Source organism: Neopsephotus bourkii, unplaced genomic scaffold (assembly GCF_033783945.1).
Source record: "Neopsephotus bourkii isolate Nb327-2 ecotype Australia unplaced genomic scaffold, CSIRO-AGI_Nbou_v1 NB_690, whole genome shotgun sequence".
Lineage (NCBI taxonomy): Eukaryota > Metazoa > Chordata > Aves > Psittaciformes > Psittacidae > Neopsephotus > Neopsephotus bourkii.
This window is the reverse complement of record NW_026901189.1, coordinates 1-127,015: the sequence shown is the minus strand read 5'-3', so window position 1 is coordinate 127,015 and position 127,015 is coordinate 1. Positions and strand designations below refer to the sequence as shown.

The 127,015-nt window shown below is 40.0% G+C and overlaps 1 protein-coding gene across 2 annotated transcripts; it reads right to left on the bottom strand.

Moving 5' to 3' along the window:
• Positions 1-53,685: 53,685 nt before the first annotated feature.
• BCAT1 (branched chain amino acid transaminase 1) lies at positions 53,686-116,414 on the bottom strand. 2 transcript variants are annotated; one of them, XM_061353619.1, is made up of 12 exons: positions 116,273-116,414; positions 98,820-98,891; positions 83,305-83,505; positions 81,771-81,827; positions 79,590-79,700; positions 78,570-78,689; positions 75,934-76,097; positions 74,305-74,447; positions 68,484-68,569; positions 66,187-66,327; positions 64,943-65,017; positions 53,686-59,333 (listed from the first exon to the last, which is right to left on the bottom strand). In XM_061353619.1, the coding sequence occupies exons 1-12, from the start codon at positions 116,279-116,281 to the stop codon at positions 59,292-59,294; spliced, it is 1,221 nt and encodes a 406-aa protein (XP_061209603.1). In that variant the 5' UTR covers positions 116,282-116,414; the 3' UTR covers positions 53,686-59,291. The 2 variants fall into 2 exon arrangements, with proteins under 2 accessions (XP_061209603.1, XP_061209604.1); XM_061353620.1 differs by lacking the exon at positions 81,771-81,827.
• Positions 116,415-127,015: the final 10,601 nt, after the last annotated feature.

Here is a 127,015-nt window from a genome sequence, read left to right as displayed (position 1 = left end):
TCAACTCATCCTAAGGTTATATTTAATTCTATAATGACATTATATGGAACAACCATGTATCAGAAAAGACAAGACTTATTCTTCAGTTTTGCGACCAAACATGTTCCAACCCATGAGAACAACCCAAGTGAGCTGCAGACCTTACTGCAGGAGCCACCATTTATGCTTGGGGTAGAAACAGGAGCATGGCTTGAAGCTTCTGATCTCCATCAGTACCTTCCCTTATCTTAATGGAGATAGTGATGGTGCTGCACCATTGTTAAATGTTAACTGGCGGCAAGCCATGCAGGTTGGGTCTCCCCTGTATGAGGCAGGGGAAAGTCTGATGGGATTCTTCATCAGTCAGAGCTTTGAACTATATTTTCCCAGAGCTTTTCCTTATAGTGAGTTCCCTAAAGATGACCAAACTAAAAGAAAAAAAAAAAAAAAAGGACAAAAAAAAGCAAAATTTAATTAGATTACAAGCTAATTAGCTGACTAAATGGAGAAAACTCAAATGAGGGTAGGTAAAGCAGAGCAGAAATAAAAAAGGTTTATACCCAAGTCTTCCCCAGTTAGCTAACATCCTTGCAAGTAGGTCATTGCTTCCAAGCATGGATTCAAACAAATTAATGGCTCTGCTTTGCGGCAAACTACACAGGTACTACAGTCCTCTCTGGTGCCTAGGAACCACTCATTCCCATCGCCATAGGCCTGGCTGTGGGCTTTACACCCTGCTCTCTACAGCAATCTTTTTGCCCTGTGCAAATCAGTCTGAAGCTGTCGCTCCTCGTGCTCACCTTACTTCCTCCTGACCGCTGCAGGCTGGAAACTTTCCCCCCCCTCCCAACTGTTCATCTTAAAAGGAGCAGTCCCCCCTGAGCCATTTCTAGCTTAAAGGACAAAAACACCAGCTAGATGCAAAAAACCCAGATATTGCCCTTTAAGTCTTTATTCTACAGTTTTCTTAAACACCCTTCTGCCTCTGTAACAGCTGACTTTGTCCCACACCCAACACACAAGCCACTCACAGGGACATGCATATTCACCAGACTTGAGATCATTGCTTCAACATGCTGATAGTTCAAAGCACTATAAAGGAAATAATGTGGACTGGTTTCTGCCTATGAGTTAGTGTTTTATTTCTCTACTGAATATCCTTACTTGCATCTGGGGAAGTTACATTTGAGAAAAGAAGGGCCTTGCAAACTAAGGAGAAAAGCTCTGACCACAGCTTCCTCCTGGGTTCTCAACAATGTAGCTAAGCCATGATCCACAGTTACAAAAAACAGTTGCCTTCCTTCATCTGTCATCTGACCAAGAGATGCCAAGGAGCTTCCTCTCTCTTCATTAACGCCTTATTGTCCACCCTGTTCTTGTCTACTCCCTGGTTTGTAAGAGGTGTCTACCATACCATATAAAGTGGAAATGAAGGCTGGAGATTATCTGCTCAACAGACACATGATTCCTAACTAAATATCACAGCAAAGTCACAGAGAATACAGGATCTGCCTCTTCACTGGGATAAACTTGAAAGTTTTCAACTAATTCCAAATCTTCCTTCTGAAAATCAGAAATAAACTCAGCTATAGCTTCTGAATAGAAACCCAGTAGCTTCTGAATTTGAGTGGTCAACTGGGATTTGAAGAGTTCTGGATTTTTTTATCCTTCCTCTGTATGATTAAATCCAGGCACTTTAATTTGGATCTTTCCTATTCTAGATGGGTATTTTAAAAAGCTACCTTAAGACCATGGTCATGTCTGCTGTGGCATATGGATGCAGAACTACAGATGGGAATAAAGCTGATGAGAGGGACATACTTCAAATTGTTGCATTTTTTTTTCACATAATTCAAAAGTCATTGATAACACTGGAGACTTGGTCTCACATGTCTAAAGAGCCCCTAATTGCTGAAATGTAGTCAATTACTCTCTGAGAAAACGGGTCATAATTTAATGGATTTAAATTCAGCAACTCCAAATAGCAGCAGTAGAGAGGGATGCAGAGAGTGCAAATATTGGAAATACTGGAAAGCTTCCAAATGCTTGGCGTTAAAAAAACTCAAAAAACAATCCACATGGCACAGCAATATAAAGCCTCCTCTCTGGAAGTCAAAAATACAATTTTTTTCAAAGTTGCTTGCAACATAAAGCTAAAAGCAAAGAGCACTAGAGGAAACTGGATAGGTCAGTCCTAGCAAGATCATACACTTTGAGGGGTACAGCTCCGAGAAGGGCAGCTGCCACAAATGGATCTGGCTTCAGTGCCCTCTAAGAAGCTCTGTGGATCCACCCTCCCTTGCTGGATGGATCGTCTACACCAGCTTTGTGGAGGAATTGCAATACTTTGATGAAAGTGAAGCCATTGCATTACTTTTGATAACGATTCTGAATGTTCGACACTAAAAAGAAACAGAACAAACTGGAAGAAGCCTCCTCTCTACTATCATTTTTTCCATTTCCTTATCTACATTGACTGTGACAAAGTTTTGGATTATATGTTGTCTTATTATCTGCTCTCTGAATACTTTCTGTGCTGTCCTGCAATTCCATCATGATTATGCCATCGCAATGGTGATGCTCTTGTAAACCATATAAAAGAGATGTCTTATGTTGATGCTTATCTTCCTACTATATGCTTTCTGGCTGTACATAGGCTGAAGCTCATAACCATAGCAACTGAATTATTCTGGAGTACGTCAGGTTGACAGAGGGATTCTTCCTGACCTGAAGCATTGTATTTTTTGAAAAAGGAAAAAAAGGTAAAACAAAACCTATTCCAAGTTCTGCAGTATAGCGCAGATAAATTTTCTTCAGATATACTAAAAAGCCTAATTATGTTTGCATAAAAAATTGCTTGTTCAAGTAGAGATCCAAGGTCTATTAAAAGAATGTTGGTAGTCACAAAAATAAAGCCACCAGATGACCAAAAGAGAAAGTGAATTTGAAACAGTCTATCCCCCTGGGAGTAGAGGGGAATATTTTAACTACTCCAGGACACTTAGAATACTTCTCAAAATGACCTCTAGAAAACCAAGCATGTTTCTCTAACATACACCCTAAGCGCATACCTAAAAAGGCAGCTCTTCAAAATCAGAGGGACTGGTTCTAGCTTCTTCACATGACAGCTGTGATATATGGCCCATAATCATAGAATCATAGAATTGTAGAATAGTTAGGGTTGGAAAGGACCTTAAGATTATCTAGTTCCAACCCCCCTGCCATGGGCAGGGACACCTCGCTCTAAACCATATCACCCAAGGCCTCGTCCAACCTGGTCTTGAACACTGCCAGGGATGGAGCATTCACAACCTCCCTGAGCAACCCTTTCCAGTGCCTCACCACCCTAAGAGGAAAGAATTTCCTCCTTATATCCAATCTAAACTTCCCCTGTTTAAGATTTAACCCATGACCCCTTGTCCTGTCACTACAGTCCCTAATGAAGAGTCCCTCCCCAGCATCCCTATAGTCCCCCTTTAGATACTGGAAGGCTGCTATGAGGTCTCCACGCAGCCTTCTCTTCTCCAGGCTGAACAGCCCCAACTTTCTCAGCCTGTCTTTATACAGGAGGTGCTCCAGTCCCCTGATCATCCTCATGGCCCTCCTCTGGACTTGCTCCAACAGTTCCATGTCCTTTTTATGTTGAGGACACCAGAACTGTACACAATACTCCAAGTGAGGTCTCACGAGAGCAGAGTAGAGGAGCAGGATCGCCTCCTCTGACCTGCTGGTCATGCTCCTTTTGATGCAGCCCAGGATAGGGGTGGCTTTCTGGGCTGCAAGTGCACACTGAAGCAGGCTCATGTTCATTTGCTCATCAACCAACAGCCCCAAGTCCTTCTCAACAGGGCTGCTGTGAATCTCTTCTCTGCCCAGCCTGTAGCTGTGCCTGGGATTGCTCTGACCCAGGTGTAGGACCTTGCACTTGTCATGGTTAAACTTCACAAGTTGGCATCATCAGCCCACCTCACAAGCGTGTCAAGGTCCCTCTGGATGGCATTCCTTCCCTCCAGTGTATCAACCGAACCACACAGCTTGGTGTCATCGGCAAACTTGCTGAGGGCGCACTCAATCCCACTGTCCATGTCAGCAATAAAGATGCTGAACAAGACCCGTCCCAACACCGATCCCTGAGGGACACCACTCGTAACTGGTCTCCAGCCGGACACTCAGCCATTGACCACAACTCTTTGTGTGCGGCCATCCAGCCAGTTCTTTATCCACCGAGTGGTCCATTCATCAAACTGATGTCTCTCCAATTCAGAGACAAGGATGTCATGTGGGATAGTGTCGAACACTTTACACAAGTCCAGGTAGATGACATCAACTGCTCTACCCCGTCCATCAGTTCTGTAGCCCCATCATAGAAGGCCACCAAATTGGTCAGGCAGGATTTCCCCTTAGTGAAGCCATGCTGGCTGTCACCGAGCACCTTGTTGTTTTTCACGTGCCTTAGCATGCCTTCCAGGAGAATCTGCTCGAAGATTTTGCCAGGCACAGAGTTGAGACTGACTGGTCTGTAATTCCCCGGGTCATTCATTTTCCCCTTCTTGAAAATGGGGGTTATATTTCCCTTTTTCCAGTCATCGGGAACTTCACCTGACTGTCATGATTTCTCAAATATGATGGCCAGCGGCTTCACAACTTCATTCGCCAGCTCCTTCAGGACCCGCGGATGGATTTCATCAGGACCCATGGCCTTCTGTGTGTTCAGATTTTTAAGATGGTCTCGAGCCAGTTCCTCTCCTACAGTGGGCCCAAGGTCTTCATTCTCACAGTCCCTGTGTCTGCCTTCCAAGGCTTGGGTGGTGTGGTCAGAGCCTTTGCCAGTGAAGACCGAGGCAAAGAAGTCATTCAGAAGCTTAGCCTTATCCAAACCCTGTGTAGCTAGTTATCCCAAGAGCTTCCTGAGGGGGCCTACGTTCTCCCTAGTCTGTTTTTTATTTGCTTGTATTAATCATACAAGACGGACAAGAACAAACATAAAGGACATTATGTGGTCATTTTTCTGCAAGTGCTAGTATAGATGGCAAGGTGAAGGGGGGCCAGGTACTCTGGATAACCTCTATGAGTGTATTTTAATATCATAGCACCCTTCATGACTGCTTTAAACTCCTTAAGCCCTGTCTTTGGACCAGAACCCAGAAGACAAATCATTTATCTTTTTATGCGTTTCTTTCCTGTCCTTTTTCCTCTGAACTTTACAAAACTATACAAGCCTAGGTTGCTACTTCTACTACAAGATTAGCATGAAACAATTTTGAACCTCCTTGTTTAAACTTACAAAATTATAAATGATACAAAAATAGGTAAAGGGTGAGGGTAAAGGCAAGAAAAATATTTTTCTCTGGGGTGACAGTTGCTAGATCATGAGGGTAACATTTTAAGACTTCCAAACACAGAATAGATAAATACCATTTCTCATTACTGTTGTGCATGTAACAAAAGATATTTTTTGGTACATGAGAAGAGGAGAAAAGCTTCTTACAATGCACTTCAAAACACCTTCCTCTTAATACTGAAGAGAGTGAGTCACAGCCCCAGATGTTGATTGTCCCCTGCAGAGAAGCATAGTGCCTGGATTCCTTCCTTTTTAGCCCCAGTTCTTGTGGTATTCTTTGTACTAACAGAAGTGCTTAATCCATTTGCTTAAAAAGAAAATAAAATCTGTAAGCTATTTGTCTCAGTGTCATCTCACAACAGCCAGTTTTTGAGTATTTGAACTCCACCCCCTGTGCTTCTTTAAAGGGAATCTAAGCAGGAGAAGGGTGAGAAGAAGAGTGTCTATAAACATTAACACAGAACTGGCAACAGGATCAACAGAAAAAAGGTGGCATGGGTGTATTAAGTATTTTCAGTACTTTTGGTACAGCAACATCTATTATTCATTGTAAAATAATCAGAGGAGATACAGAAACATCACAAGGTATGAGAACAAGGCTTATTCTATTAGGAAAGAATGTGTTGTCATTCTAATTCGGCAAGGTTGCACCTGGACATTTAAAAGGCATCTTTCATAGCAGCTTCTGTAGCTGGATTATACAGTTGAAAGTGTACAGTATATAAACTTCTGGTCAAAGCTGCAACTTGCTAAACTGACATCCCTGTAGTTTTCCAAGGTAACAAAAATAGTCCTACAAAATCAGTCTTAAACCTGCTTCTCTGCTTGCTCAGATTTATACTGGCTGAGCTGTCCAGTTGGCTGCCTTGGTATATGAACATTCAGAAAAGGGTTCTCAAACAGAAGCAAAGCATCCACATACTTAAAGATTATTTAATTTAATTTAATTCTATCTGTCAAATAAGATGCCTTTTTTTTTTTTTTTTTGAGCTAGACAGCATTTCTCACCCCTATACATCAGTTACGTGTATGGTGGTGAGATGATATACATTGGTATAACTGGTTGAAGGATGTTATAAGACTAGGTACCAAGTCTTCATCATTTCAGCACTAAGTGGTGTGATTTTTAAGCACCTAAAGGCAAACTGGTCCTAATTTCCTAGAATAAAATCCCACAGGGAATTGACTATTGATTAACCAATAGAAGAAAATTATTATTATCATTCTTTAAATATGATAGCACTCACTTTCAACCCAAGATAATTTTAAAGTGCTTGTCTTTCAGATGTCAGAACATGGCCCCATTTCTGATAGATTATAGGTTTTATGCATCTCTGCCAGCACACTTGGAGGGGTTTAGAGGGGATGTTGTCCGTTATGGTAAATGGCTTTAACCATATATGCGTTAATTTTTACATGGAGAGTGTTGGCTGGGGTTTGTTTGGGAACAAATTTTTATGAGGTTTGTATGAGTGGGATTTGACCTTGCTAATAACAGAGTGGAGGTCAGCCACACTGTGTGCGCAGGGGGCTTTGAATGGGGTACACAGCATGTGCTCAATGTCCCTGCAAGATAACAGCCTTGAGACCTAAAAGCTACGAAGCAGTTTCACAACTTTGTCCTGCAGGGATTTAGGTTTCCTTTTCAGTCTTTTCCTATGTGTGCTTTAGAAAAGAGAGTCTAGAAACCACAAAACAAAATTCCTTGCTTTTCACCTAGAAAATCAGCAGCCAGGTCTGAGTGCGTCAGAAACTCTGGGCTGATCAAATACTGGCCCGTTTGTAGAGACCAACTTGAAATGGACCCTTTATTGCATTGAAGCCTCACAGTGTACAGCTTTACCACTTTTTAGGCATGTTTCGTAGTAAGTTATTTAAATTTCTCATTAAAATTTGGAGAAACAAAAGTAAATGTCAAAGTATGCATCTTATCTCATTTGCAGTGTTGCGCTGAGTTTATTTTTAAAGCCTTGCAACCAGGGAACTAGAAGAATGCCATGTTCTCTTTGAAGCACATGCAAAGTGCACATATTAAAAGAAAATATTCTGAGTTGTCTCTAGCCAAAAATTATTTACTGAAAAAGTTAGCTAAAGACTTTGATAGTCTGAGAATTGTTGAGTTTAGTGGGGCAACTGACTGAAAGAAATAAAGAAAAAATGACCCATCAAAGGTTACTCTTAATTTTTCACCTCTAGATTGAAGCCTGTAACACTGCATTTTTATTTCTGTTGCACCCCTATAGTGCGGTAGTTAACAACACATATAATTCTACAGGAAACTGGTGTGTCAGACTGTAGATAGCATTAGAAAATCACCCACTGCTGGACATCAGTGCTTAGAATTTATTGGGTTTTTAATATTGGTTGAGCTTATCTTTAAAAAATTTACCATTTCATTTAAGAAGTGTCATCACTGCAAAGCTTAATACTTGCTCTTACAAGACACCTGTAGTGCAACATTAACTCACAGGACATCTGAAATAGCCATTTGTGTAGTTAAAAATTAGACTTCAGGGCAGGAGACATTTTAAAAATTGATGATAGTTTTCAGCGTCCATTGCTTTTGTCTTAGGAACAAGGAAAGATAACTCCATTTTCCAGGCAAGTCTACCTCACAGGCATTACCTGGGTGCTTATGGCAAGACTGGGAGCAGCGAGGTATGAGTTTCTGCTCCAAGTGACTGAGTAGTGAAAGGGAATTCAGCTTCAGTGTTACACAGTCCAGACCTCCAGCAAGTACTCCCTCTGAACCCAAAAGCCACACGAACAAAGCTTTGCAGAGGCTTATGTTTCCACAAAATGATGTATGTGACGAAGTTTTGCTTCACCAAAGTACTCCAGATGTCTCTCTTGGGAAGCATTAAAGGAATGAAAAGAGTTAACACTCCCAGGAGGTGGAGGATCTACAGGACAGATAGGAGTCTTTTCCCTTTTCCTCTACTATGTGACGTGACTGGTGCCACAGTATCAGAAATGCTGCAGAGCCCCCTAACTCCCACTCCTGTGCTTTAATTGGTGCATACCATTTAAAGATTAGACTCCCTTCAAGGCCTTTCCTTTTGTAGTGCACAATTTAGTCATGAGTATCCACTAAATCTAGTGTGTCAGTTTGAGATAGAACAGCCAGGGTTCTGCAAATTTCTTTTCAAACAACATAAAGCTGTGCTCCTAGAGGACAGACAGACTGTAGCATTAAAGAAGCTCCTCCACTCTAATCAAGTTTATAAAAATGCAGAGAGACATATTCCTGTATAACTTTGACCAAGAGCTTTGAGCTCTGTGTGATGAATAGTTTCCCACCCCCACTGCAGATGTAGGCAAGAAACGAAAGAAAGAATTGCTTTACAGACCTGTCACACTAATCTTATCATTTTCATATAATGTAGTCAAATTCAAAAGAGATTTCAAAGCAGACTGTTGGGAACCCAATATAAAACTTTTTTTTTTTTTTTCATTAGAAATTCCTTAATTGAATTTATAAAAGGGGAAAAAAGACAAAAAATTAAAAAATCAGACCCATTGCCCTGCTATGCAAACCCTGTGTTTTTAAAGCCCTATTTCTCCATCTCGCTTTGGAAAAACAATAAATACATTCTTTCACACCGGGAGTTAAGAAATATAGTATTTATTGTAGTCAGGAGTTCCTTTCTCAGTATCCTGGATATGAGCTCATGCCCTATCAACAACCAACAATAGCTATTGTTCCTGGAGTTTTAAGGAAGTTTCTGTACTCTGTTTCCTGAACACAGTGTGTAAACTAATACACACAAAAAAGGTGTTTCATATTATTCCAGGTACGTTGGGCCCCTCCATGTCAGCCTGCTAGCCATCTTTTTCCCAGAGCTAGAAGAATAAATGTATACTTGTGTTTAGCCATTTGTGGCTGGAAACAGGTAATTCTGTCACAAACTATATGAAAACAGAACCCAAAGAAACACAAAATGTGTTTAATTTGGAAAGACCACTTTTTACCTCTTGGCTATTAAAACTGGCTGTCCTGATGGGTTAACTCCTCAGCTAAATCATCACTTACATAGTATACTTGACTAAGAAGGCTAAAAAGCTCCAGCTTCATACACATCAGAATAATTGATGCTTGTTACCATTCAACAGCAATATCACCCAGCAAAGAAGCTGTAGACTAAAATGAGTGATTGAGCTGTAACCTATTTCTCCACCAGACCTTCATGCCTAATATTCATATGTGTGTAGGTATATATGTAACACATGTATGCCTTGTTAGAATCATAGAATCACGGAATAGTTAGGGTTGGAAAGGACCTTAAGATCATCTAGTTACAACCCCCCTGCCATGGTCAGGGACATGTCCTACATATTTCATGTTCTACATAAAATTTACAGTTGTGCCAGAAAGGTGCGGTGAACATCACCAGGGTGCACAGAAAACACACGAATCTTCTCAGAATGCAGAACCAGAATATCCCAGTGTGACAAAACAGGGCAGGTCTGCCTTGCACTCTAACCTCTTGCAATACTATTGCATTACAATATTACATATTTCTGCCAGGGAAGGCAAAATCCATTGGACTTTTCTTCACCATTACAGAGTCTTCATCTTCTAAAGGAAGGACAAGGCATCCCACTTGCACCAGTGTATCTCAGGTAGTAGAGATTACTATCATGTACTTGACATCCCAAAATGCTAACCAGTCCTCAGGCCAAACAAATTAAGGGTGTTTTTGTGGGTCACAGTGAATGCTTGCAATGTCAAATTGAGTCCAGCAGGCTTTAGTACAAACAAAGCTCTGCAAATCATTCTGTGTAGTCCCCACACAACTGTCCCTCCTAGGTAGTGTCTCACCAGCACATTCAACAGCCACACCATAGTAACAGATGCATGGAAGAGCTGTGGTGGAAAGGCACCACTGAAGATTATCTCACTCAACCCCCTTGATCAAGCAGGGTCACCCACAGAATGTTGTCCAGGACCATGTCTTGCCAGGTTTTGAATATCTCCAAGGATGGAGACTCAAGAACTTCTTTGGGCACCCTGTTCTAGTGTTCAACCACCCTCACAGCAAAAAGGTGTTCTCTTATGTGCAAGTGGAATTTCCTGTGTTGCATTTTGTGCCCAAAGCCTCTGTCACTGGGCATAGCTGGGAAGAGTCTGGTTTCAGTTTACTAGAGGAAAAAAAATGCTGATTTTCTGCTACAGTCCTGCCACACACCCATGCATTACTCGACTGCCTAATGGAGCTCTGCCCCATCACCATACGTGCCATAGAGATGTCCAGTATAAAACACTTCACATTCCAAACACCCTGCCACACTGGTTCAGGTTATGGTGTTACTGGAGCACCACAGTGAGCATAGCTTGTAAGGAGGAGAATGGAGGAATATTCCACAGCACTAGGCTGAGCAGAATACCATAGATGCAAGTCCCTCTTAGTGACATTCCTGTCTTCTTTTAAGGGAACTTCATGTAGACCCCTTCTTCCAGGTAGCAGTTATCTTGGTAAGTCCCTACCAGTTTAAGCCCCTACCAGTTTGGTTAGTCCTCCCAGTTTAACCACTGCTATGTTTAGAATACGACACTTCAGGAAAAGAGATGTTTTCCGGTGAGGATTGATGACTGTGATCTGAACCCTGAAATGGGACAAGAAATACAGACATGATAAAGACATTAGCAATGTATGGTTTAATATTTAAAAGGTTGGTAAGCCAATTAGGACTGAATAGAAAGTAAGCTAAATCTTTTTCCATTACTCTAATTCTTTCTATAGGATTTGAAAAAGAGTAAAAATCTGCTACTGCTTTAAAAGTTACTTTCATGGTCATTTTTATGTTTTTATACTAATACTCATGCTTCTGCCAGGAGCACAAATGAAAGTGCTGAAATACCCCACAGACTTTCCTGTGAAATTTACAGACTAATTTTACACATCTAACAAGTCTGAATTATTGGGATAGGATTCAAGTAAGTTTCTAAATTTGGGAGTATCCAATATGAGATCTTTACTATTTGAATTTCCCTCATCGCTATGGGAGCCACAGTATATTGTTGTGCTTTTACTGTATGTCCTATTTAAAGGTTTAACACTGGCTCTTAGATCTTTTATTTCCAGGCAATCTGTTCAATTACTAGCAGTGTCCAACTGACTCCTCTGACTGCCTCTATTCTCAGAGCATGAAATTGTAAGTGAACTTGAAAGAGCAGAGTGAGGGTAGGCAGAACCTAGGTATAGACCAGTGAAGTCTGGGATGGTTTGTCTGTACTTCAGCTGCACTTCCATTTAAGATTTCAGGGAACTTTAATAACAGTCCACTGATGAGAAAAAAAGAGGAAGGGAAATGAACAAAGGGAGAATCAAACAGAAAGATGAGACCATGTCTCACTGCTGGCAGCCTCTTCAGTCCTGTAACATGGGATCCTCTCTCTCAAACCCCCTTGTGGTAAGAACTATGGATGGGGCCGCAGTCCCTAGAAAAATCCAGGAAGAGCATTTTAATGTAAAAAATTACTCTCCCCAGTGTCTAAATTATGCCAAGGATCTTTTTATTCTTCATATAAATTCGGAAGAACAAAAGGCAACTTAAAGCCCCCCTCCATCCTTGAGCTTAACTTCTTAGATTAAGCTCATCAGGCTAGTGCTGAATTTTAAATGAAACATTTAATTGTCCATTTTCTTATTCCACCCAAAAGTGGAAGGAAAAAAATCATCAGTATTAATAATCAAAACCTACACAAAGAGAAAGTTTAATACATATATATGAATTCTGCCCTTGTAGACAAGGTTGCTGCTATCAATTGCTCCCTGGCAATGAATAACGAATTAACCTTCTGATCATCATCAGCTATGATTTTCCTCTGCATAGGTCATGAATTCTGTTCCCAAAGTCAATGGGGACCTGATCCTGCAAACAGTTTTGAATGCTTTAAGTTCTGACCCTAAATACATATTACTTAACCCCCATGATTCCATTTTATTTGAGAATAACTTCAATAGAGTAGCTTTTAGAGTACCTGCAAATGTGGGTGTGTGTGGTATTATGTATTGGTGCATGTTAATAGAGATATTTCTCAAGTGCAAAAGTTGACGTTAAGAAAAAATATTTTTAAAAATATCTTAGATAGAAATGCAAGGAAAAAAGACTACGCCTTATCAGTCTTAATACATCCTTTTCATTGTAGTTTTTAAGCATCAAACCCCTTAATCTTATTAACTTAAAATCATGGCTCTTTTTTATTATAACAAAAACATCTTTCAGGAGCCTAAACTTAGAAACCATATTTTTACATAGGTTTTGGAACGCAAAATCTAGAAACATTCCAAAGGAAAAAGGTTAATGAATAAATAACTTCTCCATTTTTGCTCTGCTTCCACAAGCCTCACCACCATGCATATACACACACACATGCACAGGTGCCTGTGCACACACACACAGAGTTTAAGGACTGACTGGCAGCTGAAAGCAGCTATTCCATCCAGGCAACATTACAATAAGACCTGTAGAAAAGAAGACCGCAAGTGAGCTAGAGCTTTAGGCTTAGAAAGGCATTTTAAAATATTTTCCATTCAGCTATTAATATTGTATTAAAAAAATAATAGTTTTAACTCAAATTCCCACGTTTCAAAGCTCACACAGTTCTAACACTGGGGTTATCTTGTTTGGCATGAGAACAGCTCATGTCTACATTAAAGCTGGAAGCTTAGAAGTGACATAAACAGGCCTTTTTCTATAAAGATAAAAGGCTAAGCTTTAAAGAATTTTATATTTATAGATAAACGTTTCCATAGTAATCATTACAGTGAAACTTGCTGGTGTCAGCAATCCTTTGCATACAAAAATGGCTTATATTCAAATTAGCAGGAGCCACAGAATCAGATCCCAGCTGCCACCTGAAAGAAGGGCTTACAGGAGAAGTGTCAATTGGGGGTCTCTGGGGTGGGCAATTGCCCTTATTTTGATAGCCCCTCTGTCCCTTTCTGCCCTATGTGCCAATACATAAAACAGGAGTTAAGTCATAGGAGGCAACTTCACAGTGCACAAGAACAATTTAGGAGACCCAGGTTTCCTTCTCCATCTCTAATTTTTAAGCTTCTATGGTATAAATACAGACAAATAAAAAAGTATAAGATGGACAACAAGCAGAAAGCTGGGTCAGGTGACAGTGAGGTTTTCCCCTCACCTACTCCCTAAAACTTGGATTCTTTTACAACATGGTACAAAGTTAATCTTTGCTTTGGGCAGATGTCCATTTCTTGTGGCTTAGGGTGGAATCTCTTTCCCATAGCCCTCAGAGAAACAAGATTTCCCCCCTTGTGCTCTGCAAAGGCCTGTGTAAGTATTGTCCCACTGATGAGCCTTGCTAGGTCAGGGCTGCCTTCTTATTCTATCCCCTGCAATAGGCAGGCTAGCATTTAAAATAGTGGAAGTTATTTAAAGCGACAAGGCTACAGTAATCATGTAGGACTCAAACTGCATGTTTCTGGAGGTATCTACAATGCCCTGAGGTCAATTAGGTTTTAATTAAAAAATAATAAAACAATAGTGATGTGGAGGCTTTCAGTCTATGAATTTTTAAAGCACCGCTAGTTAATTAAACAAAGGAAGGAAAATATCACACTCCCTTTTTTACAGGTGGCAAGATGAAGGAGAAGAGAGGTGAGGTGACTTATTCAGGGACAACATGGTAAGTCAGTAGTGCCTGGCACTGAACCAAGACTCCTCACTCTGAGATTACATCCTACTCGCTCCTTGAAGTCCTGAAGAAGGCAAAAGAAAAATAGCTAAGAGAGCTGTTCAGCTTTGAAAAGGGAACGCTGTGTGTGTGAGCCCACAGGCGTATGAACATATGCCGCGAGAGAGACTCCCTGATCAGCAATAATAAAACCCTCCCTCCTCCACCTTTTTTCTTTTTCTTTTTCTTTTTCTTTTTCTTTTTCTTTTTCTTTTTCTCTTTCTTTTTCTTTTTCTTTTTCTTTTTCTTTTTCTTTTTCTTTTTCTTTTTCTTTTTCTTTTTCTTTTTCTTTTTCTTTTTCTTTTTCTTTTTCTTTTTTTCTTTTTTTATATTAAAAAAAATGCAATCCAGGGAGCGGGTAAGTCTGAGTGCTTTGCAATTAATATACAAATGTTTCCATTGTAATCAGTGTACTAATACCTGTCACTGTCAGCACCTCTTTCCAGAGGGGGCTCACTCACTGTTTCCCTTGGCACATGATGCTCTGACACTCACAAGAGATTACTTTCATAAGGTGCTCTGTGTGCACATTCAACAGCCATTTTGCCTAGGTTTTTATGATATCTTTGGAGACATATATCCAGTTGTTTGGCTCTTGCAAAGCTACTGAAGTCTGGGACTCAGCTGGCTGAAAAGCAGCCTCCAATAAATAATGAAAGTCTTTTGGAAGGGGAGATGTTTGTATTAGCACCTAGCAGAAGGGAGGGAATGGGGCCGGGAAGAGTGGCTGCACTTCAAAGAGGTTGCCCCTGGCAGGCACAGACGCCCCGCAGCCAGCCGGTGCTGCCTGTGGTTGGCAAGCTCTGCTGGAGCCATGGCTGCCTTGGCTGCTAGAGGCTCAGAGGAGATCGGCACAATGGAGCATGGCTGGCCCATGTTCTCAGGTGCTGCCATACGGCATCAGAGCCTGTGTTAAGTAGAGAATGAGATGGGAAATGTTAAAAGAAAGCAGAGGGCCTCTGTTCCACCGACCGGCGCTTTTGCTGGTTTGATGCAGCAGTAGGATCCCATCACTTTGCAGTAGGAAAATACTCTTATCTGAAAACACTCTTAACTCATTCAGCCAGGACATGATAGAAAATATCATGCCCTGGATACCTCACTTGCAGTACTGTCTCTTTCGAAACTGTTCACATCTGTTTTGGTACACAGGCTCCTTGTGATATAGCTTAGATTTTTATCCTAGTCAGAAGGCTCACAGTGCAGATATGCATAGCAGGCTGCCACCATATAAATACCATTTTTTTTCTACAAGATGTTCAGCATCAAACCTGAAACATTTCTTCTCCCCTTTACTCCTTATATTCACTTTGTAACTGAGGAACCAGCTACCAGAGAGGCAGGGTAGTATTGAAGTGCAACCACGGCACTTGAAAATTACTTGACCTGAGCAGAGATCTAGGGAAGTCAGTGGGGCTTGGATCAATATCTGCCACTGGACAACAATGCTAATTGTATTTTCTGCATTTCTGCAGCATGTGCCATCTCAGCATGCAATGTTTTCAGGCATCAGTTAAGACCCACAAGTTTCTGGTGAGGAAGAAAACCTGTCGTGTTATAGAGGCGGAATACATGCTAAGGCAGATCTGTTGCTCTATGCTGCTCAGGAGATTTTAGAGAGAAATCTGGGAATTCTGAATCCTTGCTGCCCTTCCACTCTCAATGGCCACCTATTATGCAAATCCACAGTGGATGTCAAAACGGTCCTCTCTGAAAGCATTCCCTCCTAACATGCACATTCTTGGAACTATCCCTCTTCCTGGCTATATCTATGGGTTTATTGTGTATGCACACCAATAGCTTCCAAATTCATACCGCAGATGCAACTGCACACCACCTCTGTGGTGCACATACACTCATAATTTAAAAAATCAGATCTCTGTTCATCAGCCATTATTTACCACAAAGTAGAGTCTGATAGACCACTGATTCCTCTTAATCACTTTAAACAGGAAATAAATGCAATTACTTGTCCTGTCAGTTGGCAAATGGTGATTTTTGCATTGTTGTAGTAGTGTGTGAGTGCGCACGTGTGTGTTAGAGGAAGAAGAGCTGGCACTGTAGTTAAATATACTGAGATTCCACTCTAATCTCTTGTTATTGTGAGGTTTATGAAGTAAATTTTGCACTGAAATTTCCTGTGCATGGTCTCAATGGAAGGTAATATATTATAGAATGCTTAAGGAAAATTCTGCTTAGACATTTTACGCTGTGAAAATAGGATGGAAATCAGTTTTGCTGTAAACTACAAATGCCTTTTTTTTTTTTTAATGGCCAAAATTAGAAAGTTCAAATGCAGTTTCCTTCAGTTTTTATAGCTTTGGTTGAAAAAGCAAAGTCTGAGGCAAATTGGCCAAAAGATTTTTGAATGACCACATTTGCTGACGCTAAATGAAAAAACTATGCCATTCACATTTCATACTTAAGGACTTTCAGACAACAGTGCAAGGAAGTTAAATGGACTTATTTCACTACTGGTTTTTGATGGAACAACATACAGTTAGGGACAGGATAACAAAACACTTGACTGCTTTGAAATGCCATCTTCAATTATTTGAATAAGAGGTGAGCCAATATATAACTTCACGCAGTACTTCATAGTGGCAGAAATGCCAAGAGTATCCCACTCAAATATAGAGAAAGATGCAATCCCCCCTTATGTTCTTTCTATTTCTTGATTTTTCCAGCTCCTTTTTTTCCTCCCCATGAATTGCCTGTCGCCCCCACCATCCTCCTTCACCTTCCCACACAGATCCTTTTTTGTAAGAAACTGTGGAACGTTCCAGCTACGCTGTGAGTTAATGCAGTGCGACAGAGGGAGAGGCAACATCAGGGAGTCAGAGATTTGAAAAGTTAAGGGGCTGAGTCTCTGGCTTCAGTTCAATCAATAATCACTGTGCATCTGGCCCCATGTTTCTCTGCACAATTAACTCAGCCACGTTGTGCATACCTTGCCTTTTACATCAGTTTGTCAGAAGTAGATTTACTGTTTGCAACACCGAGTCCTGGTCGTGCAGGATGGTGAAAAGAGTCTTACTGATGTCAGTATAGACAAAGAGAAATTCAGTTCAATAGGCCCAAACAGGCCCTGGGTTACAACAGTTTAATTTGCAATGCACCTTAAGATCAGCTAACAGTTGCAGTAGGAGTCTTTTTTCCCTCGTATGACAACTTCAGGCCCTGCTCAGAAGAAAATGCCCATCATCAGCAGGGTTGAAAACTAGGCAAATAATATCAAAATGAGAAGTGCAGGATGAGTGGGGCTGGGGTGCTTGGTTTGTTTTTGTTCTGAGAAGCCAACTAATTAGACAAGGTTCAGGCACTATGCATATGCCATGATAGCTACCTTGGTGTCACTGTGGAATAATTGCAGCTGCAAAATAAGTAGTTTTTTCCCACTCCAGAAATGGCCACAACCCTTACAGATGCACAAATGCTTTGGAATGGAGGTGTTTTTTACGTCCCCATCTACACAGAGCAGGCTAAAGCAGCACAGATAGCGTTGGAAGTGCCTGAGGCAGAGGCTTTCCATGCCTGTGCTCCACTTTTCCTTACATCACTAATCTAAATGCCAACCACTCTAAACCCTTAACAGGGCTAAAATTAAAGCAGTACAACTATTTGCACCCAGAAGAACCTGACCGAGTTTAAAAATACACCGATTTCTCAAAATGCTTCCCTGATGGCTCCAAGTCCTAACTGCACTCCATGAAACTGAGCCAGTGGGAAGTCAGCAAGGCTGAGTAAGTTCCTCCATGCCCAGGGCAGCTTCTCCCTCTCACTGTAAGGTGAGCCAACTGCAGTGGCAGTGCTGGGTTTCTTACAGCCCCTTAGCGGAACAGTGCCACCAGCCCTCCTGTGAGCCATAGGACCAAGCCCAGCATGTGCCAGAGAAGCCACCCTTTTCCAGCATAGCCTGCCATGAGCCTCATGGCACCATCCATGAGAGCTCTGCAGTCCTGGAGCTGCCAAGGCTTGGCTCACTCACGATGCTGTAGGACAAAAGGTTGTTTAAGGATATTTAAACTTGTTTGATTTCATTATCTCTTCACAGCACCAAGAAGTGAGTGGGGAATCTTGGGTTAGTTGACATTTATAGCATGCTAAATTACATACCCAGCATTAACTTCAATGATTATCATGATCTATGATGGCAACTCTACTTTCTCTGCTTCTCTACCAACTCAAGGCAAAAAGCTACATAAAGCTTTGCAAGTATAATCCAAAAGCAGGCTGAATATTTCCTGATTCTAGCTTGAAATACTAAAAAAATACACATACATGTACATATATGCATATAACTTGGTTCTTACTTTCCCTTATTTGTTCCCTCCTTTGCCTTTCACTAAATCAATTCTACTACAAAGGCAAAGATATAATTTACCTGGCTTTCCAGTACACAAGAGTCAGAATCTATCTCAATAAATAACGACCTTTCATCTGAATTTGTTCCTCAATAAATGTTCCTGTACACATTGTAAAATCATAGGGAGAAAGATGAAGCAAAGGAAAACAAGCAGTGAAGTTTATGACGGAAGTGATCTTTTACTTTGCTGACTACTTTGCTGACCAAACCAAACACAATTTTTTCCTCAAATTTTACATTCCAGTTTTCCTTCTAATTCTATTCTACCTGAATGAGCCCTTCTTTCATTTTATTGAGATAATTTTTTTAAAATTACAAATGTAAATAAAATTTAAGATAACAAAGCAAAGCACTTCAAATAAAAAAGTCAAAACATTTCTTTTTGAAATTCAAATTTTCCTTTTTTTCTTGTTTTTTGACAGATTTGTGAATTTGTTTCTTCTGGAGATAAATATACAGAGCTGGAAAGAAGTTTCATTGCAAAAAAGTCTGCCTAGCTCTGAAAAGAAGTGTTTTTGTGTGTGCCTGCATTTTTGCATGGAAAGAGGAGCCATTTAGCAAGTGAGGACAATGCTTAGAGCTGCCCCTCTTGATTGCCAGTGCTGGCTACTGCCTGCTGCCTGCCCAGAATCATTTTGCTATGGATCATATAATCTCCTGGTATTGTTGCCAGGATCCACAAGGCTTGGGGGTCAAGAGCTCGGTGCAACCGTGGAACATTTTTCATACTCGGTTTGCACCAGTGAGTAGCAGCAACATTCATTCAGAAAAGGAAAAATATTTCAGACTTGAGCAATAGTCTATCAAATCCCCACTACATTATTTTTCCTCCCTCTCAGGTAAACGAAACCGAACAAAAACTGATGTTGATCAACATGTGTTCAGAGTCATAGGCCACTTCATCAGCTGATGTGCAGCAGAGCTCTCAGTGCAATGATGGTGATTTATGTAAGTGAGGCACATGGCCCACAGTTTATATTACACATCCTAAAGCCCATTTAGAATTAATTTTGCTATTCCAAGCCTACAGAAATACACAAATTAACACCTTTTAGCATTATTCACTTTGAATTTGTCAGTTTTTATGCAGTAATCGATTAACAGTTGTTTTCAAGTTAGGGTTTATCTCTTGTTGGCGGGTATATTTATGACACATGGTTACACCTACAAGAATACATTAAAAGTTTTTGGAACTACAAAGGCAGACTAGTGCCTTGCAATTGCTATAATCTTTGATGTCAGTAGGAGATTGCATTTACCAAAATCAAGCAAGAGAGTTCTGTTTTCTGCGATGAAAGCATTCCAGGTTAAACTTTTAAAGAAGCCAAGCCAACACGAGTATCTTTGACATATGCTTTGGAAATGTTCAGAAATATTAGCAGAGTGCCATGCATGAAACTGTTACCTGTATCTCTCCCCCTTGATTAACTTCTTTTTCTGAGACAGAGAATGCTGTTTCTTATATGGTATCCAGTTGAACAAAGGAGAAACAGAGCCTGAACTGTGTGCTCTGGGCACCAGAATCTGATGCAACTCACTTTCATCTCGGTGCAGCTTATCTGGTAGGCAGACCCAATGGAGGCATGAATTCCTAAGGATAAGTTAAATTATACAGCATGTGACTGGATTCAGCCAACTCACCAGTGATGAATTTGCCTTCTCTTCCAGAGTTTTACTTGCTTTTAAACAGAAACCTTCGCAAACAGAATTCGTCTGTCAGTGTAATCTTTACCATAGTTAGACATGATGCAAAAAAAGGATACAAATATGCAAGTTACAGACCCACAGTCCAGCCTGCATGTCAAACTAAACAAACGTGATTGTAGTCACGCATATATACACATACATAAAACACACATGACCATGACACACAATTGTTACTCAGGAAAACTGAGTCCAGTTCCCAGACTTGCTACTGAATTCTTCTATGACTTGAGGTAACACATGTAATCTCTCTCATTCACTTATGTAGACAAAATGGTCCTCTCGGGGCAAGGGCTGTCTTCGCTGCATACTTATATATTGCTAAATGAAATAGCTCTGATGCAAGTTGGAATTTTGTAATGTCACAAATAAGTTACTGATACATCTTCTTTTCAATGCCAAAAATGGATCACAATGAGGGTAGTGTTGAGTAAATACTATAATTAAGGAACAACATGTTTGTAGTTTCAGTTTCTGCTGGTGTAATAAATACTGCAAACACTTGTCTTACAGTACTAGTTCAAAGCATTCCAGGTTGTAGCGAGCTACTTCTCTGTTTGGGAAATATTGGTATAATATATGCTGGTATTTTACACGGGTTTTCTTCAGACATGCAGAAATTTGAGACCGAATTCATCAACACCTTTTCTCCAACTGCCAACGCAGAGCCATGGCTGGGAGATGTGGAATATTCTGTAGCAGCTAGGGAACAGAGGACCTAACGGGGGAAAGCAATCAAACCTGCATGGCAGTGGACAGACTATAAAGCCCATGGCTGAGTCACATCGGCCAGCATTCATCTAGGCTGCATGTGAGTCAAATGGCGTTATTTTAATATTACTTCTGGAAAAGTAGCAATTTCATTACGTGTGACACTGCACATTATCCACCATCACCCTCATCATCCTCCTCTAGGATACACCCATACACCCATGCTACAGAAAGCTACAGAGCCAACAACCTTCATTACCCATTAACTACCAAGAAGAGACCAAGCACTACTTTCCAAGCTCTGTGTCATGATTATTTACCGTGCAGACCTCTGCTTTTAAATATGTGTTTTAATTTCCTATAATCCCAACTCCTACCATGATTATGTGGAATTCCATTTATTCTATTTGTTCTATTTTAAAAGGGATGAAGTCATCTGTGCTGGAAACTATGACCTGATTGAAAGTTCTGAAATGCTGCAATGTCTCAGACACAGCTCTGGCACATGAAGAATTATAAATTAAACTCTTCTGCAGACATTTGATCTCTTGCTATGAAAAGGGATATTGTGCTTCCTCTGTTTAACAGTATTCTCTGTCCACTGTGAAAAGAACCCTGTTTGCAGTTTTTCTTTTATTTTTTTCTTTTTTTTTAAAGTGTGGCATTTTTTTCCACTCTAAATAGGATTGCAAATTAAGCTTTGGCATGTATACACACAGAGTCTATATATTACTGACTGCTGTGAACTAAGGGATGCCAATGCCAGATCTCACAGACTTATTAACTAACTGTTTCAATTGTTACCAGTGAACCTAATGCTTCTGAGCTCCAGGACTCTACATAGCTCAAGCACTCCACAATTGCAAACCACTTTTGGTCATGAGTAACAAATCAGCAGAAGGCAAGGCAGAATGTTAATCCAGTCAACCGTCATTGCTTATAGTTATCTACAAAAATTCCAGTAGCCATGCAGACTCCGCCCTTTTGGCATAAGGTCACCAACTACAGACACCATTTCTTTATTCTGGGTACTTCTGTGCTCCTCACAAACTCTAATGTATTTCTGTGCAGGGGGTCTTCTTAACTCTAGAATTTTAAGTAGATGTATATAAACCTGGAATCATGCAACATGAGCTATAATTCAGCACATTGTGCAGAAGACAGTTCAGTAAAGTTAACCATCTCATGCTATACATTTGCTACAGAATTAGCTCAACTTGCCTACTCGCCTTTAAAGCTAGGGAAGCTTAAGTAAGAATAGCCATCCTGAAAAATAGCACTTGATTGCTGCAGGGTTAGTAATAGATCAGGTGTATGAGCTACATCAGATCCTCCCTCTTTTTCACAAGAAGCCAGACAACCCATATTGATAGTTAAAGGGGTTTTTATGTCAGTAAGATTCATGTTAGAAGCAACACTCTTGTAACACTTTAGTTAAAACAAACCCTTTGTGATTTTGTATCAAATGTTTTCAACTTACAACAATACTGGACAAGACCTTAAAATGCTCAATACTGACCTGCCTTTGATCCCAGGAAAATTGAGCAGGAAAAAACTTTCTCAATGCAGGCAGTGGAAACAGACTAAACACAATGGAAATATTTACTTTTATAAATATCAATAATTGATTTTTTTTTTTAAGTATAAGCCCTACAAAAAGCAGCCTGTGTACTGGTAGCTGAGTTATTTGTGTGCTGTATGTAGCAATGAGCAATAGCATTTTCAAGTGTGATAGGGACCTATGACCAGGCCCAGCAGAGCTGTGGAGAGCTAGAGACTGGCTGTGCTGCAGCATTTCTGGGGCAGCATGGCTCTGGGGGGCTGAAATGGGGTCCTGGGCTATGGGTGGAGGGGAGGGAGTCTGGGCAGGGCTCCTTGAGGCCCTGTCACTAACACAGTGAAAGGGACAAATGAACTGCCTTAACTTATGATCTTTAGCAATGGGCATAATATCCAGATATTCTCTTCTAGCAAAGAGTGCCAATAATCTCTTCAGTGAAAGATATCACGTCTTCTGTTTTAATGAAAGAAACAACTCAGTCCCTGCCTCAATACAATTTTACATCTTTAGCTAGCCAAAAAATTTCTGTTGATACTTCTTTATGTTAGAAGACTTATTTTTTGCTACCCCCCGTTTTAATAGCTGCTAAAATCTTTTTTGTAAGAAACAAAATTTTTTTCCTTAAAAAGAATCTGAACTCTGTTGGAACAAAAATGTTTTGAGTATTTTAGCCACAAATATTTTGAGGTTACCTCTAGTAGTCTCCACTTTTCCTTATGTTTTCCACCACTAATGGAGTCTGGGAAAAAAAAAACAACACAACCTCTTCACTATATATTCTGTTCTTTCATTTCACAATAATATGATGTTCAGTCATTGGTCTTTGATGTTCCCTTGTGCTGGGATTTTCAAAGGAAATTAGCTTCCAAAATATGATGGCTCTCAGAAGCAAAAGCTGATTGACTAATTTCAGCAGGTCTCACTGAGCATTCAGGCTCAAGCTCTTATACTGAAAAGACACATGTCATTTGTGACCTAGAGACGTGACATTTTTTGTGGCATTTAGTCCTGTCAGAGATACGTGGTAGTGTGAAAGAAATAAATGTCCACTGAAAAACTGCATCATATAGTACATGTCCCTTTAGAGTTTGGTTTTTTTTCAGTCAGTCCTTATGTCATCTTTGAATGCTTCAATATGAAATAAAAAACAGCTAATACAATCAAAATACTGCAATACACATTGGCTGTGCAACTTCTGCTTCGTATTTTCAGAGTCATTCCGCCAGTCTTCGAACACTATATTTGAGTGCTGCTCTTGTGGAACAGCCTTCAGAAATCGTTTGAGTGCCTTCAGTGTGAATGGATTTGTTTTGCTTTGGTAAAAAAAAAGCATTCTTAGTAAGTTGAAGCTTTGCAACAGAGCGGTTCCTTAACAAAGAGGAGAGTTAGGACCTGGTCCCCACTCAGGGACCATGTTTTATGTGTAGTCAAGGAAAAGGACATTTTTACTGGCAGTCAGAAGGTAAATGAAACAGATGTACTAATCAGTAAACTGCTAAGTGAAAAAAAGGGGGTGAGAATCTTCTTTATAAACAAGCTCAGGCAGACTTCACAAGCCAAATCAGAGTGAATGGGTATATAGCAAGCATCTGACCCTCAGAGCACCCAACAGGCCAAATCCAGGACACAGACAGGCTTTCCCGGAAACTGATGTCCTGCTTCTCAGCCCCAAACTTCTAGCAACACATGTGAACTGAAGGACTTTACTTAAAATTTAAATGTAAGTAACAGAAGTTATTACCAGAGCAGTTTCCCACAATCCATATTTCGTTCAAACTAAAATCACAGCCCAGTTTCCCATCTTTTCTGTATGTGGCTGGTAGAAGTGGCTTCCCCTGAACACTGCATAAAAGGAGGAGAAATAGTTCATTACTTGCTAAAATACACTCATCTCTTCGTTAGCAATATGAACCCTTGTGAGCTGTAAATTCCTAACTGAAATTTAATAAATCTAATGAATAGATTTCCTGTTTGTTTCCCCAATGCTCTAACATTCCTGCTTGATTAAGGCAGCTCCTCCCTTTGCTTATATCTTTGCAATTAACCTTCTAGTCCTCAAGACGGGTACAGCAGCACTATGTCAAATCATATTACTGATTTCAGTGTAAAAGTTTCTTTTTGAATGCCTCATTTCCTCCAGTGTCCAGGACATCTTTGAGAACCCTGTGGATGTTCTCCAACAAGCAGTTTGCCAGTTGTTATGGCTACCGCTAGTTATACCACCCTTGTCTCACTCCTGATGCAATGATGCAGCCAGAATCCCAGCTCTGTCCCTTTTACTGCTAATGGCTGGGAGGCAGGTTGGGAAGTAGCATGTTCGTTTTTGACAGCCATCCATCACACTTCACCTGGCATCCTAGAAGGGAGACTGCAGAGGCACTGCCTGAAGATCTCTATAACTCATTTATCTATGGAGAAGGAGCATGAGTCCTCATAGCTGAGAACACCTTCATTACAATTTTCTAGTAGCCTGCTGCTTTAATATGGTTTTAGCAATTCAGAGCTCAGAGCCACAGAAATTTTCTGGGGTACATTTTTCTTCTAACCAGGCAAAGCATCACGTATGTCTCCGTGAGGATGAGGAAAAAAGCAATAGCCAAGCCTTCTCACCAAGGATGCTTTGGATTCAGTGTTGCTGAAGACTTCATAGCTTCCTGAGATGGAAAACCTTAATAACCTTAACAATCTCTCTGAATTTCACTGGCGTCCATCCCATATGGTGTTTGAGTTTCTCAAACCAGCAAAAGAACTAATTGCGAAGGTACGTATTTTCAGAACCTCTCTAAATCTCATGTTGCATGTTGCTTTACTCCACCTATGTCCACAGGAGTAACAAAGGGACCACATTTCTCTAGAAAGGATAATCCCATGTAAATATGAGCAAAGCCACCTGCAGTAGGTCTGAGACAGTCTGGCTTACTGTCCTGTCTCTAACTGTGGCCATAAGTGATGCCTGGGAATGAGTTTAAAAATAAAGCAAGAAAGTGATCTTTCTGAAAACTACCCTCAGCTTCCAACAATATCTTACTCAGAAACTTCCTGCTCTGATGAAACCATGTCCCCTTTTCCAAAAAACCCAATTTCTCTGTCCTCTCCACAGTGCAAAGCCAGCACTGAGCCTAAAAGTTTAGCCCTTCCATTTCTTACAGTGGAACTACGTGTAAGTGTGTCCCTACCAAAGTCTTTCCATATATAGCTGGCTTTCTTCCAGCCACACTACTGATGATGTGCATGAGATTGTGAAAGCCAGAGCCCTCCCACCTCTACTGCTGTTTGTAGTCATTCCTTGCATAAGTCGTTCTTCAGCAGGAATGAAAGAAATTGCATGAAAGAAGATGAAGGATGTTGTGTCCTCCAATTTCCCTCCCTTCTCAGGAATGATGTGGCAATCAGGTTGGCTTTGCCCAGAAAAACCAAGTAGTTATTAATAGTATTTATTATTCCACAGTGTTTTTCCACTGTCCCAGCAAAGCTGCTAGCTAGCTGCTCTTGAAAAGTGCACATATAAAAAACTCACCAAACTAAGAGAAGAAGGCTTAGCATCTAATCTAGACATAGGCACTGTAAAATTTTCATCAAAATCTAGTGTAAATGCTTTATTTGTCTTGATATTGATATCTAAATTCTAATGGATCAAAGTTCAAGCTGTCTTATTATGCACTTATTGACTGAAAAAGAGAAAGAAGACAAGTGACTATTTCCATTCCCCAACTGGCTCAGATGACCAAGTTTCTGGTGAAAAAGGCCCAAAGAAAGAGAAATTAAAATTCACTTTGGTTAAAAATTCACAGACCCAAGCCTGGAATTCATTTCCTATGAATGCTTATTAAGATTCAGCTCCATGGATGCTCGTGAAAAGAGTACAGAGTGGACAAACTCTGACAGTATGGATTACAGTTTCAAATTAATATTAGCTATCCTTTAAACAGCATTCATTAAACCCTATTTTGCAGGACTAATCATAAAGGCCTCTGAGAGACGTCTTTAAGTTCTAAATTAATCTATTAATTAATTATGGAATGTATTTACCTTTAAATAAAAATATAATATTCCAACTACTATTATAATAGCCATTATTATTATTTTCTTCTAAAAATTTGTTGTACCTTTTAGAGGCACTTCAGTAACCACGTTGTTTCAGGATACAAAGGGCTATAGAGCCTTGTCCACTTTGAATAGGCCTCTGAATGGAGCCTTTGTTTTCTGTGCTGTTTTGGTAGGAAATGGTTGCTATTTAGGTCTCCAAGAGGGAATATAAAACTATGCTCACCTAATCAAACAGGCCAGTAAATACAGCAGTTAATCTGACAACTTCAAATTCCTGAATTGCATTTGGAGAAACAATTTAACACAAACAATCATTTAAAGCCTGCATTAATCATCCACCTTGGGTTACTAAGATGCGTAATTTGTTTTAATTATTGTGAACTCGTGGTTCTAAGTGGCATTTCTAGCAGCTGGATGTTTTACTAAAACTCAAAGAGAGAAAACGTACTGTTAATCTTTTACATGAAGAGTTGTAAAATAGAAGCAGTGTTACCATACATATCAGACCTATCATAACTCTATGTCTAGAAAAACTTATCTGTCCTAAGTATTCTATATAAGGGGAACAGAATTGCTTGTGAACTATATCACCTATTGTTCTCCACTGTGACAAAATGTTCCTTTCTGAGCAACCCTGCCTGGTGAATGTGAATCTGGATGTACGGCTTGTTTTGCTTGAATTATTAACTTATCTACAATAGCTGCATAGTTACCTTTAACAGGTTCAGCGGGCACTTCAGAAACAAAGGGGAGAAAAGAAAAAGCATGTGCAACAAAAATTTCCACCTGGCACTTCAGTGCAACACTGAATGGCACTTTAAAACAACAGCAGAAAAAAGCTTTCTCATTTGGATATAGTCAAATATAAAGATATAACTACTGTATTTATGTCTTGTGCCTCTCAGGACAATAGCAGTAGCAACCTTTTGCTTGTCTGTCCTTGCAATGCTACAAGGTAGTTTGGCCAAAGCTGGCTGTGTTTTTAAAGCATTACACAAACTCTTTCTTTCCTCTTAAAAAAAAGCCCCTGGCTTTTAAAAGAGCCATTGTCACTTCTGGCTGAATGTTTATTTTACTGTCTCCTGCACAGCAGAGGGCATTCCACCTATAAAGAGCAATTATATAGCACTGGAACAATTTGAATACTCTAATCAATGCTGGTTAAACCACAGATAAATAAACTTTTATAGTGCCAGGGCTCTTGCCCTCCATGGAAATTATTGTTAATTTATTGAATCAATAATCTTGCAACAATAAATTATAATGCCTTTTGTTTTACTAAACCCATCTTGCAGCATGTTTAAAAAAGCAGAGCTTTATAAATATTGCAACAGGCTAGGGGGAGATTTCCAACCACAGCTTTGTGTCTGTCCCATTATGCAAAAGATTAAATTGTAAAAGAAAAAAAAAAAAGCCCAACAAAAAAACTTGAAGGTGCGGAGACACTGAAAAAGAAATCCTTAAATACAGAAACTGCCTGGGTTGTAGCTCAGCCCTTTTAGGGGCTGATTTTTTAACTCCTTCATTACCAGCAATACCTTTATCAGTTTATTTTGCATAAAGTGGAAAACACTAGATTTATATGAACTCAGATGTTTTAAAATACAAGACCACAGACTAATCTCCACTACAGCATAACTTTGCAATAGCTCTATCAACTTCAGCAGCACAATTCTGGATCTACATCAGTGTAACAGTGATCACAGGCATGCCCAGCAACTGAAAATATATTCTCTTTAGAAGCAATTTTACCCCAAAGTATGCCAGTGGAATTAATTTAACCATTAGAAAATATCACATCGTTCAGACTGGTAGATATCATGTAGGTAATACTTCCGCATGAGCTTTCCTACACTATATTTTTGAAATTGCAAGGAAACCCACATACTTGACTGTTAAGGTGCTAGAGTAATACAGTTAATGTTCTTATGGTCTGGACCATGTGAAATGTTCCATGCATATGTAGCTCACTGACTCCAGTTTGTATCAGCTTAATAAGACACTCAAAACACCTTGTGAGGAACTGGCAGTTTCTATTTACCTTTTCAAGATAAAATGAGTTGGAGTGGGGAATGCTGGCTGTTCTATGTGGGAACAGTTTCAGGACAGGAACAGAGATACACAGCAGCTTCTGTTTTTTACATTGAATAGCTGGTTGTTCTGGGGTAAGGTAAGGGCTTATCTGGTGGTAACGAGAAAATTCCCCCTCAACTTAATGCGTCAAAATATCATTCCAGTTCCTTTTGACTAGTTACTGTCAAAATTTCAACACTGGGACACATATTGATGAGAACCAGTCTTTCAGCGAAGTGTGAATTAACTTAGTTGAGAAGGAATTAATGATTTTACACAGACTTGAAGCAGCTGAGCATTTAGCCCAAAGACAGTTAATTCTTTATCTACGCCTAAGAAAAAAACTACATGAGTTGCTATCCTGATTCTGATCTCCTATTTTTGATGAAGGTTTTTGAAGCTGGAGCCACAGTCTCCAGCTTATGTAAGCTTTGCTTATTACACAATGCGCTAAACATAAGTAAAAGTAGGCTGAATCATATGGGGATGCAAACCTGGCCAAATCCCCCAGAAATCTCTGAGGTGGGTGTGAGGAAAATCAGCTGCTGTAATTGTGATGGTGGTTGTGGGGGATAAGGGAGCAGCCAAATTTGGCTGAGTTTAAAGCAGTACTTTCTGATTTACAGACAGGGAGTGTATTTTGACTTGTCTTCAGATTGTTAGTTTTTAACTCTTGCTGTTTGCAAGGTTGCCAGTGCCCAGACGGGAAGCATCACTTCAAATTCTGCCTACATCATCAGACAGCATCCATCCACTGATACTTTAAAGATTACTTTTTTAGTTACTGGCAGGCTGTGGCCATTTTGTCTTAGTACCTCTAACTCAGTTCACCACTGCTCTTTTCCTGCAGCCTGCTGCAAGGCTCTAGTATGCTGCAGCTTGAAGCTCCATGGCATGATGCCTTTTTATCCCCACACCATGTGCTTCTCCATCCTTTTGTTCTGACTTACCTCATCTACCCAAATGAAGAATTTTCATAGGAGACTTTTACCTTACATCTGACATACCCACCTTTTTTCTTTTTTTTTTGACAAACTTGTACACTTAGCTCTAAGAATTGCTCACGGTTCTGAACTTGGCTCATGAAATCTGGGACATTTCAGGAATATTTGAATGAAAGAAACTACATAATGAAAGCAATTTTTAGCAGGAGCAGCACTTATTATTCAGGGCCTTGAAACTGCACTATTAAAATCTATGGGAGTTTTGTCATTGATTTAATCAAGAGGAGGAAGCCCATAGTTGAAAAGCTACATCCAAAATATAAATGTCTGTTATTTTGTAGTAAAACTTGTAGGTCAATGCACACTTGTAGTAATACCTGCAGATAAGAATTCACAGGATAAATAGCGGTCCAAAGCTACTATTCTAATCTTTCCTTATGCTTCAGATTAAGATCCTCTACTGTCTCTGCAGCAACTGCATACAATTATCTTTTCTCCAACAGCATCCCTAAAGCAGATGTAATTAGGGATCTTTGCAGCCAGCATATGCATATGTTAATTACAGAACCAATATGGGATACTATTTGTTCCAACATTTACCATTCAAAAATCATAGACATCTAACTTGAGGTACCTATTTTCATGCTAACTTTGATTAGAACGCACTCAGCTAAACAGGTCTCTCTCCCAGGGGAGAGGAGGACCATGCAGCATCCATCCTAGCAATGATGAGAGAAGACAGAAGACCACATTTTTCATCACACTGAACACTGAACAATCATTTAGAACAAAGTCAGCATCTAAATTTTACTGGATCAGAGCTGTTCACATGCTCATAGCAGTTGTAAGTTGCTAATTGAAGATGCAAAGTAAGGGAGAAGCAGACCCTTAACCTGCATAATTCAACTGTTCAACTTGACTTTCAAAAATGCTGTCAGTAATTTCGTTAGCCTTAGTGTATTACATGAGAAGATAAACAAAGAAAAGGAGTACCTGGGTTGCTAAGTACAAGATCCCAAACTTTTCTTGTGAGTCAAGAAACTAAAAATATACATCATAGTGCATTGAAAGATCACATACCTTCATGGGACTTGATCAGTTTTGTTTTGTTTTTTGAGCTGTCATCTAGAACTTCTCTGGAACTCTTTTTGAATCCTATATTTTCTGTAGAGGAAAGGACATCTTCATTACATGGGCTAATGCCTGCAGAAAAAGACACAGGAAGCAGAAATTCTTCATTTTCAATCTCTGCTCTGAGATTAATCTCCTCACTCTCCATCTTTCTCCGTGAAGTCAGGGTTTCCTCAACAGGGGGTACTTGCAAGCATTGTAATTCCATAGCAATTAATAAGCTTCACATACACCTTGTAAATTAAACAAACCATTTTTCCAAATCAAGTGGTCTTCTGCACAATAGTTATTTTTGATAGGAGTTAGTGAACAATAATAACACCCCCGGTTTATTCTTTCTTAATATAAATGAAGACTTTGTTTTCCAGTTCAAACTCTACTTCTCATCGTATTGCATATTTAATCTAGATTCTTTTTCAACAGCTTTGCTTTCTTCAGATGTGTAATGACATTTGTTACAGATTACCTGTGCCTCCCTAGGGACACTGAATGTCACATATTTATCTTTACTGGTAGAAAGATCAATCATTTGGGGTATTTAAGTGTGAAAACCAGAGGGCTGCACTACAATAATGTTCAAATGTTGATACAACACTGGTATTGTTGTATTTCTTGCATCCTGCTTTAATTTAACAATAAGCTGTGGAGGACAATGGGCAAGTCAACAGCTCCAGTGAAGAGATGAATCAGTGAGTACTCTGGGGGTAACTGAATCTGTCTTGATTGCTTGGCTCAGGCAAGTTATGCTGCCAGTTTTGCCAGTCCTGAAACTCAGATGAGCAACTGACCAAGAATAGCTTTTAAATTTCCTTCCACCTCTTCTTCAGAAGAGCAATTGCCTGATAGCTTTCTATGAGGAAAAGACAGATACTCAGATCTCTTCTCTCACTGAGGTGGTCAAGCTGAGGTAAGCTGTGTCAAGCTTTGCTTTTAAAATACCTTCAGATGAATTGTATGGGGTTTGATAGGGTTTTTTACTGACTGGATTGAGCAAAGTTTTTTCTTACAGAAATTGCATGAGTCACTTGGACTTTTGCTACCCGCATTCTACCACATTACTTACTGGGTAAACAGTAAGCATCAAGGTTTAGGATATTTCACTTCAAGATCAGTGGCTGGGCAGAACAAATGGACATGACAACTATAAAACATAATAAACAAAGGGATGTGACAAGAGTAGTTAACCAAAGCAATGTGGCAAACCCCAATATAAATAACATATATAACTATTCTTAATGGTATTACAGAAAAAGGGTAAAATAAAAATGATTCTAACTAAAGAACAATATTACTTTCCGCATCTACTTTATGCCACCCATACTGGTTAGCACATAACTGAAGAAGCAGATAGGAAAGTGACTTGGAAAGGGTCACCTACGAGGACTGCCAGAACCATAACTGGGTGTCAGGGACACAAACTTGCATCTGATATCAAATGATAGCAGCTATAGCCACCCCAAACCTTTCGACATTTTGTATTTCCAAAAGCACATGAAAATAAAAGTTAAACACATTGACTGATACGTAAAAGGCAATAGATAACGATCAGTGAGCACATCTCGCTGCTCAGAGGGGGTGCTGCCAACACGCCTGCATGCTGACTAGGAAAAGCAGAGGAAGACCTGCAGAAGGAAAGTATTGGAAGGGAAGGCGATTTCTCCAGTGACAGGGTACAACTGCAGGAACAGCAAGAGCAGTTTGACTGCACTCTAGTTCATTCCCAATTCTTAATCAAAGCCTCAGGGCATTATTGAAATAGAAGCATTAAATAATACTAAGCAATAGTTAAAGACAACTACAATCACAAATAATTTCCTTCCAATTGTGAGGGCAATGCATGTTCCTCAAGTGCCCAACATCTCACTTTTGACTGACATGGTGGGCTTATCTATGTAAACGCAGATCATATCCAGCACAGGACTGAGTTTGAGTGCTGCCTAGGCATGTTTAATTGGATGACAACAGCAATCCTCCTCTCTTTTTACCACCTTGTTTGGCAGGAGGAATAGCACGATTGTTTGGAGACTATTTTTCTATGGCTTATGTTTTTCCTTATTAATCTCCCGCACATTTCTCTGATCTGTGGTGGCATACACATACATTAAAACTTGTCAGTACCAGCTGAATGAGGAAGGACTTCAGCCTAGTGCAGACTGAATCTGACCTGAATATAAGGGAGCTAACGCTGGGTGGGTGGGGTCCTTAGTCTTTGTCAGTGGGATCCCCATCTTAGATTGCTCCCTCAACAAAATCTCTCTCCCTCAGGTAACCATTTCATGACTCAAGCTAAAAGCAGATCCTGTGACGTGCTGGATCACATGAAAGAAGACCATCTTCAGGTACTTCATCAGTACTTCACTTGTTAGGACTGAGAACTCAGAGGGGCAGTGCAGTAATTCCAGATGTCCTACTTGTGCCTTTTGTTTAAGCAGTTAGATTAAGATGTTCTTCACTTTATTTACCAGCCAAAGATGTTTTTCAGGGTCAGCTCAATTCAAAAAGAAATATGGATCCCTGCTGCACTGAAATTGTGAAAGCCAGCAAAAGGGGCAGTACACTGCCATGCTTTTCAGCTTTTCCACTTTTTCTGCTTTCAGCAGGTTTCAGCCAGCACTTGTGAAGGGGCAAGGGTTTGGGTGGTAGTGGGAAAGGGCCATTTCCCACAGGGCTCTCCCCAGGCTCAGGAAGGCTTTCTCCCCATTGAGATGTGGCACACTGACCATCCTGACCTGCCCCTCATGCCCTGACTTGTTCACTTCAGCTCTCAGAGCAGGCAATGAGCAGATGTACACTTCTCCCTCGGCTGCCCCCAGCCCACCCCAGAACACTGCTTTGACTTACACACAGTAAGCTCTACCCGGCCAGGCATGCTGATAAGCCAGAAATGGGCAGGGCTGCTGGCCATGCATAAGCACTCAGCACAGCGAAGGGGACTCCATTGCCTCCTTCCCAGCTGTGGCCTGGCTAAAGGCAGCCCCAAAGCTAGCCTTGATTATCAATGTAACTGTGTCAAACATTCCCCTCTAAACCACCTCCAAGGTCTGGTTTTTAATATAGCCTTACATAAAGGGAGGAATGGAAGAGGGCAAAGTAGTAGCTCATGGTGATATTTCTTGCTTAGTATTATTGTGTTAATTTCTTGTTTGTCCAGCAGCTGAATCATCTCTGCCTCCTCTGGGACATGGCTCCAGCTGCTGTGAAACCCAGTGGCAAAGGCAGAGCTGATTAACTGTGGGCTCCCCTGCTGCTGAATCCAGCCAGCGAGCAAGGGATAGGCCATTTCCCCAGCAAAATTTGTCTGCTTGTTGAATATCATGGATGGATTTCTTTCTGACTTCCCTTCCTCCTTCCTGCCACAAGGAAAGCTCACATAGCCAGGATGCTCCCTGATACTAAAGAGAGCAACAGTACAAGCTGGCTTCTGCCTGTGCTACAAGGGTGTAGGGTAAGGGAGGGAGAGTGATATGGCTCACACCTACAGTCTATGAGGAATATGTTTGAAACTGTCGGGGAAAAGCCCCAAGGAGCCCTGTTCAAATATAGATTGCCTGGGGAGTGATAAAGCACGTAGTCTCAAATGACTGATCAGTAGACAGACACAGAAGCCACAAGCAGCCAGCACTAGGACACACCGAGTCCAGTTGCTAAGTGTGGATGACTGACCAAATTACTCAGTGCTGAAAACCAGAACAAAACAAAACAAAACCTTACAGACTGTTTCTTGATGACTACTACATAGTTTCTCATGCATAGGAGAAAAAAAATCCCTGCGTGACGCAACTGTTTCCCTTTGGCTTCTAGAGCTGGTGGCATAACAAGCTTCCTTACCAGATATAGGCTGCACAGAGACAACAGTGACCTGTACTGGTCAAATTGGAGATAAGGGATTGCTCTATTACTGGGGCATTCAAGAGAGCCTGTTTTATTGCTACAGGTAGATCAGAGATTGTTTTGAAATGACTGATCCATTGACACAGCAGCCCAGAAGAGGTCTTTGAAATAGCTTGTTGGTTTTTGAGGACAGACTTGACTGCCCAGGAGAGGTGAGGGGCAGCCTCAGGTCAGAATGGGGTTACTGTCACTTTGTGACAGTCATTATTTTCAGCTGCCTCATCTTAATCAGACCAAACACCAGGTCAAGAATGCAGCCAGCCACATGAGGGGACTCCGCATTCAGCAAAGACAGTTTTACAGTTTATTATAGTAGGCAAGTAATGCAGAGCCAAGTCAGGGAAAACAGCATCAATGCAGATAGTAGTGTAGTAAAACTGGTTGCAATGTTTTGTCCTGAAGGCTATTTTAGTATTAAAAAATAAACACTTTTTTTTATTTAAAAACATGAGTATTTTGCAAATAACTGTTCTGCTCTTTAAACAGTCTTCAGTCTTTCAGTTTAAAGCAATTTTGTTAACTGTTTCATTCCCTCCTTTTTATTTTTTCTTTAATTTCTTCAAATTTTCTTGTTTTCATTTTCATAGTGAAAAATAGCTCTTTCATGTTTGCTTTAAAAAGTGATAAAAAATGACAAAGAAATAAAGGTAGGAAAACCAACCAAATATCAACCATCTCTACTTCAGAGATACCAACTGAAACGGCACAATAGCAAGCAAGTACACTTTCAGTATTGAGAGAAGCCCCTTTCTGAAGTCTGGTATCTTGTTTCTTGAACTGTATAGTGACAATTTATCTTGTTTGCTATAACTGAATCCAAATAACTCAATACTATACAAAGGGGAAAAGATGAAGAAGTTCTCAATGGTGGAAAAAGATTCCTATTAGCTTAATTGGCTTATGTGCATATATATTATATTATGCTATTTAGTTTGATACTAATGAACACTGTAACAAATATACACCCATCCACTGGCTTCATCTAGTGCACAGCTACTCCACAGCAACTGGTAGCATGGAGTGTAGCTCTTGCTTTTTAAGGATGAGTCTTACAGAGACCGGCTGCTCATGTTTGGCCATTTCAGGACAGTGCAAGCAGGTCCTGTGCACAAGCATAGGACAAATTAAACATTTCTAAGTCTATCCACTGAAGGCAATTTTTTCATGCATGCACTAGGCCAGTATATTATGATGCACTTTGTATATCTAAAATGCCTAGCAAAAAGAAGTGTCTTCTTAGAATGATAGCAGAGAATAACAGTAACAGCTGTCCTTCAGGAAGGCTGGAAATGCAACAGTAACCTGTACATGGAGACACATCTTTCAGAAACGACCAGCAAAACTGAGGAATTGGTATAGCGTCAGGCCTCAGCATCCAAGCAACCATCGTTCACCTGATGCACAGCAGCTGATTGATCCAGGTGACCTAATAGTACATCTGAAGCATAGCATTCAAAGCTGAATTAAGGTTCAGGCTCTAATTCAAGTGCACAGAGATCACACAGCCAAGCAGCTGAAAGTCTGACCCAACAGTAATGCTCATGATACTCATGATGTCCCTAAAGGTAACAATTTGTGAGGCCTATAACAGGAAACAAACAAAAAAAAAGGTAATGTCTGTGTCTCAAAAAGTTGCTTCTAATTTCATGGCAAGACAATAGGAGACCACTAAAAATAAATCACAGGAAAAAAAAAAAAAAAAAACATGACTGGAAAAGAGGAATCAGGAACTAATAATTTCTCTTCACATTCTTGTAGTGACTTTGTGATTCTTGGATATCTTAGTTTTTCCAACAAACTTCTCCATTTTCCAAAGGGGAACAGAATCTTAATCACAACGTTTGCAAAGCACTTTTAGCTAGAGGGAAAATCTTGTCTGGCACTATGGGAGCACAAAGTAACCATAATAATATCTACCTGACTGCTCAAGTTTCCCCTATTGTGACACAATCTCTGGTGGGTGCAGGTAGCTCTTGTTCACACCTTTGGCCCCTGGCACTAACAAAATGCCAGCTGGAGAATTTCTGGAACATCTCGAATGCCAATTGGATTTGAGCAGTTTGTGCAGAGGCCTCTATAATACCTGAGACACAGAACAAGCACAGATGGCTCCATATACCTGCAAGTATAGCAGTCCCACAGTGATATCTCAGTCCTTAGGCTCAGGCTGAGCACAATCAGACAGGGCTGGAATCAGAAGACAGTCATTTTTAAGTTAAGAGTTGTGTGTCACAGGGACAGAGGAGACCAAGTTCATCTATACTGGATTTGTGGTAGAGGTCTTTTGGTTTTTATATGGGAGGATGGTAAATGTTTTACTCACAAGACCTTTTAATGTTGCTGTGGCCACAGGAAATTGAGAAGTTTAAACAGAGGCCAACAGGAAAAGCAAAGTGTGACATGTTGTATTGCTTATTCAAAGCCAATGAAGATTGGGAGCAACAGTTCCATACAAAGGACTGTTTATATCAACTAACGCATAATTCTAAATTTCCTGCATGAGTCATTTTTTTGGTATCTTTTTGTCCTGTCTCTTTGTCCCTCTCCACTGGACTGACAAACATAAGCACAAGCATGTTAAAAATATTTTTTCCTTTTTAAGGAAATCCTAATGAATCTAGATCCCTGTAAAGCACCACCGCAGTTCACCACTAGCGCGCCAGCCACCAAGAGCTGAAGCTGAACTGTCACGCTAAAGAATGGTTTTATAAGTTATCTGGGGCTGTGAAAAATAAGGGACTCACTAGCTCTAAAGGATCATTTAACCAATACACTCACCCAGACTTGAATGTGCCACCTTTGGGAACATTTCATGTTCTTACACACAGAACTCTTGAACATTCAAAGACACCAACCTGGCTCTAGTAGGAATGGAGCAAGATCTGCCTCTCTGAAAACCAGCCTGTGCACCCATTTACCACTTGGCTTCTCCCTGAATACTGATAGCAAACAAAGCAACATCCAGGGGAGTTCTGTGATGCCTATCTGGTGGGAAAGGGACCCCAAGAGATTACTTCTGACAGGCAAACAACACACAGCAGCCCAGGAAAATCAATCTTTTCCCTTTACCCACAGCTCTACATCAAGGTGCCACATGCACCCCCAGAAATCTCACCTAGAATTCACGTGCTTAGGCTAATGGGTTTGTAAAAAAAAAAAATAAAATCAGGGTTCTTGCCACACAATACAATGAAAATGAATGTTTTTCTTCTCAAACACATCTTACTTTTTGTAAGCTTGTGTGAAAAGAGCCCATTATTAAGCCTAAGTTATTTGAGCAATATTGGAAATGCCCCTGCCCTTTTGTTAATTTGCTTGGCTTGGTGCACACATGGCATTTGTTTTATATCATGTGTGGAACTTGCTTCTTTAAAAAGTCTGCAGGTTTCAAATTCCTCCGCTTTTGATAGATGTACTGTATGTACTGTTAGGTTTAAAAAAAAGTTACAGGTGGCTGCTATTTTTCCCAATTCAGCCCACAAAAGCCCCTTTATTAAAAGAAGTCCTTAATGAAAAAGAAAAGTAGAGCTACTGTATGTGAGGTTGCAAAGATCTCTGGTGGAAATATTTGGTGTTTACATTTTGCTGAACTATTTATACTGTGGACACATACTACACTAGAGGCTCTTTTTTCTCTGCATAATAGAAATCCTTGTAACTGAATTCTATATACTTAGTATGGTTTACATTTTTTTATCCAGCCTTACCACATTTTATTCCACCCTGCTTTCTACACAACTTTGTGTGTCTTTAGCAGAGCTGTATAATAGCAACACCTTCTGGAAGAAGGGAGACACTGGAGAATCATGTCTGCCTCTTGCAGCTAGTTGCACTCACCAACCAGTGTACATTACTAATAAGGCAGAAGTTCAGAATAATAATTAGGATACATCACTAACTGTATGTGCATTTATTGCTTCATTTAGCAGTAATTGAAAACTATGTTTTTTTAATAATTCTTTCAGAGTCTCTTTGTTGAGAGTATTTTTAAAAGTTAACAGTCAACAGTCAGTATTTTAATTACACTGGATTTATGGGTCTAAGTCTCTGTTCTATACACCCTTTGTCTGATGATATGAAAAAGGAGAGGAGCGCCCTGCTGCTCCATGGCATCAGCCACCTCGTCTCCCCCTCCAGAACAGCACGAGCTGCCAGCTTGAAGACCAGCATTTCCAAACCCTGCTGCCTGCAGCAGAGCTCCCAAAGCCACAGACCAGTGACTGAAGTGCAATGGCCTACATTTAACATCAGCCGAGTATCTGAAAGTTTCACCACTTAGAAAAGTGCCAAGGCATTCCTAGTGTCTTTGTAAACCAGCCTCTGCCACTGAAGAGCCTTTAAGAGCCTTTGACATTGGTGCTTTTAAGTTTTATCCAAAGAGGACAGACAACCCTTTCTGCACGTTGCTAAAAGGCAACTCTGCCAGCACAAGTCGAGAATAGTTGGTTGGTGACAGGAGAACTCCTTTAACTGCTTTTAACTTCAATCTATAGCAATATTTTCTTTCGCAAAGTGCTACAGAGAGATACTATTGTAGTAGTAGTAGAAATAATAACAAATTCTTATTCTTATTACAGTAAATAATAATTATTGTTATTGTTATTCCACCTTTGACTAGATCTTTGAACAGAGGTGCACCCAATCATTTTCATATCACTGTTGTGAGTACTGCTAGAGGTACTGGGAGACAGAACTGGAGTATTTGGTGACTCTATCAAGAGAGGAGGCAAGGACAGGAGCTTCCAAATTTATATATCTAGGCTACCCATTGCAAGCATCAAATCCACTATACTTTCCTTTAGTGGTGCCAAACTTGTGAGTGGACATATTATAAAAGAACAGGCATTATGCAGGAGGTTATTAGGTTCTACCAATATTCAGTTGGCTTGGAGGATGCAGGACTGAGTCCAGATGAGCCTCATAAACCTGGATGCCTTTCTTTACACAAGGCAAGTCACAGTTTAATTCTTCCTGATGGACAAATGGATCCAGGGTCAGAGCTGACAAATCTTGAAGATTTTGCAAAGTTTATACAAGATTTCCATTTTTGCTTTTAATTTTCAAATGGTGTGTCTCTGAGAAAAATTTGCCTGTGTTCTGTGCTTTGACACTTTGTCTTCTGTGCCTGATTCACATCCTTGGTCAGGTTTTTATTTCATGAGCTATTTCTCTTCTTTCTGCACACCCTTACTTGGCTCCAGCAGTGCAAGCTCTTGCTCACCTAATAAAGAACCCTGTGTACTGCAAGGTCTGCAGCCATCATCCATGAGACACTTTGACTTTTGCTCACTCCATTGTGCAAAACAGCTCTGAGGAGAAGCCTTTGGACAGAGACTTTCCCATAATGGAAAAAGAAAAGCAAGCCCTGAAAGTTAGTCTTAGGCATGTGTGCTTTGGGGGAAACTGTTCGCAAATGGTCTTTGTGTCTCATTTTGGCAAAGCATTCAAGGGCTACCGGTACCCACAACTGCCTAGCAGCATGTAACATATACTCCCAATTAACCGTGGCAAACACAGCCTCCTCTCTCCACTCACGAGTCTCCAAGTACCATCATATCTGTACTTTAAAGAGCAGGCATCTCGGGCATGATCCTGCATGAGGGCAGACTGCACAGCATTAAGAAACCCCTGAGGGGTCTTCAGGCAGCTGCTTGGCATGGCCAGGTGAGGATATCTAACTGAGCAGTATAGAGAAGGCCATATGGCACCAGCTGTGCTCTGGCTCCCAGCAGGACAACCCCTCCTCTTACGAATATAATTTCCGCAGCATGCATGAGAGTGAGTTGCGATTGCAATAAGCTGTTCTGTCCTTTTCCTCACCTATACCTGTTACCTTCGAAATGCTGAGCTATCACACAAAAGAAAGAGCCAGTGCAACAAAAACTGCAAGCACTGAGCCTCATACTGTGGAAGTGCTCCCTGCTGCTGCCTGAAAACAACCACAGAATTCAGTAGGGAAGCCTCTTCCCTCTCCCTTCTGCTTCATGTGAGAAATGGCCATGTCTGCTCCCCACACCTGTAAGTGCCAAGAGCCATGGGGTGATGAGCCAGCAGGACTGCAAGGAAGTCGTTGAAGCCCTTCTCTTCAGCCCTGCCAGTACATCCTCACTCCAAACGACATAGCTCAAACATATCCCTTGTGCTGAGGAATAGGTTAATCCCAGGACGAGGGGAGCTTGTGACAAACCACCAACTAGACTGAGAATCTCTAGTGGAATTTTAACACGTCTGGCCTGGGATCCTCAATCGCTGGTAATGACAGGCATTACCTGACCCAGCCAGCAAGGGGATCGCGATAGCTGTTCTCAAGAATTTGCAAATCGTTCTCCAGTTCCTGGCTCCTTCCCTTTGACTATTTTGGCAGCCTGTTCTGGCAGCCAGACTATCTCACCTAAGACTTCTCCAGCTGGTGAAGCATCTTGGCACTCCTGCCTCTCTATGCCCACACACTTTCATCAACTTCAGCAGTAACCCTTTTAAGTGTTATCTTGCAGGCCTAATTACTTCAAATACATTTTCTGGCTGACGGCGTTGGACAGGTGGAAATTTAGCGCCATCTATTGCTAAATAATGAAACACTGGTTTGGGAAGAACACGAAAAAGGCCCTTTCGCAAAGGACCGCTTGGCTGGAGGATTCCTGCAATCCAGCAGAAGCACCCCCACAGCCGCCAGAAACTCAGTTCTAACTCGGGACTGATGATTAAAGCCTTGCAGCTTTCTAGAAAATACATTTTTAAGTCTGGGATGTGACCCTGGCAAATTTCTTCACCCACAGTACGGAAATACTGTGAGAGCCAGCTTTCTGATGAAATAGTCATGTTTGTGCTGAAATACTATGGCATTATCTCTTGCTCGCTCTCTCCCTGTGACCCTACTGGTATTTTGGTAACAATCCCCCTATACTGTGTATCTACCATAGACAAACTCTAAAGCTGGTATCTTTATTTACAGTGTGCAAGCATAAGCCCTTGTCAACACCGGCTGTAACTCCTTTCCACCTGTGAGCAAATGAAGTGGAAGGAGTAATCTCAAAGGCATGCGGCATCCCCCCAGGCTCAGCTGCAGCCATGGAATACCCCAAGAACATGAGAAGGAGACTAGGTGATCAGCATTGCTGACTGGCGAGGACTGTGAACCTGAAGGTTATATTCTTGTCAAAAGTCTCGGTACTTTTACTGTCACAGATTTAAATAATTTACAAATACATATTCTTAATAACACAAGAACCCTGAAAAATCCTGTTAAGAGACCAAGGCTAGAGAGTAAGGGGTGTTGATTTCCATGACAGGAGCAAAAGTTGGGTTTTTTCACAGCCCGATATATAACGTTTGAATACAACTGAAGTGATGTCCGTTAGTTCAATGAGATAGTAGCATCCGATCATAGTGCAGTTAATCTCTGCTTGTCACTGGAAGCAACTACTGATATTGCAATCTTTTTCACACAAAAAAAGTTAAAACTGTTTGTGGTGATGATACTAAAAATTAGTAGAATAGATGGGTAGACATCTGCAAACAATGATTAAACCGAAGTGCTGGTATGCACAACCTGCAAAAATCAAAAGCATGCTGTCTAACTCTGTGATGTCCCCAACAGAAATAGCTGCAAAGAGTCCTGAGAAACTGAGAGGTAAGAGATGACAAAAAAAGATGAGCAAAGCTACTTCAAATGTCTGCAGCCATGAAGGTGGGACACCTTAAAACGGTTATAAGAAGTACCTGATGCAGTGTAAACAGCTGTCCGTGGTTTACTGCAAGCTCCATAATACTTACTACCTTTTTTTTTTTTTGGAAGCTCTGAACGCTGTAGGCAGGAAAACAGTACTTTTAAACATATTTTTTCAGCACATATGATGGAGAGGAAAGGTAGAATATGCGTATCAGGCAGAGTTTAAAAACAGGAAAGCCAAGAAATAGAGATCCAAATGTTTGGTTTATTTTGCAAAATATGTTTAGGATTTTTAAGGTTGTCTTGAAGGGTTGTTAGACTTGACTGATAGTTTTGAGTTAGGCTATCCTACTGGTTCTAAAAAGTCAACATAAACTGCATAGTTATCTTGCTAATGACCTTGCTTTTTGTAAATGGATAAAAACTCTTTTTCCTCACAAATAGAAAGGTGAACAAGAAATCAAAATGAGAATTAAATTGTTCAAATTCAGGCATATTCTCCTTTGAGACTCTGCCATTCACTTTGTTTAATATACTCTAGCGCAGATAATTTCTCACTGCTGCCCGGAAGTTAGGAGATGCCTTTCAATTCCCACTATGCATTTAGGGAACAGAGCCTTGTTCAAATGACCCTGTCACTGAGCCAGTCCTGACAGCTTTGGCGTTGACCTTCTGTTTTATCTCACCTCCTTTCCCTGTTCCCCAGAGCCTTACATCAACAGTGGCTGCAATCATGTTGTCCTGCCAGCATGGCCAAGAGGAGAGAAGGGGAGAGTAAAACCTTACTATGAACCAGATGTGGCCCACCCACTGCCCAGCTTTAACTTAGACCGATATAAAGGACAACATGAGACTGATGCTCAGTAGGGAAAAAAATGTCCAACTCTAGTAGTGGCGGCTACATCTACTCAGGAAATTAGCAGTGCTCCTTAGACAGAGCCCCCAGTGGGGTGAAGAGTGTGTGCCTGGCAGGACCCCTACACATTCACTCAGCTCTGGCACACAGTATGTACAGCAAAGGTACAAAGATACTTTGCAGATACATCACCCTGTAGGATTCAAGCACAGCAGGTTCACAAGCAGTAACGCTGCCATGTACCTACTAAGGGCATCCTCCCACAGGGAAATTTGTAACAGATCAGCATAAAGACTGAAAAGTGAATGGCATGATGAAATTCAAATAATTAGAAGTTACTTTACTATGAATCTGAATACTACTGGTAATGATCTGTGGCATATAAATGAAAAAGTAGAGAATGTGATGTACAAAATTAAACTTGTAAGGTAATGCTCATGGGAGGAGGAGGATGGTGATTGTGGGTCATCCTTAGGTAGACTGTCCCAAATGCTCCCCTTTGTACATTATTTCAGCATAAGGGAGATTTTATTTAAGTTTTTGTTTGGTTTGGAAGAAACATAATACTAAAGCTTTTAAATAAGTACAAAACGAATTAATATTGTTGTGTTTTTTGGCAGGACTGATATAGAACGTTTCATTTTGAAACACACTCTTTACCTCTGCTCTCTATATTTGGCTTTGCTTGCTGGTTTTTTGGTTTTTTTTTGGAGGACAAGCTGCTGGATGGCAGAGGATGGTTTTTCATCAGGAGGGTCAATCTGTTTTTTCCCTGCACCAGATTTAAAGCCGGGAAGGTAAAAAGGTTCGATTTCCCAATCTATTAGCAAACTTCTCCTATCATGTAAGTGGTTATAGGCTACCGTTAAAATTGTTACAAATTATCTTCTGAAGAAGGCAGTACTGAAATCTGCTCCTGTAAGTAATGTGGTAGAAGTCATGGGTGAAGGAGGCATATTCTAATTTGAAACAAATCACAGTACATTACAAAAGCTCTGCAAAAGCCTGTTCTAGCTCACACAAGCTCCCAGGGCTGTCAAGAAAACACCAGACCTGAGTCGCCTGGGATCAGTAAGTTTAAAGACAATCTGTTCTTCCTGAGCTATGAGAGTCCTGTGAGACTACGACTCTGTTCCAAACTTCTGCTAATAGCAATGCCAACTAGAAGCATGGTGAATTGTGATTTCCCCAGCATAGCTGTGCCAACTAAAGCCCCAGATGACTCCACTGTTCTAGCAAAAATGCGCTTTTCCTGATATAACTTCTCCTCTGTGGTGCCATGGCCAGGTATGGTATTGTACAAACAAAAAGTACATCTTCACTGGTACAGCTGGAGCTGTATGTCTGCACTGACAGACTGCAACTGGGCATAGACATAAGAGCTCAGAATATCACACTTAGGTAGTAAGCAGGGTTGGAGGTTGATTATGTACAGCAGGCTTAAAAATCCATTAGTACCTCACAGAGGCTTTACTGTTCTCTTTTGCAGTATTGCGTTTACTCAGAGGAAGCTATTTTGAACTGAAAATATGCAAGGCTCTTTCTTTATTTTCCTCTTTTTTGCATGGAAAACAGCACCAGTTCTCACATTCCCTGCAGGTTTCAAGGAAAGCAGAGAACTGCACATATCCCTTGACAGACATCTTCAGGTAGGAAGAAAGATCCAATCAGGCATCTCAAGTTAAAAGAATAATTTGCTTGGAAAGTTAAAACTGTGATAAACAACCTAGAGTGATTCTGCCAGTGAAGATCAGAGGGGTCACAACCTGATTGCTGGAGACAAGGCAGATTTTAGGTGCAAGATAAAGGAGAAAAATTTGGGAGCACTGTGTTTTATCAGGGAATGAATGTTCCTGCAGTTCGGGCATTTGAAAATCGCATTAACCTGGAAAAGCCAAAGCAGGGACAAGACACAGACATGAACATAATAGATACTGACTGCAGGGGCTCCAGGGCAGCTGTCAGCTCTTCCTTCTGTAGTGGAGGTCATGGAAGAATCTTTTTGGTACTTACTTTTTCTTTTAAACCAGCACTATAGAGTGCATTTAAGCAGCAAAAATATTTCATTTGCGAACAGAAAGGATGAGGCCAAACATGGGTTTTACTTTCTATGTCTCAGCTACCTTACTTCACCTCATGCACCCAAAGACTATCTGGTCAGCTAAATGAATGTGGTGCTACACAGAGGACCCAGAAGGCAGCTGCAGAATAACCTCCTTGTAGAGGGGACTTGCCTGCAGGTATGGAGAGCAGAGCCAGCCCAACTGCAGCCTGGCCTGGGCTGGCACAGCTCAGCAAGTGTCCACAATGCTCAATTCTTCACTAGCACACAGAGTCACCAAGGGGCTTTTGCTGCTATGAACTGCACAGGCAGCTACACAGCTTTGGAGCAGAAACATTTTGGTTGAGTCACTGAACTGCAACTCAAGCCCATCTTTTCTCTCCTAAGCAATAACCAATGAGTTGTTTTTTCCACAGATGGCTGTGGGGTTTCCTGGTTATGTGGGCTTGGGTCAAGATCACAAAAATAAACACAGTAAATGCTTTAAGTCTCACCTGTGTGGATTCTTTTACTCTATGCTGGTTTGTAACATAAAAGAACTTTGTACCTTCAAAACAACCGGTCCTCAATTAAGAAAACTCTGTATGCAAAAAAGAAAAATATAGGCACTAAACATGTTAGGCACAGAAAGATGACTTTCTGGTGCAGTATACAAAGTCCTTCCTCTTGCAACTGGTCTGCCTCCTCTGAGGTCCAAGCTGTGCTTGGTCCCCATGCACAAAGGGGAAGGGCTTAAATTTCAGGGGCCTGGGCACTCTTTTGCAAAAATATAGCACTGTGCCTAGATGCCTGTTGTTGGTATGATTAATCCACTCTTGAACACTCAAAATCCCAGAAGGTATCACCTGGGATTTGGAGGGGAACATTTAGGCAACGTAAAATCGTCCAAGGTTAGGTGAAAATGAGCTGGGTGTTTATTTGTTTAAACCAGAATCAATACAGTAGACTGACAAGGCGGGGAATTATGGAAGGTTTGGCCATGCATAAGCTTGATTTTCTTGCATTTAAATGTCACTGTCAGCTGTAGGCAATGTTCCAGCTTGCGAAGTTTCACTGAAATTGGAAGCAACACTGAGCTTGGCAGAAATGTGATTGTAAGGTTTAATTGAAAGAATAAGCATGCTATTACAAATTAATGTGTAGAAGGCAGCCATGGTGGGTCCATATGGCCCTCCATTGCTCATTGATCATACACCCTGTCATGCACTTATCCTCACAGGAATCACTCAGCTTGCTGAGAACTATTATCCCCATTTTACAGCTGGAAAATAGGAGCTAGGAGAGTTACCTGTCTTGCTCAAAGGCATAGAAAGTAATTGATCAAGGGAACGGCTAATCTTTTCTTCCTTTCCAGATTGCTTATAATTTTTCCCTAATGAAAATCACTTCTTATCTGATAAATTTATATTATGCACTGCAGAGGAAACCAAGAGAAGCAGTGTATTTTAAAAATAAATCATTAGAAGCCGACACGGGTTTAGCAATTTACTGTAATTTCAGTTTGATTTTCAGTTTTCCTGTGAAAGATCTCAAATTTACCGTCTTAGGACTGAATGAAACAGTAATTGTTAAAATGTACTTGTTTGACTCCTGACGATCTGTGGGTCATAATTTTCTATTTTTCCCTGAAAAATTACTTTTAATTTTTTAAGGTAAAAACCATACCTTTTCTGGCTATCAGCTCCATGCAAACACTGAATTATTTTTTCTGACAATAAATATTTTATCAGAGAAAAAAAAAAAAGATTAAACAACTCTACAGCAGATGAATTTTGCCCTGCACTTAATGTATGACTTGTTGAGAGTTTCACTTGGTCAAACATTGTTGGCTCTCTCTTATGCTGCTATAATCGTAGTAACAGATAATAAAGCCTTGTTCATGTTACTTTCTCTTTCCAGGGAAAAGTTGCCACAAAGGGGCTGTGAGGTTTGGCAGAGATATGTATGTGCTCAGAAAATAAAGTTTGTTTTTAAATATGACCTTATCCTACAAAATCTGGGGAATTTCCCTTTAGTCAGCCTGAACTTCGGCCTTATTAACATCTTTCTTCCCTTCTGAGTTGATGTTATCCATAATGAAAAAGCTTGCCAATATTACACATATGCAAAAATGAGGAAATAGTACAGATGTGGATATCCTTTTTGATGGAATGTGAAACAAAATGTGGAATAAGGAGTTCTCCTTTGTGTTGTTTGGATGTAGCCGCATGTAGACTAACAAAGGGAATCTTTCCAAGGGACTCTGTAAGTTAAATATCTGTAAGAGGTATAATCAAGCTCTTGAGATTCACCTTAGCAGAGGTAAGGAGTTGTAAGGTAGGAACTCCATGAGACTTATCTTTCAAAAACAGAGCCGCCATCTGACTTAAAAAATCTGCTGATTGGTCATGGTTCATATGCATAATGCCAGTATCAGTTACAAGGCTTACACGCACATGCTGTTCAATAAGCCTCTACCTAGGGTGACAGACTGTAGTCTGGTCTCCCTGAATAAATAAATAGATAAGTAAAACAGAAATCATACTTCGCCTTTTTGGAGGACATACTGCATGAGAGAGAAAGCACAGCAGCATTTGGGGTCTCACCAGATTCTTTCCATGACAGCAAAAATACAAGCAATGTAGTTAGGTAGTATTTCTTTAGCCTTTTTATTTAACAGAAATTAAGAAAGAAGCCTCATTTAAGAAGAAGCCTCATTTCAGGAGTCTGAAGAAACCAAACAGCAAAAAGCAAGTTCCTCACTCAGGAATCCTGAAGTGTGCCATGCAAGTAAACCCTGCATTCCCGAAACTGGGTTTCTTTGCTACTTCAGAAAAGCATACACAGCAGTACTTTTCCCTGCTCTCCACCTTAGCACACATGAAGGCTATAGACTCTGCAGCCTGAAAAGTCCTTGGCACAGCCATTGACAAATCTGAAAATCTTTTGATTAATGACTTACCTGATAGCAGCTGTTGGCACTTCCCAGCTTAACACTATCTCTAATGTCAGATGAAGATACCAAAACAGAGCAAGAGAAAATGGCATTTCTCTTAGTAAGGCAATGTATCACAGATAACCAACTCTCGTCTCACCTTCACAATCCTAATAACGACCTCACATGCATGACAGTGTGAAGATTGCTGCCACCTGACAACCAAGTAGGCATTTTGATTACAGCAAGCATAGGACAGGTGAAGTCTGTCCTGACAAGTGAGCTACTGATCCTACCTCTTTAGGGGGAAAAGTCTTTGCAGAAAACTGATTAAGGAGGATTTCTAACCATGACTTTAGCTCAAACTCAACTGTTTTTTCATCAAGTCATAAAAATATTCCACCTGCAAAAGGAGGGAATAGCAAAGAGAATCAGTGTTATGAGTTATGCTTAGAGGTTGGTATTTCTGGAAGTGCATTTTCAAGATAGAAATATAGGCAGTCAATATTAGAAATGCCAGTTTTGAGGGTATGTCAATAAAAGTGTTGAATTTGAGGTTTTTTTCTTCCTTTGCATTTTCCTTAGTTTTCTGATACTGTGGCATCAAGCATGGTTTGACATTCTCAGATTTTCTGTTCTTTGCATGATATAAGTAAGGACAGATTCTGTAGTGCAGGAAGGGAATGTTGTTAATGTTTATAATGCTTATAAGCATTTAAGAACAATGTGAGCCTTAGCTGGTAGTATCCAAAGCAATGGACTTAAAAGATATTGGGACAGAGCCTGATCTGTGGAAATTTAAATTTTTTTTTCTAGTTCTTATGCAAAGAGATGTCCTAAAAAATCGGGAGTATTTTTCACTATCTTTTAAACAGTCTTCAGCCATTTCCTTGTGATGAAAATACAAAATCTTCAGTTCTTTTCTTTTCCAATCTGGGACTTCACGGTAAAGCAAATATTGCAGTCTTTGCTCATGCGTAAGGCTTGTACAAGCCAAAGGAAGGTAAAAAAAAAAAAAGAACCAAGAATTCAGCAATGACTTAAGCAAGGTCTGGTGCATAAAAGTTTAAGAGCCATAATAAAAATGGCTAGCACCTGGGAGAAACTCAAATCGCAACATTTCATAGGAGCATGACTTCTTAACTGGCTTCAGCTCTGTAAAAACTGCCATGGCTGAAAGAGCAGTCCTGACCTCCCTTTGTGCAGAGTCTGTAACATGCCTCTGCCTTCTTGTGGTCAAGCAGTGGTCTGGTCTCTCTGCAACTGCTCTGGTGCCAGCAGTGCCACAAAGGGAAGGTCAGGAACAGAGCAGCTGGAAATAAGAAGAATGGAGCCATTCTTTTCATCATGCTCAGAGTGTGAACATCACCTCAAGTTAGGATCTGAGCTAATACCAGTTGAAGTTTCCACTGACATCATTGTTTCTACTGGCTCTGCTTGGTGATGATCTACGTAAACTTCACCTAAAAGGCAGGTAAGTCAGAGTCGTTTTCAGCTTAGTTATGGTACTCTAGATAAATTCATCCCTATCAAAATGAGTCAGAACAGCCCTAGCTGTTTTACAGGTGATAGTGCCTCTGGCAGTGGCAGCCTCCCAGCAGGTATCTAATTTTTGTATCTGTAAAGAATGGGTATAAAATTACCTCCCTTGCACATATAAGCTTGCAGAGCACACTCTTCCATATCATGACACAGCTTCAGCTGCATAGGCCCCATCTAGACCAGGGCTTTACCTATGTCTGCTTTGGGCAGGCCCAGAGGGATCTTTTAATACCTACTCAGTACTGATACATACTCAGTACTGATGATGGTAGAGTAGATCAGTATTGACTTGATCAGCCTTTTGTTTGAAAGGCATGTTTTGTGGAGTATGAATATGCATCTGTGGCTTAGAAATGCAATTGTTCTCTCATCCAATAAGAAGACAATTTGGCATATTTAATTATTAATTTCCTTGGATAATTATAGAGTTTCTAAATTAAAGTTTTTGTGCATTTTACACAGTCTGTGATTAGAACTTATCCATTTGAAACATTTGTTTTTCTGTTTATCCTTTAGAGTTAGGTACTTATTTCACAAATACTGAGTTTGTTAGGATACTTTCTTTGCATATGATTTTTTTTTTACCTCACTCTAAAAAGTGTTAGCCTATACGGCCATCAAAGTAAAGGATAAATGCCTACACACCACTAAACATCAATTAACCAAGCTGAACCTTTGGAAAGAATTATTCCATGAGCAAGATGGAAAAAAAAAAAAAAGTTAAAACCAGAGGTTGTTCTGAAATCACTTCATGAGAACATAATTTCCTTTAATGACCCAGATGAGTTTATATGAGTTAAGATAAATTGTTTTGTTTCGCATAACCTGGCTTTGTTAAAGCTCAGAATTTAATACGCTAAATTTGTACAGACCTAATACCACCTGCAGGTGAAGCAGGGCAAATATTTTTTTACTTGGCATTAAAAATTATTCCCTTGGAAGAGAGAGAAGTAGACACCTTCTGCACTCTTGTATTTTCTTTCACAAGTTCCTCATTGGAGAAGCATCATGAACGACAAAGGTGCTACTACAGAAAATTTTGTTCTTCTTGGCAACAGGATAATTCTTTAGCAGCTCTGTTAAATTCACCACTGTGATGCCCCAGTATCAGAAAACTAAGCAAAAGGGAAGGAAGAAAAAAAACTTGAAATTCAACACTTTTGTTGATATACCCTCAAAACTGACATTTCTAATTCTGACTGCCTATATTGGAATCTCCAAGGCAGACTTTTCCTTCTGCTTTGTCCTCTCCCTGTATTATTCTAAACCTGATTATTTTGTCACAGCAACTTTACAAGACTATGTATCCCAGATCAGAGTCCTCAGAATGGATATTCTCCATCCCCATGAATATCAAGAATACAGTGCTGGTGGTGGTGCTGTGAGTGCTTTATTGAACAGAACTATTGCTATCCACTGAGATATTTCAAAAGGGAGCAATAAAGGGGTCTTTTTAAGTTTTGCTAAAAGGCACAGGTTTGTCTGTCTCTGAAGCCCACTCAGCACCTTCTAGAACTGATCTTCAAGTCATTACTACTTGGGATACACAGGTTTTGAAAGCTGTCTTACTGAAGCTTAAACTAGAGTTACAGTTAAGAAAGGTTCCCTTAGGATGAAAGTGGAGAGGCCAAACATACAGGAATAAAGCCCAATTCTGACATATTAGGCTCATTCTCCTAGCAGTAATTAACTGTTAGTATTTAACTATCTACAGCTTCATTAAAGTGTCCTGTATCCATGCCAGCTTTCTCTGAAGTCACTTAGAACCAAACCAGATGGAAAATTTACCCTGATGTGTACTTTACCCCAGCATGGATCAGTACTACCTTTAATCACAGCATTCCCTTCACTGAAAAGGGGGAATACGTCAAGTGTTTTGGTAAATATAGCTACTACACATGGCAAATGTCAAGATTTTAATGACACTCACTTTCAGTGCTTTCCATCTTCAAAGGGCTTCCCACTAGTTGATATACTTTAGAGTAACGACTATTCAGAACTGCCTTGTGAAGTAAGTGCTCAAAGCATTAAGTTGTTTTCTGGCTTTCTTCTCTCCCTTGAGTTCACTGCCCCAAAACCCTTAGAATGGAGGCTGTATTCAATCACTGCTACACAGTCCTGGCATGTTAAACACTGTTTCATGACAATATGGCTAGCAGGTAGGCTGTTTTGCTGCTCGATTTGTCCAGTATTCTACTTCAAGTGAAACAACTGGCTCAGGCTCTAGGCTTGGCAGGGTAGGTGCATGTCTGCCATTGTTAAAACCTCATTCTTTCCTTTGAGTGTCATATTCTTAGACTTCGGTGGAAGCCAGAAGGCAGAATACAGGCTTTGCAATTTGACTGTAGAGTTAACTTCTTTCTTACCACTTGCATCTTTCTTTGCTGGTCTTAAATGCCATGCTTCCTTCTTTTTTCTTTTTTTTTAATCCAGCTTTCAAGAATGTATTTTATAACAGCCCCCATCTATGGACAATTATGCTTAGTTAGCTGTACTCAACAGTGATGATTTCATAACATGCCACAAACAGGTGCCCATTAAATTCCTTTATTGGAGACAGAAACATTGCATAATTACAGATTTGATGAGGGGAAACTGCAAATAGTATAGACTGTTTCTACTGCCAGCAAAATACATTTATTACAGGATTTATAGACATACAAATATAAAGTGTTTCTTTCATGCCAGATGGTCCATACATAACAATACCATTAGGAGCTCTTAATTGTGCTTCTACGAAACCATTAGAGAAGAATGAGGTAGAGTTTCCTTTAGTTTATCCAGTATTTTTTCACACATCTGCCTTTTACTGGTTTTATATGCTCAGATCCTTGTAAAGTATGCAGTTAACTTTAACATTTGAGAAAACAGAGACCCTTCAGAGGTGTTTACTTCTCCCTCTTTAAGTTGTTAATTTCCCACTGCTTATACGCTATGATCCCAGTAACTACTACTGTACCCTTCTAAATACTTTGAAGGTCAGGTAGATTGGGACATCTGTCTTTCCAAATTTACAGCTTTGACAGAAATTGTTTGCAAATAGCTTCAGATAAAACTCTTACTTGTTTCCATCACAGCAAAGAACCTTTTGCACCCTATCACTCTCTACTGTAGTGGCCAAGCTAAAGTCCAAGCCATCTCCCAAGGAGATGGAGGGAATAGATTCACTCTGTCAACATCCTCTGCTATGGAATAGAGTTAATTATATACTACTGGGCCATTAGAAAATAAGTATAAATTATGGGTACAGAATGGGCCACTGACCTGTAGAAAACAGTTTCTCACTATTAGATGATTTGGAGCATTACCTGTTTGTTCCCACCTAATATTTTATTGTTTCATGACAAATAAGTGTGTTGCAGCTTTCAGTTAATATACTAGGGCACACATTATGAAAATGTAGGCACAGATGTAGGTATTTAAGCAACTGAATAAGAGCATTCTTAAATAGCAATAATAATATACTATCCTGAAAGACATTTGGTATACCTGGGTAGTCTCTCTTTTGGACTGTATGAGAATGGTAATGATGTTCTTCTGACATCCTTTCTTGATGGGTAATTTTACCCTCATTTGGTAGCATTCCTGTTCTGGAAACAGAAGACTTTGCTCTGGCATTTGCTGCAGGTATTTAGTACTTCATAAAAACCCGAGAGTGCACTAGAGTACAGTAGAGGAAAAAAAACCCTGTTATTTCACCTGAAGAGGCCACAGGTCCAGCAGTGACCAAATCATAATGAAGAGGGCATTTGGAATACAGGAAGAAGCTGATTACATAAAGAATGTTTGCTTTCTTCCCATAACCTACTAATAATAGCTCAGTAATACTATATCAGAATTCCAAAATGAAAGTGCAAAATTTAACAGATTCCATGTTCCTATCTTGATCACTTTGATCATAAAATGAAAGAAAAACTGTTCCTGCAAGATAGTACCGCCTGAGATAACTTTTGAATTCCTCCACCTCACACTTAAATGACTGTTCTAAGCATGACAGAATCAGGTCCTATCAAGAGTTAGCATTACTAAGAGAACCAGCTCTTAGAAACTTTCCAACTCTTTCTTAGAATAAAAGCACTACACTTACTTTATCTACTATTCCCTGCTTACCTCTTTGGTAAAAAACAAAACTGACCAGTAATGGAAAATCATTTAGAACACTGTAGTTAGTAACTTCCACAAAGTTGTCGTCTTTTTTTTTTTTTTTTTTTACCTTAACATTATTTAGCAGATATTTTAAAGACTTTAAAATTCTATATCAAGGTCTTAAATCCTCCTTAAGATCTTCCTATGAACATGAAATTTAAGACTTTTTTTTTAAGATAAAAAATTCAGGATTGTGGTAAAAATGGTAAAAACCAGACAAAATAAACTGAGTTTTAAGATAACCAAAGAGTATAAATTCATGTTCAGAGAGACACAAGGATCTATTCACTGCTATTACTACTAGTAAAATTAAACACCTTTATTTTCACTAAATTTGAGTGTGGTTGACACTGCTAGTGTGGTTAATAAGAATCTGAGCTACTAATTCCAAAATTTTATTCCAAATCTAAGGATTGACTATTCCTGTTCGGTATTGTTCTCTGCCTGCTAAGCCCTAATGTACCTGACTGTTCTACCTGAAGGTAATAGCTAAGTTAGCTTTGTTTACGGAGCTGGAGATATATTTGCCAAGTGTGCTGCAGATGGCACTCAGATTCTTGCGTAGCCAGGGGAAATATCCTGGAATTCCCACTAATAATGTTTAAAGCAAGGCATGGACAGAAGGATTGCTACAACGGTATTTCTTACTACTGCAATACCAATACTCTATTTTGCTATTATGACTAAACCTACAACTACTTATTAAGAAGTTACTTAGCTTAAATAATTTAGGACCTACAAATTATTTTTCCAAATCTTGAGAATAGCGACAAAATACAGTAAAACACAACTCTGACACTTCTTAACTACTAAATACTGCAGTTCAGAAAAACTGTAGTCAAGATTGATAGAGGTCTGTCTCAGTGCTGCATGACAAAGCGTACCTCTAGAAGAGTTGTAATCTAATGCCTCTACATCGAGAGGTACAATACTTCCTTCAAGCACATCACTTCAAAATAAGATAGCTCTGTATGAGAGGTGAAGGTGAATTCTCATTTCAAGATTTTTCTGTATGCTACTTCATATTCTGAACTATGTATTTTACTTGTTTATAGGTTTATACAGAAAATCTTAAATATATTTCTTATTTGAATAACATTTTTCTCCTGCATAATCAAGACACTGCCACTCTAAAGCAATGCTTCAAATACTGGACTCTACACAGCATCTTTCTCTGCTGCTTAAAAAGCTTTCTGGAAAGCTTATTCGATCTGCAGTAAAATAACTTTCATGTAAAAAGCTGGATTAGAGTTAAGAGTGGTAAAAGTGGTAATACTACTACTCTGCGCTTACAAAGAGGTTAGATAACTTGCCCAGGATCACAAAGCCAGTGGGAGTCTGTCTGTTCAGGCATTACATGTGCAGGTGATAAAGTGCAATTCTGACCCCTGAACACCTGCAAGATGACCAAAACGTCTTTCTTTTTTTAAGTATCACTACTGCTGAAAACAAAACACAAAGCAAAATTTGCTTTAATAGTCACTTTTAGATAGGAGGCGAAGTGGCATCATGATAGGAAGCTGAGGAAAAGGGGCTGCAAGTCTGTGTGGAAGGCAAAGAAAGGCAGCAATGAACAGCCCACCTCAGGGCACACTCAACCATCATTTACACCTGCCTGCCTCTCAGTATACAAGCCTGCCACTAGAAGTTTACCATCAGTAGGATGGATCCCATGCAGAGAGAGACAATGTGCCATATGTAGTCTGGCAGGCTGTGCTACCATCTCCGTATTCTATTTCATGGCAAGGCACTGTCAACAGACAGAGGCCACTGAATTCAAAAGGGTTCTTCCTCTGAAGAGGCATCTATGACATCAGTTCCAGCTGTTTTTCAGTCTACCTCCTTGGAAGACTATGTATTAGACAGATATTTCAAATAACTTGCACTCCAAATGAACCTTTCAAATATCACATTTTAACATATCACCATTCTGCATGCCTGAGGGAAAATAAGTATAAAGTAATTACACAGGAGGGGATCAATGATATCTCTTTGAATTAGGTAAACCGTAAACAAGAGTTTATCTAGAAAGAGGTCAACTGCTTTTTAGCTTGAGATAGTTGAACAGGTGTAAACAATTGCTGGGCAGAGAGAGCTCTCACTATCTTGCTTTTGTCTTATCAGACTTCCCTTGTATATCCCAGAAAAAAATTATGTTTGCTTTGCACTTCTATGGACTGAAGAGATTATCTACCCTAAGCAGGAAGCTTTATTAGCATTCTCAGAAGAACCTGTCACTGTAAATTCCCAGTGAATTTGCCCTTATTGCAGTTAACAATCTAGATAAGTAATACCAGTTGCTGAAGCCATAAGTTTTCATATCACAACAGCTTGTATGAAATACCAGTTTCATGAAAAGTTCTCTCATCTGAAGGACTTTTCCTACACATGAATCATGCTCACCCAACAGAAAATTAAAGACATGCTCAGTACTGAAAATAATCATCAAAAGAATGAAGGGGAGAAGAAAGACCACAAAAAAATTGGAGTTTGTTATTATCATGTTAAAGTAGCAGTGTTTGTAAAACATAAGCATGTGAAAGGCTGAATCTCATTTGATCAACCCAATTAAACATTAAATAATTGCAGCCAATTATGCAAATATCACACAACAATATTAATTTGTTGATCTTTTTTGAATAGTCTCAAATTCTCATAATGTTAGACTATCTTATGTCTTAAATGATCAATTAGCAGAGCCATAACTAAGTGATGAAGAATGGATAATTGCCTAGTTATGATGTACCATACTCTTTCTATGTAAATCTGTGGCAATTAAACCAACAGGGCACATGGAGAAAAGATGTGCAGATGTTCTTTTACAAACTGTTATTAGCTTAGGGAATACCACAGTTCTCTCCTAAATTTTACAGGCGAAAATAGGGGAGTGCAATACCAAACACTCACTATTATTTACACATACTATTTCTTTGCTTTCGTTAACAGGATTAAAAAGCAGTGGTAGAATGCAGGGTTGGAGAGCATGCAGTATCAGAAGAATTTCCTGTATTATACTGACCTGTCAGCTCCCTTATTTAGGTTTTAAAGTTTAAAATGTAGAACCTATTCACCCAGATACCATTTAACCAAGATGTTAAAGACAACGGTTAACATACACATGTTAAGACTCTACATATTTTCATTCTTCCTTGCTATAAAAGTCTAAACATTTCTGTGGGTCATTTCAGTTTCAACTCCCATCATTTTGAAGTGTCCATCAGCTCAAAATTTTCATTAAAAGAAAAAGTGTCTCTCTGGCAGATGTAGGAAACAGTGCAAACAACAACAAATGAAACCACCTAGTCTCCTTACATAAAATTACTTGAATCCAATTTAAGAAGAGTTTTACACAACGTTTAGGTTTACACCACAGTAAAATAATTCTGGTCCTTATTCATTCTGGTTGATAATCAGATTACTGCTAGTATACGGATGCCTTCAAGGAGATTTTTTATATGATACCTACCAACTCTATCAACATCCTGAACTGTTCACGTATGATACAACTACTTTGCCATACATCTTAAGTTAGATATTTCCACTTTTCATTTGCTGCTAAATCTAAGAGGAACGTAAGGGGATGTAATATATAGTTCAGTAAAAGCAAGCCACCTGTGGTTGCTCATTATATAATCTTTAGAGAGCTCCATGCCACACTCTAGTTAAAGGCACTCTTTAGTTGTGACACTTGTCTCATTGGATAAAACTCTCTACCCCACATTGCATCTTGACATATTCCCTATGTTAATTTTTCCACCCATTTAATTAAAGATACCAGCAGTTTATAATAGATAGTAAGGTACTGAACAAAGACCAGCACACAATACAGTTTCAAATGGTCAGAAAAGCCAACACACAATACTATTGCTACTATAAGTGAAATAATATTTTGTGCTTGCAGTTGTATCCTAAAGAGAAAACTATACAAGTTTTAACAATGGTTACATTGTCAGAAAGAACCTTCAACTGTTCTTCATTAAAATATTAGATTGGACTGCAGTGAAAGGTAGTAAAAGGCATGATTTGAGGGAGCAAAAGAAAGTGATGGCTAAGTAGGACTTGTCTTTAAAATCTGACCAAAAATGAACACAAAATCCATAAGGCTACATTTTAGCAGTTGTGTAAGGCATGGATGGTCTATTAGAAAAAATAGCATGTCTTTTTAAACTATGTTAATAAATGTCAGTAACTGCAGAGGACTTATAAAGCATGGGAGAAATACTGTTGGGTCTTAAAAAAAATAAAGTGCTAAATATTTCCCTTATCTGGGGATCTCTGGTGCATCTCTACTGCAAACTAGGGCAATAAATGTTTCACTTTTACCTCTTATAGGACTCCATTAGTGTCAATAAAGTTCCACCAGTTTTACACTGAAGTAGCACTTTGGAACACTGATACAGAATATGGTAATTATTTTTGGCAAGAGATATCTTAAAGCTGTTCAACAAAGCTGTGTGCAAAAAGAGAAAACTAATAAATATTACAGTATGATTGTTAGTGAATATTTGCAGAAGTAATTTCCCCAGCTACATGCTCAATATTGCTTCCAAATAGTATCAAGACTGTATATGAGAAAGTAGTGCTATATAAAGTAGTATTGCGCTTCATCAGAATGAAACCAGGGTTTGAATAAAACCTCTTTCCTTCTTATGCTAAATATTTTCTGTTGATAACATAGCTTGCTCCTTAATAGGAAGGCTCTGTTAAAGTACACCTGTGTCAATGGAAGCTAGATGCATTTCACAGTGATTGGTAAAGGGGACAAGAAAAACATTTTGCTGATCTAAATTACGTAACTGGATGATGAAAGAAATTCCTCAAGCCCAAGGTTTGGCTGCTGTAAAGGAGTTCTTCGACTTTCACAGCCACAATTCTCTAATCTTGTTTTCTAGACACTCATTTGGAAGGCAACACAGTCTGCAGTGCCCAGCTCTGTGCTAGGCCAGACATAGTCACTCTTGTCTCAGCAGAGCCTGACCCAGCTATTCAAATCATGTATCAAAGGATGTGTTCAACTATTGAAGAGGTATGCACTGCCCAAGCAGCCACTGCATATCCCCATGGAGGAAAAGGCAGTAGGTCAACAGGGAGCATATTGCAAGCATGATCAACTCAGAGAATTTGGGCCTGGAGGACAGAGCTGTTATTTGACAAAGTATGCACGAGGGGATCAAGAGGGCTACGTGAACTCATGAACTCCACACAAGTAGAGTACAAAAGGAAAGAGCATATGGCTAAACTTAATTGTTTCCCAAATACAGAGCAAAAGGCAGAATAATGTCAGTGCCCAGCTAACAGGCATCTTTGTGTTATATGGCAAGGCGCTCTGCTGATGATGGCAATCAAAACAAACCAAGCTGAAGAGCAGTTGAAGAGCATTTACAAGTTTTCAGACTGTATATAAGACACAAGGAGGCTCTAAGAAAACCATTAGGAAAGTTCTATTGCTAACATTTAGCACCTCTACCAAGACAGGTGTTTACCAACAGGATTACAGTAGAAATCAAAATGATTGCGTTCACATTTGCTGGATTGTGGAAACAATCATCCTGGGAGCAAACTGATACAGGAACTATGCTATGCACAGACAGCTACAGAAGTTATCATTATTCATGTTTGCTCTGTCTGGAGGGTCTGAACTCTTCCACCTTCATGACACCAACACTGCCCAGTCGCTGTCTTCTCTTCCATACTGAAACAAACAAAAAGGGAGCTTAAGAATAGAAGTTAAAAGTAGATGTGTATAATTGATAACTTTGCTTTATCCTCAGAAAGTCTAATATTCACCACCCATAGTAGTTTGCATTATTTCTTATGCCTTTACTTCTGTCATAGATTTGAGCAAAACCTAGAGGTACCTTGAAGCTTTATCCATCTTCCAATAAAGACTAGGAAGGAGCGATACTGACACTCACTAGAGATGGTACAGAATAGTTCTGCTTCACTAAAGCTTTCCGTCAATTTAATACAGTTACCCTGAGGTTAGTTCATTAATTCATTCATAAGTATGTCCCCACTCAAGCTCTAACAAATAAACACATTTGGTCTTATTTCCTTTTATTTTTAAGGTGGCTTTTTATTACAGCTTTCTGATTGAATGTGAAAGAAAACCTGTGACAAATGCAAGAGAGTACAATTAGAGAGAATTCTAACACAAATAAAACCAGTAGTCTTTTCATATGCAGACCAGCAGGATCATCAGGCAGAAGCAAAGGCAACCTAACACATGGAGCTGTATCCCTTCCAGGGAAAGATACAGTCCCAAGGCATCACTTTAATTTGTTAAACTGGCTCCATGTTCTAAAGCTCCTTGTCACCTATCCTGTCAACAATGCTACAGAGTGCCCCAAATATGCATGTAGGGCTCAAGTATATAAATAAAGCAGAGGTGGACAGACTAGCAGCAAATGAAAGCTGGGAGCCATTTCCCTCATAGCACCATGTTCAGAGTTTGAAAACACTTTTCACCGAGGAATAGACTGTTTAGATGCTTAGATCCTTTATGTAGGCTGAAAAGATCAGTTGATGGTTATTTCTCCAGAGAGGATAAAAGGAAGCTACTCTAATCCAGGTCCTGCATTGGCAGGAAAGGAGATAAAAGGACATTAAAGCAGGAAAAGACAGTAGCTCGAAATCAGAATAATCCACAAAAATACACTTCTAGATCCACAAAAAAATTATGTTCAGTGTGCTTTTGTTTTACTCTTTACTCCAGCAGGAAAAGCCTCTAAATGACTTTCATATGTCACATCTGCTTTTTCTTTTTATTACTAGTCCTGCTGCTCCTGTCCTGTAGTTCGCAAGGTGTTTGACTAAACACTGGTATGGTGCTACATAGGACCTTGGACAAATTGTTCTAAGGATTTCCAGCATTCCCAGATGCCAGTGTGGTTCCTTTGGGACTTCTAACCACAGAAAAGCAAATGTATCGTTAGCATTAGCTTAACCACAAAGCACTGGATTACCCTCGTGTGAGAGTTTTGTTGAAGATGGAAGCAAAGGGAAAGAAAAAAAAAATTAAAAAATCACTGCTTTTCAGAGAAAAGGTGGCATCCCCATTTTCCCAAATAAAAAGCAGGCAAAGGCACGGAATTATTTGTAAGTTTTGCTGGCTTTAGGAAACATTGTCATCCCATGCTTTGATGTTGATTTTGGAAACTGCAAGGGCTGGTCTGAGTTGCCCTTTGAACCTGCTTCCAGAATTAAAAAGCGAATGAAGATGTCATACCACAATCAAGTGTTTTCATTCCAGAAATAAAAGCTGATCTAGCTTCCTTTTCTGATTTTATCAAAGACTTTGTGACCTCAGGCTAATCAGTCCCATCCCTCACTTCCCTCCCCACAGCTCCTGCTTTGTAAAAATTAAGACATACGTTCTCCTTCCCTGGTTGTTTTCTGCCAGCCTACCTATTTAGACTGTAAAACTTTGGGAAAGATAAGGGTTTTGTCTAAATATCTGTTTACTGCTGTCTTGACTACAATGTTAAAATGTGTTTCATGCAATGTAGTATAAACATATACCTTGCCTTCCATCCATCCCTTCCAAGTTGCATCCTGATCTACACTTTAAAGAGTATAGCAAAATCTTGTTTATTCTCAAAGCATTGTACGCAAAACCACAAAAATATCCGAGTGGTATTTCAGTGAGTGTATTCCCAGATAAATGAATCTCATCTCTAAATCTGCTGACTCAACCAGTTATGAAAGACAGTGTACTATGACTAATTCATTAACTCATTCATAAGCACACCATTACTGTATACAATGTAAATTATTTAATCTAAAGTTATCAGCCTTTTGTAACCATGATTTCCACTCAGTGATAGGAAGGGAAATGTATATCCCAGTACTACTACTGTCTCTCTTAATTGGCATGAGAAATGGAATCAGTTCTGCCCATGATTTTCTAATTTGTCACTCTAGCTCTAGTTCCACCTAACAGCTGTTCCAATCCAAAGAAATCCTGTTGAACACTGTAGACTTGGAAAAGAAGCAGCATGAAAACAGACTTGGAAACACAATAATGAAGATAAACTGAAAATGTTAACAAAACATGTATTGTACTTAAGCGAATCATTACAGTGATACTGGATATGGAACCCTGCACCTCTTGGTCACAGGTTCAACTGCACGATAATGTGGGTAGTGAGAATTTTTACTTTTTTTACAACTGTTCATTGTCCAATATGAAATAGGTACACGGCCCTAGTTGAGGCAACAGCACAGCACAGAGACCAAAGCTGTGTTTGGCTGTAATTTCCATTGCATCTTATTCTTCAAAACTTGAAGATTCTCTAGAATAAGAGGCTAGGACTGTCCAAATGACATGACAACACTCCAATGATACTGCAAAGAGATAAGAGATTTTATTCCACCAACCCTTCCCCCAACCCCACCTGTTAGAATATGTAAAATAACTTTGTGAAAGATCCTGAAAATTCCCCAGACATTTTAAGAATATTACATTTTCTATTTTTTGTGTTGCAGCATTGTTTTCTGTTCGGCAACCTGGGGTCCGTTTGTATATAAGCTCATCTTTCCACAGATAGAAAAGTGCAGAAACATAATCAGCAACCACTACTTGACTTTGAAAGGGGAAGCAAACATCATCCTCCTTAAAATCATGTTTTTAACCAAGAAAAGTTATAACTCTAAAGGCTCTTTTAAAGAAGGAAGAAAACCTAGAAGTACATATGTACATAATAGTCCAGCACTTTCCAAGAGTGATGGATTTACTCTTGGTATGTAACTACTGAACATACTGTATATACATAGTTGAAAGTCAAAAAGGTCCATATTGTTCTAAGGTGAAAAGTTGTACAGTGAAAAGGTCCAAGACAGTGGTTAGAAGCAATTCACACTTTTGCAGCTTCCACGTGAGCCTTGGTTGAGGATGAAAAAGTAGGGTGATCAGGCAAGAAGCCTCAGGAAGTAGGGTGATCATGGAAAGAAGCCTCAGGAAGCAGGCTGGATAAATTTTTCTTAATAATTCATTCACTATCTTTTGGCCAAGGGAGAAATACACATACTCCAGTGTTGTCTCCTGAAAGAGAATTCTGGACTTCACAAGCCATTCTTCCAGAGAGGGCAATTAATTGTCTTATGACACAAACTGCTAAGACATTACCTATTCCTACATACAACACACAACAAAGTGCTAAAACTGGCCTCAACTCTTTCTGGTGCCAACCTGTTCTATGACTGCAATTAGAAGGGATCAGTGGAGACTCAAACTGATAGTGAATTGTTGAAGACCCTAATATATATTGCAAAAGCATTGCCCTGACAGCAGAAGGTAACACAAGAGTTACACAAGTGCTTTTAGCCACTGGAGATAGATATTTGACATACTAACAAGATGACTTTAATACACAGTATAGAGCTATGGAAAAAGTGGTCAGTGTGTATCACAATGAAAAGCATATACTAAATTGGGACATATGACAACAACAAAAAAAGTGATGGACACCAGTTATTATTTTAGATAGGTGCATCAGGCACTTGGGATGAGAAAGATGAAATAAAACTGTGGTATGTGGCGGGGTTCTGGAGAAGACTACTGTGTATACTCATAGGGTAAGATGATAAAAATGTTTCACGTAACTGAGCTGGGAACATGGCATTCTAAGCCCCTCCTTCCCCTCAACTAATAATAAAATCTAGAACCAAAGGTGCCTTTGTTTCTTCCTAGTTCTCAGTCCTACTGTTTGAAGAGAAGGACCTGCTACAGCTGACACCAGCTGAAACAACAGAAATATTATGGGAGAGTGTCTCTTTTTGCCCCAGTGAAAGCTGGCTCAGCCACTAACAAAAAATACCAGACTATCAGGAATTCTTTCCTCCCCAAGCAGCACTCAGAAATGTCCAATACCATTCTAAAGAACAAGAGCTAATGATCCTATGTCATCTTCCTAGTAAAGAACAGTCAGGTGGTCCTTCTGCATCATTTGAACTACAAGCCTTGAGGGGAGGGGGGGGGTGGTACTGGTGGGAGAAGTAGCCATTCTGGAGACCAGCAGCTGTGACAGATAAAAATACGTAGAGAATGAAGAGTACAGAAGAACAGTGAAATATCAGATGGCCTGACTTCTCCTTGTCTAAGACTGCTCCACCCTACTTTAATTAAGCAATGAGAAAAACTCAGTGAGTAGCAATGGATTTAAACTTGGACTACAATACAGCATAAAATATTGAAAAATAATGTTACATAAGTGAATGTGCTTATCATGGTATTGTAGATGAGTCAACATATGACAGCAGACTGCAATTCATGAGCAGTTTTTGTCTGGGGTCTCATCAGAAGTACCCTGTGTCAGATTATTCCTATGCACTGGTAAAGAGCCTGTAAAATGGGAATAAAAAAAATAAATAAATAAAAGAAAGAATCAACTTTAGGATTCTTTCTTTAAAAGTTCTGATTATTTTGTGGGATTCAGAATTGCTGTGTGGTGCAGTACATCTCACAATCTTTAAGAAGACTCTTAGTTCAGGGCTTACTGGCAAGAAGATGAAAATTTTAGCAGCAAATCTAAGACCATCTTGAGCAAAAGCTAAGAATGTAGTACAGTAACCATCAGATTTGATTTGAAAAAATCATAATAATGACAAGCAGCTGTTATCAGATCTTAAAGAAAGGAGACTGTAATTTGCCAAGACCTACTCTTATCCCCAAATCCCCCACATCATAAACTATGCTAAATAAGAAAAAGAAAGCAGGCAACTAAACCAAGAAGGACCACAAAATGCTACTCATTGACTTTACCTGAAACAGTATTGACTCCTATGCCCAGACATGGAGGTCAAGCACATATTCCAAATAGACTTTGATATTTAGCGAATCACGGAGGAAGGAACTATTTTAAGAACAAGTGACCATGCGATTGGAAAGATGCTGAGAAACAGAAGTTGGTTGTGCCCAGTGAGTGCTTAACACTTTATCCATCTCTTTATTAATTAGCTTATATTCATTTGTGCTTGTGATTATTAAGATGCTTCATAATGCTATTTTTCCCTTAAAAAGAAACCTAGAACACAGTACCGGATTTCAGTGACAAGAATAATATCTTACAACTCTCATCCAGCTTCCAAGATGAATATGAAAGTAATACATTACTCTCCATCTGTATCACATTTTCTCAAGGAAAAAAATGTAAAATCAATAGAATAACCACACCAAACTAAAGAGCCTACATTATTACATAATGGTGCTTACAGCAGCACTATTAAAAAGGCTATTTTCCAATGTTTTCAAACGTCCATCTTTTATTATTTTATCTGGTTAAAGAAGAGGAAGCAGTTTACCTGGATATCACTCAGTTTATTCAGGAAACGGGTTGTTAACTGAGGTCCATTCTCCATAGTTGGAATGTGCAAGTGCTGACACAGAATAAAGAAGGGAGGGGAGGAAGAGAGAGAATAATATGTAAAAATAGTTTTACATATATATGAATACCCTAGGGTCACCAAGAATTTAAATAAAGGTCACTAATTTGAATAAATATTTATCAAGCTTTCCAGCCTTCCTTACAAGTAGGTAAGGGTTGTTGTAATGTTTTTCATAGGAGGGCATGCTGAACTAGTGATAACACAAATTAGTTGAATTGTTGTGTTGTTTTTAAATAAAGGCTAATCTAAGCTTTCCAGTAGATCTGTCCAAAATGGGGGGTACATTGTACAGGCAAGAGTAGTAACTCCATACACAGTATTTAATTTCAAAGTATATTATGTAGAAACACAACAGGTACATTTATAGTACTTACAACTAAGCGCCTTGATGTCTCTCATATCTTAGCACCTGATAATATCAATACATTTATTCCACCTTATTAATTCAAGAAGTATCATCTAATAGACATTTACTGTATTTCTCATGTTTAATGAACAAAGCACATCCATATATGCATCTGCAATAATTCAGCCTTCTGAACTAACTTTGTGCCGACTAAATAGCATTAAGTCAGCTTAACAGTCTGAATGCCTGTAGAATTCCACCTGTGCAGGAGAAATCTCCCATAAAAGAAGCTGTGTACTCTCCTAAACCTCCAGCTCTTCCATTAGAGCTGGGTTCCCTGCAATGATGGGTGAAGAAGAGATGAAGTTGAGAAGGAAAGAATGCAGTGGTTTAGAAATTTGGTTCCTTGTGAAAGTCACCTCTCCTCATTCTTCCCTTAGCTTTGAAAATAGAAGAAACAAGGGAGAATGTATTTTTCTGTATTTTCAAACAGGCTTGGAGCTGGGAACTTCTCCTCATCCAAAAAAAAAAAAAACCCTAAAAAATAAAAAATTAACTCTTGAAAATACCCTAGAAGACAAGAGGGAAGGTTCTCTTCTGATAACATAGCAGTAACTCATTTGGGAAACAAAATACTGACACTGTTCATCTTTCCAGGAGCTTCTGGCAACATTCCTTTTCTCTCTGTTTTTTAATTAAGCTGCAGTTAATTATGATAAAATTCTGAAGAAGGAGAGGAGAGGCAGGAGCTGGGAGCAGAGAGAAGGAAGGAAAGGAAAAGGTAAAAGAAGAGGGGTGGAACACATTTTCTTACCTTGCCTTTATATAAAATTTTAGAGATAGGACATACTACACAGGCTGTTCCAGCACCAAACATCTCCTTTACTCTGTCCTCTTCCAAGGCAGCTGTCAAGTCACTCATAGTGATATATCGTTCGGACACTTTGAATTCTCCCTGCATGAGAAGAATCAACCATAAAAATTGTAAAACTTTACAAATGGTTTATACTTTTGTTTTCCATTTTAAAACATCTCTAATAGGATTATTAGCCTAGTGGCAATCAGTCAAGTTTTGGCTATGATCCTGTGATCTTTTCAAACCTTCCAGTATCACATAAGATAGATTCTAGTCGAAACAATTACCTTTGAGGAAGCCAGTGCTTTGCCAGATATAATGCTGATGAGTAAGTGGCACTCCCCTCTGATTTGGTACAGAATATCAATATTGCATTAAGGCATAACACAGCAGAATCTGTCATGGTTTATGTGACACAGGATCTGACTACTTATGGGCTCAAGCATGCTAGAGTTCATGCAAAAATTACTCAATTATGTCAAAAGAGCTTTGAGCCCACTCCCAAATAATTCCTAAGCAACATACATTCTGTTAACTCCACCTCCAATGCCAACCACATGTGACAGATTTCTTTAATCCCTGGTAAAATTTCACACTGTAGCCTGCACACAACTGTCACATAAAAAAAATACTGTACTACAGGTATGAGTAAAGCAATTCACACTGGACAGTCTCAACATAAGTTGTGTTTTACCTTCTGCAAGTGTTAAAGAATGCATAGCAACTGATTGAGGGGTTGTGTTTAAAGAACAGAAATAAACATCAAACTTTGAAATGTTCATTTCATGGATTTATGTGGACTTTATTGTTGCATTAGACCAAATTAAAGCTTAGCCATTGTTTCATATCCAAGTTCTTTAACATGAAACAGATGCTTTTGATAAAAAACACGATTAGCTCTAGACAGGATAGTATTTGGAGAGAAGAACAGAAACACCACATAAGGAGAGTTTCAGACAGGTTAGGGAATGGAGGTCAGGAAAGACGAGAACAACCTTCGTGAAGCAGAAGACACATAATTATTCAAGAAGACTTGAGAGTCTGGTATCTCAAGCCCTATCAACTGGGTATACCTATCTTGTAGAGGAGATGAGACTGAGAAGCGTGCATGTGTATCTGCACTTGGGGTGTTCCAATATGAATAAAGATGTGTAAGAGTTCAGTGCAGGTCAACAAGTGGCACATATGTGCTACAAAGTACATGCCTATCTCTCTTCACTGCAAGTTAGATGTAAGTGATACATCAACTGTACTTCAGGAAGTCTTTCAGCTACAGGTGGTTAGAAGCGGAATTAGTATCAGGGGAAAAGGGCCAAAACCAAGAGACAGGATACTGGGCTTGATAGGCCTTTGGATCTATAGTATTCTTATTCAGGCCACAGTAAAACCTCTGAATACAGTACAGGCAGAATGGACAGACAGTCTGCTGCATTTCAAGGTACGAGGTAGTCCCAAGTGTCCAAGTAAGTTCTTGAATGGCTACATGACAGAACTGGAATCTGGAAGCAGGCAGATTACTTCAAAACTGTGGATGGATTGTAGGCTGCATGCTAGTTATTAGAAATAAGGGTGAAACCATGAGAACTAGATGGAGAAAGAGTGTGCTGATGACTGAAGTATGGCTGTAGTCATGCATGGTAATTGTTTCCTTGATTTAAGTTGCTTGACCAGAGGATTTGATGAGAATTTTCATGTTAAATACTACACGGGGATACTTTAACAAGCTTGGTATTGTTCTGTGTGACAGATGTGGGTATTCTAATGATGTTGCTGGAAATCTGAATTAGCATGCTCTTAGTTCCCACGCAGGTTAAGGGATTTCAGTACTTACAGGGGCTTACAAGAAAGATAGAGACAAATTTTTGTCAGAGCCTGTTGCAATAGGACAAGGGGTAATGGTTTTAAACTAAAAGAGAGTAGATTCAGTCTAGATAATATTTTCTTTTTTTACAATGAGAGTGGTGAAACAATGGAACAGGTTGCCCAGAGAGGTGGAAAATGCCCCATCCCTCCCTGGAAAACCATTGATGGTCAAGCTGGATGGCACTTTGAGCAACATGATCTAGTTGAAGATGTCCTTGCTCACTGCAGCTGGAGTTGGTCTAGGTGACCTTTAAGATCCCTTCCAACCCAAAATATTCTATGATTTGACCAGATCAGCTGAACTTCAAAATACTGAGCACCAAGAATGCTTACTTTCATCAATGTTGTAACATGATAGTTGAAACTATCAGTGCCAGGGTCAAAACACTCACCCAATTGTGTGCCAGATCCAAAATACTTTGTCTTGTCACTCCTGGAAGGATGATGCCATCTAAAGGTGGGGTTGCCAGTTCATTTTCTGTCAAACACAAATGAAATGGAAATACTGGTTGAAAAACAAAGAAACAGAAAAATTTACTGATATTACATCATTAATTAACGCACTTACGAATAAGGGGTTCAGTATCCCTACTTTGTAGCATTAATACGAAACATCTACCAGAAATTTTAAGGCCCATTTACTGAAAGAGCAAAACAGTGGAAACCTTGCCAAATGTATCACGAGAGGAGGCTTCCTTAATGATCTATTGTCTTGGCCTAGACTTCCTTTTTCCCAGTAATTTTCTCTTTATGCAAAAAGAGCAGTCCTAATAAAATTCCAAGTGCCAATAATTCAAACTGTTCAAATATTGTGGTCTGTTACCTTGTTCTTGTTTGCTTTTGAAAAAAGGTTGTTAGGTAAATATTCATCTAACTAGTGAAATGGTAGATAAATGGTAATCCGTACATGGTAAGTACTTAAATTACAACAGAGATGTTTGTATGTAGTGTTCGTTCTTCCATCTGACCTTTGCAACAAATCAAAGCTAATCTTTTTCATTTTAAGCCATTACATACCACGCATTCAGTGTTTCTATTATCAGAGGATACTGAGCATTTACTCTTTCAGATAGCCAGGTTCTTTTAAGACAGTCTCAATTCTTCACTAAGAAATTATGACATCCACAGTCTTTCAGAATTACTCTTCATATTTTTTCCTAACCATTGTCTCTTCTCAATGAGAATCCATTACCTTTCTTCATCTTATAAAGATACTACCCTGTCCATTAAATCCACAAACCATTAAGGTTTTTGATTCTTTTATACCAGGCCACATAAAAGAAGATACATATTTTCATGTTTTTATTACATTGCCCCTTATGACCTGCAAAAGATCAGTGAATCCAGGCCTGTTTGAATCAGTCTCAAAGGCAAAACTGTGTTAAAAAATGTTCCTATAGGTCGTGTGGAAACTTGCAGCTGAGTACAAGAGAGAATCATGGTATTCACCCTTGGGCTGAGATAGCAGGTTGAGCTCAGCTGCTTAATGCTCTGTTGACAGCTAGATAGTCCTGCACACAAACACAGTCTGCCAGCCAGCACATACACAGCTCCAGACAGACTACAGCATCACTCTGCAAGAGGGGGCTTTAGGAGTTGGGGTGGGGTAGTGAAAACGGAGGATAAATAAATTGAACTGTTCATTGAATCTGCTACTCACTGTCCATTCTCTCTGGAAATGTCTGTTATTAATACAGCCACCCCTGGAATTATTCATTTGGACTTGAAGTTTTTCCTACCTATGCCCCATGTTCCTTTTACGAGGATGCCAAAACGTATATAAAAAAAGGCTGCCCTAGAATGCTCTATATGTTTTGCTTTGGTTTGACTAACCAATAGTGTGATTCCCTGACCTATCCCAGACTCCTACCCACAGCAGTGGTCTCTTCTTTCTCATACAGTCAGGAACAGTAAGCTTTCTTGAAGTCTGTCTAGCATCACTCCTAACATGATGTGTGTCTGGTCCCAATTCTGCACAACTACCATAAGAAAGAGGATTTAAAAACCTTCCATGAGCCGCAGGGGTCACCTGAATCTGAACACTGAAGACCTGATACTCTGCATTTGTGACCCAGTCACATACAAATGCATCCCTTTCTTAAACAGAAAACTTCAAATAATGCATACCTTAATATCAGATTTTGACTACACACCAGCTAATGTTCTCTATTGTGTGATATTGCCACAGATCTTGGCCAGAACCTGTTCGAGCTGATTAACATATATTAATTGATTTGAGCTAGTTTGAAAAGGTGCCAGGCTAAACCAGCCACCAAACAGCACTTGAGTAGAGAGGATGTTGGGCATCTCAAAATGTTTCAAACAGCCTGATCTGTAGAATTCTGTCAACTATACATATGAGGCCTACCAGCCTGAGGCCACCCAAAGAACATCTGCTGCCCTGGTATCCGGCAGAGATGATAATGCTATACAACAAAGCATGCCAAAAACACTCATCCTCTCTGTGAATTGATGCCAAACCAGTCTCTATATGGCATCAGTTTGTCCATCTCTAAAAAAACCCAAACCAACCCAGACTGAGCTCACAGACTCCATTTGCCTTCTGAATAATTTTCATGTGCTAGAAGCCTTAAAATGTATAGTAACAAAAGGGGGGAAAGGCATTTGAAGAAAATGTCAGGGCTTCTCTTCAGTTGACTGCTGTTATTGCTACAATAGTAGCACTATAAGTCCAGTGTCCCATTAAACCAGGCATGGTATAGGCATGCTGTAACAATGGTACTCCATCAGTGTTTAAAGGGATTTTTAAAATGAGGTCTTCAATATTACACAGCTTCAATTTTTACACACCTGTATTTATGAACATATAGCAGATAAGACTCCAAGTATGGGATGCCTTCAGTACTATTCACACTGAAATAATGCTGAGAAATACACCAAAATACATTTTAACAGAAGGGAACTTCAGAGTCAAGGAGAACCCAGGAAGCCTTCGCTTCAGGATTATTAACACTGACTTTCTCTTCCAGTTTGTTCTGTTTCTATTCCTTTCTCCTTATTCCCCTCAGGCTTTTCTTCTACTCTCCCCTCATGCAATCACCCTTTGTGTCTCTGTCAATTTACTTTCCTCAATTACTTTCTCCTCCTTTTCTTTGCCTGTCATCTCATTCATTTGATGCTCTACCCTCCTTGCTATTGTTATGGCTTTCTATTAGACCAGAAGGTATGATCCTTAATTTGCTAGTAGCCTTCTTGTAAAAGGTAATTGTGAAGCACAAATAATCCTCCACATCAAGCTTGCCTGATGCTTTACCTGCCTGTTCTACCAAAAAAAAAAAAAATATATATATATATATATATCAATTTATGTGAGCTATTTTGAAGTGGGCACTATTAATCCCAACTTTAATAACAGCACAAAAATATTAAGCAATGCCTGAATGCTATTCACAATGCCTTAACATTAAAGCTAGAAGTAGAACCCAGGTGGTTCCAAATCATTCTGAAGAAAGTGAATTTTTGGAAAGTACACACAGATTTCATAGTTAGCAACCTTCAAGTTGGACATATGTTTAAATTTTAAGGTTTTCCATGATGTCAAGACTATATTCTAAGCAAAAGAACAGGCATTATTAAATGAAATCAGTTTCAATGTCAACAGCTGATGTGCTCTGAAGAGGCAGGTGGAAGGGACTGCAGGGTGACCAAAATTTTCACTTTGTTAACATAAACCATAAACAGTGTTTGATGACTAAAATATCACACTCCTAAATTTATGCCAGAGCAGCAGTGGCGATACAAAAGCAGCGGAGAATATGTCATATTATTTTACCAGAAATTGAGAAGTTTCTTCCCCTACTGCCTCCTTGATGTTAAAAACATTTTTCCAAGCTCCTGCTGATGCCCAAGACAACATGTCATGTTTAATCACAGTGCTGTAACTCAAAATACATAGCAAAGGCTTGCAAGAAAAGCCTGATCTCACTGGAAGCACAGATGTCCTTTAGTCTAGGCTTTGGTCTTTGATTTGTTATAAACCAAGGAGAGCAGTTAAGACTACTCTGCAGTGACCTCTGAATACACAAAGAAGGGCATTTTCCTTTTGATGATGATCTGTAATTTCTGCCTCACTATTTTTATGCTAGATCCCTCTCTCAGCTGCAGAATTTGCATAACAAAACAAAACCACATTTTAAGTAAGTATCTTTTGTGAAGTGACAGAACATAATGGCAAACGCAGATCACAATGTAATGCCATAGAGAGGTGTGTGATGACACCCTTTGGTAGCATTTCTTAATCAAAGATATCATAAATTAAGCATTAATCAACACATCAGGGGACAGCAAAATGCTCCAATGATGCTAATGACCACATCGTGTGGAATGGCAGGTGTGCCAGTATACAGTTAGCTTGGGTGGCATGAATTACAAGTTGTTTGCTATGGCCACCTCACAATAGTACTATTCAGTAGTGCACTGGTCACGTAGTGATTGGCAGATCTTTGAAACAGTACTGTGCTGCAGCTGGATAATTCCAGCATATTCCTGGTTTAAGTACAATGAGAACATTGAATTCTAATTATGTCCCCCCTTCAGTGTCCTTTCCCTGAGCAGAATGAGCCAAAATCTATTTTTGTGTCTTTCCAGAGAAGTTATACAAGAATGAATGGCCATCTAACTATGCTGACAAATCTACTGCTGCTGTAACAACAACATTTCTCATATTTACAGTTTCATTCACAAGACATCACAGACTCATTCAACACTGAATGAGTGTCATTCCTCTTACAAAAGTAGTAATGATTTTGCAGAAAAACAAGTAATGTAACTGGAAATGAAAGTTGGGTAGCTGGATTCCCATTAGCTACACTATCAAAAGCATACTTCTGTCCCCAGAGAATGTTGCCTCTGTACTGCAGCTGAGAAGTGCCAGGAAAATGTCAGTGTTCAAAGGTACCCATGGCACTATGATGAAGTTGGAGTCCGAACCCTACATGTGCTGCCATGCAAAAATTCAGTAACACTTAACTTGCACAGAAGACCAGCATTCATGGAAGTCAGATGTCCTTTTATTCACTTGCCTATACAGTGGTTCAATCCTTTAAGGAGCTAGAGTCATGTAATCCACTGAATCAGTTCTCAGGTGCTGTCGACGCGAGAGTCACAGACAATGCAGAGATGATCAATGTGATCAGTGATTGCCAATTTATTACAAGGCTTTAACTCCTTATATACCATTTCTTACAGGTACTTACAGTGATTTGGCATATTATGATTGGATACATGTCTTGAAGACCCTTAGCGACTAGCATATAATTGGTTAAGCACAGGTGTGAGAACTTGACCTCAAAAGCTTGCCAACAGCCCACAGTTCTCATAACTCAGTGAATTACAGCTTCTTCTTATCTTGCTTGCTTAAGCTTCCTCGGGCCTCTCACAGCCTTGCTGTATCTTTCAGGATTATTCGGAGTTTATGTACCAATTATCCATTCTCCTGTGAGAACACTGTCTCCACAAGGTGCAGCTAACACTTCTCAAGCTCTGAGTACTTGCATGCCTAATATCTATTTCTGAGATGTCTAGTTGGCTGTTCATTAACTAGATAGCTTTCTAATCAGCATATACGTTGCTCAGAGATGACTATGGGTACAAATTGGTAAAAATGGCTTCAAGAACGATGGTATATCTTGAAAGCATCTTTCCAGCATTAGTGATGTGGGATGCCGACTGACATGTTTCTCTCTCTCTGCCTCCACTGGACAGAACTTCAAAATTCTTCAGAGACAATTTCTTCATCAGTTGGATGGCAAAATACTTTTGGCTATCCTTTAGGAATATTTGACTTGTCAGAAAGTGATAATGGGAACCACTCATGCCCAAAGTCACATAGTTTAGAGTTATATGGCCATAAGGTGTCTTTAGTATGTCCCCATATTTTTCAGACCAAATACCTCCTTCAAGATAAAGCATGCTGCTAGAGTTGACACAAAGCCTTCAGTGTGACCTGGCTACGCTCTACCCTTACGAGCATGTGGACTGACCCAACAGTTTAGGATGTTAGTAGGTAGTACTCACAGCTACTCCAGAATCTCCTCTTTCACAATAGTATAACTTAGTTATCTACTAGTTTTCAGAAAAAAATAGACATTTCCTTTAATAAATCATCTTTATTTATGATCTGCCCTTTTATATAGTTTATTTTGTGTATTAAAGTCCCAACTGTTCTACTTAGAATGGTTTGTGTTACTATACCTCCATCTTCATTTATCCAGTAGAGAAACAGATTCATTGTTCCAACTTCAGTTATTTGATGATCTTCTCCATAGAGCCACAAAACCTGCTGGCAGCCAAATTCCAGGGCTTCTTGCTGGGCATAAATAGAAGAACCATAATTCCTTCCAGAAACAAAAAGAAAGAGCAAACAGTTATAAGTATCTAGTTGGGTATTTTCTCATTTATGTACAAGGTTTTGTGCACATTTACCTTATGAGCTAGTGCTCTGCACAGTCACTGCTTGTCCCTGGAATATTTTAATTGGAAGTATTCTACTAATGTTTTCCTAGATTATTTGTAGCTACAACCCCAAAACTTCCCATCCAGTTCATGTGGGGTTTTTTGGTTGGTTTTTTTTTTAACAAAAGCAAAACAAAACAAAACAAAACCAACCAAACAAAAAACATCTACCTTATCTCACATATGTCAGATGAACCTCTTGAAATAGAAAAATCACCAGAGGCAAGTTATTTCTTTTCTAGTAAAAGACGTTCACAGAACTAGTAGCTTCATGAGCTGCAGACAGGCCTCAAATTCCATATCCTCAAGAAGCAACTGTCTTCTCAAAATGCTGCCTACAGCGAACCTGACTACTGAGCTACTCCATACATAGCTGCTTTGAGGGAGGGAAAAAATTCTTTACAGTTTCTGATGTTACCATCAAGACCTAAACTTAGCAGCCCAAAGTGCTGACCACACTGGAGTTACATTTTCACCTTTGGGCACATATCAAGTCAGTAGTGATCCCAGACTATACCCTTTTGTTCACAGCTGACATATGAAGGATGCATAGGTACAATTAACGTATTTGTAAAACCAAACAAAACCAAACAAAACCTATAGTTCTCAGAACATAGGACTGAATGAAGGAAAGCTGTTGAGCAGCATTTGACAGCTACTAACTTCCTGCCTAGAAAAGAAACTCCCAGGTAGAGGCAATAAGCTTTGTTTAAACCAAAGACCAAGGACATATAATAGAGTAATTTATTTATCCACTTCCAAGTTGCTTGCTCCAGTCCAGTCCTACACAGTTTCAACTCTGCAAGTCAAGTACTTGGACATTAACAATAATGTGTCTACCTAGCTGGTGCTTTGGCCTAGTTCAGCAGAAAACTGCCAGATGATGGGCAAGTCGATGCAGGTAATTGTCCCATGCTTTTCTTTAAACACCTGTACTCCCCTAGTTAACTGCAGATGGCTTGTTGGGACAGCCTGCCAAAGGAGGAGCTCAGCAGTCAATGCCGCTCACTGCCCAGTTGGCAGAAGGCTACTACACTGAATGCTGCATCACAGCAGTCATATCTCTAGTGTCAACTTCTGCAGGGGGAACAGCCAAAATATTACATGGACACCTTCCAGGTCTAGTATCTCAGCCTGAGATGCTGCAAAATTATCTCTGCAAGTGATCCACTTGACTGTAATATGCAAATAAAAATATGCAACTGAATTGTATACATAATATTTGTGAAGTACAATTTTGAAATCTGTGTTAAATTGTTTGTTTCACTGCTACATTTAATACCTCCATTTCTGCTGGATTAGATACTTCACTAAAAACCAAACCTCCTCTGTAAGCTATGTAGAAGATGTAGAATTATGTTTTCTTACGCTCCTAGTTTGCAGTCCCCCGTTCCTCCTTTCCAGGCTCTTACATATTTTGGATCTGCCCATAAGGATATGGGATTAAAGCTTCCACTTGCAAAGTAAGGGCCCACAGGGCTCAGTATGACATACAGTAGGGCTTTAGTTGGCTTCTTCACTCCAAGGGAAGGCTGAAAAAAGGAAATGTAAAAATAATTAAAACTAACTAACATCAGATACTACACAATTAGCTTTTGAACACTGCTTTCAGATGAACTGCAGCACAAGAGTGCTTTTACCAGGACAATGCAAAGTGATGCAAAGAAGACAAAATATTTATACAACTTCCCCCCTAACGAGAGCAATGTACTACCCTAATTTTATATACTGTCACCATTTATTTACGGCTGCTTCATTTATATTATTCTAACCTTCACAAGTATTTGTGAAGCAAACCGTATCGTGGGCTGCATTAAAAGGAGTGTGACCAGCACGTCGAAGGAGGTGATCCTGATCCTCTACTCTGCTCTTGTGAGGCCTCACACTTGAAGTACTGTGCACAGTTCTGGTGTCCTGAGCATAAGAAGAACATGAAGCTGTTGGAACAAGTCCAGAGGAGGGCCACAGGGATGATCAGGGGACTGGAGCACCTCGTGTATGAAGAATAGTTAGGGTTGGAAAGGACATAAGATCAACTAGTTCCAACCCCCCTGCCATGGGAAGAGACAGCTCACACTAAACCATATCACCCAAGGCTCTGTCCAGCCTGGCCTTGAACACCGCCAGGGATGGAGCATTCACAACTTCCCTGGGCAACCCATTCCAGTGCCTCACCTCCCTAACAGGAAAGAACCTCCTCCTTATATCCAATCTAAATTTCTCCTGTTGAAGTTTTAACCTGTTACCCCTTGTCCTGTCACTACAGTCCTAACGAAGAGTCCCCCCTAGCATCCTTATAGGCCCCCTTCAGATACTGGAGGGCTGCTATGAGGTCTCCACGCAGCCTTCTCTTCTCCAGGCTGAACAGCCCCAACTTTCGCAGCCTATCTTCATATGGGAGGTGCTCCAGCCCCCAATCATCCTCGGGGCCCTCCTCTGGACTTGTTCCAACAGCTCCATGTCCTTTTTATGTTGAGGACTGCACACAATATTCCAAGTGAGGTCTCAGGAGAGCAGGGTAGAGGGGCAGGATCACCTCCTTCTACCTGCTGGTCACACTCTTTTTGATGCAGCCCAGGTTGCGGTTGGCTTTCTGGGCTGCAAGCACACACTGCCAGCTCATGTTAAGTTTCTCATACTTCTCCACAGGGCTGCTCTGAATCTCTTCTCTGCCCAGTCTGTAGCTGTGCCTGCGATTGCTCCGACCCAGGGGTAGGACCTTGCACTTGGCATGGTTAACCTTCATGAGGCTGGCATCAGCCCACCTCACAAGCGTGTCAAGGTCCCTTTGGATGGCATTCCTTCACTCCAGCATGTCAACCAAACCACACAGCTTGGTGTCATCGGCAAACTTCGTGAGGGTGCACTCAATCCCACTGTGCATGTCACCAACAAAGATGTTGAACAAGACCCGTCCCAACACCAGTCCCTTAGGGACACCACTCGTTACTGGTCTCCAGCTGGGTATTGAGCCACTGACCACAACTCTTTGCGTGCGGCCATCCAGCCAGTTCTTTATCCACTGAGTGGTCCACCTATCAATTTGATGTCTCTCCAATTTAGAGACAAGGATGTCATGTGGGACAGCGTCAAACGCTTTACACAAGTCCAGATAGATGACGTCAACTGCTCTACCCCTGTCCGTCAGTTCCTTAGCCCCATCATAGAGGGCCACCAAATTGTTCAGGCAGGATTTCCTCTTAGTGAAGCCATGTATGGTGCCTACTTACAGATGTGGATACTGCAGAAGAGTAACTGGCCTAGTTGGGAAACCATACATTCTTTATCTTTCTTGTTCTATGCTCTACCATTATAGGCTTCTCTCTTACCACAGTGAAAAAACACTAATCTTAAAGTTTTAATTAAAATGATCTCCCTATTTCTAATTCCCTTCATAAATACTATAGGCTTGACTCACACTCATGTGAAACTCGGTAATACCTAGTTGCTAAGGAGTCTCGTGCAAGGTTGAGTTTATCTGGGTTCAAGAATAAACTGACACAAGAGATTGTTTTTTGTTCTGTTAAGAGTGTCTCTCAGAAAGGCCATCTTAATTTACTGCGTAGAATCTTCCAAAATCTCCTCATTGAAGTAAGGATGGAAATACAAATTGAAATCACAAAATTACACAACAAATTTCTGTTCCCTCACAATTTCTTTAGATTATTAGTATTTTAAAGGCATACGTTACCGTGTGACAAATAACTGTCCTTCTAGTACAAACCCAAAGTTAATCTAGATTTTGCCGTTGCCACTCAGAACAGTTAATAGTTTACTTTCTGAGACCTAAACCAATATGTCCACTAGGTGGTGGTGTGGTCAACATAAATTTGCAAAGTAGACCTGCAGATGACTAACCTGGAAGTAAAAACATAAAACCGATTTGCCCCTGAACTGTAATACTGTTGTCTAGTGACTGCTGTATATTTCCCTTTATGGATGGAAGCTTTTCCTTTATGCTTAAGTACCCAAAATTTATGAGAGGAAAGAGAAATGGTTTTTACCTCAGTTCCAATTAAGGTAGGACGGATGTAAAGGCTGGCAGTGGTTGAGTATGGGACCCACTCCTTTTCCACTTCCACAAGCTTCCGGATGCACTCTAGAAGCTCATTCTGGTCAAAATGCTGGGAAGGAAGAGCAAAGGGTGAAAAGCAAATGGAGAAATACAGCCTAAACACTCTGTGGTCTTTATAGATCCATATGCTAAGAGGAACACTTCATCAGGGTAAGTAACAGAGACAGCCCATAGAGGTTCATGGGACTACACTATCTTCCTGGACTTCATTTCTCACAGAATTCAAAATTCCCATGGTTTTTGCTACTGTGCCTTCTCTTGCAGTATCCTGGATGCATTCATCTGCAACAAAGTATCCTTCTAAGATAGCAAAAAGGAGCCACTGACTCTTGCCTCCAAAGCACATGGAAAGAACAGCCTGTGCACCCAGCACCTTCATTTTAGCACACTGCAAGCTATGCCACCACCTCTTCCACAGAAAGAGTGATTTGTGTTATAAAACTGAGGGACCCATCAAGTCCCCCAGTTTCATGAAATTGCATTTTTTTTACAGTAATAAAGCTAATAAGCATGGGAGGAGATTCACGGGTCAATATCCACTTGTTAAAAGCCACATTAAGTTGCTAGCGTGGCCAAAACGGAAGGCACTCAGAGGCTGAAGGACTTAACTGAAGTAGAAAGAAGAAAAGGAAGAACATTAGTGCCAGAACAACTTGATCAGCTCTCTGCATGCAAATATCTGCAGAACAGCTCTTATCCCTCAGAACTAGACTGTGTACATTTGAAGCAGTAGAGAGACAATGAAGAAAGCAAAATACTGTGGTGATTTAAAGGAAAAATGTATTTTGAACGGTTCACTGAGTAAGTTCTCTGTAACAGAGTTTAACTGAACTATTCAAGAGTTAGAGTGTTTGATAAACGTTACAATACTGTAAAGTTTCAGAAATTTGCATTTTGAAAATGAAAATATGCTCTGACTTAAGAAGAACATGATGCCTTAACTACATACCGGCAGAGTTGCTCGTCTTGCTGATCGTGCCATCCTCTCCATGTTGAGGGTTGGCCGGAACAGGCGGATTTTGCCATCCACTCCTCGGTAAGCTTTCATTCCTTCAAACAACTACCAAACCAAAAAGGAGGAAAAAGAAAGCAAATAATAATTGAGACATTTTATCTCCTGATGATCTGTGCAAAAGCAACAAACATGCTTTGGAAATCAAAGAACTACACAGTACTCAAGGCGTAAGTGCCAACTAGTTAATGGTTGGAACATACTCCTTTGAGGTAGTTTTATGACATTTATATTGCAAAGGTGACCTGCCTATGCTTCAGATAAATCTTTATCTGTCAGAGGACTTAACAACAACCATTTTTTTCACAACTTGGTTACAGCAATTAAAATTTGTAGCATGTGTTTCAATTAACTATTCACTCACATCCTGACTGATACATAAGGCTGAGCTAAATCAGTATTCTCCCTTAAGGGAAAGATCCATAGAATTTAATTATATATGTTAAACATTTTTATGGCTCTGTCAAAAATTCATTTTGGTAGGAAGCATGGAATGAGGCAATTAAGGGAACTCTGTTGCAGTTCTTGTTGTAGTTGCAGCAAAATCTTGGTCGCTTAGTTCCCCCATACAACCCTATGCTGTGGAAAGGGGTTTAACTAGCATGAGAGACAGAGGCATCAGCCTTACACTAGAGGGAGAATGCATGAAAATGTTTCGCCTATACTTAACAGGAAACTTAAATTAGCTATAGCTATCCCATCAAACTGCACAATCCAGATGACTGGTGTTGACAATCGAATTACCAAAACCATTATTCTATCAGTGCCCTACCAGCAGAATGTTCTACAGCATCTCCTAAGCACAGCAAACAATATACCCACAAAATATCCACAGTTATTTTCAGTTACAGATTGGTAATTTCTAGTTATAGTCAGTAAACAACAATTTTGTATACATAATTATATAAAATTAAATTTAAAAACCTATTTATTATGTAAGCTCACATCAATATATAAATATATACAGGTATTTAGATTAAGTATTAAAGGATCACTCATGTAAATAGACAAGAATTTTAGAATTTATCTTTTAAAGCATTTCTTTGTACATTAAATTTCAGTACAAGTTCTATGAATTTAACTGCATCACTTCTTTCAGTCTCCTCAGACTTCTCCTCCTGACTGCTCCACACAAAATGTCTGGAAGTACATTTTTTTGCAGTTGAAGTCTACATATGCAGGGGTTTTATATTTGGAAAAAAAGAATCTTGCATTTGTGTGTAAGTAATTTTAGTAGAATACTCAAGGTTTGATTATTATTAAATTCTGTAACATTTCCCCAGAAGGATCAATGAATTGCAATGTCTAGAAAAGTTTTGTGAGGTCCCATGATAGAGCTAGGTCCTTCCACATGACAAATTTTAACTGGTTTGTAACTGGGTTGCAGGAATCCCAACAATATTCCTTTGGCTATATGCTAACTATGTAGCAGAACCAGAATTAGAACCCAGAACATTTTGCCTTCAAAATTTATCTTATTCCTATGGCAATACCAACCTTATTAAAAGGTTTGTGTGCAGTTTTGAAAAAGAAACAGTTCCTGGGACAGATGTTGTAGCTATAAGAAACATTTTTAATAAAGGGTGGCACAGCTGGTTATATGGTGATACTTTGATATGATTTTTATTGAGCCAGTTACTAGCTAATACCACAGTGCTATAATGCTACTATCTTATCACAGAACAGTTGTTTCCCCCCACCCTTCTCCCCAACACACTCACAGAATTTTTAATGAGAGGGAAAAGAAAGGAATGTTGCTACTAAGATCTGATCAATGGTTTGAGAGAAGTAAGAATCACATCATTACTGAAACACAAAGCCTTCTCAAGCTGTTAAATCTTTTTCTCCAAAGAGAAATACTTAACTTTCCAGAGCTCAGTAAAACCTTTCACTCATTCAAAAGGGAGACAGTGATGTGTTCCAGAAATGCTCACATGAATTAAAGCAACTGCTGTGGTTGCTTGATGGCTGGTTGCTGCAGTGGTGTGCAAACAGTATTATCTGACATCTGTACATCACAGGATCTGGAGTTCTGCAGATCCAGACTACCACACAGCATCATGGAGGGCAAGGAGAAAGGGGAGGGAATGCCAAATTCATCATGTTTATTATACCCACTGTGTATTCATTGAGCCACAGCATTGGCACCAGATTCTCCTCTGTCTGTCCTCTTGGCTAGAGGAATCGTGATGCAATAAGGGTAAAAGAATAAAAATATGGAGGGGGAAAAAAAAAAAAGAAGAGCATATTCATATTAGCAATAACTTCAGACTAGGCCAGAGGCTGAGCATTAAAGCAATATGCTACTAAGAGTGAAATATAGATCCAGGACTCCAGCGTGGTTTCTTAATTCTTGGGCAGATCAAGAGCTGCAGCATTAGTCACAGGGGCCTGTTGTAATTTACAGAGGACCTTTGGAGGCCCAGTGACTAGATGAGGAAAAAACAGCAACAACAAAAAATGGTGAAGGCAGGAGCTCAAGGACAACAAGCAAGGAAAAGCTGAAAAGCTTGATCCTTCCTTTATGCTAGTAGTTTAAAAAAAAAAAAAAAAAAAAGAAGAGAAGAAATGGACAAAGAAATAATAAAAGAAGCATAAGCAACTCCACTAACTTCAGTGGAGACACTCCCACCTACCCAGAAGTGGGAGGAGAAACAGTTTTCCATTTCACCATATGTGCCCTGCTGAGGCTTTCACACAAATGTGAGTATAGCCGAAGCTGCTCTGGAAACACAAAAGCCAGCTTTAGCCAGTAAGCAGCTAAGCAAGGAAACTGTTAACCACGCTGGTTTCCAACTTAACATTTCACTTTCCAAACTTCCTTGCTCTATGTTTTCTGCTTAAATGCACTTGTATATGCTGAATAAATCAGATCTAGTTTGGAGCTCGTCAGAATTGCCTGGAGTTGAAAACAAATATCTATCTAGTCTGTTCTGCAATCCAAGATATGAACCTTTAAAACAGCTTGAAATAGGCTCTCACAAAGTGCATGTTCAGTCTCCAAATTAAAGTTACTCTTGGAATTTCAGAGTTTTATCCAGTGCTTCATTAAGTTACAGTAACTGGATAGTAACTGTCAGTGAACTAGAACACTTTTTCAAATGAATTTGTCATCACACAAGCATTACAGAATAACAGAATGGTTTGGGTTGGAAAAGACCTTAAGGTCATCTAGTTCCAACCCCACGGCAGTGATGCCTCCCACTAGACCATGTTACCCAAGGCTCTGTCCAGCATGGCCTTGAACGCTGCCAGGGATGGAGCATTTATCATTTTTTTGGGCAACCTGTTCCAGTGCCTCACTACCCTTACATTAGAGAGCTTCTTCCTTATATCTTATCTGAAATTCCCCCGCTTAAGTTTAACCCCGTTATCCCTTGTCCTAGCACTACAGCCCCTGATGAAGAAAGGGTCACCTTCACTGGTCTAGAAAGTTAAGTGAACTGGAATCCACAGGTCAGAGTTCCTTCTGAGTTATACTAACATAAATATAATCTTGTAAACAATGGAATTATTCTGGAAGGACATCAGCTATCAAAACAAAATGTAACTCAGTACTAATGAACTGCAGACAGTAACAGTCCATGTATTACAAAGGTATGGTTTCAAAAGCTAATGAAACAGAACAGTTTCCAAATAATTCATTACTCACTTCTACAGCATAATGCAGAGATGAGGAAGCTGGATGCAATGAAAGGTTCTCAAGTGGCTTAATATAAGGTTTCTCCCATCCTGAAGCCAAGGACCATTCAATTATCAGCATATTATCAGTGAACACAGTTCCAAACACCAAACCATTGGGGTCTGGTTTTTCCTTCAAAGTCGTAGCTGGGGTGATAATCAAGTCTGAAGCCTGAAAGAATATGAAGACAAAAATGAAGTGTATAAAAATGATCAACTCAGACTGATTTAAAAGTTATTCTCCATTAGTGAACATGGACAAATGTGATATTTTATCCGTGAGGACATTTAATAACAGAATGCTTAAAGGCAGCTAACCTCTAAGTAGCTGGCAAAGTCCTCATACTGTGTATGCACACATATACACAGTGCTGCTTATACCAGAAGTACTTGGCATATTTTGAAGAACCGTTAAGTGGAGGAAGCAGTACAAAGTGTAAAACCAGAAAATCAGCAGATGAAAATTTCTTGGACACTCAGATTAACATATGCGTACAAGGTCCAGAAATGCTCAATTGCTGTATCTCAGAACATAAACTGATCATCAGAAATTAATCCCTCTCACAGCTAACTAGATACATTATGCTGATTTGCCTTCAATCCATAACACCAATGTGAGAGATCAGAGCCTGCAGTCAGCAGATTACTTGGGTCACACCAGCTTGTTCATTCACATCCATATTTTCTTAGAAAGGTTCCATTAGCAAAGAAGGTTAAATGTTTCCTTGCATGATAAACTGTAGAGACTTTATCTTACAAGCTAGGACTAGCTCCAGAAATGCAAAATAGGGATTTTTGTACTGGTTTTGGCTGGGAGAGAGTTAATTTTCTTTATGGTAGCTCATATGGTGTGAATCAGCCTAAAGAACAGCAGGGGAAGAAGGAAAGCAGGATTACTTGCAGGTCACTCCCTTTTATACACAGATAGGGGCTAAACAACTAGAAAGGGCGATGAAGGGGGCAGAGTTTCAATCCACACTCTCCATTCTCTTTCTGTACCATCTGAGCATTTAAACTGCTGGTCAGAAGCAAGAAAGAATTCAACAAAGAATCATATTCAAAGGTCCATTTCCCTTCCTAACATGACTCAGAAAGCACTGACCCTTATTACATACCCCCACCCAAGTAAGAACTTACTTCTTTATGTTGGGTACATATAAAGTAGACTGGAATGCAGGTAGTTCAGACTACTGTTCAAATCAGCTGTACGTGCACTAAAAAGACATGTTTTGGAAGAGATACCAGTGACAGCTCAGACTCATTTTGAAAAATAAAAAAAAAATGGTCTCAAGCTTTTGAAAAAGAACACATGCACTCTTGTCTCTGTAAACAACCTGATTTTCAAGATGTCTTTAACGTACAATGGCCTGGTTTTATGGGTCGGTTGATTTTTGTTTGGGTTTTGGTTGGTTGGGTTTGGTTGGGGTTTTTTTGCTTAATGGCTTAGGTGTAAAATTAACTTAGAGCTGGAACACATGAATTGATAACAGCTTGTTTTAAACTATCCAGTTATAGGGCTTGATTAAATATTAAAGTGCATTAGCCTGATTGAACTAATACATAATTTGATGAAACAACAATTACTCTTCTTAACTCTTTAGAGTAACCTTTATCTTGCTGACAATGAACACTCCAATGGGAAAAGCACTACTTAATGATGTCCTGAAAATAAAAATGAGTTTTACCTGACAGCCTTTTATCATGCACTTTGGAAAACAAACAAACAAACAAGAAAAAAAAACAAAAAACCAAACAACAAAAACACAAACCAAACCAACCAAACAAACAAAAAAAACCCCACAAAACCACAACCAACCAACCATCCCACTCCCCCACCCCCCCAGGAGTGTGGATCAAATTAAAAGCCACAAAGGAGTGTTTGTAATTATCCACAATGGAAGACAGCTCAGGAAAACATTTATGCAGGAGCAGGATGTGAATGGGGGTTAAGCAAGGATGTAGAATGCAGTTATATCCTTGGCTTTATCTCTGGACAGAATCACAACTTCTAAAGAACTCCTACTGCCAGTGATATTAGCAGCTGTCCCTGAAGCCATGGCTTATGTCTCATCTCAGGTGATTTTCATTAAGGTAATTAACTTTACAATAAAGTGGCCTGGGGACCAGAGCTATCATATGGAGTCTCATCCCCTAGAACTCCCATCACTGTGCTGATTACTGCTTTTATGCCTCAGTTTTTCACTCCCACAGTTGTGGAGACACACTAGTGGAAAGGCAGCACTACAAAACAGTTTGTTAACCTCATCAGGGTTAACAAATAGCTTTTACTTTAAGGATTGAAAAGATTTTATCTTGGCTCTTCTCCCAGGTCCACTCGCAGATGTAGAAAGAGCAGCAAACTGCAGCCACAAGTGAAGAAACATGCTCACTTGGGAGCATTTGGGTTTTCTTTGACCCAGTTTTGTCACCTAAGTTATTTCTCCAGATTGGACAGTTCAAGAGACAGTTCAGAGTGTCTGTCATGTGAGTCTAATTAACAGAAAGAGGGTCCTAGATCCAGAGTCACTCCTATGCTGGTTCATTAGTGATAAGAGGTGGGCCACATGCTCACTTCCGCAAGTTCAATAAAATGGGTACTCCTCTGTGATGGGTGGTCACACAGCAGTGCCTATGGCTCAGAGAAGGAGCCCACACCGTTCAGCTTTCAGCCCCAAGGACTGGGGACTTCCTACAGTCACAAACACAAATCACTGGGCTGGATTTCAGGTTGAGTGACTTGAAGGCAGAAAGCCTACAGAGGCAAGTAGCTGTGATGATTATCCAGAAAAAAAAGCAAATAGTTTCTGGACCACAGAGCTTCCTGGAGCTGCACACACTGAACAAGGAGCCTACCTGCTGTTTCTCACCTCCTTCAGCTTTTAGTGAAACTTGACTTTCATTCAGGCATTTTGCAAAGACCTGACTCAACAACACCAGGTATGACACTTGACCCACAACACTTCTTTCAAACAACAGTAGGAATACCTTGCAGAAGACTTCAAATATAGACTAAACTGCACAGACCATTAAAGCAACAACCATTAAAAAGGCAAAAAAAAAAAAAGGCAAGTTTCCTTATCCTTATGATCCTGTTAAGGTCTCCTGAGATGCATTTAAGATTTTTTGGGGGTCATTACTTTCTTATGCTCTTTCCCCATACCCATTACCTTGTGCATTTGTCCCTCTTTTTTTTTTTCCCCAAGAAACAAGTAGTGCAAGTTAACAGTGTGCAAAATCACCTGAATCTTTCAGAATCCCAATGCTTTTTATGTCAAGGTCCCATCAAGTGCTGAAACACATTCAATCTTTTTTTCCCATAGAAGAGGACTGAGTGAGCATTGGAGAACCCATCCTTGCAGTACTCTCTCCCACAGTGTGGTCTGCAGCATGAAGTACTGCACTCAGCCTCTTCTAGGTCCCTGAACAATAAAACCTCCTACACAACATCTCACCTGTCCAAGAATTTTGTTGAAACAGCACCAGCGAGAGGGAAAACAAACACTCAGAAGAACCCACACAAAGAGAGCAGAGCAAGGCCAGGTGACTAACACCAGAAATATTGATTAAGTATTAATGCCTACTACTTTAATATCACTCATTAAAAAACTATTGCTGTGCTACCATGGTATCACCTATGACCTTTATAAAACAGCAATTTATTTCTTTCCTTTGTCAACAACTGCCCAGCCCTGAAAGTAACATATTAAAGATGCATTAGGGATTGGCATTAACACTCATTCAGATCTCCACTGTTCGTACTGCCAATACAAAGGGTGATTTTCAATTAGGTTTGTGTTTTGCTTGCTTTGTTTACCAACCTTGCTCTTAAAACAACTTCTGATGCTGCTGCCTAAATAGTAAAATCATTAAAGTGGAAGAAAACCAGATAAATGCAGGAACAAAAAAAGGGGGATAAAGAAGGAAAGAAGTATGTGGCACACAGTCTACTGAGTGCAGCTATTTGGCCCCTGTTTCCTATAGTAAAATTACAAGGACAGTTCCATCCCTGCAAACTCCCCATGTTGCAGCAATACAGTACGTACAAGATACATGTTCCTAGGTCCCAGCCCAGGGCACCTGAGTAAGAAATAGGAATAACCAGATTGCTCTGCCTATGGTAGGCTAAAGGGGGTGGTGGGAAAGACAGCTGGATCCTGTGGATTTTCAGGGCTTGTATAGCAGCACTGCACCTGTAAAAAGCCACTGGCTTGACAAGATGCATTTTTTTTAATAGCCTCTCCTCTGAAAAGTGCCTGCTGATTCCAATGCAACTTTTTCCAGGGCAAAGCTTTACCCAGACCAAGTAAAGAAGATACATTGTGGCCTCTTGAAACTGAAATTCATCATTTGATCAATAAGATCTTTTCAATTATGAGCTACCCAAATTAAAAATGACATGCTGGTCTGTGTCAATTTTAACCAAAGCTGTAGCAAGACATTCTGGTGCCCTAGCCAAAATGTCAGTTTAATGCTTATTCTACCCATCCTTTCCTATAGCCTGAAGTAGATTTGGAGCCGAGAGCAGCTTCTGGCCAAAGCTGTTACTCTCATTACTACATTACTACCTTTGGAGCCGAGAGCAGCTTCTGGCCAAAGCTGTTATTCTCATTACTATATTCCTACCTTTCTGACCCTAGAGAGCTCTCTTGGGTAGGTGCAGAAGGCAAGGGCGTATTTTTATTTTACCAACACCTACCCAAATGATCTTTGGTTGCAGTTGTTTTCACTGCAGTGAAACTACTAGACCATAAGGAATAGGTTGAGCAGCTCTAACAGGTGTAATTCACTTGACATACCCAAACTTTTCTGAACACTTCGCTGGGCCAAGTGTTTCTATCACTTCCTTGAGTGAAAACAGAGCTGACAGCCTCAGCTGCAAAATAGCTTCCATGTTACTTAATTGTAACAGCAAGTTTCAGCAGAGATACTCAAAATACCAACATCCACTCAGTGAGACTGACTGCAATCTACCCTGATGAAATAAGTAACCACCCCTACCTCTTGTCAAAGTGATTCATTCAAGATGACAAAGCAACTGCAATTATTTTTCATTACTTATACTGAGTTTGTAAGCATATCCTAATAAAGATCAGGGCCTTTTGATGCAATAACAGACACAAAGTGTAGGCAAAATTGAGTAACTTGTTTTGCCCTTACATTTGTGAACAGCAAAATGTGGTTGCAGTAGAAGAGCAGATTTTGAGGAGGCTGATTACAAAGAGCATGAGGAATTACTATAAGGGGGGAAGGTAACAAAGTGTAGCTGGGGCAGTTGAAGAGAACTGGGCTAGGACTAAACTAGGTTTTGAGGAGGATTCCAGGGATAAGGATATTGTTTTTCTGCCATTCAGTCCTCATCATTGCTTTTCAGGACCTCCCCAGCACACACATCTATCCCAGGAAGCCATTCTTTCTGCTGGAGGAGAAATTTTGCCTCACAGCACCTTCTGCCTGGCTCTTCCTACATGACAAACTGAGAAGAGGTCTGCACTGCCAAAGAAAGGCAGTCATGGGGAACTTAGTTGAGGATACTAACTAGGCTGAAGAAAGTGGACTGGTCATTTACCTTTGGAAACTGAAACTCCTCTCTTCTCTAAAACAAGTTTTCTTTGGCCTTGCAGCCAAAGAGCAAGCTACCACTTTTTTCCTATAAATCATTCAGCTCTTTTACTTTCCAGAGTCAAGCTGCAGGTGGCAGAGGATTGCCCCATTTTCTTGCTGACCTGAGCAGTGATTTTAGATGCCTGGAGAAGCTCATACATTAGATATTCCAGCCCAGCAGCACACAGCAGGGCTCATGCTTCTGTATGTTGCACATAATTACTCCTGTAGAACACTTCCTACAAGAAGCCCTGTTCCTAAACCCTGTCTTAGAAACAAAAATGCTGGATACTGCTACAGTAGATTAAACCAACTGCACATCTTTTCCAGCAGGTGTTATTTTTGTCTAGTTTATCTGACTTACTCCCTCTCAGCTCTATCCGCTACTTATCAGCTGACACCATTGCAGCATCTATTTGAGTGAAAAAGAGATCTATGTTCCACAGGCCTTGGGTAAACCAAGGTCTCTGGGTTCATTTCTTTTCCCATCCCCGCCTTCTTTGGAGAAGGCTGCTACTGTTGTGGAGCAGAGAACATCTCTTTCTGTACAGGGCTAAGCCCTGTGTGGTTCTGCTCACAATAATAAAGTCTATAGTAGAAATAGTAAGAACAAGTGTTCTATCCACTCAGAATAAGACAGAGTTACATAAATTCTTAGAAATGTCTAACTAGCTTGTAAAGTATAAAAAGTAACATTAAAGTAAGCTATCCTGTAATCTTTTTACCATCATTACTGTCTTAAGCCTGAGGCTTGAGAATGGAAAGTGTGCCAAGATGTAATAACATTTAAGTAGGAAGAAAGCCCTAATTTTCCTAATATAAAAAAAATAGAAACAAAATATAACAAAACATCTTCTTCAACGCCGGGAGAATACCCAGAAATCTTTCAACATAAAGCTTCCCTGGGACTTCATCTGAGAATATGTTAGCACATGTAATTGAACTAGGGCCTGGAATCATTGCATCAGGTTGACTGTACACTGGGTAACAGACCACAGGACAAATGACAAAGCAAAAGGGAGTCAAGGGTCTGAATCAGCTGTGAGTCTGCCATGGAAACAGCAGAAAATATGGCTGGACTTTCATCTAGTCCATCCTCTGCAAGGCATCCAACCTAAACTATTCATAACAGATATTTACCAAATATTTTTCAAACCAAATTATTAGCTTCTGCTACACTCTGAAAGCAATGGGAAGAAGCAACACGTTGGCTTCTTTAACCTTTCCCCTGACCTGACGGATGCTCCAGCTCTGATGCAGGAATGTTTGATTTGGAGCAATAGGCAGTGATGTAAACCTGCTCTGACAAGACAACAGATAAGTGGTTGGAACTGACATAAACTCCTTGCCTTAGAAAATGAAAAGGGCACCTAAGGCAGCAGCAGAGCTGAAAATGCAGTCTGCAGCTCCCAGGATGCTCAAAAAAAAAAAAAGGAAAAGAAAGATGTTGGAAAGATACAGTCCAGCTAGACTAGAGAAAGCACTGAGGAAAACAATCTTGCTCTACAAAACACTAAAGCACACAGGTAAAGCATATCATCACTGATTTTGTTGTAACTAACTATATTTTAAGAGTTTTTGTATATGTTGCTGAAATGTTACCCTGCACTCAAATCAGCTCCCACTGATTTGATCCAAAGCCCATTAATCAAGACCCTTCCTGTGGCTTTATAGGAATTTGGATTGTAAGGGAGGCAAAATATCTGAATCTTTATAGCCTCGTACATTTCTACTGTTTCAGGAAAATTAAATGGATTAGTAAAGGTTTTGAGGTGGTGTTGTGGTGTTGGGGTTGGTGGGGGGGCGCAGGACAGGTGTTTCATCCCTTACTCATTAGTCTATTCTCCACTGACACAAGTTTCAGAAGATGTATATTTCTAAAAGTTAAAGAAGAAGAAATGGGGTTCCTACAGATCCCAAGGAAACCTCCTACCTGATATTAAGGAAATCTTAAGGAAAGCAGCTGTTTTATTTTAATGGGTTCTGTCTCCTTTACTCCAGCTGATGGTATTTTCAGATTATGAAAAATAGTCATCTAATACCTCATCTATGGAAGAATTATATAAAACATCTTGCATATAAAATCTTTTTAAATCATAAACCACCAGGACGGTGGTAAACTATTAAATATAGGAACAGAGCCTGAACACCTTGTTGCATTTGGTCCTATAAAATCTTTCTGTTTGCTAAGAGCTATTCCGGTTAACTGAATGATAAGAAAGCATAAAGAGGGAAGCAGTATGAGCAGGCTTTAATGCAATCCTTGCACTGGACTGAAAACCACACTGCTGTAGCTCACTGCTACTGCTGGTCAAGTTAGCTATAGAAAAAAATAATCCTCCTTGGACATGCAACTGCACTTCTTGTCTGCAGTGCAGATACACGTAGGCTTTAGACTGGAAAGATCTGACAGGCTGGTTAATGCAATTCCTGATGCTGTGCTGCTCCTTGCCTCACAACCACTGTATTTCTGCATTACAGCATAAACACAATGTTCCATTTTTAGAAAGAGTTTGCCTGGAAGAATGTTTGAGCCTAACACAAGCTGAGGGCTCATACAGAAAACTGGAATAGAGAGGTCTGTGACATTCAACTGATACCACATTTTTGTGCAGTGGACCTGTATTTTACATGTTCAATTAATGCTGTATTAAAGCAAAACTTATAAATTTGGTCCACAAAGACTTGAGACACTACTGGTCCTGGGTTTGGGAAACATCATTTCTACTTCTAAAAAAAAAGTAGTCATACTGAAAGAAGAAATGAACTGCAACCTAAATTTCAGACAAACAAGTTGGAAATATTTCACCTAAGTAGCCTGGCCAGTCACAAACACATTATGTGGAGTATCCAAGAATAGAATCATAATCTCACATGTCCAAGTCCTGAGCAGTTGCAATTAAATCTCCTTACACTGAGTTTAATAAGCTTGTAGCCATGTAGGGAAGTGGATTTACAGAATGAAGGTATTCTGAATTCATAGTTTCATGTGGAATGTCAAGAACGTTGAGGAATATTGAATGTTTTCATGGCACAATCTTTTACGTTGAAGTTACAGGAATAATTTCAAACCTTCAGTTAACCACACCTGCCTTTTTCTCTTATCTCCCTTCTCACACTGGTAGACAGAAGATAAAAACTACAAATTCTTGGGAATAGGTATGGACACTATGGATCTAAAAAGTTTTGGAGTCCATTTCTTTTGGAAATCATTGGCTGGTGCTATAGTTCTGCCTTTTAAAAGCAATTCTTCACCTTGGGAAAAATAAATCCTGAAAATTATACAAACTAAACAGAATTTCCAAAATTCTAGTACATTTTCTGTGCTTTTACAGGCACCAGCTTTATCTTAAGCTCCTAGTTAAACAGAAGATAAAGCATCACTTTCTTTTTCCTATAAATCAACTCAGCCAAAGTGCCCCCTGGCTTTTTTTTCCCTAGCAACTTCTTTTTATCTTGGCTAAAAGCTTCAGTTATTTGCTTAAGACAATTAATGTTATTTGCAAATCCTACAGCTTTGGATAATGAGACAATCAGTTTCCCTACTACAGCTTAGAAAACCTATTTGCTAAAAGCCTGCAGCTATATGAAGGACATCACCCACCTGAAGAGAAACATAGAACTACTTGCCACTCAGCTAAAACTGAAGAGACCTGCCACATATCTCAAATGCTACATCATAGGTAGGTTCCTGATGGCATGCAGACTGCTGGGAAATCATCCCTTAGCATGTCACAGGAGGATCATGGTGAATTATTTTCACAGCACTAAGAATTTATCATTGCTCAGTAGCATTTTTTGGCTACTACAGTCCTGAAGCAATGACACTACTGCTGCTACTCTGTGAGAACAAGCTCGATCTAGAAACATTTATGTGCCAAGTAGAGCCATCTGCAATACTAAGCTGCATTAACATGCTCTCCACCTGTGCATGTAACTTGCATGGTCTCCTTCAGAAAAGCCACTTTCTCCCAGCAACCAATAATCACCAAAACATTCGTTTACACATATTGGGCTTCATTTCTTCTCTCTTTCATCAAAACAGGATGATCAGTTGCAAGTGCACTGTGTGTTGAACACTACCGTGACCTAGACCCATTCTGGGCTAATAACCGTAGTGAAAGCAACAGATGTGTAAGTCAGTCTTGCCCTGCTGTTATCAGTAATGTTCAAAAGAGTTTGTGCAATGCCTGTGTGGATGCAGAATACCGCAGAAACCACCCAGCACTCAATATACTCTGTGCTGTAGCTGGTTTCCCTCTTGGCAGGTGAAGGTGAGAGAATGGATTTGATTGTAAATCACCTGTAATAATTCTGCAACATATGCATGCCCTGCTAGGAGGCATAATCAAGTGATTTAACAACACTGTTACAATTTTTTTTTATTCAACACATGTAAAAAGCAAATCATTTTATTGTCACTGACGAAAAGCTAACACAAATAAATTCAGCTGAAATCACGATGAAAATCAGACTGACCGTTTGTAAAGCAGTGCTCTGCTTGCAAATGCTATATACTGTTATGACAACAGAGGATTGGCCTTGGCATCCTGATCTTACAGTGGCTACAGCTATGTAATTCTATGGAAATGATATGGAAAGGACCTACCAAATGGTAACTGACATAGTTTTAGCTTAGGAGGTTCAGACTGGACATCAGAACAAAACCATTTTCTTAAAGAGAATAGCGCAGCACTATATTCAACAGACAGAGCCACAGATGACCTGGTCTGGCGCTGATTAAAGTCACACTTTCAGTAGAAGGATGGACTAGATTGCCTATGGTTCTAAGACACAAAATACTTGGAGATGCTTTATTATATAAAGTTGTATACACACACACACACACACACACACGTAGACAGATATACAACTGGTCATCTTTTATTGCTTCAAGACAGTTTATATAAAAGCAGCTTTCCGATATAGAAACATTTAGGGGAGCTACTGCTCTTTAATGCAATTGCATTCTTTGTCAAGAGCATGAAACGAGGCAGAGTGCTAGAATCAGCACAATATGCTTTGCATAGAGCCAACCAACTTCACAGTCATTTCATGCAACGGCTGCATGTTTTAAAATACACAACTAAAGGTCCTACAACAAGGAACAATTACATTTGTGTGAACAGACCCCCAAGGACAAGATCAATGTCTATAAAACTTCCACTGGTAATCTCTCAGTTTGAACCACAAATGCCTGCAGTGGAAATAAGGTGAATAAGCGGTAAAATACACAGCAGTTTTTGATTCAGTGGGAAAACTGGTTGTTTATTGGTAGGTTATACCTATAGTGTGGAAGTAATCTTTACATTCTAATTTAGAGTCTGAGTTAGTTCGGTGCTTGGGCTCTAAAATGTTACAGCAATGAAAGAAACAAAATACTGAAACATACATCATTACAAAAAATTGACTATATCCAGCATCTCACACAGCTAGATGTGAGCCAAGTTTGAACTGGAAGCCATACAAACATACTAGCATAGCACTGTTTTCAGTCTAGCAAGTCCAAAATCTCAACAGGGATTATTAGTTTGAGCACAGCACTGCACTAAACTGCCTGTATAGCTTTCCAGTATGCCATGGGCTCATATCCCACTGGCTCAGAGCCTGGGCAGGCTGGGTCTGCCTGCAGAAGACTATGCAGGAGCACTCAGTTATTTAGAGTAGAATGAGGAGACACTGAGATACAGAAGCTCCACTTAAACATTTTTCATTCTACTACCATGAGTCTTCATATTAACAAGTCAATCCAAACAGACTTGTAAGCTACAGCTACTTTATTCTGGGTATATGTATATGGTTTGCACTATTTGGTACACTAAACAGGCCATTAAAAGAAAAAAAAAAGTCAAACAAAAAAAACCAAAAGAACTTAATTTTGCACCTTTAAGATACCCAACTAATTTTGCATAGCTTCAGGTCATTAAAACACAGAGAAATATAAACACCTTCTTAAAGTGTCCCAGTCTCTCAAAGAGAAAATGTATTCCATGACAAAAAGTTATGTAACTAAAATCATCCTTCTGAATACGGACTAATAACATGAGGGCAAGAAAGGCAGAGATGCCTTTAGTTGCTTAAGACCAAGCATTATGCATTCAATGTCAGAGCTAAAATACATCCAAACAACATTCAATCTTGTCAGTACAATAAGAATGCTAATCATAAAAATTTAGTGCTTAAGACATAACTGTGTGCTATTTCATGGTATTACTGAATGCAAAGAAACATGTATAAGAGCAAAACCAGATATGTGCATTTCTTGCTTCAACATTCCATAATACATTCAGTGGTACAGAGGATGACTCCACTTCCCATTACTGGTTTCATACTCCCTTCCTAGAGATCCAATGCTGAGAACAAGCAACCAACTAGGTTGAAAAAGACCTTTAAGATCATCAAGTCCAACCATTACCCCAGGACTGCCAAGTCCTCCACTAAACTATATCACTAAGGGCCTAAACTACATGGTTTTTTTTGAACTCTTTGAGGAACACTGATCCCACCACTTTCCTGGGGAGACTGTTTCATTGTCTGACTACCCTTTCAGTGAAGAAATTATTTCCTATATATCCATCTAAACCTCCCCTGCTGCAGCTTCTTAGGTTAGGGTCACAAACCACAGCCAGTTTTTTAAAATAAATAAATAAATAAATGTGTCTATACAACAGTTACGAGAGAGGAAAATTTCAATCTAGTGGAAGGAGCTGGGTAGATAAATCCTAGATATTTGACATTTTCTACAATACAGGAAATTAGCATAATCACTATTTCCTTCCATGTTTCTTATCTGTTGCAAGATCACTGGTCATATGTCAACTCTACATGCCATACCTTAAGCATCTTGTAAATCACAGACCTGTCAGGATGAGATTTTTAACTGCCCAGTTAAGGTAGTTCAGTAGCAGTTAAACATGCCATTTCTTAGCTACTGACTTAAGAGAAGCCCATGAGAACTGAAAACAATGAGCAGCCAGCAGAGAAACGTCAAAGTAGCATTTATTCCTTCCCTCCCAGCATACAGGGACTTTTAAGTTTACCTTTCCAACTCAAGCAGAAATTGCAGTAAAATTCAAAGGAGCACACCCCACCTAAAAAGCACAGCACTGCATTCCAAAAAGAAATGTCTTCAGAGAGCTAGTCTGGCATTCAAATGTTGGACACCATCCCCTGCAAACAATATGTTTTATGTAAGCATAAACCAAAACCATACCCTTTTTCCTACATTCCCACAATCTTGGATTACTTGGGTTACTGGCACAAAATCACAGTTTTCTTCAGCACAGTCAGCCCCATGGGTCAGCTTGATGCTTTGAAATATTATTAGCTATAGTTTCTTAAATTGTAACTGTAACTGCCTTCCACAGATACGTTTGTGAAGTTCCCTAGAATGAAGCCAGGCCATTTTATTCGCCATTGTCTGGTGTTATTTTTCCTTCATTCAGAATGATTTTCTTTTTAATTCGACAATGAAGATAAAGAGACTGCAAATAATTCATATCATTCAATCAGTACCTCTATCCCCATCATAAACTTTAATACACACAAAACCAGCACAATATTTTCTAGGGAAAAAAAAAAAAAAAAAGAACCCCTTTCTGGTGACTGCAGCTAATCTTCAGAAACAGAGCCATAAGGCAGCAATAGACTCACAAATCAGATTTCAGCCTGAGCCAGCTGTTTTTTTTTCTAGTATTATTCCCTTTATGACCATCTGTCCCACCTGTTAATGTGTTTTACCCCTCACATGGCCTCTCCACTACAATGATTTGCCATTCTGGCTGACATACAAGTATCAATGGAAAGGAAACTGGATTAAATCCAACTTTGTGCCACTTAATATTTGGAGAACCTGCTTGACTGCTGGTGTAATGAAATATGCCTTCAGTCTCCTTCAGTTTATGCCCAGTTCACCTACAAACCAAACACTGTTAGAGCCTGTTGACCCTGTATCTATCTTCCTTCTGGACTATCTCAACGAGTGGAAGGAAACAGTGCATTGTGGTTACACAAGAGTGTTCTCTCTGTAAAGCAATTTTTGATCTAGTACACTAGCACACTCTACTGAATGAATCTACTGAGCTCTACCTTGCCTATTTATTAAAGGTGAGGTCATAAAACAACCCTACACTCCATACTTGTGAATTCTCAGGGTTTCAAAACTGATTGTATGCCTGGTTTTGTCAACATTTTCCAAATAAGTTCTGGCTGAACAATCATCCTAAATCTTCCTTCTTGGGCAGAATTGCCAGAGACTCACAATGCAAAAAAATGAGGAAGAGAAAAACTGGGAAGGGCTGAGAATGGGGGAAAAGGAATTAAGTGACATGTTGATACATGATAAAATTCTTTGCTGTTTTCAGTAAGACCAGGATCAAAATAGATCTTATCAAGGAGTCCAACACATTTTCTGCACATTTATTTTCCATATCTGGTTAAAGGCTGTCAACTAAAATGGAATAACTACTTAAGCATAATTCAGGGGACTTCACAGCAGTGACACTGCCCAAAAACATCAGGAAGAACATGACAGTTACAAAAAATATCTTTATAATGTCATCTCATGTACTGCTGACAATAGTCAGCAATAACAGGAAAGGAACTGCTGAAAAAGCACAAGTGAAGTCACCTTTTTCTGGGTACTATTTTTAAACATTGCAAAATGTAGATGAGGCTTTTCATGACTGTAAAGCAAGGAAAGCGACGGGAAAGAGAAAGAAGTAGGCAGATGTGGCAGGGGGGTTGGAACTTGATGATCTTAAGGTCCTTTCCAACCCTAACTATTCTATGATTCTATGTGTGACATAAAGAATAATGGTAAAAGAATTATAAAAGAGAGGCAGGCAAAAAAAAAGGGAATGAGGACAGGAAGCAGAATTAAAAGGAGCACGTAGTAATGAGCTTTACATTTACAACAGAAAATTAAACATTGACATCTGTGTCCATATAGGCTTCAAGTGGAACTCACAATTATTAGCACTGCATTCAGGAAGGAGGCAGAGAAAAAGAGTTACATCCTGAGCTCAGTTCTAAGCATAAGATAAAAATAAAAAAAATGATGGGTTCAGTTTCATGTGAGTTCCTGGCAGCTGCTCAGCATTGCTTATTATCATAGCCCTGTTTGCTTGTTGAGTGCTGATCATGTGCCAGGGTCGTGGTGTGCTTTGGAGTCCTTCTGAGATCCTTAGCTCTGCAACTTTTGAGACCAGATGGAAAAACATACTTTTGGACACCATTCCTAATGCGAAAATTTAAGAAATAATAGTGCAACATAGCCTTTGTTTGGGAAAAACAGTTAATGGAGGAATCAATCTTCATTTCTATTACTTTTGAAGCCGGTAACAGAAGTAAAATAACCTATACCATTTTATTTTTCCTTTTATGACTACTAACCTTTTAAGTACTACCTGAAACTATAACAAAGCTCTTTTTGTAACACTCTTAATTTCTACATTGAAAATATTTTCAGCTATTTACAGAGTTATTTACAGAATTATGACATTCAAGCATGTCAGTAGCTATGAATGCCTGCACAACAATCACTACCATGTTATGTGTGAACAAGGGGTAACAGGTTAAAACTTAAACAGGGGAACTTTAGATTGGATATAAGGAAGAAATTCTTTCCTGTTAGGGTGGTGAGGCACTGGAATGGGTTGCCCAGGGAGGTTGTGAATGCTCTGTCCCTCGCAGCATTCAAGGCTAGGTAGGACGAAGCCTTGGGGGGCACAGTTTAGTGTGAGGTGTCCCTGCCCATGGTAGGGGGGTTGGAACTAGATGATCTTAAAGTCCTTTCCAACCCTAACTATTCTATGATTCTATGTGTACTGACTGGCACCATCTACTGAAATGCTTCAGACACTCATCTTTTAACAAACAACATACCTTGAAAGAGTCAGCCATATGCTTTCCTGTTTCTCCCGAGCATCCTCCAGCTGTGCACTCATTCTGGCAGCCCTGGGAGAAACAAAACCAGTGGAAATCAAATTCAATTCACACTGCAGAAAAGTTGATACCCATTCAGTTAATTCTACCTAGGGACAGATTGTATTGGATGATCACTCAACCTTTATCATCAGTATATATATACATACATTAAGAACTTTCTGGAAGCTTCTTAGCACAACTTTTCACCTTTTACGTCAGTTGCATTATTTTGTAACTGTATTTCGGGGGTTTATAAGAAGAGACAATGTCTAGATAATTGCTCTGAAGTGCAGAACAGTATGCACAGCATCACAAGTTTTTCATTCAAAGCTGAAAAATAAACTGGTTTTACACAGTTCAACCAGATGTCATCTTCTCTACAAAATCATTCATGTAATAGATTTGCTTTCACCTTTTCTCAGAGGAGCCTGACTAGGCAGAATGGAAGGGAAAAAAATGGTTCTGTTACATCCTTCATTAAATGAAGACAAAGAATACCCACCTATATAAATACATTATCAGAATATTTATTATCCAGTATGTTGAATCCAAGGCTTCTGCCACTGATCACGCTTGAAAGGAACTAAAAGAGAAGGAGTGACTGTTCTAGGCATCCTTCTGTTCAGCAACAGAGGGATAACACAGACAGGAGCAAGCCATCTACTTAAAAGCAAGATCCCCAGTTCCCATAGCATTAGGCTAGCATCTTTGAGGACCCTCCCGCACTAGACAAGTTGCCAGTGCTGTCAGGTTTTTAACCCTACAAGGGAAAAGCCCTAGTAAGAGCCTGCACTGGCCGTTTACTACTTGGTGGCTTCCTCTCACACTGCCACCCCTGAGCCTTGCTGCATTTTGGGTGGGATAGTCCCAGCCCAGCTGGGAAAGTCCGAGGTTAAGGATATAATTCTCTGAAGGGAGGAGGTGCACAGGAAATCTTTCATGGTTAGCCTGTGAGATCTCACCCCAAGCTCTTAACCAGGGGGCAGCTCTCACCCTACAAAGAGGGATGTGCGTAGGGTAGACGGCAGTGCCAGAGAGACATCACAGTACAGCAGCAGCCACCAAACTGTGGGGCCAGGACTGGGGACACAGGCTCACAGGCTGTGAAGCATGACGCACACAAGGCAAATAACATGATTATTTTTTCCCTTTTTGCAGATCTTGGGGATATGGTAGCCAGGTAAGGGGGGGGGGGGGGGTGTGTGTGTGTAAATAAATGAAGCAGGTTCTCAGTGGGTCTGTAAGCGATAGCAGTCTTGCTACCAACAAAAGAAATAGCAAACTCCCAGCCACAGCAGATTTCACTTCCTCTCCCCTCCCCCCCTAACGCCCCAGGGTGGCCATAACATCCCTCCTGCCTTTTCTCACCATCAGCTTTAACCCTTTTGTTCCTCTCTTTTCCTAGCGCTCTACAGCAAGATGTAATCACAGCTACAGGCCCCTTCCTATCAACTGAAAGGGGACTACGTCCTGTATAATAGTTCCTTGCTTTCCCTATAATTCTTCAAATACTTCCAAATGCAGTGGTAAAACGCTGGAAGGCCTTAATGACACCACCAGTTTTTATATTTAGTATTCTGCAGATGAATTAAACCAACTAATTTATCTTCGAAGTGCACTGAATTACAATGAGAGCATGCTGGTTACCAGCTAGTAGGATGGTAACTGCCAGCTGTGGAGCAAGAATTTCTGAAGCATCTCCAGCTCCACTGCTGGCTTTTGTCTAATATCTAGAATGCAAAGTTGGATTTTCTAGTAATAATTACTGGTGACAGAAAATACTGACAAACACTCAACCATTATGCTTCAGTTACTTCTCATTTCTTTATGAAGTTGCCCTAAAGCAAGTGTTGGCATCAACACAGAGAGGACCAAAGCTGGATATAGTTTAATATTCTCTTTCATGATCTTTAAAAAAGGATACACAGCTTGTATGTGAATTTTAAGTGTGGACCACCTACAGAAACAGGCCCTAGGGGCTCCATCGCATTGCTCTTCATTTCAAAGTTTCCACTCAGTTCAGTGAAGTCAACAGCAAATTTTTTGGGCATATGCCATAGGGCCAACCCTGTTCTCCATGAAGTCATTATGTTTTGCACATTTAACACATATTTAAAGCAAGTAGCTAACTGCCTTTGTTAACAACATTGAGATGAAATTGAGTTAATCCCTCAGCACTACGAAAGGCATACCACAATTACTTTCTAATTGATGGAGGCAAATTTTAATAGCTCCATAGCTTTTAAATCTGAAATATGCTGTTAAATGCAATAGGGAAAATTACTCTCTGGTTTAGTGCCAACACTGCCAAGGGAGCTATGCCAAGCATAAATTTTCCCTTTGTGTTTAATAGCATGGTAGATTTAAAACAGCATCCGTTAAAACACCAATGTTATCCTGAAGATACATTTGAGCCACTGGGTCAATGTCTCCTCAAAATCACTCAAGTCTGTATCCAGTTGCTATGCAATTACACAAAGCATGGCAGTATTCCCAGTGCTGTGTTACAGAGCTAACAACATTTTCATGTTAGAATAGTTAGAGTTGGAAAGGACCTAAAGATCACCTAGTTACAACCCCCTACCATGGGCAGGGACACCTCACACTAAACCATGTCACCCAAGGCTCTGTCCAACCTGACCTTGAACACTGTCAGGGACGGAGCATGCACAACTTCCCTGGGCAACCCATTCCAGTGCCTCACCACCCTCACAGGAAAGAACTTCTTCCTTATACCCAATCTAAACTTCTCCTGTTGAAGTTTTAACCTGTTACCCCTTGTCCTGTCACTACAGTCCCTCATGAAGAGTCACTCCCCAGCATTCCTACAGGCCCCTTTCAGACACTGGAAGGCTGCTATGAGGTCTCCACGCAGCCTTCTCTTCTCCAGGCTGAACAGCCCCAACTTTCTCAGCCTGTCTTCACACAGGAGGTGCTCCAGGCCCCTGATCATCCTCATGGCCCTCCTCTGAACTTGTTCCAACAGATCCATCTCCTTTTGATGTTGAGGACACCAGAACTGTACACAATACTCCAAGTGAGGTCTCACAAGAGCAGAATAAAGGGGCAGGATCACCTCCTTCGACCTGCTGGTCACACTCCTTTTGATGCAGCCCAGGATATGGTTAGCTTTGTGGGCTGAGAGCTCACACTGAGGCCGGCTCATGCTCATGTTCTCATCGACCAGCACCCCCAAGTCCTTCTCCACAGGGCTGCTCTGAATCTCTTCTCTGCCCAGCCTGTAGCTGTGCCTGCGATTGCTCTGACCCAGGTGTAGGATCTTGCACTTGTCATGGTTAAACGTCATGAGGTTGGCATCAGCCCACCTCACAAGCAAGTCAAGGTCCCTCTGGATGGCATTCCTTCCCTCCAGCGTATCAACCGAACCACACAGCTTGGTGTCATCAGCAAACTTGCTGAGGGTGCACTCAATCCCACTGTGCATGTCACCAATAAAGATGCTGAACAAGACCTGTCTCAACACTGATCCCTGAGGGACACCACTCATTACTGGTCTCCAGCTGGACATTGAACCACTGGTCACAACTCTTTGCGTGCGGCCATCCAGCCAGTTCTTTATCCACCGAGTGGTCTGTCCATCAAATTGATGTCTCTCCAATTTAGAGACAAGGATATCATGTGGGACAGTGTCAAATGCTTTGCATAAGTCCAGGTAGATGACATCAACTGCTCTACCCCTGTCCATCACTTCTGTAGCCCCATCATAGAAGGCCACCAAATTGTTCAAGCAGGATTTTCCCTTAGTGAACCCATACTGGCTGTCATCAAGCACCTCATTGGTTTTCATATGCCTTAGCATGCCTTCCAGGAGAATCTCCTCCAAGATTTTGCCAGGCACAGAGGTGAGACTGACTGGTCTGTAATTCCCCGGTCATCCATTTTCCCCCTTCTTGAAAATGGGGGCTATATTTCCCTTTTTCCAGTCTTTGGGAACTTCACCTGACTGCCACGATTTTTCAAATATGATGGACAGTGGCTTAGCAACTTCATTTGCCAGCTGCTTCAGGACCCACGGACGGATTTCATCAGGTCCCATGGCCTTCTGTGTGTTCAGGTTCTTAAGATGGTTTTGAACCAGATCCTCTCCTATATGTAACTACTTTATCTGAACTGGCAAGAAGACAGTATTTCACATTTCTTCCTTCAACGATATTGAAATTACACATTTTTTTTTTCGTTACTGTAAGGCCTGTATGAGAAAAGAGTATAGAGTATTACACTAGATTAAAGTTTGTTTTAAAACCTCGTTAATGTGCCATTGTATCACTAAGAAACACTATTAATATGAAGACCTGGTGATAAGTAATTCTGCCTTTATTTCTATAAAAGATTTCAATGCTATAATAACCACTGCATATCCTTTAGCTTTACAAAAGGAATCACAGTTGGATAACAATGCTCCCTTATATTAGTACTTACTTCCAATCTAACTTATACAAAGAGGATGTATCCTTAGCAGGATAGTCTCCCAGCATGTGGTGGACCACTGAGTGTGTAACACTTACTAGCACTTTTATACGTTGTCACCTGCACTTCCACTAGAGCTTTCCCAAATCTGAACATTCAGCTCGTGTTCGGTCTTCAAACTGCATTAGACATGAATTTTCAACATCTTTTAGCATCAAGATGCTCCAATCAATATCTCTTGGTTTTCTTTGATGCCTTTGTCAGACCTTCTCTGCTATTCTGCTACAGGTGTGAGACCTTGTGTATAGTTTAGGGTATCCTCCTGCATCTCACAGCTTCTTCAAAACAATCTACCTCTTTTATGCAGATCATTCATCCTTCAGCTAAAAGGACCATCTGCCACAAAAATGGGTTCATCTCCTCCCTAAACTCCCTAAACTACATGAGCTTGACTGACTTTTAAAATGTATTTCTAGCCACTTAGCAAGCCAGAGATCTTTGAGGTATTTTTGCTAGGCTGGAGCACTCTCCATGTATTGGCTTGACAGTCTTCAATAATGGTTTCAAAGAACTTGTGCAACACAAATTCCAGAGCAGCTCCAATGATACACCTCAATGTACACATGGATCAGCACAAGGGGGGGTTGGGGGGGGAGGGGGTGGGGGTGGGCAGGGATCAAACAACCAAAACCCAAGATTAAAAAAAAAAAAAAAAAGAAAAAAGGTACGATTTGGCATGTGCTGTTTCAATGCTTTGCTTTTTACTTAGTTCACCAAGAATTCTCATGAAGAGTTCTCATTTGTGTTGATTTCTGCACTTCCTAATATATATATGCCCTAATGCCTTGTCAGCTGGGTGTTATCACATTTCTGTGGCTGCTTGTTCAACCTTGAGCTGGCACTAACCGTGGTTAAACAGTCAGGCAGTGTAACAACAATACACAAAGAAAAGAAATAAAGCAACCATCATAGCAGAAAAAGAAAGCTTCCGCATTATTTAATGATAATTTTGCATCAGAGCAAAAGCTTCAGGGCTTAGAACAAGCAAGAGTTTATTCATCTAAGATACCCACACTGAACAAAGTAAGGTTACATTTGAATAGATTATCATTAAGCTAGTCTGAAAGATTATGCAGGCATTAATCTTCTGGCCTGAGTAGCTCATTTGGTTTAATTTAAAGCAATTTAAGTAGTTCTCATAAAACTGAAATACACTCCTCTTAAAAAAGCATCACTGTTTTTATCATGTTTACATGAAAGACGATTCAGAGCACGTGAGCACAACTTACTGGTTAGAAAAACCTTAAAACACAGAACAAAAAGAAATGGAATTATTCAGCTAGTTCATCCAAGATTCACATTCAGCAATATTTATAGATATATCACAAGTCTGAAAGCAGACCAAATTGGTTTCACAAGATCAAATAAACGCAGGACAATGCTGCCAAAGTGAAGTCACTACAGCCAGTACTCATGGGAGAAACCTCTCTAGGAAACAATGCAAACTCTTGGACTCATGCTTAAATTAGTATTTGAATGAGTTCAGTAATGCCTAACGTGTTGTAGAAGAAAGCTTTTATCAGTTCACCTGCAAGGTAGCAAGGCTAGGCAAGGTGAAGGATAACTACTGAAATCCAAAAAGAACATGTGCTTGACAAACTTGATTATCAAGACACTAAATGAAAGAGTTCAGCAGCAACAGAAAATAGATTATTTTCAACAGAAAATTTATTTTAACTAACTCTAAGAAGAACCTGACATGGGATCTATTCAGCTTCAGGTTAAAATTGTTCCAGAGAATTTACAAGATGAGCTGTGAATTACACTTGTACACGGAGTCTAAAGCGTGATCCTTACAAACTGAAGGATGTTGAAAACCTGCCAGTAGCCTCATCAGGATAAAGAGACATAAAGCAGCTGTACATCTCTGTGTGGTGTCCCTTTATTCAGTAGCTGAATCTGTCTTAATACATTTACAGCACAGTCATAAAATCCTCCTTCCTATTTTCTTACAGAAATAGGCAAGTACTGTAAAAGAAATCCTCTTCACAAATGACCTCCAAATGCAATGTACTTTAACCTTGATTTCTAAGCCCACTGCTCACACTGTTCTTGTTTCTTTTCCTTCCTATGACCCTCCTGTGGCTCTGTCACTCCCCCATGCCATTTCCTTTATCTTTATTAGGGACTCTTCCCTTCTGATAGAGGAAAACAGCCTTGAACTATTTGGAGAGCAGGCAGATGACCTAATGGAGCTCTTCCATCTCTCACTCCTATGAACAGTGCCTCTAAGTACCTCTTTTGTTGGTTTGTTTGTCTGCTCTAGCATTAATTAGGTTTTTAACAAGTGCATTGTTTGCTAGAATTGCAGAAAGAAAAACATGTTAAAATAACCAGCTGGATCTAGTTGACCTATAAATTCATCTGCCTGTTTTCTAACTAGACAGTGTCTCATGGCTATGTGATATAGTTATTGCTCAAACAAGATAAATGAAAACCCTGAAAGTTGCCTGGTTTTATTGTTTAGGCCTAGTTCTTGGTATGACATTTTTTACATCAAACTGGCAACAAGAAAGGGAATAAATGCTAATACATACTTTCCCCTACACTGTAAAAGGGCTCTGCCGTTAACCACAAGGAAACCTGTGTTCATTACATTTTCTCTAACATTTCTCTTTGCTCATGTATTCCATAACATTGGGTATTAAATTAGCAATTTAAGATTTCATAGTAAAATTAAACACGTATCCCATAACTTTGGTTAACTGCACTGTTACACCAGCAAAGATACACCAGCACTATAAAAGATATTTTGCTAATTTGCTCAGGGATTCAGTTATCCTGGCTATATGTTGTTTTTTCTTCTGAGACAACTGTACAGATAAAGTACAGATCTGATTTAAAGATGAATAAAATATAACTTACAATTTATTTGTAAAATTCCCTGATGGTAGAAACTACACACAGATCCTGCAGCTGATGATCAAGGCAACTGTCTTGATGCAGTTACCAAATGATAACGTAAATAACACAAATGAGTACACAGCAGAAACAAAAAATCATTGTCTGAAAAGTTGCTGAGGGCTTAGAAGGGGAAGCATACAGTTTAGTGCAGGAGACCAAAGCTTCTGCAGTTTGCAAATAAGTCATTGTAGACTCCTAGGAGAAACTAAAAGGGAAAAAAAAACAAAACAAAACAAACTACAGCAGAGACAGTGATGGGTTCCAAAATGAGAACTGACATGCTTAAAGAAAAGAGCTAGCAGACAAGAACCTTTATTTAGAGACATACTGCTGTTTACAACCTTCCTCATAACTACAGTGGAACCAGAAGAAACACGGGGTTAGGTCTGAATCACTGGCCTGTATAAGGGGTCATTTGTAGCTATTCTCAGAGTGCTCAGACCGTGTCCCATTTAAGTCCATTTTGCACTAGAATAAAGGTTTACATAAGATGCTGAGCAATGATGAATCACACACTGAAAACAAAAGCTGTGGTAGAAGAAAAAAAAAAAAAAAGCAGCTTTTGGAGGATAAAGGAGTTACTTTTTTCACCACAAGTCCTGTATACAGTCCCACTATAAATAATAAATCAGTAACTTACACAACTGGCTCTCAAATAACACCAAGTACAATGAAACATTACGCAACTGTGGTTGCTGGTCTGTAAAGGGCAGACATATGCTGGCTTCATATCACATCTACCCTTGATAACTTTGCATAGCTTATTTAATTCTCCACTGGGTATCAAATGCCACTGGTACAAAAGCATAAGAAGTATGACTTTCTGTTTTGTGTTAGGCTGTTACTGCAGTTACTGCCTGTTCCCTGCTTCCCAAAAGGTTTGTTTAGCTGTTTAGCGTCCAACAGATGAAGCTGATAAAGCATGGCAGCAGCTATCTAACCTGGGGATCTCAAGGGGTTCAGCTCTTCAGGTACACTCTGCCTAGCTAGAGTACTCTTTATAAACATGCTTCTCTACCATGTTGAGCATAGTCCCGTGTTTTTGCTCACAGGGAGAACTGTATGCACCTAAATATGTGTTCTGCCTTGACATTTGGCCACAGTGCTGTAGAAGGACACAGTCACGAAGTTTCATGGCTTACAGCAGATTGAGTGATCTAGTAGCGCTCTCTAAATGGGTGCTGCAAACCATCTAGATGTGTAGCAAAGACTGTACTTTCTCCTTAATTCTAACGGAGAGCTGATCTGCACGATGCTTGCATTTATCTTACTCTTTGTTTCAGATGAAGAATGGAGACCTTCATTATTTATAAGCTTTAAATGAATCTTCTAATTGTAATACCTGGAAGCCTTAAACTACTGCCTCTACAGTCACAACACCTAACTGAAGGAAGGTACAAGTATCCATTTCCTCTACAGACAGGAAATGTAGACATAGATTTTCCCACTGGCATACCTCTGATTGGTATACATAGAACACTGATTGGCAGTCGCTTCACAGAATTGCCTGGAGGTGGACAGGTGCCAGAATAGAGCGTGCATGACTCTTGAGTTAGTAAATCTATAGTTCCTCTTCCTTATACAGACATGCCCATCATCTCCATTACAGGTCTTTTAAGGAAGAACAACTGTAAATGATTGATGTGATTTTGGCTGTGCACTCTACTCACAGCTATGCCCTATGGAAGCTTCTTGCATAACAGCACACAGGTGATGGTTGCAGAAGTCCTGCCTATACTAGCTCCAGTGGGTTTTAAGGCTGGCATGATTAGTTTGAAGTAATGGGAGATTTTTTCCTGGATTTTACCAAAGCCTGGGTTGTATCCTTGTGATGTGTCCTTTGCTGTTATGTTCAAACACTGCCTTAATTTGATTTAACTGGACACAATTCAACAAAGAGAGGAAGTTGGAGCTTTCCCCTTGATGTAAAAGGCACTAGGAACAAGCAAACCCACAGAGAAAATCCTTGGAACCTGTTTGAAGACAGAGCCTACAATGGCATCTGTGGGTTTGTTCAAATTAACAAACTGCAGAGTGGAAATATATTTGCAGTATCTGAAGGGAGCCTATAGGGATGCTGCGGAGGGACTCTTCGTTAGGGACTGTAATGATAAGACAAGGGGTAATGGGTTAAAACTTAAACGGGGAAGTTTAGATTGGACACAAGGAGGAAATTCTTTCCTGTTAGGGTGGTAAGGCACTGTAATGGGTTGCCCGGGGAGGTTGCGAATGCTCCATCCCTAGCAGTACTCAAGGCCAGGTTGGACGAGGCCTTGGGTGATATGGTTTAGAGCGAGGTGTCCCTGCCCATGGCAAGGGTGTTGGAACTTGGTGATCTTAAGGTCCTTTCCAACCCTAACTATTCTATGATCCTATGATGTCCATCTCGAATATGCTAGGAACTTCTCTTGTTCTGCAGTCTTTAGGAGCTTCAGTGGGTGCAGTGAAAAGTAGTAAACATAATCCACCACACCAGGCAAATGTAAATAATCCCATGGAAGCTTAGTAACAAGCCAAGAAAAGCAGAGCACAACTACACTGTCACTATACAGAGTCACACATTACTCCCTTGGACGTAAAAGAACTCCAAGATCGCACCCACAAGAAGCTTCTTGATGATGTCTGCTCAAAAGTGGTAAAATATTTTAAACCAGTGACAAAGCAGATACTCCACCTACTTGGTATATATTCAACTGTGTAACAGCTCAATGACAAGGAAAAATCACACATCAGAACACTCAAAATTTTGGAGTTGCATTAAAGTTACCCTGTGTGTCTTTTCTAAACATCCTGTGAGCAAGCCCTTCATTTGGAATCCCCAATCATTGCTGACAGTGCCCAGAGCAAACTGGATTCTGCCCAGGGAATTTAAGAGCAAAATAGCACTCAGCACATTAAAAGTGGCCTTGGAAAAGTATGCTCACAGATGAGGTATTTGTAGAGGTGTCAGCATTAAGCACACAAAGCAAACAGAGGCCCTTTGCTAAAATGATAGCATAGTAAAAGGCCATCATAAGAGTGATACAGTCTCTATTAGAAAAATGATAACTTTGAAATACTAAGAAATAGCACTAGTAATGAAGATAATAAACAGGCCTATAACACGTAATGTAGGCTTGTCCTCTTACAGCTCAAAATCTGTATCAATGACCAACCATCCCTGATCAGCTCAATAAATCCAAATTAATAAATTAGCTACTTGTAATATCCCAGGAATCAAGGGTTTTGCCCAGCTTCAACCCACATGAATATCAATGCTCTTGACTAGAATATATCTGTCTCTTCTGAAATTATGAAGCTAAACTTAAACATCTTAAAACAGTTTAGAATTGGATGGACAAATTAGAATTTGTCCACTGTTGCAATCCAGTTCACCTGGAAATGGCAGGACAGAACATTAATTTCATATGTATGTCACAATAAATATTTTGCCTGACTGACATGATTAAAACGTTGTTGGCTACAACAAAAACAACATAAAAGATGATTCAAAAGGAAAAAAAATAAAAATGTAAATGAGCGTTTTCAGCTCTGTGGAGAACCAGAAAGGAATGTTACTGAACTTCTGCCTCCACATATCAAGAGAATCAACCTGTAAATGCCAAAAATCATCTCTGAAAAGGTAATGAAAGGATAATATTTCAAGATGAAGCTATTCTAATTGCAGAGACATTTGTCAATATATATATAAAAAAAAAAAAAAAAAAAAAGACTACAGAACTGAAACCTGGGCCATGGACCGGGTTACAGCACAGGATCAGATTTAGAAAAAGGCACAACTAGGTCAGAAGGATAAAGAAAGAAGAAAAACTGAACTGAACCTAATACAGCCAAACGATCCAATGGACTCCCTTTATGGCTACAGAAACAAAACACTTCCAGGCATGGGAAACTGTTTCATTCAGCTCCCAAACTGCACTTATTTTTCTAAAGAGAGTTTAAGTTTAAACTCAGGTTTAAGGTAGAGTTTGCAATTTAGTTCCCATGCACATGTAAATAGGATACAACATATCTAACCACCATTCTTACTTACAAAACAAAAGTCATACTGATAATGGATAAATGCCCCAAATACACGAGAACATGGATACAATATGATTCTTGTTTTCTGTGTGCATAAATGTATATATGCAGCTGTACAGATGTGGTAAAAATTGTGGCTGTGTAGTAACCATATGCTGTAATACCCTAAGCTACAGCTGCTATTCTATGTTGTGTAAGGAATAAACTCAGCTCACATGACACTTTCATACTGGTACACAACTCTTTTTTTACAGTTTTCACCCAGTATACTTCAGGCAACAAGTTCTAGCAATAAGAAAGTGGGGTTTTCAGTCTGTAAGTAGGCACTGCCACAGCATAGGGCAGGATTCACAGGTGTTTGACCCTTAACAGTAGCACTGACTGTGGCCTTGATACTTTGATGATCTTAATAAATCTTGATGGCTTATTCTTTAAAATTAGCATGCTACTTCTGAATGTTTTAAAACTATAGACCCTACTAAAAAAGTAACTTATGCTTTTATTCATCCAGGATCAAAACCTTAACCTCTGCATATGTTGAGGATACTGCAAGTGTTAAAATTTGCTATCAGGTTCTCCTCCCCTTGTTGTTTTGATTAAGAATTTCCTTTATTTTTTACAAGAGGGTAAGAAATTCCATGCATCAACAGAAATTATATTACTACTGCTGATTATAAGTGGACTTTATGTGATTATCCAATTAATTGTTTGACAATATGCAGCTGTATAAAACCTTGTGAATTAATACTTTTGTTGTAAGATTAGGACGTGCACTTCTGTATGGTGTATTTATATATTATATTTAAGATGCAGTCATTTAAAGTTCACATTACAGAAAATCAAAAAGATCTCCTTTTTCCACAGTGCTTCATACAGTTTTGCCAGTGTTTTATTTTTCACATATCTAAGGGGAAATTACACGATTTAGACAATTCAGCGTCAAATATTATCGACAGAACCTTTTCAAAAGTTGTAAGAACTCTTAACAGTGCATTGAACTTCACTTGCAGCCAGCTGCATTGAAAAAAAGTAAAAAGATCCATTTCAAAACCAGCAAGCAGCTGTTCTTTTTAAAAAAGACAGCAATATTACAAAAGACCCAACCTTAAGAAAAAAAGTGTTTGAATCCCTGACATATCCCCTTAACCTTCCCTTTGTAACTAATGTAACTAGGAGCTTCCACATACCTCTTCCCTTCCCATGGCCAGTGTCTACTGACACAATAATCCTTGTTTAAAGAATTATTCTTCAAATACTTGCTAAGAACAGAAAGAAAAAAAAAGGAAGTCCAGCAAAGCCAGGATGTATTCTGATGATGAGAAGTAGCACTAGCTTAGGTCTCTGATGCTGATAGTGAAAGAAAGTACAGTACTTAAAAGGTGCTGAGAGCATAGAAAGGAGGTACAGTCCTCTCTCCTGACTCAGTGATAGGCACACTGATGGAATTCTGATAAACATTACCATGGAGCCTAGTGAGGTAAGTAAAGAACCAAGGCAAACAATCCTTTCTTCAGACTCCACAATCCCCCTGCCAAAAAAAAAAAAAAAAACCCAAAAAAAAAAAAAAAAACCAACAAAAAAAAAAAACTCAAAAATGTCCAAGTAAAGTATCATTCTTGTGAAGAAACTTGCACCATTACCGTTCAACCTCTTCTGTTAAGTACTTAAGAGCTTCTCAGGACACTAGAGAAAAAAAAAATACTACTACTATACTGACCTGTTAAAGAAATTACCTTCTGCAAAGAAATCTGCCTGTACTGGTAACTTTAAAGAGCATCTTTGCACGGAGCTCTTCATACTGTAAAAAGCCTAGCAAGCATAGCTCTGGGACAACATGTACTAATCCTATGTCAAAGCCTCAGGAGGTTCAACCTCCTGCTCAAAACAGGGTCAGCTCTGAGCTCAGACAAGGTTTCTCAAGGCTTTATCCAGTTGGGTTTTGAGAGCTTCCAAGATGGAGACAGCACAGCCTCTCTTGGCAACACATTCCATTTCCCTGACTGTCCTTGTGGGGACAATTTTTCCTATATACAAGTCTGAACCTTTCTGGATTCAATTTAGGGCACTGTCTCCTGTCTTCCTACTGTACATGACTGCTGAGCCGAGTCCCATCTCATTGACTTTCCTCAGATTCCTTTAGGAAGGCTGCTGTTACGTCACCCCAAAAGCCTCCTCTTCTCTAGACTGAACAAACCCAGTTCCCTGAGCCTCCCAGCATTAAGTTTAAAAAAAGGTCATTCTCAGTAAGGATAATGCAATCTCAAGCATTTATTACAGAAGTGATGACTCCTCAGACAAGAGTCCAAATATAATTTAGCAAGCGAACATGATTTCTTCAGCACTGATCTCTCTGAATTCTGGGGGAAATTCGTACAATCAGAACCTTTTGGAATTAAACCCAATTCATACACCAGGAAAAAACAATGTTTTCTGTGCTTACTAAGACTGCTTTTATCAAGTATTATGTGAAATGCTCTTGTAAGCAAACTGAATTAGCAATAGCTATGTACCTACTGAGAAGTCATATGTTTCACTTCATTAATGCATCAGATATACTCCAAAATAAAACTTGGAGGAAACTGCAGACCTCAAGGGAAGAAAGTAAATGAGTAACTCTGTTGAAGGGTATTATGACATTAGTTTGTAAAAACAGTAATAAACTATGGGCCGATATGCACAAAAGACAAACACATAAAACTTTTTGATAATTTTAAATATACTTTCAACTATTTTGTTCACATTAACTCTTTTGAATCATTTGATATACACACTAAAGGGCAATATTAGGTCTTTCCATAAGCATAACACTGGATTTTCATCTGCAATAGCATATTGTAATAGTTCCTAAATTGCCCTTCTACAGCAGATGTTTTACTTCATGAGGTAATATTATCTCTGCTTTAATTTTTAAAATCATAAAGTAATTAAATTCTTTCCAACGTAAATGGGACAACCCATTCACTTCACCCTGTGTAAGAACTGGAGATAGAAAACCTGCAACTATGTGAGTGACTATAAATAAGAAATTAGGGTTACATACTACTTTGATTTATGCCCAAGTATCACTGAAATTCAGACATTCAAGTTGGAGGCTGTTCATTTAATCTCTGCATTGCAGCCATCATGGCAGTTGGATAGGCACAATTTACTATCAAAAGCCACAAACAGTACTGAGCAGCTTGAGCTCATGGAAGTCTCTGATGAGCTGATCTAGGACTGTGAAGTACATTGTATGTCACTGTAGTGACGTGAAGATATCAGTCCTCACATGTGCAAATTTTCCAAACAGAACTTACCACTTAGCTCCATCATTCTAACAGTGAACCTTTAACTTTTTTAGTCTAACAGTAAAGGTCCTGCTTCCAAACCTACTGATAATCTGCCATTCGCTGTACATTCAGCTGAGATTATTCATTTAAGAAAACAGCGTAACATAAGGAAGCAATGAAAGTAATATCTGTTTTGATTCGTTTGCATAGCCACACCAAATAAATTGTTTTTAAACGGCTGAACAAATTCAGAGTAACTGAGTGCTTACATGAATAATGAGCTGATTTACCTCCTTTCCTAACGTTGCTCTCCCAGGGATACATTAATCACTAGTGAATCCCATTTGGATTATTTTCATCTATCAACCTGAAACAAGGATACAGCCTACAGGCTGTGTTAAAGCTACCTAATGATCTTGCAGTCTTCCTTTTTACCTATGACTTTGCAGCAGATTTTAATACTCAATTTCCATGGGAAAAAAATCAGAATATCCAGTGCATCACACAGTGCTAGGAGTGCTAGGCCTGTCAGTAACAATCAGTGCAATAGATGAACAAGGCAGGACTGAAGAAACCAGAGGCATAATTCATTTCTTATACGTAACATTCATTTAAACAGGCAAGAAAGAGAAGATTGAGGTTGGGCTGGAAATGCTTCAAGAAGAAAGGGAGGGTTGTGACTAAAAGCAGGAAATGAAGGGGGAAATGAAGTGATAACAAGCAGTAATAGTTCTGTTGCTTACTGATACCTTTAGAAATATATTAGGTTTTGCATGAGTATAGTGTTAATTAAATGTCAATTTTCTGCACCTTTGATTCATGCTCTACAAATACACAGTGACAGCCATAACCCTGAAGAGCTTGCAGGCTGAACAAATGGTGCAAAAAAAGGGTAAAAGGCTCAGGAAGAACCAAGATGCCCAAGGTTAGACCACTTGCAAGTGACAAGAATGTACTTTTACTGCTGCAGCTATTGCTTCATCCTGTCTTCTCTACTGTAAAAGTATAAAGCAGTTAGGTTTTGTGAAAGTGAGAAGAACCCAATGAGAATCATAAAATCAACTCAGTTGGAAAAGACCTTTAAGATCATCAAATCCAATCATTACTCCAGGACTGCCAAGTCCACCACTAAACCATGTCACTAGGGGCTACACGTTTTTTGAATGCTTCCAGGGACGGTGATTCCACCACTGCCTGGGCAGCCTGTCCAATGCCTGACTACCCTTTTGGTGAAGAATTTTTTTCTACTATCCAGTATAAACCTCTCCTGGCACAGCTTGAGGCCGTTACCTTGTCCTATCACTTGTTACCTGGGAGAAGAGATGTCAGCCCTGCTTTGAGCAAACAGGCAGGTAGGTCTATGGCTTGCCTGCTACTTGTTTTCCTGCATGGACATGCCAGAGCATTACTGACAGGTGTTTGGTAACACCCTGGAGACCAGGGTCATGTCCATTTGCCCAGACAGACAACAGTACACCAAAAATGGTATAAGACATGTCAGTATGTCTCACTCCTTGGTTCACTTGAATTTTGTCCCTGAGCATTCTGGCTGGGGTAGCTGCTAGGTATTTCCCCTGAGCAGTTTCAGATTCATTTTGTGCTATGTCTGGTCTGAGACTCCTCAGTTGAAGAAAATGCAAATGGAACTAATGAAAGCTCCTCCAGAACACTCCCCCCTTCTAGCTCTGCCATCATCAGTAGCACCTGCACCACTAATAGACCCACCCAGGTGATAATAAGGTCGATAAGACCTAGGATGGAATAAGAGTAATGCTTGTTATCAGTTTTGGGAAGAAGCTAGTCACATGCCTGTTGTGCCCGTATTCCACCTGTTATAGTTACCCAAGGGAAGCAAACAACTCAGTCTTGTTTTATCTCAGCTGCTAACTTTAGCATCAGGCTGCAGCTGTGAAGTTCAGTGAGCCCAGCACAGACTTTCTTCAAAACCCATGAATTATTCTTAGTGCAGCTGTTCTACAGGGTACAAGATTGCTGTGATGTTCCTTCAATCTAATTGAAAACCACCTGTGCTATCTCCATGCTCTCTGTCTTGACAAGGAAGACTTCTTTTTAATCCCCAGATCAGCCTCAGTGAGCAGAATATAAACATGACATTTATGAAAGGCTAGTTCCCACAGATGCTCATCTCTTATGTTAGTGTTCACCACAAACAACTTGTCTTTCACTATTTAATTTCTCAAATTACTCAAAACCTCTAAATACATGTCACTGGATTTTACCGAGTCTATTTTAGTACAATGGCAGACATTAGGCCTACGATAAACTCACGTGCATAAAAACCCATAATACCTGCCAGAAGACCATATACTTTGCAACTTTTTTCTTTTTAACATTAAGAGTCCCATGTTACAAATAAACAGTAAGAAATATCCTCCCCCCCCCCCCCTTCACGAGGAAATTATACACCTTCCCTTCCCCCCCTGCTCCCTTCCGACTATTTCTTTTTCACACATGCTATCTACAATGAAAGAACATAGAAAGACGTAAAAGAATCACACACACCCTGCCTCTGAATCTCAAGCAATAAATCCCTCGGGCGTAGAAATCTCCTTCGCAAAGCGTAAACAGCAAACTAGAGCATTAAAATCTGTAAATACAAACAGTAAACTACAGCTTTCCTTGTGTGCGAAGGAGAGGCCCCTCTGCTACTCCGCACCCCTCGAAGGATGGACGAGAAAATTTTGGCAGGAAACCCGCTTCGCTTACCTTGATCATGCTGACAAACGGGCGGTACCTCCCTGGCGCGGCTAAGCGGACTCTCAGCTGACCGCCGCTCGTTTTGTGCAGCGCTCCTGATGAAGCCCCGGTGATCGCTAAGCCTCCGATGCGGCGACGGCTGCGGCACGCTGCGCGGGCTCAGGACCGGCCGATCTGCCCGCAGGCTCCGCCGAGAATGCTGCTGCCTCTGCCGCCGTGGCCACTGCCGCCGATTGCGGGCTCCGATTGCATCAGCGGGCGAGGGCGGTGCGCACGGCGGACGCCAACGGGGAAAGCGGCGAGGGGCTGCGGGTGCCCCGCCTCGCCTCGCCTCGCCCCTCCCGGCAGGCAGGCACACCTCCGGCCACCGCCCCCCGCCTCCCGCCTCGCCCTCGGGAAGCACCGGCAGCGCCCCAGCCGGGGACGAGGCTGGAGGGAGCTAAACCTTCACCTGCACCGATCCGCAGGGGCAGGTCGTCTAGAGGGGTCAGTCCTGGTCCGTGGCTCGTCCCTCAGATGGCCCAACACCATGCGCTGTGTCTATCAGGCAGAGACAGTTAAATGCTTGTGCTGTAATTTATACCGAAGACAACACGTTCTTCTTAGCCCCCTGTTTTAGCAAGCATTAAGAAACTCATCATTTTCAGTCCCTGAGTCACTTCCTTCTTCTTGCATCCAAGTTGTCTGACACATCAAACACCTCACAGTTTATCCCTCCCATCACTAGCAAGCTCTCCAGCTGCAAGACAGGCTTTCCCCAGGCCTTCTGCCTTCCACCACTACGTGCACAACTTGTGCCAAGTCCTTCAGCACTGGCAACGAACACAGGAGAGGCCCACACAACCGTTCTATTTGGAGCTGGCTGGGATTGCCAGATGTTTCACAACGGCCCTCTGGGTCCTCCCCCTGCTAACCAGTGCCTAGTCCATGCTGAAGCCCATGTAGCTACACCTCTGCAGCTATTCAGACCTCAGGTAGCTGTCTTGGAGCCAGCTGTATCTCTGATTTCAGTGAACAGGTACCTGGTAAGCAGGTGACCCACACCTGAAGAGGAGAGCATAAACATCAGAGACCAGTCTACTCTGCTACTTCTACCATCACTGCTGCCAGTGAAACTGCGCAGTACTGGTACAACCTATGAATTTTTACAAGATGCTCCCAGTATAACCACTGTATGATGCTCACAGTGTACTTACTTTCATCTTTATTGCATTTATAGTTGTTTTCTTCTTTTACTACTGATTTTGTAAATGTTTTCCCCTTCTGATCTGCTTGAGAGTAGTTGTAGGAAGCTGTTTCATCTCAACGCTACTGTCATAAGTGCCAGGTTCTGCTTTGCATGATGTACGTGAATTATTCTCTCTCGTACAGTGCCAGAGACTGGTTACATAAACAGATATTTGTTCCTGACACCCTTCAGTCATGTAAAAAAACCCACTATTTAATGGAATTTTACAAAAATTTGGACTCCAAAGAAATTACGTTACCCAAACTGAAAGTCCATGTGAACAGTGATGTTGTAGTGGCTATTTAGGAGAGAAGAAAGATGGAGCAAAAACCAGGAGGCAGAAAGGCAGCAAAGAAGCATCAGAGAGAGGCATAATTCATCATCAGTGAACTACTACTCAGTGCTCATGAGAGCAATCCGATCAATTCCTGATGAATTAGGATAACTATTATTATTTAGATTACAAACACAACATAGGACCAACCATACCAGATAATTCAGGATCCTGCCTCTGACAGTTGACAATAATGATGCCTACAGATTTACAAGAACAGGATAAGCACATAGGAGCACACCTGATGTGCTCTTCTAGCTTCAAGGGATTTGTACCACAGCAGTTTCCTAAAAGATGAATTATTTAGGCTTAACAGTTCATGGAATTTTTGTTCCTTTAATTTATTGTTCCTTGAACACATGCAAAATTTGGCATCCCTAAGATCTTGTGCTGATGAGTTCCACAATTTAGCTTTGTTCTATGGAAAAATAGATAATTATGGTTTACTTTGAACCCGCCACTTAAAAAGTTCACTTCATGCTCCCTTCTGATACTGTGAAACTGTAAACACAAATGAAGGTCAAAATATTCACCCCATCTATGTCATTTGTGATTTTAAAGACTGCTGAACTGTCAGCCATTCCCTTTTTCCAGATGAAGAGTCCTAATCTTTTTACTCCTAATATAAGAACAGTTCTACACCCTTGATCATCTTGGATTTAGGACGGGGACATGAACTACTCAAGACTCCCAAAATGCAGGTTTCCATATTTACTTTTAATTTGCTTTTTTGTCCTGTTTCTTTTCCTAAGAATGCCTCCTGTTCTGTTTCGTAGTTTGACTGTTTCTGAGTACTAAACTGAACTGATGTTTTTACAAACTATCTAATTCTGAAATTTCCCTCCTGCAAGGCAACAGGTCATTCATGATCCATCACTATACATAGCTTTAGCTTTCTCCCCCTCCGCCCCCCGGCATCACTTCATACTTGCAGACATTATTATATGTTATTTTGGCAATTGTGTACTCAATTTCATAAGTTCCTTCTGCAGCTTTTTGCAGGTAGCTCTAGTTTGGCTGAATTGTTTAACATTATTACCCTGAAGGTTTTAATCTCATCAGCAAACTTTGTCTTTTCTCTATTTGCCTCCATTTCCCTACCATTTTCTCAGCTGCACAGCCTCTCTCTCTTCTATTTCTTTTCTTTTAACCAATTGAGAGCAACATCAAAGCATCTTCACATGGGAGCTAATTTTTTTACAAGCCTTTGGTAAGGGACCATGTCAGGTCCTTTGGAAATCCAAGTGGATCATACCAATTGGTTCTCTACCATCTGCATGTTCACTGAATCCTTCAAAGAAGTTTCTAGATAGGCAGGTTGGCATTTCCTTTCAGACAAGTTATGTTGAGTCTCCCTTTAATGTGTGATTTATTCATGTATCTTTTGCTTTCCTTAGTATAGGTTCTACAGTTTCTTCAGACTTGCTCCAGTATCCTGAATCCCTCTAGAACAAAAGCTGTTTGAATGCTGTTTCACTGTTCCCAGACCTCAGCTTGCCAGTCTGCACAGCATTGTGCTTGAGCCTTTTTTCTTTCTAAGTTGTCTGTTTCATGCTCCACCATAGAGATGCATTTCAAGTTATCCTCAAACTAGTACCAACTACTGAGGTAGAGGGCAGAATCCATAGCCTGGACACAACTAAGAAATAGGAGAAGGAATGGGAAAGGAGGAATATTATCAGAACTACAGAGGATTTGTGCAAAGCCAAAACACCAAGTTGTCTAGGATATCTATTAAAACAAGATATTTTTATTGATAGTCAAGCTGACCCTGAACTTGCAAATAAAAGTTGGAAAAAGGAGACCAAAATTCAGAGAAGCTACAGAACTTACCTCAAAACTTGCATCTTGCTGTAACACCCCAAAACCTGAAGCTACCATTAGTAAATGTGCCATATAGACTTATTTTTGCAGCATTGGCTTGCACTGCTTCAATGTAATTACACTTTCTTATGTAACGCTCCAGAATTTACAATGCAAGGGACGTTGACTTTCCTTTTATCTCTACCTCAATCAGTTGTATTGATCCATCAGTCAGACCATACATTTTCTACATTCTGAATATTTCATTTTCATAAAACAGGTAATTGCTCATTTCTATGCTAGATTTTCAATTGACACAAAGTATTCAGTGAATCCCAGACAGCACTGGTAAACTTTAGAAGTTTTAATGAGTAAGTTTTTCACAGCTATGATAGAATTAAGTAATTTATATGCTTAGATTCCAAAGTGTTTCAGTTTCCACAAGTTCTAAAGATTCACAAGGTGAATAGGAGTTGTGATACCTGGGGCTGTAGGAGCAGATTATGTTTGTAAAGTTACCACAAACCCAGCGATTAGTATGTTTCATGCTTTTTGTTGGTCTTCACAGAAACACAGCATTCCTTCTGCTTGCTCTGGGCTCTTGAGAGGGATTTTTGCAGAAGACCAAAGGGGTTTCAGTTGTGCATATTATCCATACCAGAACTGAACAGACTTATACTTTAGCCACAGAAATATGAGGAACTACAGTTGGGAAAATGAAAAGGCTCTATGATATAAAGCCAAATGGGGCATTTTGAAAGAGGAAGCTTGTATAATTCCATAATTCTACAAGGAATAAGGGCAGAAACCCATAGCTTGGTACACTTTCAAAGGCTCCCTTTTCTAATCCCATCTGCACAAAGTGGATAGGGTGAACACAGGCAGAAACCAGGTTTTCCATTTAAGAGAAAGGTGGGATTCTGTGATTTTTTTATTCATCAAGTTTGCCAAAGACACCAAGCTGTCTGGTGCAGTCAACATGCTGGAGGAAAGGATGCCATCCAGAGGGACCTTGACACGCTTATGAGGTGGGCCAATGCCAACCTCATGAAGTTTAACCATGACAAGTGCAAGGTCCTACACCTGGGTCGGGGCAATCCCAGACACAGCTACAGGTTGGGCAGAGAAGAGATTCAGAGCAGCCTTGTGGAGAAGGACCTGGGGGTTTTGGTCAATGAGAAATGGAACATGAGCCAGCTTCAGAGTGTGCTTGCAGCCCAGAAACCAACCATATCCTGGACTGCATCAAAAGGAGCATGACCAACAGGTTGAAGGAGGTGATCCTGCCTCGCTACTCTGCACTCCTGAGACCCCACTTGGAGTACTGTGTACAGTTATGGTGTCCCCACCAAAAGAAGGACATGGAGCTGTTGGAGCAAGTCCAGAGGAGGGCCACAAGGATGCTCAGAGGGCTGGAGCACCTCTCCTATAAAAACAGGCTGAGACAGTTGTGGTGGTTCAGCCTGGAGAAGACTCCATGGAGACCTCACAGCAGCCTTCCAGTACCTAAAAGGGCCAACAAGAAATGTGGAGAGGGACTTTTTACAAGAACATGTAGTGACAGGATAAGGGGAAACGGCTTTAAGCAGAAAGAGGGTAGATTTAGATTAGACCTTAGGAAGAAGTTCTTCACTATGAGGGTGGTGAGACACTGGAACAGGTTGCCCGGAGAAGCTGTGAATGCTCTGTCCCTGGCAGTGTTCAAAGCCAGGCTGGATGAGGCTTTGAGCAACCTGGTCTAGTGGAAGGTGTCCCTGCCCACGGCAGAGGGGTTGGAACTGGATGTTCTTTAAGGTCCCTTCTAACCCAAACCATTCTGTGATCCTGTGATCTTGACAAAATCTGTGCTTCAATTTGATTTTGATCTTTCAATATTTTCAAAGCCTTTTTGAAATATGTTCCAAAGTTAAAAAAAAAAATATCCAAAAGACAGCATCTCTTCTAAAAATATTAGAATGCTATATTTTGATCTTTCTGGAAAAACTTTGTTTCTACTTAGCTTCTGTACTAAACCCCAATCTCTGTTAGTTTCTACAACTACATGAAAGTGCATTGGCACAAATACTTAAAATGAGGAAACATCAACTTTCACCCAAAATATTCTTAACTGAAAACCTGTGACTGATCTCAGTCACAAAACTAAAATTCTTCATAATAATTAAGAAGGAAATTTCAGGATATGATTTCCATATAGCTGCCTTGCAAAACTGGGAATACAATTGTAGAAAGTTTTAAAATGAGGGAAAGGAAAACCCTTTGGATAAGAATCAGGTTGGTGTTGTAGAAATACCCCAACAGGAAAAAAAATCACATGACAAACTATTATTTTTAAAACTATAATGTTTAAAACTATTAGTTAAAAAATATTAATTTCAAATTATTATGTTTAAATATTATATGCATATATGTGTTCATATAAATATAAAATATTAGGGTAAGGGTTTTTTTTTTTTTTAATTCTTTTAATTTCAGATAAGGATGAGTCATTTAAAGTCCGGTCATTTTGGGCTACAACAAAAGGATGGGAGAAGCTGAAATAATGAGCCTTATACACAGAAAGTGATGGCTGCAATTACTAGTCTTCATTTTGGAAAAAGAGAAGAAACAGTTAAGATTCTTTGTAGAAACAAAGAAGAAGCCACAGTGACCTCTCTTGCAGTCATGGGCACATGTCATCATGCCAACTCAAGCTAATGGCTCGAGTGAGATGTAAGGTTTCAGTGAATGTCATTTTCAGAGAAGCAAAACAGCAGTATCGTTTTTGAGGCAGCACCTTCTCCTGGTGCTCATTTCCTCTTTTTTGTCCTCGTGGCATTTTTTCACCTCCTTAGACATGCCAGCTCTGCTCTGTGTGGGCTCTGGTGTAAAATGGATTGAGTCATGTGGGTTTAAAAACCCAGATAAAAACATGGGAGTAGGAAGTAATTGTTGTAGGTGCTAAAAGGTGGGAAGTTTCTAACCTGGAGTCCTCACAAAGAAGTACAGGCTGTATAATTACACTCTCAGAAAGGAACATTGAAAAACAGGAGCAAAGATAAAGGACAGTAATACAGCACCTAACAACCAGGAGAACACTAGGAAAGAGGCTGAAAGGAAAACGCCTGCATGGGTGAGGGTAACTGAAACAAAATAAACACATCTCTTCCCCTTTCATCCCTACCCATTCAGTGAAACATCATTTTGCATATTCTTCCTAAAGAAGCATTTTGTGAATGCGTCACTTATTTTTGCCTTAAAAGGCAAGAAAAACATTATGCTGTGGGAATTAACCAATTTGTTTGAGACATTTCTGTCAGACTTCAGTTTTATAGCCACTCACCCCTCACCTGTCCCTTTCCCTTCTCCTTCATCCTCACAGCCTCCTCACGCAGGGCAGGGCACGGCAGGGCAGGGCAGGGCCGGGCCAGCAGAGAGCTACTCCCCACAGGCCTCTCCCAGAAGGTTCCGGGACACCGCAGCTCCCTCACCTCACAGCCCTGCCAGAACGGAGCTGGCTTCCTTCCCATGTGTCAGTCATGCTTCTGAGGCAAAGCCCTTCAGAGGCATTTAAAAAGAGTTTAGGTGCACCACAGGTGGGAATGGGGAGATGTTGCATGTGGCAGCAGCACCTCAGGGGATGAGTCAGCAGCAGAGCTACCCCCCATGCACTCTCCCCCCTTGCTGGCTCCATCTGAAGCTGTAGCACCTAGGGCGCTTAAGCCCTGAGTTCTCATCAAAATCAACCCACTGCTACACCTTTTAAGGGAAGCACCATAATCCCTTGCCAGCCCATTTTCACATCCAAGGTAACTCCCAAGGTTACATAACCACTAAGTGGCTTCTTTCTCCCCCACTCAGACCTGCTTAAAAAATGGCAGAAAATTAAGAAACGGGAGCACATGGTATTTTGTGCTGTTGTGTTTTCTTCTGGACAGGTTAAGCAAGTTGAGGCTAATTCTCCACATAAGTTCATAGAATCATAGAACCACACAATTGTTTAGGTTGAAAAAAAAGTTACAATCAGTAAGTCCAACCATTAACCCAGCACTGCCATGTCCACTGCTAAACCATGTCTCTAAGCACCACATCTACATGTCATTTAAACACCTCTAGGGATTGGGTCTCAACCACTTCCCTGGGCAGCCTGTTCCCATGCCTGGCTACCCCTTTTGGTGAAGAATTTTTTTCTAATATCTAATCTAAATCTCCCCTGGCACAGTCTGAGGCCATTTTCTCTTGTTCTATCACTTGTTACTTGAGAAAAGAGACTGACCCCGCCTCCCTCCATCCTCCTTTCAGGCAGTTGCAGAGTTGATAAGGTCCCCCCTGAACCTTCTCCAGACTAAACACCCTCAGCTCCCTCAGCTGTTCCTCATCAGACTTGCGCTCCAGACCCTTCAACAGCCTTGTTGCTTTTTTGGACATGAGAAGTTAAGATGGTTAATGACAAAAGCCACTCAGCTAGGCCACCTGGAAAAAGACTTGCTGCCCAACTGCTTCATTTCAATATGAAAACTAAATACTTAAAGACTGACCTAATGTGATTTTTTTTTTTTTCTAGGGATGGTATATTTTGGTCCAAAAATACTTTTTATTTCAAAGCAGTAGAATTAAATTGTGAGAATCAATGCAAAGTCTCGATTTCTCCGATGTCACTGGGAGAGCTTTTGAGTGCCTGGAGGAAAGGAGGCAGTGAGGCAGCTGGGCTGTGGCACGTCGAAAACCCGCTTTCCCAATCTCCAAATTCCAACTCAAATCGTGCCAGCTAAGAGAGGGACCAGCTGACGTGCAGCATTTTGACACGAAAGGCTCTTTATAGAAAGCTCAACATTCACTTCATGTTTTAAAGCTACATTGCAGTTCCCCACTTTAAATTAAACCAAGCTTAAAGGGACTCCAGAAGAGCAGAGTAACCCAGCCAGAAGTTTTCAAGACATGTCAGATCCCGGAATGCTGGCTCACTGCATGACCAATTTGAAAAGGAGACAATACAAAGCACCTTCTGTCTTTTGCGTTTGCCACGTGAGGTATCACCGTTTCATCTCCCCTCCCCGGCTTTGCAGCCCCTCCGCTGGTGTCCTCCGCTGGTTCCCTTCCTCGTGGCTCCCCCCGGTGGCCGCGGGGAGACCGATTTATTTTTGTAGGAGATCCACCACACTCCCCAGCAAAAGCGGTACTACAGCTTCAATGAAAAATGGTGCCTTTGGTTGGAAAGTATGCATGAACACACATGATTTTCAACAAGTATACCTCCAGACATTTGCTACTTCAGCAGGTAAGCTAGACACAGTAATTGCCGGTGAAAAACAGACATGCATTTCTGGAAACAGATCTTGAGCAATATCCCAAATTATTAGTCATAACAGTTTGAGATAATGAATTCCACACCAAATTACTACACATCAGTCCTGTTATTTTTCTGTAAAATGATACATATTTGAGGATGCTTTAGCATACAATAATTGTGCTGAAATTAGGCTTGGCAAGGAATTACAGCAGCTGCAAAATCTTTGTTGGACTGAGCATAAGATTCAAGTCTTCTGAAAGATGCTTTAATATGTCAAGACCCATCAGAACAAATGGTTCATAAAAACCAAATTCTGCTGGATAAGATAGTCTGCCATTACCAGCTCTGACACTAGTACTGTCAGAGCTCATAATGGTAATCAGAAGGGTAGAAGTAACAGCCAAAACAAGCCACGACATGCAGGCACAGACAGGATATAAAGATTGGCAGTGACATCTCAAAAGACAGCTAGGAGACACACATAGTTCGTTCAGTTTAGGGACACCGTCTCTACTTTCATAATCAAGTGAGGCAACAACCAGATGAATCTCGTAACAATTTTAAAATAAGCCAGTGAAACCTCGCCTTTGACATCCACCACAGAGACAAGATACCTTTGTTTACAATGTTAATGACTTAACTCTAAAATACAGTGGTACCATATTGTGGGCAATAACAAAGTCAAAGTATTCCTGGTTAATAAATGGCAACCGTTCACTAAAAGTAACTGGCCACAGAGGTTAACACTGTATCTCTCACAGTTAAACAAATACAACTATAGGTAGCTGGGATTTTTTTCCTTTTAAATTAGATAGTGCCAATTCTTCGGAATTCTTAAGATAGAGCCAACTTTTGGTAAAAGTCAGTTCAGAGGCTGGAAATTTAGTCAAAGGAAGAAGCGTTGAAACTCACACTCATCTACATGAGATAAACTGAAACCACGGGCTAAAAGCTACTCTATGTTCTAGACATGCCCCCTTTTTCTCCTACAACTTTCAGTTCCTACTTCTTCAGAAAGGAAGAGTAGGTAATTTCACAAATAAACTATTTCCTGTGTAATTTACATATTTTGTTGTGTTTGAAATTGGAACCTGGATAACTAGAGGGATGTCCACATGAGAGGTTTATTGTAAAAAAAATAATAAAAATAATCAGGAAACATTTCTATTTAAGATTAATCAAAGACACTATTTACTATGAAAGTCAGTGCAGCATAAGGTAGTCAAGCAGTAACAACATGCACTCCCTATCCTTTGGAAAGGAAAACTTGTCAAAACACATTTTTTAAAACATGCACATAGAGACACAAATAAAAATGATAAAAAAGGTACCCATTTATTCAAGGTATGACAAGGATATTTACAGTATTCATTTGCTCAGCGTAAGATCCATCTTATGATTTTTAAAGCAGCAATTATAAATTACATTAAAAGGGGAACGTTCCAAGCATGTTTCTGATAGAGATATTTTTACAATGACAGAAACACTTAAGGCTAAGTTATTTTGACCTTTGCTGCCACCCACATTTATCTTGGCAAAACTGCCTCAAAGACAACGTTACCTTGAGAGATAAAGACTGTGCTAAATTCAACATACAATTTTGTTCCCTCAGATGCTTTTCACAACAGTTCACATCTGACAAAAACTGAGTTTTGTTTTAAAAGAATGAATTAAATATAAGCAAGATGAATTGCCTACATCCCAGCATTCCAGAGGTCTAAAAGATCATAGACAGCAACACGTTCATCACCTCTGAGAGATACCATCAGCTTTCTTGTTGATGAAGATACTTCAACTTCCCAAGCAATTTGCCTTCAGTCAGAGCTCCATAGTCATGTAGCGCAATCCACCTTTCCCATCACATTACTTCTCAAAAGGCAAGAACAAAAAACTTTGGATAGCTGACTTCTAACATTAAGTGATGAACACTGCCCGCTTTAAACAGTACTTGATTCCCACAGTAGACTAGCGTTCTACCAAAGCAAACAAGAGGAACTTACTAAACTGCTGTAGTGTTACTCTCTAGCCATTTTAAAACACAACAGGTCTACAGGAGCAGTTAAAATTGGTTTCTTGAGGTAGAAGCCACAAGTCCTGTCTGTAAACTGTAACAAAGCAGAT

What these genes read in the sequence shown, in the direction of transcription:
- BCAT1 (XM_061353619.1), bottom strand. An exon ending in CTCTGCATTATGCTGTAGAA is followed by an intron (nt 81,828 to 83,304) that starts GTGAGTAATGAA and finishes CGATTCCTCTAG; the next exon opens with CCAAGAGGACAGACAGAGGA. An exon ending in ATAAACTGAGTGATATCCAG is followed by an intron (nt 59,334 to 64,942) that starts GTAAACTGCTTC and finishes TGTTTGTTTCAG; the next exon opens with TATGGAAGAGAAGACAGCGA.